General features: G+C 36.3%; 1 protein-coding gene across 4 annotated transcripts; it reads left to right on the forward strand.

The window, feature by feature from the left end:
• The first annotated feature begins 32,255 nt into the window (after nucleotides 1-32,255).
• Nucleotides 32,256-105,511, forward strand: GMNC (geminin coiled-coil domain containing). 4 transcript variants are annotated; one of them, XM_027108847.1, is made up of 6 exons: nucleotides 32,256-32,373; nucleotides 37,048-37,208; nucleotides 96,765-96,939; nucleotides 98,674-98,762; nucleotides 99,677-99,793; nucleotides 101,537-105,511. In XM_027108847.1, the coding sequence occupies exons 2-6, from the start codon at nucleotides 37,185-37,187 to the stop codon at nucleotides 102,152-102,154; spliced, it is 1,023 nt and encodes a 340-aa protein (XP_026964648.1). In that variant the 5' UTR covers nucleotides 32,256-32,373; nucleotides 37,048-37,184; the 3' UTR covers nucleotides 102,155-105,511. The 4 variants fall into 4 exon arrangements, 1 of the variants encoding a protein (XP_026964648.1); XR_003433281.1 differs by lacking the exons at nucleotides 96,765-96,939; nucleotides 98,674-98,762; nucleotides 99,677-99,793; nucleotides 101,537-105,511 and adding an exon at nucleotides 38,553-38,772 and having other exon boundaries at nucleotides 32,266-32,373; nucleotides 37,048-37,224; XR_003433280.1 differs by lacking the exons at nucleotides 96,765-96,939; nucleotides 98,674-98,762; nucleotides 99,677-99,793; nucleotides 101,537-105,511 and adding an exon at nucleotides 38,553-38,766 and having other exon boundaries at nucleotides 32,273-32,373.
• The last annotated feature ends 38,668 nt before the right edge of the window (nucleotides 105,512-144,179 follow it).

Below are 144,179 nucleotides of genomic sequence, written 5' to 3' on the forward strand. Positions count from 1 at the left end.
GTACGCGGGCCCCTCACTGTTGTGGCCTCTCCCGTTGCGCAGCACAGGCTCCAGATGCGCAGGCTCAGCGGCCTTGGCTCACGGGCCCAGCCGCTCCGCGGCATGTGGGATCTTCCCGGACCGGGGCACGAACCCGTGTCCCCTGCATCGGCAGGCGGACTTTCAACCACTGTGCCACCAGGCAAGCCCCACTCAACAGTTTTTAACATGGTTTGTTACCCACAAAATTATTATTATGGTCATTATTTTTCATAGTCTTTGCATTTTCCTACATTGATGAATTTTAGTTATTATATTGGAAAGGAATTTTTGAATATATTTCAAGAGCAATCAAAAGTAATTACTATTCAGAATTTATCCTAAGTAGACAATCCAATAGAAAAATAAGTCAACAAACGAGTATATATCAATCAGGAAGTTTTTAGCCATCTCAATGAAAAAGTAGCTTTAAGAATATTTGTCATTTCACATTACAAAAAGTGTAAAGAGTTACATGATTATTTAATTCAGTAATTAACTAACTCCATTCCCCATCTTTCTGCTTTTCTCCGCATATTCACTTACCACTCAAGGCTGGGCTCCCCAGGTATCAGGGTGACAGCAGCAGTTCCAGGAATCACACATAGACAGCAAAGCCCAGAAGTAGGGAAGAGAACTTACTTCATGTGACTCTATTTCAAATCTAGAAAATGTTTCCAGAACTCCCTCTGGTGCCCCTTCCCTCTCACTGGCCCAAATTGCATTACATTCCTTTGCCTGAAACAATTATTAGCAAGAAGATGATGTTTCATTTTTTACAGATGGGGAGAGGCCCAGACCACCTAAAGGATGAGGTTGCTCAAAGGAGGGTGAAGAAAATTAGAGATCTGTTAGGTAGAAAGAAGATGCTTTAATGGCCATTGCATAGACAAGTATCAGTACCAGACATAGTTCACTGCCTAGGGAATTTATTTTATTGAAAACTTTATTTTTTATGGTTAAATATTTCACACATGGACAAGAATTGATAGTAATATGGGCATATCTGTGACCCAATCGCTTACCTTTAATAAGTACTAACATTTGCTCAGATCTTCATTAAAGGAAGAAACTTACAAATATATTTGTGATCACCCCTGTACTCAACTTTGGTTCTATTTCCTTCTCTTCTTCCCCAGCTGTGATTATTAACCTGAATTCCTTATTTCCTTTCTCATACTGAATCTTCTATTTGGGGTATACACTTACGTATTTAGGAAAATTTTTTAAATTCATTTGTGATTTTCCATTCTTGGGTAAAGAAAATAGAACAAATATCAAGTTTGTGGGGGGAAAACAAATAATAATATTCTATTCCTAAGAATTTCTGACTGCAAGAAAGTTTTAATTCCTTTGGTCCTGAATTTTGCTTCACCAAGCTCAGTTAGGCAAATGAGTCCATAAAGATTAGAACCATGTTTCACAAGAAATGCTCTTTCAGTCAAAAAGCCAGTGATAATTAATCCCCCACCTGTAACCTAAAACATTTGAAGAAATAAGTCAATGAAAATCATGTCCTTATAGCGTACAAGAGTAGTGGGAACAAGAAGGAAATAAACTCTAATTTCATTATATAACACAGTGTCATAAGGATGATGCTTTGAGATCCAACTGAATTCCCAAGCTCTTCATTTTAAATATACAACTGAAAATAGGGATCCAGCGGTACATAGTCCAGGAGAACGCATTGATATTGTATCTATCACCAGCTGTATTCATTCTGCAGGGGAATTTCCAGACTGTAAGTGTCCTCCCTGAAGGAGTAGGGAGTTGGTGCCCCTATTTGCTGGGCTGTCTGCATTATCCAAAAAAATATACAGGTAATTTTCTTTCGTTAAGACTGTGGAGTTAACAGTTCTCAATTAAACTGACTCATATGGATAGGTAGGGAGTTTGGGACTAAGCATAATTCCCACTGCCCATAACTGATTTAACTTGCTCAGGTACCAGGTAGAGCACATCTACTACGTGCAATGTATGTAGTAGTCAACACACAATCCAACAGCTCACATATTAAAAAGGTCACTCTCTTTGGGCATAAACAATGGTAATGAGATGTGATAAATGCTCTTTTAAATGAATATTACAGGGTGGTAACATATTAACCAGAAATTGGAGTTCACTGTGAGGGTCTGGGAATGTTTCATGGAGGAACATTTGAGCTGGTTCTTGAAGAATAGGAAATACTTCACCAGGTAAAGAAAAGAGGAAGAGAATGTCAAACAAATAAAAAATACTGTGTTTCAAACAGGAAAAGTGACTCCAATTGGCTCCTGGCCTCCTGAATGTCATCTCTTACAGTGCTCTTTGATTAGGTCCACTTGGCTCTTAATGGACTGCAAATCTCCCATTTTGAGCAGAGTTTCTCCATTCAGCTCTTGAGCTTCTGAGGCTCCCATTTAGTAATGCTTTTCATTTATTTCTTCTTTCCATCTTATGACCTCCTTTTGCCTTCCTACTTCCCTCAGAGGTAATTCTCTTCTCAAACCAAATACTGTTATTCTTCTTTCACAATAGACCTTGGTAATCCATTGAGACCAGAGCATAAATTTATAGCAACTAGAAACTCGTTTCCCTGTCTTCAAGCACAAGGTGAGTTTAATCCTCAACCTTTCATCCAAGCTAAGGAAAAGGGCTTCCCTGGTAGTGCAGTGGTTAAGAATCTGCCTGCCAGTGCAGGGGACAGGGGTTCAGGCCCTGGTCCAGGAAGATCCCACATGCCGCAGAGCAACTGAGCCCGTGCATCACAACTACTGAGCCTGTGCTCTAGAGCCCGCGAGCCACAGCTACTGAGCCTGCGTGCCTAGAACCCGTGCTCCGCAACAAGAGAAGTCACTGCAATGAGAAGCCCGTGCACCGCGATGAAGAGTAGCTCCCGCTCGATGCAACTAGAGAAAGCCCACGTGCAGCAATGAAGACCCAACGTAGCCAAAAATAAAATAAATTAATTTAAAACAGAAAAAAAGCTAAGGAAAAATTACTGTATTCTCAAAGAATAAAAAAATAACAAAATAAATATCCATAGTCAACCATCTGAGTGTGTGTGTGTCACATCCTGCCCCAATCTCTCTCTCTCTCTCTGTTTTTTAAACTTTTAAAAGATTATCTCCTCCCAAGGAGCCTTTTTAGATATCTTTTCCTAATTATCCTTTGGTAAAACTTGAAATACCATAGATATACTGTATATCTGTTCAGGCACTGTACATATATCTGAATTTATGGATTAAAAAGTAAGATTATTTTTGTCCCCTCAAGAGTCAAATTTTACCTGCTGAGGGTGAAGAATGCATGAGTGATCTATCTATCCATCTATCTATCCATTTCCACTTTTTCTCCCCCACAAAATCACTAAACTTCTGTGAACCTTAGTCAGCAAGTCAACAAGTTTATGAAAAATGAAACTTACTCTGATTAATTCACAAGGGTATTATGAGATATTATGACTTACACAAGTATTCTAATATCAAAGTTATTATACAGATTGAATTTTGAAGAAAACTGGGCAGAATGAACAGAGGTTTTGGCCACCATCTTGTTTTATATCTCTAACATTTGCTCTGTGACCTTTGAATAATCTGTTTAATTTCCCTACCAGTCTTTTATGGAGAGACTGTATGTGTGTATGTGTATAGGTGAGTGCATTTTGCTCATACTTTGTACAAATATTTCAACTATGAACTAATTTGTAGTCACTTAAATGGATTATATAAGAATTTATTTATTGTTTGTATAATCTTAATTCAACCACTGAGAAGCAGAATCTCTTTGAGTAAAAGTTCTAAAATTCTTGAGAAAAGAGCTCCTCTTCAGTGCTATATAGGTGAGGGGATTTCTGAGGAGTATCCTTATACTATATGATCTTTTATGAACCTCTGATTTCATTGTTTTTGGAATGTTAAAAAAAAGATCTTTTTTACTGAACACATGCTAAGTAATCAGGTGCCACTAGATAATGTTATCTTGTTGAGTAAAAGTTAAAAATACTTGCTTCACAAAATGGTAAGGCAGGTTTTTCAGCAATTAAATGTGCAAAGTTTGGCTCTCACTCTAATGCAGTTTCAGCATTCAAATTACAAAAATGTTCTACTGGTATGGAAATAATTCAGAGAAGATTCTAAGTCAGCAAGTATTCTTTTCCATATAACTTTCTCTTAAAATGGACTGATTTTCAGGCTTTTGCTTATCTTTTTCTACCTCCACATTATGTTTAGTGGATAAATCATATGCTTTAGGGTCAGATATCTAGGCGTAAATCCCTTATCTAACTTATCTAAATAGTTGCACGTTTGGGGCAAGTGATTTTGTCCCTTTGAACTTAAGCTCCCTCTTTTTTTAATTTTTTAATTTTTTTATTTGCCTGCTCTGCACGGCATGTGGGATATTAGTTCCAGGACCAGGGATCAAACCTGTGTCCCGTGCAGTGGAAGTGTGGAGTCTTAACCACTGGACCTCCAGGGAAGTCCCGTTAGTTCCCTCGTTTAAAACAATGGAAGTAATATTATATATTTACAAGATTTGGGAGAAGATTAAATGAGATAATGATCCTGGCACAAAGGAGATGCTTAAAAATGTCAATGTTTCCCTTTCTCCTGGCCACATTTCACTCCAAGTGCAGAGATGGCACTAGTTTATAGATTTGCAAATGGATGTTACCTATGAACCACCTTCTCCACTCTAAACACCAGGGAGATTGTAGGTGATCAATAAGTAGGACGAAGAGGAAAACAGTCATTTTCATTCATTATGAAATATTTCCAGAACATAAACTCTAGGTTAAGTTCATAGTAGGCTCTGTGAAGGTTTTAGGGATTAATAAAACCAAGAGTTCACTGAAAAGTGGATGAGACATACTTAAAAAACAATCAACCTTATACGGCAGGGCTTTGATAATCTACAAGGGTTTCAAGGGTTCCAGAAAAATGCTGTGGGAGCACAAAAGCGGGTGTGTAAAATTCTATCTGTAGGAAATTGTGCCTATCACCAAGAGAAGAAGTAAAGAATTAAAAAACTGTGACCTTTTTAGGAATAGGCCTGTGACACAAATGCCACCTTTCCGAGTCCTGATCCAGAGATTGTTTGTATTTGGAAATATTTCTATTCCACATTTCATGTACTGGTGTTATAGACCAACTGCTTCATTTCACTTTCATCCTACACTGAATGGACATCCAGGAACTATAAAATAAACTTTTGCCAACAGTCCAGTGGGGCAGATTAGCTATGGCTGTTAACAAGGAGCAACCGACACAGCATTCCTCAAAAATGGCTTGCACTTGGGTTTGGGGAACACCATTTGCCAAAAGGGAAATTTGTGGGTGCTAAATTTAGAAGTGAATAGAAAACGTTGAGGCTTCAAAATCCCATTTGGCTCCTAAGCCAGACACAACTTCAGGGCTGTGTGGGGCTTTTTTCTCCTTTTTCTATTTTATTCCCATGGCAGTCTCAGAAGAAGGAGCAAGAATGTTTATTGCCTGCATGATGCAGGCTCCCATTTAGTTAGAAAAACATGTTTTTCAATTAACTTTCCCTTGATAAACAACGATTTAATTTAAAGGGATGGCTGTTTTGCAAATTGCAATAAAACACATTTTATGTAGGAGAAAACCTTATTTTGCAAAAGAAGGGATGATTAGTTGCCAAAGTTTCTAAAAGCAGAGTCTAATTTTTGAGTTCTTGCTTCTCCTGCCACAATATTTTTAGTAGTGTACCTGGAATGGAAAATCCTGAATAATCTCACTTGAAGTGTTCAGGTGAAGATGGCATTTACCCCAGTCTAATCCATTTGGTCTTCAATGGTTTGGCTTTGGATAAACAAATTCTCTGCTGATGGCAATTCGATTTAAAACAGATACAAGGTCTTGGCTAGATTGAGAATGAATGCCTCTTCATCTCCTATCTATTACCAAGCCAAAAATTAGAATGTAAATCCCATGAGTCTCATTCAGTTAACACCATATACAGATTTCTAGGCATAATCATATATATATGTAATATATAAAGAGGAAAAAAATGCAAGAATAAAGTGTTAAACTGAATGTAAATTATTGCATAAAAGTTTATAGTAAATCTATCCATAATGCCAAATGGAAAGTGTACTGATTTTATAATGAATCATGGTGACAACCATGATGAAAAAACAACAATAACAATAATAGCAATTAAATAAAGAAGATATCTTTCCCTCTGCAAACGATCCCCTCTTCCCAGACCACCAGCAGAAGCTTTAAGTCTTATCTAACAACTTAAGCTCTTATCAGTGGCATTTAAAAATCTTTAGCTTGGTGTATTCACAGCTAAAGTAGAAATCACCAGGTAGTAAATGACCCAGGGAAAGGCTTAGTTCTTAATTCTATCATGAGTGTACAATTTGAGAATGGGGATAGGGGTGAGAGAAATGCACAATGTTAATAATCTAAATTATTATATGAAATGCTAACTTCATTGTGATGCAGATGATCTTACATATTTGGTAGGTTTTTAGGAAAATATTTTCCACAAAACATGTTTTTATGCTATTCTTATACATGTCTTTGAGAGGTGATGTGCGCATGTGTAAGTGTGTGTATGTCTGTAAGTGATCAAATGGGTTACCAGCTGGACATGAAGAAAACCAAAATTGTGTGCAAGCTCATACTTCCAAAAAGAGCAGACTTAGTATGTCCATGCCAGCTCTGGAATGGTCTCCAAGTCTTGGGGTATCTAAACAACCTTACAACCCTGGACTACGCTGTGAATCTAAGAATGTCAAAGGCCACTGTATACTGTCTTAGTGACACCCATGGAGTGTGTTCTTTAATGAATAACTTAGAGTTTCCAGAAATGAGAGTAGGTCCTAGAGGGAAAACAATTCTAATGGGTGCATAGTAGCCTTCCTTAAAAAGATAAGGTAGATTCATAGAGTGGAAGTTAGAAGTTGTGTGTGTGGTTTCTTTCCAAATGGTAAGTGTCTGAAGACAGAATATCCAGATAGGAACTGGAGACATATGTGAGATTCCCCCAGTGGAATCTTTTGTTGTTCTATAAAGTTTTAAAATTATTCATTTTAGTTCTGTGAGGTAAGCCATTAGAAGTTTGATAGGGATTGTACTGAATCTGTAGATTGCTTTGGACATTTTAACATGATTTATTATCCCAGTCCATGAACATGGAATATCTTGCAATTTATTTGTGTCTTCTTCAATTTCTTCTATCAGTGTCTTATAGTTTTTAGTGTACAGGTCTTTTATTTCCTTGTTTAAATTTATTCCTAGATATTTTACCCTTTTTGATACAATTGGAAATGGGATTAGTTTCACAATTTCTTTTTTTGTGAGTGTGTAATTAGTGTATAGAAAGGCCAACAGATTTCTATATATATTGATTTTGTATCCTGAAACTTTACTAAATTCATTAGTTCTAACAGTTTTTTGGTGGAGTCTTTAGGGATTTCTACACATATTATTATGCCATCTGCAGAGAGTGACATTTTATTTATTCCTTTCCCATTTGGATACTTTTATTTCTTTTTCCTAATTGCTGTGGCTAGGAAAATGGCAAAAGTGGGCATCCTTGTCTTGTTTCTGAGCTTAAAGGAAGAGCTTTCAGCTTTTCACTCTTGGGTATGTTAGCTCTGGGTTTGTCATATATAGACTTTATTATGTTGAAGCATATTCCCTCTATACCCACTGTGTTGAGAGTTTTATAATAAATGGGTATTAAATTTTTTGTCAGATTCATTTTCTGCCTCTATTGAAATGATTATTTGATTTTTATCCTTTATTTTGTTAATATGATGTATCACCTTGATTTGCAGATATTGAACCATCTTGGTGTCTCTGTAATAAATCTCACTTGATCATGTGTATGATTCTTTTAATGTATTGTTGGATTTGGTTTGCTGATTTTTTTTTTTTTTTGAGGATTTTTACATCTATGTTCATCAAGAACATTGGCCTGCAATACTTTTTTTGTGTGTGTGGTGTTAATATCTGGTTTCAGTATCAGGTTAATACTGACTTCTTAAAATGTTGTTGGGAGCTTTCCCTCCTTTTCAATATTTGGGAAGAGTTTGAGAAGGATAGCTATTAAATCTTCCTTGAATGTTTTGTAGAATTCACTAGCAAAGCCATCTGGTTCTGGACTTTTGTTTCTTGGGACATTTTTGATTATCACTTCAATCTCCTTACTAAGAAGCAGTCTATTCAGATTTTCTATTTCTTTATAATTCAGTCTTGGAAGAGTGTATGTTTCTAGGGATTTATTTATTTATTCTAGGTTGTTCACTTTGTTGCTGTATAATTGTTCATAGTAATCTCATGATCCTTTGTAACTCTCCTCTTTCGTTTTTTTAATTTTATTTGAGTTCTTTCTCTTTTTTACTTGGTTAGTCTACCTAAAGGTTTGTTGATTTTGTTTATCGTTTGAAAGAACCAGCTCTTAATTTCATTGATCTTTTATATTGTTTTTTTTAGTCTGTTTCATTTATTTCTGCTCTCATTTTTTTTTTTTTTTTTTTTTTTTTTGCGGTATGCAGGCTTCTCACTGCTGTGGCTTCTCCCGTTGAAGAGCACAGGCTCCGGACACGCAGGCTCAGCGGCCATGGCTCACGGGCCCAGCTGCTCCGCGGCACATGGGATCCTCCCATACTGGGGCACGAACCTGTGTCCCCTGCATTGGCAGGCGGACTCTCAACCACTGCGCCACGAGGAAAGCCCTCTGCTCTCATCTTTATTACTTCCTTCTATCACTAATTTTGTGTTCTGCTTGTTCTTCTTTTTCTAATCTCTTTAGATATAAAGTTAGATTGTTTATTTGGCATTTTTCTTGTTTCTTGAGGTAGGCCTGTATTTCTGTGAATTTCCCTCTTACAAGTGCTTTTGCTACATCCCACAGGATTTTTGTATGTTGTATTCTGTTTTCATTTGTTTCTAGGTATTTTTTGATCATCTTTTGATTTCTCAATGACCCATTAGCTGTTCAGTAGCCTGTTATTTAGTCTCCATGTTTTTGTGGCTTTTCCATTTTTTTCTTTTGACTGATTTTCTAGTTTTATACCATTGTGGCTGGAGAAGATGCTTAATATGATTTCAATCTTCTTGAAGACTTGTTTTTTGACTTAACATGTGATCAATCCTGGAGAATGTTCCATGTGCCTTTGAGAAGTATATGTATTCTGCTGCTTTTAGGTGGAATGTTATATATGTGTATATATATATATATATATATATATATATATATATATATATATGTCAATATGACCTAAAGTGTCATTTAAGTCCAATGTTTCCCTATATTGTTATTGTATTTATTTCAATTTCTCCCCTTAATTCTCTTAATGTTGCTTTATATATGTTGGTTCTCCTTTGTTAGATGCATATATATTTACATATGTCATATCTTCTTGCTGGATAGACCCTTTATCATCATGCAATTCCCTTCTTTGTCTTTTATTACAATCTCTGTTTTAAAGTCTATTTTGTCTGATTTGAGTATACCTACTCCAGCTTCTTTTTCCATTTCCATATGTATATAATATATTTTTCCATGCCCTCATTTTCAGTCAGTCCTTCCTGGCCACTAGAACCAGGTACTCTAAGGAATGCCTCTTATGTGGGCTGCATGCACCCTTCTATTATGCCAGAAACCTATAACAACTCTTTGAGGCAAATCTTACCACATTTTATAAAAGTGAAAAATAAAGTTAAATGATTGAAAAGAAAAGACTACAATTTGAACTCAAGTTTTTCTGTTTTCAAAATCAAAAATTTTCTTACCACCCAATGAAAGTTAGTCAATTTTGTTTGTTCATTTACATGCAGCAATACTTCTATTAATGACAGACATCCAATCTATAGCCATAGCATTTCTCTATTAACATAATCAGATAAGGAAATAAGAAAAATATAAGTAAGAAAAATACCCTAACATTTATATAGCACTTTGTAGATTACAGCAAGGCTTTGCATGACTAGTCTACCTGGTGTGATTTTGTCAACTCTCTGTGGACTGGTACCCCATTTTACAAGTGAGTGAGGGAACAGAAACTCAGAGCAGTGAAGCAACTAGACCAGATCATACAACTGCTAGGTGGAAAATCTTCCATGAGAACCTAGATCTCTTAACTCTAGATATTGTCCTCTTTCCACTATATCTCACCACGTGGTTTCCTTCTCTGATATAACTTGGCTGGCTTTCCCTGTCTTCCCCTTAGGTTGGGAAATTGCAATGTTTTCTCAGAATACTGATTAAAATTTCAAAAAATATTTAAAACATTAGGCATCTATGATGTAATCACAGTACATACCTGAAATATATTTATAAGATATAATAACTTAGGGTTGAGTTGCTAGACAGGTGTAAGTGAGAAGTAGAGAAAAAGGACACTTTTTTTGAGGCTACCTTGTAGAGTTTATCCTTGGTAAAATGATTAGGTTACAAAAGTTTTCATATTTGTTTTTAAGTACACAGCATCAATTTTTAAATGTTTCTTCCCTTAGAAACCTTCCATCCTTTCTCTGTGAATCAAATGCCTTTCTTCATCCTGGTTCTCAGGCCTTCTTTTAAGGCTTCCCGTGTTTAGAACGCCCCTCCCCATACACAGAGATTCTCAGAATAAAGAAGCACCCTTGAAATAACAGAGGGGTCCTATTTTAGAGTGGGCTATCTTAGTTAATGGGAGTCTTCTAGTCACTGGACGTGCTTAAACAAAAGGGGGGAAAATCACTCTTCCTACCCCCACCAATTTAACTTTTTTTTTTTTTTAAAGATAAGACTATAGAAAGAAAGCATATTGCCTCCACCATAAAGAAAGCATAGTGGAGATCTAGGATGGCTGCCTACAGGGCTGACTGAATCATGCATGTAACCTTCTGGGACTCCATCTCCTAGAGATGATCTTATACCTTTACCCTGGGCTTTTCAGTATTGCCTAAGTCCTGCCAAGAGCTGAATGATTTCTCTTCATTCTGTCATCTGAGTTTCTAGACAAAACAGTGAATTTTTTTCTGCTCTTGAGAAGGGTCGTGATGACCCATATATAAAGTTCTGCCTTCCTAGAGGGGCTCCCTAGATTGGATGCTGCTTGTGTTTTATATCTCTGGACTTATTTTATCTTCTTAAAATAAAGACTCTCCTAGATGAAGAAGAAGTCAAAGGGGAGCATAACTCTGACTTTGGGTTTATGAAGGTGTCCCTGTTCTGTTTAATTAAAACTGCCTTAAGGCCTTCTAATCCAATTTTTTGTTGGATTCACAATATATTACTAAAATCTGCTGACTGTTTATATTTCAGTAAAGAACTTCTCTTGCCCTAGGGAAATAACTTAAACACCAAGGCATTTGGACAAGTAGAGGTTTTTCCTGTTATTTGAATTGAGAATTTCTGCTTCATATAAATAATTGCCTAATAATATAATGACAATAAAAAAACACTTCAAGAAAATTAAATTTATTGTCCTCAAGCTCTTTAAAAGAGAAATCAGTAAGTAAATTGCTATTTCACTTTTGGGGATGAAATTAAATTTTATATTTCACACAAATATATCAAAAACTTTGATCCTGATATGAATGCGGAAACCAAGACAAAATCGTTGATAAGACTTGGTCCAGCTTACATGACTTATAAGTGAGATGGTGATTATTTAAATCCAAGTTTAATGATATGAAGATTCAGGCTTTATTCACTGCAGCATTCTACCTTACATACTGTGATACTGTCAAAGAAGAGTGCTTTTCTTTTACTCTTAAGCAGAAAACTAACCTGTCTTTCCCAAAGTAATATATTAAATATATTATGAATGCTTAGGAAACTAGAGGTGCCAGTACAAGATGAGGCATGGCATAGTCGGTGTGGAGTAGGCTTTCTCCATCCCCAACCTCCAGCTATGTATTTATTCAATATAGGGTCCTAGACAAAACCAGAAGCTAAGTCTTTGATTCAGTTGTGTTTTGCTTTTCCGACCAACTTTATGTGCAAATTTAGCTACCATTAACAAATTGGCTTTTAAAACAAAGGTGTAAAGTATATGTTTGTAAATAAACTAAACATATTTCCCATGGTCAGAAGTTATTTAAAATAGAATATAATCATGGGAAAAGCTAAAGAAAACTTAGTTATGTAGACATGAAAATTATACGTGTGTATGTATTTTTTTTCTAAGTGGACTCAAACTGGACATAATCTTTTGGTAGCTTATTGTGAGTATTTCCCCAGATTCACCTGGTTTTTAAATTATGAAGAAAAAATATACAAGATTATTCTGGTAAAATGTACAACACATACTGCGAAAAGTATGCAATGTGATGTAATGAATAAAAGTATGGATTAAAGAGACAGGAAGGCTGGCTCTGTCACTCACTAGCTGTATGACCTTGGATAAGTTACTTAACTTTCATGTGTTCCTGTTTCCTCATAGATAAAAATGCAGGTAATAATAATATCTTCCACATAGGAAAGTTGTAAACATAAAATGAGTAAATACATATAAAACTATTAGGAATGTATTTGGCATATAAAAAGCATTTAACTGCTGGTGACTCTTGGACATTATGACTATACATGTGTGACTGTATGGGTGTAGTTTATAAGAGAATCTGAGTGGGAGGAGTCTCTTCTAAACTGTTATTGGAGGACCTACTGATTTTTCCCTAGGGCTATGAGCCATGAGGCCCAGGGGAGGAATGTGTGCTTATTTCCACTTACCTTGATTTGCTAATTAGTTAGCCATTCTTCACAGTTTTCTTTTTCATAAATTTATATCCTGAATTGAATAATCACAAGGGGGAAATTATATTCTGAATTTTAGCTTTAAAAGATGAGTAATATGTTAGCTGGATATGGAATACAGACACATGAACATGGGTGCATGTTCACACACACACGGAGCTCAATATATGTTTAAATATAATCCCTATGCTCTAAACTAACTTAAAATGCCATTGTGGCATCACTGAATTGTGAAAAGCAAGAGAACGTTTTACATCTGTGTGAAAATACAAAGCTGGCTTTTAAAAAAGAGAGTGATAATTTTATTTCCCATAAATTCATAGACTCAAACTCTCACTTCAGCCAGCCACATAGACTGTCAGCACAACAGTCACATAAGAGATAATTCTGCTGTGAATTGATCACCAATACAATACTTGGAGGGGTTTGTGTAAGATGCCAGGTATTTCAGGCAGATGAACAAAGAGCTATGCTAATACATCAGTAGACTCCAAGTTTCATTTCTATATATAAAATGATTAGAATTGGAATTGAACTGCCTAGCCCTGTTGATCTCAATTCCCAGAATATATGCCTCCACTGCTTCATCACTTAGTGTTGCTCCCTCAGCCTATACAGATAGTCTGTAGAAGACCTATTCTTTTGATCCAGATGTTGCACAGTACAAAGAAGCCATTATTCATGCTGTCACATATACAAGACATCCTTAGATACATTTTGTGTTTGGTTCCAGGAAAAATGTATCTCTGAAGATAAACATCTTACCTTTCCTCTGATATCTAACAAGAAGAATATTTAAATGTTTTCTTTTTTTTCTTCTGCTCTCAGTACTTAAAGATTGTTCATATAAAGGCTATTACAGGTGCTTTGTAACTTTATAAAAATGTTCTTACTTTTTTTCTGTATCATCATTCTGTTTCATGTTTATTATCTTATTCTTCATTACTTTTAATTGGATACGATTTCTAGATGTTGGTGGTAATACATTCTAAGGAAAGTCAAAGATTTCAACATTTTGCTTTAATTTCTTGCAACATCAAAATCAGACTGGAAAGAAGGAAATCTCCCATTTGAAATGGAGAGTTAGATAGTAATTCAAAATGTGTATCATACCATTGGATTTAACTGGATGAGTTGAATAAATTATATGCAAAAAAAAATTCTCTTTAAAACCTTGTGACATTTTTATTAATTTGTTAATTGTATATATGGTACCTGACTTTAAACCGTTTCCTTTCCATGGTTATATTTAGGAAGTTCAAACAACTTTGAGTGTCTAGATGGATATGAATTCAGTAATAACTCCAATTAGGAAAATATGACTTCCTGCTTGTTGACAGATTTTACTTATATTGACCTAAAATAGATATTTCTAGGAAAAGATGGGTTTATTCAAGATCAGCAGAGAATTGCAGTTCAGGGTCTGCAACCATGGTGAGCCACAAGCAAGTCCCCTCAAAGCAAGGGAAGGAGAAAGCTTTTATACGGAGGTAAAGGAAGTTGGGTGATCTATAGTGACCAAAGAGTCCTTGACTTTTTTTTTTTTTTTTTTTTTGCAGTACGCGGGCCTCCCACTGTCATGGCCCCTCCCGTTGTGGAGCACAGGCTCCGGACGCGCAGGCTCAGCAGCCATGGCTCACGGGCCCAGCTGCTCCACGGCATGTGGCATCTTCTCAGACCGGGGCACGAACCCGTGTCGCCTGCATCGGCAGGCAGACTTTCAACCACTGCGCCACCAGGGAAGCCCGAGTCCTTGACTTTTCATTGGTTGAGTCCTTGCCAGCCAAGGACTTCTTCATTTTGGGTCTGCTATAGTTGCAGGGTATGAGAGCTCACCCTTCTGTCTCCTGATTCTATTTAATTGAGGTTACTTTTTATTATTTTTTCACACTTATTATGCATTAAAGCTTGCCACTGAAAGAGTATTCTTTCTCCCTGCTTCTTCTTCTTAAATATTAACTCCTCAAACTTTAAAAGCTACTAAATTAAAACATCACCATTATGGAAGCAACCTAAGTGTCCATCGACAGATGAATGGATAAAGAAGATGTGGCACACATATACAATGGAATATTACTCATTCATGAAAAGAAATGAAACTGAGTTATTTGCAATGAGGTGGATGGACCCAGCGTCTGTCATACAGAGTGAAGTAAGTCAGAAAGAGAAAAACAAATACCGTATGAAGAACCTAGGGGCAGGCCAGGAATAAAGACACAGATGTAGAGTAGAGAATGGATTTGAGGACATGGGGAGGGGGAAGGGTAAGCTGGGACGAAGTGAGAGAGTAGCATTGACATATATACACTACCAAATGTAAAATAGGTAGCTAGTGGGAAGCAGCCGCATAGCACAGGGAGATCAGCTTGGTGCTTTGTGACCCCCTAGAGGGGTGGGATAGGGAGGGTAGGAGGGAGATGCACAGGGAGGGAATATAGGGATATATGTATACATATAGCTGATTCACTTTGTTATACAGCAGAAACTAACACAACATTGTAAAGCAATTATACTCCAATAAAGTTGTTAAAAAAAAAGTGTCAGTGTAGTTTTGTTGAATATGTTAAACTATACTTCTTTTGTTTTAATAAATTTATTTTTAAAAAATCACCCCATAAGTTATGAATGGTGATGTTAGTTATGTAACAAGGTATAACAAATGGCCCCCAAACTTAATGGACTAAAACAACAAATACTATCTCATTGTTCTGTGAGTCAAGAACTTAGAAGTTCCTTTTGGCTGGAGGTCGCTTAAGAGGTTGCTAACACCACGTCAGTCATTGTAATTATCTGAAGTTCTGACTAGGGCTACAAGACCCGTTTCAGTGCTCACTAATGAGGCTGTGGGAAGTAGTTCTCAGTTTCTTGTTAGCTCTTGCCCAGAGGTTTCAGTTCTTTACCACAAGGGCTGCTTCATAGGGCAGTTCGAGTGTTTTCATAATACAGTAGCTGACTTCCCGCAGCGAGTGATCCATGAGGGAAGTTGACTTCTCAATGTCTATTATGATCTCACTCTTGCACCAGCACTTCTGCCACAGGCTTTAGTAAAAAATGAGTCACTAAATACAGCTCACACTGAAGGGGAGGGTGACTAACTTTACCCTTTGAAAGGAGCAATATCAAATAATTTGTGGACACATGGTTAAACCATCATAGTATGCCCTCTGGACACAAGTTATTTACATTTATCTCACATGAAAAATAAACTATGTCTCTTCAAGACCTCTCCAAGCTCTTATCCTTCTACAGCATCAGTTCAAAGTCTAAGTCACGTCAAGGCAGAGAATCTACTCCTTGGGTGCAGTTCCTGAAATAGAGTTCTTCTTGAGTTGAACAACTGTGAAATAAATAGGCAAAACTGCCCCACTGATCACTATATCATGATGCATGCATTCATGTTTAAAAAGGGGGGAAAAGCGGAGACACAAAGAAGTCACTGAGACATAGCAGATTGGAAATCTAGCTGGGCACACATTGTAACTGCCTTGATTAAAATTCAAGATGCAGAGAATAGCTTTCCATAGCTCTTAGCTTTACTTCCTGTGGTTTTGGTTTTGCCCTCAACTATTCGGCTATGCTTTACTAGTAGACCCTGGATTTGATGTTGCCCCTGGGTTTTAATTTATCTTGGGTATCTTTCATGTGTTTTTACTTTTCAACCCAGCAATTTTTTAATTTCTTCTAAATTCTTTTTGAAAAGTGAATATTTCCAAATTTAGCTCATCTGTTTCTTTCTATTGGCGGATTAAAAAAAAAAATGTCAGTTTCTACTTTCAACATTCTGCCTGGATATCTCTTCAGCCAGATCCCCAAGCTCATTAGGTACATTTACTGTAAGTTCGGATCTTAATAAACGGTACCGCGAAACAGAGGAAAGCTTCAAGTGAGCTTTATTTGGGAACACTCCCGGGCGAGGTTCACTGGTCCGAGAGAAAGGGGCCAGAGAAGTCGCACCCGGGCGAGGGTTGGGCAAGATTTTATAGGGGAAGAAGGGAAACGGGTGTGGTGAATCTGGGAGGGCGCAGGGTATTCCTTATTTGGTGGTCTTTTCGGGTATCCTGGGGGACCGTTAGTCCCGCCCCTCGAAAGGCGGGAAGGCTGGGCTGGGTTCAAAGTCCCCAGGTCAGTTTCTGGAACTGGGTGGTCCGGAATGTCTCCAGGGCAGTTTCTGGAACTGGGTGGTCCGGAGAATTTCGGTCTGATGCAACCTGTGAATCTGATTGTGTTCCCCTGCCTCGGGCCAGTTGGCCTTACATTTACCATCTTCCATGTTTTCATAGTTGAGAATGTTGCGAAACATTACAACACTGCATAATATTAATCACCTTTTCGTTTGCCTCAAAAAACAATTTCTTTACACTTTTTAGCCTCTCCTAACAGTGTTCTCATTACCACGCAGTTCCAAATCTAATGCCACATGTTTTACATTATGATTATGATCGTACTTCACTTCTAGGTATCACTTTTTTATATAGAATATTTATTGCTGCGTAATAAATGATATCTTAGTGGCTTAAAAATAACATTTAATTATTCCTAACCATTCTATATGTTTGCTGGCCTCATCTGATGGTTCTTCTGCTCGACATGGTAATACCTGGGGTTGCAGTCACCAGAAGGCTAAATTAGGCTAGAATGGCCAAAGTGGTTCACCCATGGCTGTCAGTTGGTGTTCGTTGTAGGCTAGGAGGTCAGCCTGGCTTTGTGACAAGAGCACCTTGGTTTTTTTCCATATAGTGTCTCTGTATTGCTTTGGATTCTCAGAGTCTGGCACCTGGATTATAAGAGGCAGGAAGTGGAAGCTCCAAATTATTTTAAGGCCTGATATCAGAACATTCAAATGATTGCTTTTGCCACATTCTGTTGGTAAAAATCAATCACAAAGCCAGCCCACATTTAAGAAGATGGTAATAAGCTCTACCTTTTGCTATGAACTGAGAGAGACTGGGAGTCCTTTCTATATCTTTCTTTCTTCCTCCCTCCCTCCCTCCCTCCCTCCCTCTCTCTCTCTTTCTTTCTTTCATTCTTTTGCATAAATATATACAGGTTTATTTAAATGATTAGATCTACATTTTCAGAAGCATCTTATATATAAAAAAAAAAGACATTTTAAACAAGAGGTTAAAAAAACTTTTCAGACCCAAAGGCTAATTGTGCAAATGTATGCTTTTTGAAATGCACGTCAGTGTAAATTTGCCAACTACCAATATTATATTATACAATATTCCAATGGGTATTGATTGATCAAGTTTAATCATGCAGTTATTAGCTTTGGAACTAGGTAAATCTCACTGGTTACTCTGGATCAAATTATCACTTAAATTTCATTAAAGTTACAACCATTTAAGCTACTGGAGTACATATAGTTTGATAACTCTAAGACACGGGCTAAATGACCAAAAATTTTAACTTGTGGACTTACTTCTACAGGGTAAGTCTCCTTTAGATGGTATTATCCATATTAAGGCCTATTTTGTTGGACATTTAGTAGATTTTTGGTGACCAGCTAATGGTTTTCTTTCAATTCATAGCCATTATGTTCAACAAATCTAAAAGAATAAGCAAAAGAGGTAACTAAAAACTATCTTTCTGAGATGCAAAGTAATCCCAACAGCAGGGGCACTGGGATTACTACTCCCTTAGTGGTAATAATGACAAAGTTTTTGCACAAGAGAAATATTATGGCAGAGGCTGACCCATGAATGCCTATGGGAGCTGTTCAGATGGAGAATTATATGCTACCAGTGGATGTTCTCCTAGGGAAATAAATTTTTATTACTTTATCTCCATTTATTTCAGTTAAAAACATTGATATGAACACATGTAAGGGTTCTTAGCACTTTAGTGAACTTTAAAATAGGTGTTCTTTGCCCTTTCACAGGTGAGGAAATAGGGACTTAAGGAGGTTAAGAAACTTGGTCAAGTAAACAGACTAAATTGGTCAAGTTTAACAAAGGTACCTTTCACACAGAAAATATTGAAAGTTGAGCAATTACTCAACAAATCCCATTTGTTGTGAGATCTCCTGACCACAGTCTCTTTTTCTGGCTCTTTATGGATCAATCATTTCTAAGTTTCATAGTAAATAGTTATGCAAAATATGAAAAAAATTTTGTATGAGTATTATGCATTATAAAACATATATTATGCAGCTTACATTTACTAATCCCATAATGTTGATTTGTAAATCCTTTCCATTTTTTTCAAGCTTTCCAAAGTAAGACATAAAGCAACTTATATTTGTTTTCCAATCTGGTGAAATATTGGTACTCATTAGGGAATTCCCTGGTGGTCCAGTGGTAAGACACAGCACTTTCACTGCCGATGGCATGGGTTTAATCCCTGGTCAGGGAACTAAGATCCCACAAACATTGCAGGTTGGCAAAAAAAAAAAAAAAAAAAAAAAAAAATGGTACTCATTAAGATAATAAAAACCAGAGCTTGACCTGAAACTGAAGGGAAGTAGAATTTGTCACCTCAACATATGCCTCTATGGCATAGGAATACTTTTAGGCTGATTAATTAAAAAAAAAAAATAGACATGGGTGAAGCTCTGAAAATTAAGAAATTACTCTTTTGTAACAGACAACTTAATTTATAAGGGTAAGCTCTATTTGTAAGGGTGTCTCCCTCTCTGTACCAGGAAGAGAAAAGTGACTATATCTTTTAGTCACCTTTAGAAACTTTTATCAATGGAGAAGGCATTGGCCTAAATCTGCATAAAAAACTTACCCTTGTTCACTGTGTTTTCCTGGTAACCTCCCCAACCTAGCCTTCCCCCCAACCCCCACCAACATCTTTTGTCTTTAGCTGGAGATGATATTTAAGGTGGTGGCTTGGGCCATTTCAAGGAGTTACTCAGTTTTCCTAGGTATCTCTCAAGTGTACATGATGTATATATATCATTATACTTTTGTTTGTTTTTCTCCAGGTAATCTGTCTTCTGTTATGGGGGGGGGGTGTCTCAGCCAAGAACCTAGAAGAGTAGATGGAAAATTATTTTTTCTTTCCCCCAAAACCACGTTTGTCTTAAACCATAAGCCTTTGTCTTTCTACTACACTAATTCTGACATGGCCCAGATTACCACTTCCTAGTGCAAATATTCTCACTTGAACACTGATACTTTACAAAGAATCCTTTCCTTTCCTTGGCCACTATCCTTTGCAAATTGATTTTAAAGAGAATTGAATAAGAGTGATATTAAGATAGGGCACCAGGTCTCCCTCCAATTTGCATTTTTTTTCATCTCTTAGGAGCCTCATTTGTCCATTTACTACTCTTTGGCCACACAGTGTTTGGAGCTTGATAAAGTTTGTTAGGTATTGAATGAACTAATTCATTAATCTACCTACTTTCCCGCCCTACCAGCCTATAAATCTATCATCATACTGAGAAGGATTAAAAACAAAACAAAACCTCAGAATGAGAAAAAAAGCAGACACTACAGGAATGTCTGAACAGGGGAGGGACTTCACAAAAAATGTTTCCTGCGAATTTACATCCTTAAGAGGATTACCTCTGGAGGGGTATTGGTGCCTTTTTTCCAGAGTAAGCAGTTGTGGTGTGGTTTGGGATCACCTTTTAGCCTCTGGTTTCATTAAGAGTTCAGCACCCTGGGTGGACTGGTTGGCACCTGAATGAGAAGAGCTTTATTACACTGTGGAAAGGGAGAAGCCATGTACAGCCTTGACTGTGAAGCTTTGGGCACCAAGAGTCCTCAAAAAATTTCTAGTTGTTGCTATTCTTTAAAATCAACTTTGTTAAAATAAACTTTGCATAAAATAAACTGGAACTATTTTAAGTGTAGTTTGATAGGTTTTGGAAATTATAAACATCTTTGTTGTAAATGCCATCACAATCAATGTATGTAATATCTCCAACATCCTAAACAGTTTCTTCATGCTGTTTGCAAGTCAATCCACCCCACTACAAACCAATAACAATCATTGACCTGCTTTTGATAACAATAGCTTAATTTCACCTTTTCTAGAATTACCCTCTATACATTCTTTGTGTCTGGCTATTTTTCTCAGCATAATGCTTTGAGGTTCATTCACGTGGTTCCATGTATTAGTGAAGCCGAATCTGGCCTCTGTACCCCGACACTGAATTAATTCTCAGAGACAGAGTTTTGGGTGAAGTAGAAAAGAATAGCTTTATTGTTTTACCAGGCAAAGGGGGCCACAGGGGCTAATGCCTTCAAAACTGTATGTCCAGACCTGGAGGAGGTAGTGAGGAATTTTCTAGTAATGGTTCGAAGAGGATGTGATCATCTCGTGGACATTCTTCTTATTGGTTGGTGGTGAGGTAAGTGGTAGTCAGCATTGTCAACCTTCTGGTTCCAACCCGTCTGGGGTCTACATGTTTGTGGGCAACATACAGTTAACTTCTCCTGTGCGCTGGGGGTTTCTGTATCTGCAAAACAGCTCAAAGACAATGTTATGCATATCCCTTGAGGGGGAACCAGGACCCTGCCCCAAGGCTACACTATTGTTTCTTGACTATTACTCCCTTGTCTCTGCATCCCCTCCCTTTACAATTAGCAACTGTTTGAACCCACTTGTTGGAACTTAGGGAAGGTCATGGAGGCTGAATGAAGCCTGTTTCCTGTAATCAAGAAATGGGGGACACAGAAAGGCTTTTGTGCCCAGGAGCCCCACAAGGTCCTTCTTGGTTTCATTAGTAGCTCATTTATTTTTACTGTGGTGTACTATTCCTTTATGTATATATTACAATTTATTTAGCCATTCACTTGGTTTTGGACATTTGATTGTTTCCAGTTTTTGGCTATTATGAATAAAGCTGCTGTACACATTTTTATATAGGTCTTTGAAGGGACACATTTTTTCATTTGTCTTGGGTAAATATCTAGGTATGGAATTGCTGGATCATATGGTATGTGTGTTTCCAACTTTATAAGTAATTGCCAAGCTGTTTCCCAAAGTGGTTGTATAATTTTACGTTCCCACTAGAAATGTGTGAGAGTACACTTGCACATGTTGAGACAAGTATATGGTTTTCCCCCTTTATTCTGTCAATATTACCAATTCTGGTAAATAACTTTGATTTATTTTTGAATGTTAAACTAATCATGCATTTTTGGGTTAACCCTCACTTATACTATTTATTCATTCCAAGATATTAGTTTATAGTTTTCTTTTCTAGTAATGTCTTTGTTTTGTTTTAGTACCATAAGATGACATGGGAAGTTTGCACTCTTCCAATTTCTAAAAGAATTTGTATTATTTCTACCCTACAAGGCTAATAGGATTCACCAATAATGCCATTTGGACCTGAACTATGTTTTTATTATGAACCCAATTTCTTTAATTGAATTGAGCTATATAAGTTTTCTAACCCTTTTGAAGTTATCTCTATATCTGTATATCTGTATATCTATATATCTATCTATCTATATATCTTTAAGTAATTTGTCCATTTCACTTAAGTTGTTGTCTTAGTCATTTAAGAATGCTATAACAAAGCATCGTAGACAGGATGACTTATAAACAACATAAACTTATTTCTTCTAGATCTACAGGCTGGGAGTCTGAGATCAGAGTGCCAGCATGGTTGAGTTCTGGTGAGGACCTCTTCATGGTTGCAGAGTGTAGTCTTCTCGTTACATCCTCACACAGTAGAAAAAGAGGGTGAGAGAGCTCTCTGTGGTCCCTCTTAGAAAATCAATAACCCCTTTCATGAGGGCTCTACCCTTATGACCTAATTACAGGGTCCACCTCCTCATATCATCACATTTGGGGTGAGGATTTCAACATATAAATTTTGAGGAACACAAACACTCAGTCCATTGCAGTTGTCAAATCTATTGGCATAAAGATGTTCATAATATTGTCTTGCTATCCTTTTCATGTTTGAGGTGCTTTAGTGATATCCATCTGTCATTTCTAGCATTTTAAGCTTCTCTATTTTCCTTATCAGTCTCCCTAGAAGTATGTCAATTTTTTATACCTTTTTTTAAAAAAATGCAGCTTTTATTTGATTCTTTTTCTTTTTTATTTTTCCAGATTCTGTTTTAATAATTTCTGCTCTTATCTTTACTATTTATTTCTTTTATTTAATTTGAGTTTAGTTAGTTCTTCATCTAACAGTTTAAAGTGGAAGCTTAGATGATTGGTTTTCTACATTTATTCTTTTTGCTTAGTTGTTTTCATTTTCATTCAGTTCCAAATATTATATTTTTTAATTTCTAAAGTTGGGGAATTTTTGTCAAATATTTTTCTGTTGTTGGTTCTAATCTTATTAAATTTGATCAGAGAACATACCCTATATAATTTGAGTCCTTTTAAATGTATTGTCTTTTTTGTTGTTGTTGTCTATCCTGATGAATGTGTCATATGCATTTGAAAAGAATGTGAACTCTACTATTGTTCCATAGATAGATAATTGTATGGAGAAGTTTAGATAAAAATTGAAGAACTTTCTAATACAGTTAAATTAAGGAACTTGTGTGGTGGGTTGCAGTCCATTCAGAAATGGCTGTAATTTAAATATTACAATGACTCAAGCATAACTTTCAATTTAACTTATTTTTAGTATCTAGTTCTGGGTAAAATTCTTTTTATACAATTATACAAGAATGCTTGCTTGAATCAAGAAAAGACGTAGCTAAACATTGATCCACCTTTCACCTCTATGTTACCTCTTGGGATGCCAATCTCACTCAAGATAGAATTGTAGACATTTTTCTTGTTCCTAAATTCAGTGCCACATTTAGTGATAGAAGGGCATCTTTAAGGGCATCCAAACAATATACTTCCCTACTTCACAGACTCATCAGTACCAAGTACCCTCTGGAAATCAATAGCAAGGAAGCAACACCCAGACACCTATTTTTCATAATCCCACTTTAGAGAAGAGCCTTGTGAAACCAAAGTGCTTCATACAAATGATTATATAAATTCCAGGGAGATGAGTAACATCATCAAGACAGCAACATAGGTCATTCCTGACTTCAGTCCCTCTCACAAGAAGACAAACTAGCAACTATTCATAGATAATACACCACTGTGAAAATTCCAGAACTTGGAGATGAGGCCGAAGCCCTCCCCCTGGACCAAAGAGACTGAGAAGGACTACATTAGAAGCATAAGAGAAGCGGTGATACTCTGACTGCATTACTCCTTCCCCTAGCTGGCATGGCACAGCACCAAGAAGGCCCCCCTAAGCCTATAATTTCTCCAGAGGCAAAAAGAGAGCCCAGTGTGTACTTCCAGCTCCCCCAGTATTGTGGGATGCTTCTTGGGGAGCCCACTCAGGTCTCATGGGAACTACTGGGGGAATCTGCAGAGTTTGAAAACTGGGGATCAGATAGAGATGAAGAAGGGAGATGGGTCTTAGAGCAATCAGGGCTCATATATATATATATATATAAATTTTTATTTTGTATTATTTTTTGAATTTTATTTTATTTAATTTTTAAAAAACAGGTTCTTATTAGCTATCCATTTTATACATATTAGTGTATATATGTCAATCCCAATCAGGGCTCAGATCTTGGCTCACTGCATTCCTGCTTGCAGCAGTGGCTCCTATCTACAGAGCCCAGCCAGTGAGCACATCTGGCCAGGGAGCAAAATTGGCAGTTCTTCCTGATTTGAGCCCCCAGACATGGAACTTGTTCTAATGGTTCGCCTGGGCAGGGAAGCAATTCGCAGTCCTGTCCAATTGCTGAGAATAGCCTTCAGTCCCACCTAACCAGGAAACCTGGCCAGAGAACCCAGGTAGCCCCAGAGCCCATCCTAAAGCTCCACTTGGACCAAGAGCCAAGCCAGCAGCCCTGCCCAACTGTTAAATATAGCCTCTGGCCCTGCATAACCAGGAGGCTTGGACAGCGATACTGGGTAGCCTCATAGCCCAGCTGATGATATTGCACTGTAGCAAAACCCAGCCTATGACCTTGACTGGTTGCTGAACACAGCCTGTGGCCTCTCCTAGACAAGAAGCCCAGCCAGTGACTCCACTCACAGAGCATAGTCTCTGTGTGATACAGCTGGGGGATACAACTGGAGACCCTTCTCTACCAGAGAGCCCAGCCAGTGACCTTGCACAATAGTGGAGCACAGTCAGAGGTCTACTGTAATTAAGAAGCCCAGCTTGTGACCCCACCCACCTACAGGACATAGCCTGCAGCTCCACCTAATAGCAGAGAACAGCCTGAAGCCACATGAAGCTCTACCTTGGGTCTCACCTGAACACTGAGTCCATCCAGCAGCACTATCTGGTGATGGAGCATAACCTGACAGCCCACCTCCACCCCCCCCCCACCCCTGCCCAGGAGCAATTGTGGAATCCAGCCCATAGCCCTGCCCAATAGCAGCCAACCAGTGGCACCATCCTGCAAGGGAACGCAGCCTGTGATCTTGACTGACCAGAAGTGATTACAGAACATAGTGAGTGCCTCCATCTGACCACAGAGCATAGCCAGCAGCTCCACCTGATCAGGAAGCTCATGCAGAAGCCTCACTTGAGTTTGGAGCCTAGTCAGTCCTGACTTCAGAGCATAGGCAGTGGCCTCACCTAACTGGAGACCCAGATAGCAAGCCACACCTGCTCATGGACACTACCAGCTGACTTGTCTAGTAACCCAAGCTGAGCTGACCAGTGAAAGTCTTTCACTGAAGTGTTTTTTTGGCTGTTGACTGTGATTGAAAATGTTTTATAATACAAGGTTATAAAAGGTGATGAGAGATTTATACCTCACAATTTTGCTGTATTTTAATTACCGTTAATCTGAGCAGCTCTCTCCTCTTAAAAATGTTATAGGATTTCAACATCTTAACAACATGTTCTTTAAGTCATAAATGTCTTGTATTATGGATTTTATGTGGTCTTTCTTCCCTCCTTACATCCATAGCTTCCTATGTAAATGCATGAAGCTCAAATTCAGGCTGTATTTACTTGAGTTCTTTTGTCACAACAAAGATGGACTAAAATAGATAACTGTATTTTAACCAAATAAAAACATTTAACTTTCTTGTTAATTGTTCACACACTAGTATTGAATCTTTTTGAATACTTTAAGAGCAAAAACTCAAATACTCTTTTTGTTATCTGGCTTGTCCTTTTGGCACACAAGAATGGAGTCGATCTTGGGATACCACTAAGACCTTGTGATCTAATTTCATGAAGGTCCATGCACAAAAGAGGCATAAAGGGCACAGGTGAGACAGTTTAAGGAGCTAACAACAATGTGCTCCAGAGTAAACTGTTAGGGTAGTCAGCTCTTTAGCAAGCTGTTTTCCAATCTTCTGGGAAGTGACAAAAGATTTCCAAGGAGAAAATGATCTGGGTTTCTCATTTAAATCAGAAAATGCAAATTTTTTTAACCTAAAGAATTAGTCAATAAGCCAAAGTAAAAATACCTTGAGAGCCAATAGATAACTGACCAAGTTCAAGTGGTAGGTTAATAATAATTTTTAGACATGAAACAAAAACTGAATTCCTAATAAGCTCAGTTTGCTTTTCTTAGAATTAATATGTTGCTGTTTCATTCCAGCTTCTGGGTAATTATAAGCTTGTATTAGAGTTCTCCAAAGAAACAAAAATAATAGTACATATATATGTGTGTGTGTGTGTGTGTGTGTGTGTGTGTGTGTGTGTATGTGTGTGTGTGGAGAGAGAGAGTGAGAGAAGTATTTTATTACAGCAGTTGATTCACATGGTTATAGATGCCGAGAAACCCTATGATCTGCCATCTACAAACTGATGAACCAGGAAAGCCAGTGGTGTAATTTAGTTTGAGTCTGAAGGGTTGAAAATGAGTCAGGGGGTGGGGGAGGTGGTCTTGGTGTCTGGATCTGAGTACAAAAGCCTGAGTCTGAAGGCAGAAGATGGGTGCCTGAGTCTGAAGGCAGAAGATGGGTGTCTAGGTTCAAACAGAGGGTGAACTTGTCCTTTTTCTGCCTTTTTGTTTTATTCAGGCCCTCAATGGGTGATGCCCACCCACATTGGTGAGGGGGGTCTTCTTTACTCAGTCTACTGATTCAAATCCTAATCTCTTTGGAAGACACCTTCACAGACATACCCAGAAATAACGTTTTACAAGCTGTCTGGGTATTTCCTTAGACCAGTGAAGTTGACACATAAAATTAACCATTACAAAACCCAAACAGTAGGATAGGTGACAGCCATGTTTGTTTTAGATATGCTTTCTTACCAAAAATGGTCCCTGTTCGGGAGGCAACATGCACAGTAGGTAAGTATGTGAACACTAGAATCAAACTGAGTTAAAATCCATGATTCTTCTATTTAATAGTTGTGTCAATACTGAAATCAAGCAGGACCCTGTTGGGCATGGAAGTCTGTAACCCCCATTTCTTGTTTGTAGGAAATAGACTCCAGCCTCCATGACCTTCCCTGAGTTCCAAAGGGCAGGTTCAAACAGCTGCTACTAAGGGAAAGGAGGGGATGCAGAGACAAAGGAGGAGGAGCCAAGAAACAATAGTGCAGCCTTGGGGCAGAGTCCTGGTTGCGCCTCAAGGGATACACATAATGTCTTTGAGTTCTTCTGCAGAGCTAAACCCCCAACAAATGGAAGATGCTAACTCCTTGAGGAAGCATTCTTCAGAGAAGATTAGGAGACCACCTGAGTTACCACAGAAGCTTATCAGGAGATTGCCTGAGGACAGATTAAAGGAATGCAGGCACTGTACACACCCTGATCCTTATCAGCAGCCCTGCCCTTGAACAACTGCTATAAAATTTATTGCCAAATTCCCTCTGGTTGAGACACACAGATTTTGAAGGGCATAAGCCTGTTTTGACCCCTTTTGCCTGGCAAAGCAATAAAGCTATTCTTTTCTACTTCACCCAAAACTCTGTCTTCGTGATTCAATTCATCACCAGTGCACAGAGATTGAGTTTTCAGCATCAATACGGGCAAGTAAATTCTAAATGCTCCAACTTTTTACTTGTAAAATGGGGATAAATATAACTGTCCTATGGGAGTATTGTTTGAATTAAGTAAACCAATGCATGAAAATGATTTAATTTTGTGTCTGATTTGTGGACAATAGTATTAGCTATTTTACTCACTTCTACAGATATGTGGTGTCTAACTACTGAGAGAAAATGTAGCACAGAAGTCAAGAGCACAGATCTGAAGCTAGATTGCCTAGGTTCCAATCCCAGCTCAACCAAATTTTAGCTGGATTTTCTCCATTTATATGTGATAGTGTATTTGAATGTGTTTCTTTATATAGTTTTTGTATTGGTTGCTCTGGGTATAACAGAATACATAAGTGACTTATAATAATCTACTGGTATCAACATTTTACCACTTCAGATGAAGTGTAGAAATTTTGCTTCCACTTACTTCTTTTTACCTTTCTTACTTTTAAATATCATTGTCTTGAGTATCATGTACTTATAATTTTTATTTGAACCCCTGTTCAATTAGGGAAATGAATGAGCCAACTTGAGCTGCCTTCTGTTGCTTGATGGGGGTTGGGAAACTTCTGGGTCCACTTCCAGCGTATGTGTGTGTGTCAGGGGCAGTCATAAACCTTCATCTCATTAAGTTGCTCCACCAGTCCTGGGGTACCAAATTATTTGGCTTTCCTCTTACCATCTTTCAGCATTCTCCTTTGGTAGCTTCTTACATTATTTCTAGGGTTTATAGTTGTATTTATTAGGGAGGAGCAGAGAAGAATGCGTGCATTCAATCCTGTCCAACAAGAAGTTGTGGACTGTTTTTGAATATTAAGATTGCTTAAAAATAATATATAGTCAATGATTTCAACTTTTGTCCCAAATCTTCTTGCAATTTAGTGGAAATATTATGTATAGTTTAAAATAAGTACTGGACCCAATAAATTTTAGCTGGGGTTACTGTTCAAAATATTAGCTATGCTCTGTCCTTCGTAAGCATTTACAGTTCATTTATTCTCTCACCAATTTATTCACTTGTTCTAATTTGTAATGCACCAAGCAAGTGTAATAACTTGTCATATTTTAATAGGAAGAGAACACAAAATTCTCCTTTATTTTTGTTTTCTCCCATTCAATCATATAATAATAAAAATTTATATTGTAATTAATAATGTGAAATTCTGATAGACAGTGGTATACAAAGTCAATTAAGATGTATAAACCAACTTTTTAAAATATTTAAAAATAAAGAGTAGGAAGAATAGTAAAATACAATCCCATTAGAAAGAATGCATGATTTATTTTGAGTATATACCACTTTTTTAAAGTACTATTAACCTGGTCAAAGGTATATTGTTAAAGACATACATACACATGTGTACACACATATGTATACAATCAAATAAACATTACACAACACATAATATAGAAAAAATTATATATAACAAATAAAAATGTTTTGATATTATTTTTACCTATGGAAATAAATACCAAATTAATATTAATGTTACTTCCACAAAGCCTTAATAACCAGCAAATTCAAATAAAAAATAAAATAAAACTTGAGAAAAAAATAATTGAAAGCACAATTTTTTATATATCATATTTCCTTGCAAAAATATTTAAGCTCTTAGATTATTTTATTAATAGAACAGAATTTTTATTCATTTAAAAAAATTCCTTCAGGGGATTCTAAGTCATCAGAGATTTAATGAAGGAAAGATAACCATTAGAAATAATTTAATTATTTATATCATTCTAAATTATCTCCACAAAAATGACTAAATATTAAATGTCTTGCTTTATATTATAGTTATTACATTACCAAAAGGTTGAGAAAGTTATTCCTCTGGAGTAGAAAAAAACTTTTCATAAAATAAAACATTTTTTATTAGTTACTGATTCTAAGGCCAATTATTTGATTTTCATTATTCTATCTGTAAAACCAATAAAAGGCTATTTTGGGGGAAACAGGGATCAAGATGAACTGAGGAATGATGCAATGCTAAACACTTGGATTTGTTAACGTTATGATCATATTATTGATTTCCTGCTAATAAAAAATATTTAATACTTTTGATATTTAGGATAAAGTTTCCTTGATAGCCTCTGCTTTTGAATTCCAGAAAGGCAATACTTAACAACTATATTTTATGATTAAACAAAGGTATTTTATAATTATGCTTTGGTACAGTTTACAACATACTTTCACAAATTTAGATATTTCAGAGGGAAATAAGGCATGGAAAGGGAACTAAGTCACAATGAACCCAAATCAGAAAACTTAGAGACTATGATCTTTCAACTTCCATACATTATTTGTTACAGCATTTATTTACTATGTTTAAAAATAAGCATCTTTGTTTGAATACACATGCCAAAATAATTTATATACTTTTTAACTCTAGAAATATTTTGAGACCCCCTTTAACAATGGATGCATTGAGTTATCTTTGTAAATAATATAAATATGAATTAGGTGTTTAATCATTTGACTTTCTAATTGAGGCAAATGGCAGTGGCTGACACACAGGAGTAGCACCAAAGGCAGTAATCCATTCCCTTCACACAAATAGCGGCCGAAAGGCAGATGGAGGTGCCAGTTGTGTCGGGTGCAGGTGATTACTGCCCAGCCTGCACACCACCAGGTTGTTTTTCTCTCCACCAGAAAACTATCCATTAACTTTCCCAAGAGCCCAAAGCAAAAGGAGAGGAATTTTTGAAGTCGCTAGCCCATATGGCTGGTAGTGAGTTAATCTGTGTCTGAGCAGCAGGTAGCACGAGCCAGTCTGTCTGTTGGGGCTGTTAGTAACCCAGGGGCAGATCAGAGAACAGCAGGGAAGGGGATCAACTCAGGCTGCAAATACAGTCAGGAATGTGGCAGGAAATTATTTCTGAAAACACTCTTTTCAGCATAAGGGCAGCCATCAGATGCTACATGATCATGTATCTGCACTTTGTACACTTTGGTGACTATATAACGCTGTACATATATAAGTAAATTTAATATGTAGTTACAGATATATAGTTATCATGAGGTTTTCTTTTATATAGCGTCTTGCATTAAAGTAATTATTTTAAGTGTTCCTTAATAATAAGATATGTAGGCAGTGAGATTTTAAAATTATTATAAAAAGGGAAATTTCTGTAGATTAGTTATGTTAGAAAAGGATATGGCTCTATTCAAAAGGTAGGACTGCAAAGGTGAGTGCTGTGATACATAACCAGGAGAAAATTGGAGTTAGATAATAGTCCTGTAGTCAAAATAGCAAAATAGGGAGAAAAATGAGAAATAATTTAAGAAGTGCTTGAAAACACTGAGAAGACTGAAACGTGGGGACAATTAGGTACTAAAATTTAAGTAAGGAACCATGGAATTGGTAGGACGATTGAATGATGGTTATTAGTATCTTCTGCCCTTCCTTCCTTCCTCATCCTTTTCCTTCCTTCCTATGTCTGTTTATCTATCTATCCATCTATCTATCTATCTATCTATCTATCTATCATCTATCTATGGAAATGTGAAGACTTAGTATATTTTTGTGTTCACATGCTTAAAATTAAGGCATTTACAAAGATGAACTAGACCAAAGGATCTGCTTACATATAGTCTTTTATTTCTTAATCATGAAAATAAACCAATTAATTTACTCAACACTTATTCATTAAAGAGCCAGACTATTATTGTCATTCTTTAAATATTGAGGAGAAAGGTCAAAGACAAAATGTTCAAAGAGAAAAGAGAGGGAGAGGGGAAGTGGATGAAGTCAGTCAAAAGGTTCAAATTTCCAGTTATAAGACAAATAAGTACTAAGGATGTAATGTACAACATGATAAATATAATTAATACTGCTGTATATTATACATGAAAATTCTTGAGAGTGAATCTTATCACAGGAAAAATTTTTTCTGTTTCTTTAATTTTGTATCTATATGAGATGATAGATGTCAACTATTCTGGTAATTATTTCATGATGTATGTGTCACCTACAAATTAACACTTGATATTGGCACTTGCCATCCATCTCTACAAGGATTAAATTACTGGCAGAACAGGTTTTCAGGTAGGTAGATATTTTCAGGAGACTGTTTTATGAGCCCAATTCTTGCATCTCCTCATATCTAGAAAAGCACTAAAATCTTTCATGGTGACGTCTGCTCCCCGTGACTAGCAGTAACCTTTCCAAGACTAGCAGCAAACTTCTGCAAAAAATATGTGCTTGATTGCATGTACTCCCCTTTCACCAGTATCACATACATACTGACCCTCCCCCACTACCTCTTTGGAGCTATCTGAAGTGCTGTCTCCCGGGCTGTAGTACTCATTTTGCCACAAATAAAATTTAACTCACAACTTTCACGTTGTGCATTTTTTTTCAGTCAACACATGTAAGTTAAATCATTATGCTGTATACTTTAAACTTATACAGTTCTGTGTGTTAATTAAATCTCAATAAAACTGGAAGAGAAACAAAAATAAAAGAGGAAAGAGAAAGCTGAATTAAAATGACCATGCCCCCCAAAACCCATTTCTCTTAATCAGATTATTTAAAATTATTAATAGTAACTTGAAATCTTCACCAGTATTCCTGTTTCAATGGATAATTATAGGAAATAGAGCTAGGTTTGGGATGTGGACCTCAAGACACAGAAGAGGAAAATTTTATTTCTCTTTTCTCCTTCCATTAGGGAAAGAATTAAATGAGGACCTAATAGTGTCATGTTCCCAAGCAAATATTGCAAGAGATACAGAGAAAACCAAGGTAGTGCTAGCCATTGTATAATTCATAGATGAAAATAAATATATTTTCTATGATGTTCACAACTAATACTGAATGTGATTACTCAGAAGGAATATTTCCAGAAAGCTAAAAATGCTATTTGTTTTTAAAACTTAACCTTTTTGATACTATAAACTTGTGCTTGAGCTCAAAGATCTTCGAGAACATGAATATTCAAAAGGTATAAAGTTTCAGTGAAGCAAGATGATTAAATTCTAGAGATCTGCTGTACAACATTGTGCCAATAGTCAACAGTACAGTATTGTACAATTAAAAGTTTGTTAAGAGGATAATTTTCATGTTTTGCCCATAATTTTAAAAATCTCCAGAAAGGGAAAGAATTGATCAGGAAGGTCAAGTCTATGCTCTATGGTCAAAATGCAGCTGCATCTTCCTTTTTTCTGAATCTGTGGCCTTTAGTCTCAATGCACTGCTTCTCATCTTCTGTTAGATCATAGCTAAAATTCTGAAACTAAGATATTTACTATTTTTATGAATCTATGATTTGACCCTAGTAATAGGATTTGGCTGTTTCTACAGTGAGGCATATTCTTTCTTTTAGAAACATGGCAAGTGAAATATTGTTACTTCTGGCACAAAGTAGTTGCTCTGAGATATTTTTTGACTGACTGAATGAATGAATGAGTGAACCAATAAGTGATACATTATAATTGTCCTCTAACACCTATTTTACTGTGGGTATTCTTGGGCATGGGCTTCAAAGACCAAGTAAGGTTTTCTTCTCCTTGTTTCAAATTAGAACAAACCTCTAAACAAATTCCTTAGAGTGATCAAGGCATTTGATCTGGGCCTTGGAGCTTTTGGTTAAGAAAAAGTGGAGGGAAATAGAGGTATTCTAGGTCAATGATATATCAAGCACTGAGCCATAAAGGAGACATTGTCCCTTGGGAGACAATGCAGAATGGTACAATGCCTAATTTTGTTTTTATATACTTTTGAAATCATAACATAGAGGGTCCCTGAAATGTAAAGTTAAAATTAATGTTAATTCTGCTGAAGATTTCATGAGTGAGAAGGTAGCAAGCCCTGGAAGTGATGATTTGGAAGAAGTTTGACAATTCTTAATGATTAAGGAAAAGGAGAACAATGACAACAGTCGGAAAGATGTATCCACCACCAAAAGGCTCTGTGGTAATATTTATATGTATTTTTAGTAATATTTAGTGGTAACCAAGATTATATAAGTTTCATGTAGTATATTAAAGAGTGCTTCTACATTGAAGGAGCCTATGTTTTATTAAGTAGGAGGAATTTGTATTTTATTTGCAAGTACTCTTATTTGCTATTATGTACCTGTATGTACATCTACATATATAATGATTTACAGGTTACACAGCAATTTCACATTCACTACTCCATTTTATTCTTATAATAATAATTTTTCTTAAAGCACAATAACCCTCTAATAGACACCATTTTATTATAAAAGAGAAGAAATTGTGTCTTATAAAAACAAAAACTGATGTTATTCGTCCATCCACATAATCTCTTTAAAATGTATCAATGTTCATTGATTTTTAAAGTTACCATCAAAGTAATATATGGATGTGTTTAAAAGCAACAACACTCTGCCCCAGTCCCACTCCCATTTCCTAAAGGCAATGACTTCTTTTTTTTTTAAATTAATTAATTTAATTATTTATTTTTGGCTGCATTGGGTCTTCATTGTTGGGTCTGCGTTGCTGCATGCGGGCTTTCTCTAGTTGCAGTGAGCAGGGGCTACTCTTCATTGTGGTGCATGGGCTTCTCATTGCAGTGGCTTTTCTTGTGGAGCACGGGCTCTAGGTGCATGAGCTTCAGCAGTTGTGGCACGTGGGCTCAGTAGTTGTGGCTCGCGAGCTCTAGAGTGCAGGCTCAGTAGTTGTGGCGCTCGGGTTTAGTTGCTCCACAGCATGTGGGATCTTCCTGGATCAGGGCTCAAACCTGTGTCCCCTGCATTTGCAGGCGGATTCTCAACCTCTGTGCCACCAGGGAGTCCAAGGCAATGACTTCTATCTTATTTTTGTTGTTTATTATATTAGTTACCTCCATATCTCTAAATAATATGTGTGTACAGCTGCTTTTATTTTTTAATTTAATTTTTTTTATTTTTTTATACAGCAGGTTCTTATTAGTCATCAATTTTATACACATCAATGTATACATGTCAATCCCAATCGCCCAATTCATCACACCCCCACCCCCACCCCCCAGCCGCTTTCCTCCCTTGGTGTCCATACGTTTGTTCTCTACATCTGTGTCTCAATTTCTGCTCTGCAAACTGGTTCCTCTGTACCATTTTTCTAGTTCCATATATATGCGTTAATATGCGATATTTGTTTTTCTTTTTCTGACTTACTTCACTCTGTATGACAGTCTCTAGATCCATCCACATCTCTACAAATGACCCAATTTCGTTCCTTTTTATGGCTGAGTAATATTCCATTGTATATATGTTCCAAATCTTCTTTATCCATTTGTCTGTTGATGGGCATTTAGGTTGCTTCCATGACCTGGCTATTATAAATAGTGCTGCAGTGAACATTGGGGTGTATGTGTCTTTTTGAATTATGGTTTTCTCTGGGTATATGCCCAGTAGTGGGATTGCTGGGTCATATGGTGATTCTATTTCTAGATTTTTAAGGAACCTCCATACTGTTCTCCAAAGTGACTGTATCAATTTACATTCCCACCAACAGTGCAAGAGGGTTCCCTTTTTTTCACACCCTCTCTAGCATTTTTTGTTTGTAGATTTTCTGGTGATTTCTATTCTAACAGGTGTGAGGTGATACCTCATTGTAGTTTTGATTTGCATTTCTCTAATAATTAGTGATGTTGAGCAGCTTTTCATGTGCTTCTTGGCCATCTGTATGTCTTCTTTGGAGAAATGTCTAGGTCTTCGGCCCATTTTTGGATTGGGTTGTTTGTTTCTTTAATATTGAGCTGCATGAGCTGTTTACATATTTTAGAGATTAATCCTTTGTCGGTCGATTCATTCACAAAAATTTTCTCCCATTCTGAGGGTTGTGTTTTTGTCTTGTTTATGGTTTCCTTTGCTGTGCAAAAGCTTTGAAGTTTCATTAGGTCCCATTTGTTTATTTTTGTTTTTATTTCCATTACTCTAGGAGGTGGATCAAAAAAAAGATCTTGCTGTGATTTATGTCAAAGAGTGTTCTTCCTATGTTTTCCTCTAAGAGTTTTATAGTGTCCAGTCTTACATTTAGGTCTAATCCATTTTGAGTTTATTTTTGTGTATAATTTTAGGGAGTGTTCTAATTTCATTCTTTTACATGTAGCTGTCCAGTTTTCCCAGCACCATTTATTGAAGAGAATGTCTTTTCTCCATTGTATATCCTTGCCTCCTTTGTCATAGATTAGTTGGCCATAGGTCCGTGGGTTTATCTCTGGGCTTTCTATCTTGTTCCATTGATCTATGTTTCTGTTTTTATACCAGTACCATATTGTCTTGATTACTGTAGCTTTGTAGTATAGTCTGAAGTCTGGGAGTCTGATTCCTCCAGCTCCGTTTTTTTCCCACACGATTTCTTTGGCTATTTGAGGTCTTTTGTGTCTCCATACAAATTTTAAGGTTTTTTGCTCTAGTTCTGTAAAAACTGCCATTGGTAATTTGATAGGGATTGCATTGGAACTGCTTTTTGATTTATGAAAATGTATTCATTTTCTATGGTCTTCCTGCTATGACCAAAAAAGATTTAGCACATTTAAACCACCTTCTCATTTCCTCTTTTCATGCACTTCCAATATAGCTATATCACTATTTTAATTTCTCTTTTGGCTACTTCTTTTATCATTATGAAGTTTAAAGATATGGAAAAGAGACTACAAATTAGTATAACAAATATATATACAACTACTAGCCAGCTTAAGAAATAAAATATTGACAATACATTGAGGTCTTCTGTATAAACCTTACAATAACATTCTCCCTTTCTTCCCCCTCAAAGGTAACCACGTCTTAAATTTGGCATTTGTTTTTCCTATATAAATCCTTATTTTTTTATACCTGTACATTGTCTCATTGAAAAGTTTTGGGGTCATGTGCATTCTGGAATTCATAACTTTTCACATTCAAGAAAACTGTTACTGTATAGATATTATATATTATATGACCCTCCTTGCAGAGTTTGGAGCAATCCCTGCAATTAAAACTTTTAATATTTCTATAGCAAAAAGTATAGCCCTCCTTAATAAATGTGATAAAGAAAAGCTGCAAATAGCTTCATGTTATTTTGGTCATATCACCAAGTGAGTTAAGATCAAGTAAAATTTTACAGCCAGTTGATTTAGAGGAAAGCAAACTTCTGATTTTCAGAGCTTTTAAGATTTTGGAATTAATAGATATGATATTATGGAATTGTATTAAAGAATGTATTTGGTTTTTTTTTTGCGGTATGCGGGCCTCTCACTGTTGTGGCCTCTCCCATTGCGGAGCACAGGCTCCGGACGCGCAGGCTCAGCGGCCATGGCTCACGGGCCCAGCTGCTCCGCGGCATGTGGGATCTTCCCGGACCGGGGCATGAACCCATGTCCCCTGCATCGGCAGGCGGACTCTCAACCACTGCGCCACCAGGGAAGCCCTAAAGAATGTATTTCTTAATAAATTCCTAACACATTTATCCTTTTCTGTCAACACAGATGGAGTCGTTCCATTCCCCACTCTGTGAAATGAGGATACCAGCATCCCTCCACTCCTGGTGGTTTTCCCAATTTCCCACCTCTGAACTCCTGTCCTCTCCGGTTTGGTGACACTTGCATTCTGTATAATCATAAGTATGTCTTCACTTCCATGTCTACAGGTGAATTCTAAAAGTGGTATGTCAATAGAATGCTGACATTACTTTGATTATATGAATATGGGTCATGCAGAGCAGTGATCACATCCATGATTCTATCATTTTTAATTCTACTTTGTTTGTTTCATTGCATTATATCCAAGAAATATATGCTTAACTTCATCTAAACTTTCTATCCAAATATGTTTCCCATCAGCTCCCTATGAATCCTGAAACTCAATCAGCTTCTGCCTTAAAAAGTGATCCTCCTCTTGTCATTGCCTTCTGTATGTGAGGCAAACTCCTCTGTGCAATTTAACCTTTTGTTTCCAGTTTCCCATGACAATCATAGCTACTCCTCTATCTACCTTTTATCATTCAGAAACTTCTAGAAATATCTCCTTTGCTAATGCCCCTAACTTTTCTATTTATGTTGTGAATATATGTGTTTATATACATGCACACGCATACGTTGATATAAAAATAGTGTTCTTCTATATATAAAAATCACTATTATTTTAGTGTGGTCTCAGGAAGGAGCACAAATAAATTTATATTGTTAACTTACCATTTCTCCCTCTGAATTAAAGAAAAAAAATTTCTAAACAACCATAACTACAAAGGATCATATTATGCAAGAACAAGATGTTGAGGTATAGGGCTCAAAATGACAGTTTTGATTTTAGTGTTGGGAAATTCAATACAGAGAGCAATAAAGGTGCAGTGAAAGTTAAGATGCACTTTGAAAAAATGTGTAAATGAAAATGACTTCTCATTTTGTCATAAAGAAATCAAAATTTGGAACTGATTCTCAATTCTAGGGTCCATGCTTGTCTCATTTTGACACAATAGGAAGAAAGCACAAATAATCAAGAAAAATAAGAGCATAAAATAAACTAATTCAGTAAAAACTGATCCTGTTACACATTTCCATTGGTGATTTGAAGTAAAGGCAGAATTTCTGAGTTCCTAGCTATACAGCTAAGTTAATTTAAATGGGGAACTTAGAGGAAGCTATTCAGAAAACATTAAAGAAGTAAAGCAGTTGCTGTCGATGTCTCACTCACATTCCCTTATCTTTATCACTCAGTGTATACCTGCCCCACTTCTAGAATATGTACATCTTTATCAGAGGGCCCCTTTGTCCACCCATGCAGTAGTCCTAAAGTACCAGAGTGATGGGAATATGTGTGCAAATACTTCAGATCCTGTTATGGACCACATGTTTGTGTCCTTTCAAAATTCATGATGTTGAAGCCTTCATTTCCAAAGTGACTGTATTTGGAGATGAGACCTGTGAGGAGGTGATAGAAGTTAAGTGAGGTTGTAAGTGTGGGGACCTAATATGATAGAACTGTGCTCTTATAGAAGGAGGAAGTGACACCAGAGATCTCTCTCAGCTTGTGCTCAGACGAAAGGCCATGTGAGGACAGAGTAGCCATTTGCAAGCCAGGAAGACAGCTCTCACCAGAAACTGAACCCTGCCTGAACCTTGACATTGGACTTCCTAGCCTTCAGAACTGCAAAAAATAAATGTGTGACGTTTAAACTACCAGTTTGGTTATTATGTTATATCAGTTTGAGCCAGTCCCTTGGGAGGTGTGTGTTCCATGCTGATTCTCAGAGTTGCTCCACCAGGATTGCCTACACTGGGCTTAGAGACTTATGCTTTGTTGGCTGCTGTCTCTTTCTTGTCTTCCTAATCCATATCACTGTCTCCTTCACCTCCCATTTTCACTCTAATCTTTATCTGAGTTTCTGCTTTTAGAGTAACCCAAACAAGGACAAGAATCATACACATGGCTCAGGTATTTTGAATTTGTTAATATTTGTTGTGCAGCAGTGGGGATTTTGGGGTTGGACAAGGACAGAGGAGGCAGGGAAGAAGGCTTTAGTTTTAGCTTACTTTATCCATATGCCTTATTTCCAAATGTTTAGTAAGTAAATAGCACTTTTTTTTAACACACTCAATTAGTCCTCAAAGTGCAATTCCTGAGGAGTAAATTATTTTTAGTGCTTTGGAAAGGGAAATTCAACAAGAAGTCTAACACAAATTGTTATTTGATGGGAAGAATGGAAAATAACCATCTTTAATTCAAAAAGATATTGTCCAGGTGAATAACAATACACCTGCTACATTTGTTATTTGACATTCACAGAGAAAGGCAGTTTTTGGGGTAGAGAAAAATATGATTTTATTAATACCAGAAATACTGAGAATGCTGGCACTTTTATAAAGACAGATCTTTGAATTTATGTCAATGAATTGCTTGGATAAATTCTGTCAAATAAATAAGTCACTGAGTGGAACCTCTCAATTTATCAACCAGTTTATCTCTATATTGATAAGAAATGACCCAGGTAAAAAAGTAGCCAATATGTCATGCTTGCCTTTCTAGCTGAAATCCAGTCTTTGTTTCTTGTCCTCTGAACATCCTCTATCTCTATACCTTCTTAGTTTTTCTGAAAAAAAAGCATCTTTTTTCTTAATTATTCTTTTTCCTTTTCCACTATCTTTTCTTTCATTCTGCTTACTTTAGAATCAGTACTTGCATTATTCATATTAGAGGGTTAAATGGAAACTTTAATCTGTGGGATTCCAAGTGCTTTTTTTCTTTATTTTCCATTAAAATTATCCAAGTCCTTCATAATTACATTGGTTACAGGGTTTTATTTGATAAAATACCACTATTCAAAAGCAGCAAATAGAAAGTAGGCTACTTTGCTAGTTATTGACAGCAAGAGTCTGTTGTCTATGTTCAAGATTGAGTAATAATCTATTGTTATAGAGTTTATTAATTCCACTAAAGCCTTTAATATAAGCTCATATTAATTGTATCTTTAAGCTTCATTCCTCGGCTTAGCAATGCTGAAATTTCCTAATTGGAATCTGGACTGTAATTATAATTTACTTAGCTGGAATTTGTGAAGTATGTTGCCTCTTATAACTCTTAAAGTTGAATCTCAAGTCAAAACTTTTGAAAGTGAGGCATGAGGGAGGCTGACCTATACTTGGAGAATGTTGTCATTGTATACATAGTAACCCCTCAGAAAGTATGGGTATTTGGGTATTTATATTCTTCTGATGCTGTCTATGTGGGTAAGAGTTCCTTTTCATTTTTTTTTTCTTTTTAAGAAAGAAAGCTTATGAATTCAGGAACTAAAAGTTGGGAAGATTTTTAAAAATGTTCAAATTGTAAAATTTTCTGGAGGAGAGCTCCTTTTGCTTATATTACACTTCTTCACAACCACCTTATGTGTTAAGCTTTTCTGATGAGGAAATACCAGCAAGGACTCAGAATCAAATATTTTAAGTCAGGCTGACCCTTATGCTTTACCATCAGCCTGTCAAGAAGTTGAAGTCAATAGCACAAACTGTTTCTAGGTAGTACAATTACCAATGAGAGAATGGCTTTAGATGCATCATGATACTAAAAATCCCATGTCAACAGATTTGAAGCCTATAAAGCTGTCTGCTGGCTTCTCCCAAATGTTATAATACAAAACATAGGCTAGTTAAGAGAGTGGTGTTTTTGTGGCAAAGAACCCTGACAGTAATTCAAAGTGCAAGCATTTCTGATAATAGATTAGAAATACTGTCTTCATCAAAGGACAGTAAATTTAATTAATTTTATTATTCTAAATGATTTTTTTAAAAATAACTCAGTGTGTAAAATGATAAAAACATGTAGAAGATACCATAGGTATCTATGAACAATACACTTAAAAACAAATGCCAAATTTGAATAGGATTGAGATACTGTTTTATATGTTTCACTTTCTCTCACTTTAGAATTATGGGATGGGGGAAGAGAAGCAAATGCTGGCTGCTGGATTAAAATGTATTGACAATTCAATCTTGATATATTTATCCGTTATTGTTGCCATCAGTAATAATAACTACAATCTACTGAGTACAGATATAGAACAAGTGTTAAGCAAGCATTATATCATTTCATTCTTATGTTCTTGAGAAACAAGTAAAGAAAGTAAGAATGAAACATGCAGACCAATAAATAAGACATGTGCACAAATACAAGGTAAAGTGCAAACACCAATAGAGAGGAATAGAGAATGTGCCACTGTGTCCTGAGGTGGAATCAGTCCTGTCTAGATAGGGTAAAGGAAATTCAAGGTGCTAATATTTAAGCCAAATATGAATATTTGAAAATGAGAGAGAATCAGGAAAGTCTGTGCCAATTAAAGGAAAATACTGAAGGAAAGTTTCTATTTAATATATTTAGTGCTGTATTTTGTGTTGTGAGAGACATAAAGAAGTTTCAAATATAGACCTTGATCTCAGGATGGGGACTTGTTCTTTGAGGAAGTGACTTATATTCATGAAATAATTGGAGGACAGCACAGATGCTAGTTGGGTACTTTGATGTTGACCTCTTACTCAGAAGAGTAAAGTTCAGTAATATCAATTTACAAATCATTCCATATTCTGAGGTTAGACATTTTCTTTTGCTTCAACTGGACCTTATTTTAAACTCTGTGTATAGTTTCCTGTAACTGTTGTGTCAGGAATGTAAACAGAATAATTAAGCTCTACAGAGAAATATTTAACCTAGCCAAAAAAATAAATAAATAAAAACAACTTAAAAATATTCTAAACCAAGAGGAGTTCTGGAAGGAAACTTTCTTAGTGAGAATGGAAAGAAGTAAAAGTTATCTCCAATGTTATCCTCCAGAAGTTTTCCTTTCCATTGTGATTCTCAAACCTTGATTTTTGCTGCTTGTCTATACTCTACCTAAATATGCAACTCACTATATGTTCTCATATGTCTCTTTAATTTTATTTTATAGTATAGTATAAATATTCATTAATAATTTACTTTGTGTCAGACACAATGCTTGTTACTTTATAAAAAATTAACTCATTGAATGCTCACAAAACACTGAAAGATATTATGTACTGTTCTGTACTATTATAATTCCCAGCTACATCTGAGGAAAATTTAGATTTAAAGAGGTTAAGCAACCTGCTCTAAATTACGCAGTAAGTGGTCTTGCTAGGATTCAGGTCAAGACATCCTCTTGCCTGCTATTTCACAGACATTTCCTCATGGTTGTATGTGTTTAATATCCATCTCTCAGGCTGTCAATTCCCCAAGCAAACATGTTTATTTCATTCACTGTTGTATTTCCAGGGTCTAGCTTGGTGTTATGTACATATTATACATATAAAACTACAGAGCCTTGTTGCATCAAAATGAAGAACATTACATAATAATATAAGTATTAGAGATAACTTTAATGAGAAAATAAGCTTTATAAACATCATAAAAATGAACAGGACTTTAACACCACACTTACACCAATGGACAGATCATCCAGACAGAAAATTAATAAGGAAACACAAGCTTTAAGTGACACAATAGACCAGATAGACTTAATTGATATTTATAAGACATTCCATCTGAAAGCAGCAGAATACACCTTCTTCTCAAATGCACAAGGAACATTCTCCAGGATGGATCACAACTTGGATCACAAAACAAACCTCAGTAAATTTAAGAAAATTAAAACTGTATCAAGCATCTTTTCCAACCACAATGTTATGAAATTAGAAATCAATTACAGGAAAAAAACCTAAAAAACACAAACACATGGAGGCTAAACAATACACTACTAAATAACTAAGAGATCACTGAAGAAACCAAAGAGGAAATAAAAAAATACATAGAAACAAATGACAATGAAACATGATGACCCAAAACCTATGGGATGCAGCAAAAATAGTTCTAAGAGGGAAGTTTATAGCAATACAATTCTACCTCAAGAAACAAGAAAAATCTCAAGTAAACAACATAACCCTACACCTAAAACAACTAGAGAAAGAAGAACAAACAAAACTCCCAAGTTAGGAGAAGGAAAGAAATCATAAAGATCAAAGGAGAAATAAATGAAATAGAAATGAAGAAAACAATGGCAAAAATCAATGAAACTAAAAGCTGGTTTTTTGAGAAGATAAACAAAATTGATAAAGCTTCAGCCAGACTCATCAAGAAAAAAAGGGAGAGGATTCAAATCAATAAAATGAGAAAAGAAAAAGGAGAAATGACAACTGACACCCCAGAAATACAAAGGATCATAAGAGACTATTAGAAGCAATGACATGCCAATAAAATGGACTACCTGGAAAAAGTAGACAAATTCTTAGAAAGGTACAACCTTTCAAGACTGAACCAGGAAGAAATAGAAAATATAAACAGACCAATCACAAGTAATAAAATTGAAACTGTGATAAAAATCTTCCAGCAAACAAAAGAACAGGACCAGGTGGCTTCAAAGATGAATTCTATTAAATATTTAGAGAAGAGCTAACACCAATCCTTCTCAAACGCTTCCAAAAAATTGCAGAGGAAGGAACACTCCCAAGCTCATTCTATGAGGCCACCATCACCCTGATACGAAAACCAGACAAAGGTATCACATAAAAGAAAATTACAGACCAATATCACTGATGAACATAGATGAAAAATATCATCAACAAAATACTAGCAAATAGAATCCAACAGCACATTAAAAGTATCAAACATCATTATCAAGTGAGATTTATCCCAGGGATGCAAGGATTCTTCAATATATGCAAATCAATCAATGTGATACACCATATTAACAAATTGAAGAATAAAAACCATATGATCATCTCAATAGATGCAGAAAAAGCTTTTGACAAAATTCAACACTGATTCATGATAAAAAGCTCTCCAGAAAGTGGGCATAGAGGGAACCTACCTCAATATAATAAAAGCCGTATATGACAAACCCACAGCAATCACTCTCAATGCTGAAAAACTGAAAGCATTTCCTCTAAGATCAGGAACAAAACAAGGACGTACACTTTCACCACTATTACTCAACATAGTATTGGAAGTCCTAGCCACAGCAATCAGAGAAGAAAAAGAAATAAAAGGAATACAAATTGGAAAAGAAGAAGTAAAGCTGTCACACAGATGATATGATATTATACATAGAGAATCCTAAAGATGTGACCAGAAAACTACTAGAGCTAATCAATGAATTTGGTAAAGTTGCAGGATACAAAATTAATGCACAGAAATCTCTTGCATTCTTATACATTAACAACAAAAGTTCAGAAAGAGAAATATAGTTAACAATCCCATTTACCATTGCAACAAAAAGAATAAAATACCTAGGAATAAACCTACCTAAGGAAGACCTAAATAGACATTTCTCCAAAGAAGACATAAAGATGGCCTACAAATACATGAGAAGATGCTCAACATCACTGATCATTAGAGAAATGCAAATCAAAACTACAATGAGGTATCACCTCATGCCAGTCAGAATGACTATCATCAAAAAGTCTACAAACAATAAATGCTGGAGAGGGTGTGGAGAAAAGGGGATGTTCTTGCACTCTTGGTGGGAATGTAAATTGATACAGCCACTATGAAGAACAGTATGGAGGTTCCTTAAGAAACTAAAAATAGAACTACCATATGACCCAGCAAGCCCACTATATACTCTGAGGAAACCATAATTCAAAAAGACACATACACCCCAATGTTCATTGCAGCACTATTAACAATAGCCAGGACATGGAACCAACCTAAATGTCCATTGACATATGAATAGATAAAAAGATGTGGTACATATATACAATGGAATATTACTCAGCCATAAAAGGAACAAAACTGGGTCCTTTGTAGAGATGTGGATGGAGCTAGAGACTGTCATACAGAGTGAAGTAGTCCAGAAAGAGAAAAACAAATATCGTATATTAATGCATATATGTGGAATCTAGAAAAATGGTACAGATAACCTTATTTGTAGAACAGAAATAGAGACATAGATGTAGAGAACAAACCTGTAATCATCAGGGAGGGAAAGGGAGGGTGGGATGAATTGGGACATTGGGATTGACATATATACACCACTAGTTATAAAATAGATAACTAATGAGTACCTGCTATATAGCATGGGGAACTCAGTGCTTTGTGGTGACCTAAATGGGAAAGAAACCCAAAAAGGTGGGGATATATGTATACATATGGCTGATTCACTTTGCTGCGTGGCAGGAGCTAACACAACATTGTAAAGCAACTATACCTCAATTAAAAAAAAAAATGAACTGGACATTGTGAAGGGTTTCTGCTGTGACCAAGAGGCAGTGAAAAAGACCAGATAGACCCTCATAACTGAAACAACTAAAATACTAGATAAAATTATGAAAATATGGTTCTAAAGATAATTTGCACATCAGTCACTGAAGGACAGCAATCCCTGATATGAGAAGTAAGAGGTTAAGCCTTACAATTGCTCTAGTCTAAAGTCTGAAGAGTTCCAGGCAATGAGGCAGGAAAGGGGGATTCAGAAGGAGCCTGGTAGTCTCCTTGCATTTAGAAAATAGATCTTAGGGTCCAGAGAGCTCAATGTGGTTAGAGTTCACAAGACAGTGTCCAAGAGAAAAGAACTGCACAGAGTTAACTCTGGAGATCAGGACATGTCCCCCCTTGAGGATTCAGCTCAGTGCCAAGCACTGATTAAGCTGCATTTATTTGAGAAAACTATCCAAAGCCATGGAAAGAACCACCTGAAAGAATTAGGAGAAATAATCTCTAAAACTCACACAGGGCACAGAATAGTTCTTGCTCCTGTTCCCACAGGTAAGAGTAGAAAACATAATTCATATGTCATTGAGGAGAGTACTTGAGAGTTTTTCCTCAGTAGTTGTGAAAAATTAGCCCTATGCTAAACATACTTCGGTCATGTTTGTCAAAGTTTAAAGTTATGAACAAAAGGATCAAACAATTTCCAAGTAACTTAACTGCATTCTCAAAAAAGGTCATTGACATTTATAGAAATAAAATACATTTTTTAAACATTCTTTTTTGTGTGCTTTTTATTTTTATTTATTTCTTTTAACATCTTTATCGGAGTATAATTGTTTTACAATGTTGTGTTAGTTTCTGCTGTATAACAAGGTAAATCAGCTATGTGAATATGTATATCCCCATATCCTCTCCCTCTTGTGTCTCCCTCCCACCCTCATTATCCCACCCCTCTAGGTGGTCGTAAAGCACTGAGCTGATCTCTCTGTGCTATGCAGCTGTTTCCCACAGTTATCTATTTTACATTTGGTAATGTATATATGTCAATGTTACTCTCTCACTTCATCCCAGCTTACCCTTCCCCCTCCCCATGTCTTCAAGTCCATTCTCTACTTCTGTATCTTTATTCCTGTCCTGCCCCTAGGTTCATCAGAACCTTTTTTTTTTTTTTAGAATCCATATATATGTGCTAGCATATGGTATTTGTTTTTCTCTTTCTCACTTACTTCACTCTGTATGACAGACTCTATGTCCATCCACCTCACTACAAATTACTCAATTTCATATAAATAAAATATTTTAAATGCAGTCCTCAACAAGGTAAAATTGATAATCTCTGACATCTAATCAAAGATTCCCAGGCATGCAAAGAAGCAGGAAACATAATCTATATGAAGGAGGGAAATGACTCAAATGAAACAGACCTAGAAATGATACAGAATTAGTAGATAAGGGTGTAAAAATAGTTATTATAAGTGCATTCCATATGCACAATAATCTAGAGAAAAATGAGCATGTTAAACAGAATATGGAAGATATAAAGAAACATAAATTGAGCTTATAGAAACTATGATGTCTGAGAAAAATATTCACTGGATTGAATGGATGATAGATAGACACTGTAGAAGTATATATTAGTGAATTTGAAGATATAACAACTGAAATGATCTGAAATGAAACAAAGAGAGAAAAAAATATATATTAAAAAAACAGAATTGATGACCTGTGGGACAATTTCAAATGGTCTAATATACATAAAACTGGAGTCCCTGAGGGTGGGGCAGAAAAAAAATTGAAAAATTAATGGTAGATAATTTTCTAAATTTGAATTTGATGAAAGCTATGAACCCATAAATCCAAGATGTTTCATAAACCCTAATCACAAAAAGCATAAATAAACAAACAACAAAAACTACACAAAGGCATTTCATAACCAACTTACTTATCTTTAAGGAGCTTAAAGAAACATACTATAAATCTAGAATTTTCTACCAAAACAAAAATATGTTTTAAAAATGAAGGTGAGAGAAAGGCTTACTTTAGACATAGAAAAGCTGCAGAAATTTATCACCAGCAGACATCAAGACAAAAATGTAAGGGGAGTGCTTCACACCAAAAAGAAAAGTGTCCCAGGTGGGACTCTAGATCTATAAGTAGAATGACACACAGCCCAGATGGCAACTACTTAGCTAAATATAATATTTAATTAAAATCTCTTTTTAAAATAATTGGCAAAAATAATTGAAAAATAACACAAAAAACCACAACAGGAGAAGAGGAAGTATATTGTTGTAAGGGTCTCGTACTATATGTGAAGTTGTATGCTACCACATGGAAGTCATACAAGTCATACAAAAAACAATGACTCAAATTTCCAAAATCAGGAATCAATGATGGACACTATTACTGACTAAGAGAAATTAAAAGAATTATAAGAAAATAACATGAAAATTAAGAAAAATATTAGACAACTTTGACAAAATGGACAAATTCTGGGAAAGCCAAAAATGAGCAAAACTAACTCAAGAATAAATAGAAAGTCTGAATAGATCTATAACAAATTAAAAAATTAAGTAATTAAATATCTTATAAAGAAAAGCTGAGGCCTATGTAACTTCAAAAGTGAATTAAATCAAATATTAAAGAAAAATGGTGAGCCTTTACAAACTGTTTCAGAAAAGAGAGAAAGAACATTTCCCACCTCATTCTAGGAGGCCAGTATTACTCTGGTGTCAAAACTAAACAGTGACATCATAAGAAAAGAAAAAAACAAAACAAATGAATAACATTCATGAACACAGATACACAAATCTTTAACAAAATACTAACAAAATTAATTTAGCAATATAAAAGTATATTATACACCATGAAAATGTGGGATTTATCCCACAAATGTAAGGTTGGTTTACTATTCAAAAATCAATTCATATAACACAACATATTATCAGAATAAAGGACAAAAAGATACATTATCATTTCGAGAAACACTGAAAAAGCATTTGACAAAACCCAACACCTAGCCTTGAATAAAACTCTGAACAAACTAGATGTAGAAGGGAAATTCTTCAACATGATAAATGAAAGCTATGGCAAACTTAACAGCTTATATCATAGTTTATGGTAAAAGATTTACTTATTTTCTCCTAAGATCAGGAACAAGTCAAGGATGACTGTTCTTACCATTCATTTTTAAGATTGTACTAGAGATTGTAGTCAGGACAACAAAGAGAAATGAAAAAAGAAACTAAAGGAAAGATGGGAAGGGAAGAAAGAAAACTGCCTTCATTTGCAGATGACGTAATCCTGCACATGCAAAATCCTAAGGCAGCACAGTAGAGATCAATAATGAAACAAGTTATAAGGTCAATTTATTTCCAAATTTTAGCAACAAATGTATGAAATTTTACAAAATAATGAGAAAATAAAACAATTTAGAAGTTAACAAAATCCATGAAAGAAATAAAATTGTAAAGTTCACTGAAGAAATAGGCAATTAAAGCTATCCATATGCTCTTCCATTAATACAAAATCTCAGAAAATGCAAATTAATCTATAGAGACAGATGAGTAGTTGCTTGGGGAAAGCATGGGCAGGAGTGAGAGATTACAATGGGCAGATTACAAATGAAAAAATTTCTGAGGGTGATGCATATGTCAACAAGGTTAGTTATATGATAATTTTATGCTTATTTGAAGACAAAAAGAAGGCAATTGCTGGAGAGAGATATCAAGGGCTGAAGAGTATGTAGAAAAGTTTCCTATTCATTGGTAGAAGGCTTCCTGGTAGACAGATGACTAGTTTTTTATTGCTGCAAGACAAACCACCTGCAAAAAAATATTTTATTATACTTATGGATTCTATGGATAAGAAATTAAGGCTCAGAAAACATGGCTTGTCTTGGGTTCTATAGTGTCTGGTGCCTCAGCTGGGAAGATTTGAATAGCTGAGGTGTGGTATCATCTGGAGTCTTCTTCACTCACATGTCCAGTGTTGTGCAGAAATGATTCAAGTGGCTTTCTCCCTCCACAGAGTCTCAGAGTCTCTCCATGTGGTCTCTCTATAGGACCTCTCCCGGATGGTGGTCTCAGTGTAGTTGGATTTCTTACATTGCAGCTCCGGTCCAAGAGGGAGTGTTTCAGTGAACAAGATGCAAGCTTCATGACTTTTTAAAATTCAGTCTCTATATAGCACCACTTCCACCTATTTGTCAAAGCAGTCACAAGCCATCCAGATTTAAGGGAAGGAAATACAGATCCCTATCTATCTATAGGAGGAGAGTCAGAGCATTTAAGGCCATGTTTTAAAACTACAAAAGTAGATTAATTTTAGAGAGAAGAAAATCTCAGGTTTATGGAAATGATCAATAATTAAATCTCCCTAATTTTCTCAGCAAAGCACATGACACATCCAACTGTTGAAATGTGTATGGTGTTGGGGGTAGAATGAAGCTGAGAGAAAGAAAAACTGGTGATTTAATATGAGGCAAAAAGGTCTAGAAAAACCACCTAGGCTGAGAAATCAATTAGCAGAGTGGAGATTTTGTGATTCTTCTGGGAATGAGAAAAATAGTGGAATGACAAAAAAGTTTAAAATACAATTTATTAATCAAACTCATGGTAAAAATACTGTGAGTAAAGTAAAAATGTAAACAACAAATTGAGGAAAGTATATAGTGATAGATTAACATTTTTTGGTATTAAAAGATCACACAAATCAATAAGACCAATGGTCCAAGGTAGAAGAACACAGTGTTCTAATAATAAACTAATATCAGGTATGAGCCTGCAGCATTATGTGAAAACCTGGCGTATCCTTTTATGTGAATATTGGGATTAGGAATCAGAAAGATTTTTTTCAGTTTTAAGAATGTGTTCTTGTTAAATAGTTTTTAAATATCTAATGACTATGAAGTACATAACACACATCTGACATCCTTCTGTAAAATTTGCTATTGGCGTCAGGAATATATTTGAATTTCAATACAAGCATTGAAAAGCATGTGCTTTGTTATAGATTTTGTGTGGAAAAGTAGAATATTTATATTTTGAACAGAATAAAAGAAAAACTTAATAAACTTTATACAAAAATGTGTTTTGAATAACTTCAAATTATTTTATTCACAATAAACATGAATATACACACTGGTCATTGCTGCACTTATAAGATCATAAACTCATGTTTCCCTTTGAATAACAGAATAGAGAGAAACCATCCATTCCCAAATGCTGCTCTCTCTTTATCCCAACAGGTGGGCTTCAAGCTTTTCTATACATGTAGTTATTGCTGGACAATTCTTTCTCACTTTCTCTAAGCCATTCGCCCCTCCATTGAGCTCCAGTTCTTTATGGTGAGATGACTCATTAAGCTTTCTTCCTGGCAGGGAGCTGACACCCAATTAATGAGCTGACACTGTTCTGTGTCTGCTCTCACTAGTGCAATAAGGCTCTGTTTACAAACACAGACTGTTGTGCCTGTTAGGGACTGCAGGTTAAAATCTCCCTGCTGGGACAGTTTGTTCAAAATCATAAGGGTTCTTTAAACAATGCCTTTGTGCCTTGAGCATCAGACATTCTGCTTTCAGCAGGATACAAGTCACCCTAATGGCAACATCCTGCTTGGAGGGAAAGGGACAAATGGGACAAGATTTTAGATTTATATATAAATAATATAAATGGCAATATTTTATTGTAAAGTTATTCTCAATACTATCTAAGGATAGATAATTGTTTACTTTTAAGATAAAACTTCAAGTTTGCAGACCTATTTTTCAACTAAATGTGTTGTTGAATCTAGACTCCATCTGTGTTTTTCTCCCTCCACCAGAATTCCATCTGCCCTTCTCCATTTAGCAAACTCCTTTCTAACCTCAGGCCCCAGATAAAATAGCATCTCTTCTGTGAAATCTTTCTTGAATTTTTCAGGAAGAGGTAACTATGCAGTTTCCTTTAGGACTTTTTAAATGCTACTATAGTAGCATTCATCACATTAGTTTCCTTTTAATTCTCCTTCACTAAAGAAATGACCAAAATACAGCATGGTGCATGACACATAATACATGATTGCTTAGGCTTCCAATTCTACAAATACAGGTTTCTACAGTTGTGCTCCAAACCTATAGGTACCATCTTACACCTAAGGAACTCATTGGTTGCCAAAATCATATCTCTTTCTGTTCTGTTTGTACTCTGTGTTTTTTTCCTACCTGGCTAATTAGCTTTCCAGATCAGCCATATCAGTACCTATGTAAAACTAGCAGACAGGTATAGTGCCAGCCACGTGGCTCTCCTCCAACTAAGTTTGGCATAAATAATCGAACATGCTTCAATAAATTCTAGACTGTGAATGACATTTGGAAATTACCTCTAGCTAGCTGTGTCACTATGGTCATGTCTTAATCTCTGAGGTTAGTGTAACTGGAATTGGAATTAAGAGAGAGAGACAGAGAGAGACAGAAAGAAAAAGAAAAAGGGACAAAGAGAGACAGAGAGAACAGGAGCAAGAGTCCAAAAGGGCTAGAGAGGAATAAAGCACAGGCCATGCTGAGCCTAATAAATTGTCTTCAGGGTTTCGATCTTTATCAGACAATGTGAAAACATTAGATAGTTTTAAATAAAGGTTGACAAAGAGATAAAATTTATGTTCCTAAAATATTACTTAGCTTGCATTGTGGAATATGAGTTGGAGGAAGGTCTAAAAGGATACTGGGAAGACCAATTTTAAATCTACCAGGTGATAAGAGATTACAGTAACTTGAGAAAGCTTGTTGTTGGTGGTGAGTGTGACGCTTGTGGTAGAGGTGGAAAGATGTGATAGATTTGAGAGAGATTTAGGAGATAAAGGTACAAGGAGTTGGTGGTCAATGCTATATGAGAAACAAGATTGGGATGAGAGAGGGGTCAAGATTTTTAGCTTTTATACCTTGCTGAATGATAGACTCATTGACTGGGAACTCGCTGGTGCTGTGCGAGTTCTTCTTCTTTTTTTTTTTTTTTTCTTGTGTGAGTTCTTGAGTTTACTTTTATAGATCTTGGGTTTGAAATGTTTTGAAGATAACTAAGCGAAGATGCAAAGAGGCAGTAGATTCTTGTGTCTATAAGTAAGGAAAATTTCTATACAGATATATACATATATTTATAGTCATCTGCATATAGTTAGTAGTTGAAGCCATGAACATTGATGAGAAAACTTAGGAAAAGAGTACAAAATAAAGATAAGAATATCTAGGATTGAGTTTTGAGAAACCTCATCATATAACGATCAGATACAGGAAAAAAAGAGTGGTAGGGGAGAGAAGGAGTGGCTGAGATGGAGAAGAATAACTCCAGCAGTATGAAGTCCAGAAACCAAGGGATGGGACATTTCGACAGGAAGAAAAGAGCTAACAAATGCTACTGAGAAGTTAATTATGATAAAGATTGAAAATAGTTCACTGAATGTATCAACATGGAACTTGTCCATTACATCAGCAGGAGCTGTTTCAGTAGAGTGATAGAAGAAAAAGCCAGATTGGAATGGGTTTAAGAATTAGTGTAAGATGAAGATATAGAAGCATTGAGCATGTTACCTTGTTTTTATTTTAAATTGTGGTAAATTTACATAACAAAATTTAACATTCTAATAATTTTAAAGTGCACATTTCAGTGTCATTAAGTACATTTACATTTTTATACAACAATTAACATTATCCATCTCCAGAACTTTTTTCATTTTCCCAAACTGAAACTCCATATACATTGAGCCCTAACTCTCCATTCCCTTCTCTCCCCAACAATTTAAAGCAATGGGAGGAAATAGAGAAGAGGTAGAGAAGAATGTGGATTTGAGAGCCCTCGCCAATCTTTTTTTTTTTTCCTGAATGAAAGAGACAGCATTTTTTAAAGTTCATATGAAAAATCCATCTGAGACAATTAATAATAAAAGCTTCCTAAGAAGAAAAAGTGCAATGAGATCTAACAGTGGGAGTAAGAGTCTTAAATAGGGAAAGGGACAGTTTCTTTAAGGAAGCAAGAAAAAGGAAATCAGGAAGCTATAGATATAAGTAAATTAATGTTTGGCATTAAGAAACCTGGGAATTTCCTCTGTGGAGATGGTTTGATAAAGTTACTATAGAGAGTAGCAGATGGTTTGATCAGAATAAGGAAGATGCTGAGTTGACAATAGATATTCCAGAACAGAGGCCCTCTTACGTGTTAGATACACGTTCAAACACAAGTATAGGTGAGTTCTTTTATACAACATGTATTAAATGAGAAACATAACACCAGGCACTGCACTAATCATAAGTGATCACAAGGTGAACAAGAAAGAACCCCTTCCCTCAAGGATCCCATAATCTCATATAAGAATACCTACTTTTATTTTTTTAACCAACTCTGTACTGCCTCTGAATATTAGGACCTGGGTCCCTAAGATACTTTTTCGGAATGGAGATAAATCAGCTAGGAAGAGAAACAACTAGTCGTGGTGTTTCTATTGGCTAAAAAAGAAAAACCTAAAGAGGATTTAGATGTTAAAACAATATTACTACAACCAAAGTAAAGACAAAGGAATTGCTTTCTTTTTTAAAAAAACTGATATTGATCCAAGTCCAGAGGTTCCCATATATTCAACACTTTCCCAGTGAATGCTGACTCAGTACCCAAATTCCCATTTAGAGGCTCATCCTGATTCAACAAAACCTGAATTTAAAGAAGGCATAGGAATAGTGAAAGAACTCAAAGCTAAAAAGTTAGAAACCTGCACTTACTTGTTAATCATTGGTTAAAGAAAAATGGATACAGAGCTCCCAATGCGGAAGGCAGCATATTCACTATTTTGGAAATGTATGTGGAAATATTGGAATCAATATTTTGAAAAAAAATATGTATACCATTTAAAAATGGCATTTTGAGTTCACTCTCTTCTGTAGAAACTCAGAGAAAATAAGAATTAAAAAATTGATATAAAAATTCCTTATGCAACAAAATAACCATGAATTCAAACTAAAACCATAGTGTGTACTGAGTTTACACTGTAAACTAGGAATTAACCTAAGTATCTTATGTGAGTGAATTAATTAATTCTCAGAACAAATCTATGATTTAGATGCTCTTCTTATTCTCATTTCACAAATGAGAGAAACGATACAAAAAAAAACTAAGAAATATATCCAGCAATTTGTAGCTAGTGAATAGTAGAGACAGATTTTCATATGGAGGATCTGACTCTAGAGTTTGAGCACTTTATACTCTCTCTCAGCCATGACTCCATATGGGATAAATACTGAGACTCTGAGAGTCAACATACACTTCTTCAAACTGAGAACAGATACATAAAAGAAGTGTTCGAGCTCATTCATCCAATATAGATTCATCCAATGATCTTTTGCTCAAGGTGACAAGAAGCCTTGTTTACACTCAGAAGAAGTACTAGGATGGAAGACAAGTGAGAACAAGAGAGCTTTTTATTGTCTTAGACCTAATCTCTTTATTGAAGAAGTGTGTTGGAAGTAAATGGGGAGAAGTAGAAAGAGAAATCAGGAAGCCCTAGATCTTAATTAAAAGAATCTATAGCCATATGGGTTATTAGAGGCAGAGTCTTAACTCTTAGTTTGCCTGTGAAGCACAGCTATCACATTGCTGCCACACTTCACCTTCAGTCTTACCTGAATATCTGACAAATTTCAAAAGCACTCTGTTTACAAAGCAATCGGGAAATCTGAATTTTGACACTAATTTGATATAGCCATCTGAGTCACTTGAATCTCTAATGTTCCTTCCACTACTGAATTTCTATAATTTATTAATTTTATTTTTCAGTTTCCAGAATGGCAGACAATTTTTTGCTAGACTTGTGCTTTTCAATTTGATTCTGCAAGAATCCACTCTGATCATATTGAATAGCTTATTTGTGGATAGTGGGAACAGGGATACATAGCATTTATTTTTTCATATAATATTTCTGCAAACACTTATTAAGCATGTCCTAGGATTCAGATACAATATTAATGATTGAAATACAAAGATATATCAATCATTATTGTCATCAAATTATAAAATTCAGCATGCCTATAAATGTATAGCATTCTGTAAATCATTTTGCAAGAACCGTGTAAGGTTATTAATATCCTTATTTTATGCAGAAGGAGACTGAGACTTTAAAAAGTTAAGCAACTTGACCAAGGTCCCATAGCTATTCGATGACAGAGACAGAATTTGAATCCAGTTATATCTAAGTTTAAGGCTAACGTTCTTAAAACTATAGAATTTTTCGACCCCTACCTGAGTAATGGAAGGCACATATGGAGGTACTTGCAGCTAGAACAGAGCATTGCTTTATATACACTGATAGAGATCAGAGAGGAAGAAATGATTGCTTTCTTGCCAAGAAGAGAAAAATGGATCTAGGTTTTAAGGAATGAGTGGAAGATTTCCAGGCAAGAAAGAAAAAAGTAAAAACAAACAAAAACAAACAAAACACTTGTATTTGCAAAGGCAAAGAAAAGGAGAACATGGTTAGACTTAGGGGAGTGTGGATATAGAATTGCTGAGGCCTCTGAATGATGGAAACGAAAGCTGAGGCTTGAAAAGGAAATTAGAATTAGATCATAAAGAGTCATGACACATTACAAAGGAATCAGAGTTTCCTGAGCATAACTATCAAAGTTGTTTAGTGGAAACTTTAGTAAATATCAAAAGCAGTTTATTTGGTTCTTTTTTGCTTACAATTTTCCACCACCATCGCAGCATACCAACGAACTTAGTTAAATTTGCCAAGCACTGGTATCTCCTCAAGACACAATTTCTACTTTTTTTTTTCCTGTATGAGGGCATCTCGCTGCTGTGGCCTCTACCACCACGGAGCACAGGCTCCAGACATGCAGGCCCAGTGGCCGTGGCTCACAGGCCCAGCCACTCTGCGGCACGTGGGATCCTCCCGGACTGGGGCACGAACCCGCGTCCCCTGCATCAGCAGGCGGACTCTCAACCACTGCGCCACCAGGGAAGACCAATTTCTACTTTTTAATTAGTCTATAATGTAGTCAGAAAGTGACACATTAAATATATATATATAATATATATAATATATGTTATATATAATACTTAAAAGAAAACTATATATATGTCTATGTGTATATATATTTATAAAATGTTTAAAATAAACTATATATAATTTTATTTGGAAAAAAGTAACACATAAGTGACAATAAATGAAATATAGTCCTGTGTGCTAGGGCCAACAAAAGTCATAGAAAATATATGAGTTACATTAATTCAGATGCAGGAGCAGACACTTTGAATGATATAGGTCATGGAAATATGCATAGTGGTAAAGAGCATGGACCCAAGATCAAGATCTAGGTTCTAACCCCAATAACTTCAAAATTTGTGTGACCTTGAAGAAATCACTTATCTTACTTTCTTCTTATGTAAATTAGCAATTAGAATGAATATAGTGCTTAAAATATAATAAATGATCAATAAGTATTGGTTAGGAAAATTCTTGAAACATGAAAAATTGTTGATAGTCATTGCAAAAGGTGTAAGGAAGAGCAGGAAGTCAGACACAGGAGAGAGATATGTCCAAGGCTATGAATACCCGGAGTAAGTAAAGAAGTTGAGAAACCCAGATAGAGTTGGATATACCAGGATCATATTGGAGGTATCATGGCACAATGGAAAGAACAGTGGATTCCCCACTGGGCCACTTTGATGGGTTTTCTACCTTGAGCAATTAACCACACTTCTGAAACATAGTTTGTTGATCTGTAAAATAGATTTTATTATTCAGAATCATTTAGGAGAATATATAGTATAGAAAAATATACTCATGTATTATTAAAACATCCATCTTACAATGAGCAGCTGTATGACAGCCCCATTTATATCTATCACTTGCATATAAAACAATCCATTACTATATTGGAAGACTGACCTGGATCAAACATTTAACCACTGGTGGTAATGTCTTGCTACTTAATTAGGGATAAAGAGCTCTTTCTTAGTAAACAGGTCTACAACTTTTAGACTTGAATAGAAAAGCATACTACCAAGATGTGGGGTCTAATGAAAACAGCCAAGTTCCTGTTAGCTCCTCTTAGATCTAGAATCACCCAGAGCCACAGTGTGTATGCTAATATTAAAGACTTCTTAAAATTCTGCAGGAAACAAACCTTCCTAACTCTGTTTATTCTGACTTCCCCATACTTATTTGACCTCTGAGACATTTTTGTCATGAAGTACTCACTAATATTCAAAAGAACTATGGTACCTATGGTACCTAATTTGGTTAAAACCATAGGACAGGGCTGCAGTCATCTTAAGACATGACTGGAGCTGACAGATCTGCTTCCATATGGCTGATGACATAGGCCTCAGTCCTTCATCACAGGGGTCTCTCCACAAGGTTGCCTGAGTGTCTTCAGGACATGGCAGCTGTCTTCCTCCACCAGTGATCTGAAGGATAGCAAGGCAACCTTGATTGAAATACAAAGATATATCACAGGCACATTGATTTTCTTGATGACATAATCTTAAAGAGACCCATGTGGCTTTTTGAGTGTTAGTGGAGAAGCTCAGAACCCTGCCACCTCAGTCACCTCCTTGTTTCTCACTACGTCTTTGAGGTTTCATTATAAAAACCCCAGCCTCCCTCAAAAAGGAGTTTAAAACCATTGCTAGCCTAGATAATTCTTAATGTGGAAAATGTTGCAATTTCAAGTAAATATGATGTTCATCGTCAGCTTTAACATAGATAATAATTGTGAATGCTGGTAAAATTTTACCGAGAAAGACTTTATTCATTTAAATATCCCATGAAACATAATTTGGGAGCTCTAGTTCTGTTCAGCCTTCAGTGTAATAAAAAATTCTACTAACCATGGAGGAACCAAGATGGCAGAGTAGAAGGACAGGCTCTCACTCCCTCTTGTGAGAACACCAGAATCACAACTAGCTGCTGGATAATCATCGACAAGAAGACACTGGAACTCACCAAAAATGATACCCCACATCCAAAGACAAATAGAAGCCACAATGAGACGGTAGGAGGGGTGCAATCACAGTAAAATCAAATCCCATAACTGCTGGGTGGGTGACTCACAAACTGAAGAACACTTATACTACAGAAGTCCACCCACTAGAGTGACGGTTCTGAGCCCCACGTCAGTCTTCCCAACCTGGGGGTCTGGCAATGGGAGGGGGAATTCCTAGAGAATCAGACTTTGAAGGCTAGTGGGAATTTATTGCAGGAGTTTGACAGGACTGGGGGAAACAGAGACTCAACTCTTGGAGGGCACACACAAAGGAGCGTGTGCATCGAGACCCAAGGGAAGGGGCAGTGACCCCAGGGGAGACTGAACCAGACCTACCTGCTAGTGTTGGAGGGTCTCCTGCAGAGATGGGGTGTGGCTGTGGCTCACCGTGGGGACAAGGACACTGGCAGCAGAAGTTCTGGGAAGTATCCCTTGGCATGAGCCCTCCCAGAGTCTGTCATTAGCCCCACCAAAGAGCCCAGGTAGGCTACAGTGTTGGGTTGCCTCAGGCCAAACAACCAACAGGGAGGGAACACAGCTGCACCCATCAACAGTCAAGTAGATTAAAGTTTTACTGTGCTCTGTCTACTAGAGCAACAGTCAGCTCTACCCACCACCAGTTCCTCCCAACAGGAAACTTACACAAGCCTCTTAGATAGCTTCATCCACCAGAGGGCAGAGAGCAGAAGAAAGAAGAACTACAATCCTGCAGGCTGTGGAATGAAAACAACATTCACAGAAAGATAGACAAGATGAAAAGGCAGAGGGCTTTATACCAGATGAAGGAACAAGATAAAACCCCAGAAAAACAACTAAATGAAGTGGAGATAGGCAACCTTCCAGAAAAAGAATTCAGAACAATGATAGTGAAGATGATCCAGGACCTCGGGAAAAAAATGGAGGCAAAGATTATGAGGATGCAAGAAATGTTTAACAAAAACCTAGAAGAATTAAAGAAAAAACAAACAGAGATGAACAATACAATAACTAAAATGAAAACTACACTAGAAGGAATCACTAGCAGAATAACTGAGGCAGAAGAACGGATAAGTGACCTGGAAGACAGAATGGTGGAATTCACTGCTGCAGAACAGAATAAAGAAAAAAGAATGAAAAGAAATGAAGACAGCCTAAGAGACCTCTGGAACAACATTAAATGCAACAACATTCGCATTATAGGGGTCCCAGAAGGAGAAGAGAGAGAGAAAGTACCCGAGAAAATATCTGAAGAGATTAGAGTCAAAAACTTCCCTACATGGGAAAGGAAACAGCCACCCAAGTCCCAGAAGCTCAGAGAGTCCCAGGCAGGATAAACCCAAGGAGAAACATGCTGAGACATATAGTAATCAAATTGGCAAAAATTAAAGACAAAGAAAAATTATTGAAAGCAGCAAGGGAAAAATGACAAATGACATAAAAGGGAACTCCCATAAGGTTAACAGCTGATTTCTCAGCAGAAACCCTACAAGCCAGAAGGGAGTGGCAAGATATACTTAAAGTGATGAAAGGGAAGAACCTACAACCAAGATTACACTACCAGCAAGGATCTCATTCAGATTCAATGGGGAAATCAAAAGCTTTACAGACAAGCAAAAGCTAAGAGAATTCAGCAGCACCAAACCAGCTCTACAACAAATGCTAAAGGAACTTCTTTAAGTGGGAAACACAAGAGAAGGGAAAGACCTACAAAAACAAACCCAAAACAATTAAGAAAATGGTCATAGGAACATACCTATCGATAATTACCTTAAACGTGAATGGATTAAATGCTCCAACCAAAAGACAGAGGTTTGCTGAATGGATACAAAAATAAGACCCATATATATGAGACAAGAGACCCACTTCAGACCTAGGGACACATAAAGACTGAAAGTGAGGGGATGGAAAAATATATTCCACGCAAATGGAAATCAAAAGAAAGCTGGAGTAGCAATACACATATCAGATAAAATAGAATTTAAAATAAAGAATGTTACAAGAGACAAGAAAGGACACTACATAATGATCAAGGGATCAATCCAAGAAGAAGATATAACAATTATAAATATATAAGCAACTAACATAGGAGCACCACAATACAAAAGGCAACTGCTAACAGCTATAAAAGAGGAAATCAACAGTAACACAGTAAAAGTGGGGGACTTCAACACCTCACTTACACCAGTGGACAGATCATCCAAAATGAAAATAAATAAGGAAACAGAAGCTTTAAAGGACACAATAGACCAGATAGATTTAATTGATATTTATAGGACATTCCATCCCAAAACAGCACATTACACTTTCTTCTCAAGTGCGCATGGAACATTCTGCAGGATAGATCACATCTTGGGTCACAAATCAAGCCTCAGTAAATTTAAGAAAATTGAAATCATATCAAACATCTTTTCTGAACCACAAGGTTATGAGATTAGAAATGAATTTCACGGAAAAAAAAAACATAAAATATACAAACACATGGAGGTAAATAATATGTTACTAAATAACCAAGAGATCACTGAAGAAATCAAAGAGGAAATCAAAAAATACCTAGAGACAAATGACAATGAAAACACGATGATCCAAAACCTATGGGATGCAGCAAAAGCAGTTCTAAGAGGGAAGTTTATAGCTGTACAAGCCTACCTCAAGAAACAAGAAAAATCTCAAATAAACAATCTAACCTTGCACCTAAAGTAACTAGAGAAAGAAGTACAAACAAAACCCAAAGTTAGCAGAAGGAAAGAAATCATAAAGATCAGAGCAGAAATAAATGAAACAGAAACAAAGAAAACAATAGCAAAGATAAATAAAACTAAAAGCTGGGTCTTTGAGAAGATAAATAAAATTGATAAGCCATTAGCCAGAATCATCTAGAAAAAGAGGGAGAGGACTCAAATCAATAAAACTAGAAATGAAAAAGGAGAAGTTACAATAGACACTAAAGAAATACAAAGCATCCTAAGAGACTACTACAAGCAACTCTATGTCAATAAAATGGACAACCTGGAAGAAATGGACAAATTCTTAGAAAGGTATAACCTTCCAAGACTGAACCAGGAAGAAATAGAAAACATAAACAGACCAATCACAAGCAATAAAATTGAAATTGTGATTAAAAATCTTCCAACAAACAAAAGTTCAGGACCAGATGGCTTCACAGGTGAATTCTATCAAACATTTAGAGAAGAGCTAACACCAATCCTTCTCAGGCTCTTCCAAAAAATTGCAGAGGAAGGAACACTCCCAAACTCATTCTATGAGGCCACCATCACCCTGATAGCAAAACCAGAAAAAGATACTACAAAAAAAGAAATTTAGGGACCAATATCACTGATAAATATAGATGCAAAAATCCTCAACAAAATACTAGGAAACAGCATCCAACAACACATTAAAAGAGTCATACACCATGATCAAGTGGGATTTATCCCAGCGATGCAAGTATTCCTCAATATACGCAAATCAATCAATGTGACACACCATAATAACAAATTGAAGAAGAAAAACCATATGAGCATCTCAATAGATGCAAAAAAAGCTTTTGACAATATTCAACACTTATTTATGTTAGAAACCTCCAGAAAGTGGGCATAGAGGGAACCTATCTCAAATTAATAAAGGCCATATACGACAAAACCACAGCAAACATCACTGTGAATGGTGAAAAATGGAAAGCATTTCCTCAAAGATCAGGAACAAGGCAAGGATGTCCACTCTCACCATTATTATTCAACATAGTTTTGGAAGGCCTAGCCACAGCAATCAGAGAAGAAAAAGAAATAAAAGGAATACAAATTGGAAAAGAAGAAGCAAAACTGTCACTGTTTGCACATGACATGATACTATACATAGAGAATCCTAAAGATGCCACCAGAAAACTACTAGAGCTAATCAATGAATTCAGTAAAGTTGCAGGATACAAAATTAATGCACAGAAATCTCTTGCATTCCTATACACTAATGATGAAAAAACTGAAAGAGAAATTAAGGAAACACTCCCCTTTACCATTGCAACAAAAGAATAAAATGCGTAGGAATAAACCTACCTAGGGAGACAAAAGACCTGTATGCAGAAAACTATAAGACACTGATGAAAGAAGTTAAAAATAATACCAACAGATGGAGAGATATACCATGTTCTTGGATTGGAAGAATCAATATTGTGAAAATGACTATACTACTCAAAGCAATCTACAGATTCAATGCATTCCCTATCAAATTACCAATGGTATTTTTTATGGAATTAGAACAAAAAATCTTAAAATTTGCATGAAGAAACAAAAGATCCTGAATAGCAAAGCAGTCTTGAGGGAAAAAAACGGAGCTGGAGGAATCAGACTCCCTGACTTCAGACTATACTATGATGCTACAGTAATCAAGACAATATGGTACTGGCACAGAAACAGAAACATAGATCAATGGAACACAGTAGAAAGCCCAGATTAACCCACGCACCTATGGTCAACTAATCTATGACAAAAGAGGCAAGGATATACAATGCAGAAAAGACAGTGTCTTCAATAAGTGGTGCTGGGAAAACTGGACAGCTACATGTAAAAGAATGGAATTAGAACACTCCCTAACACGATACAGAAAAATAAACTCAAAATGGATTTGAGACCTAAATGTAAGAACAGACACTATAAAACTCTTAGAGGAAAACATAGGAAGAACACTCTTAAGTGTTCTAAATCACAGCAAGATTTTTTTTGATCCACCTCCTAGAGTAATGGAAATAAAAACAAAAATAAACAAATGGGACCTAATGGAACTTCAAAGCTTTTGCACAACAAAGGAAACCATAAACAAGACGAAAAGACAACCCTCAGAATGGGAGAAAATATTTGCAAAAGAATCAACAGACAAAGGATTAATCTCCAAAATATATAAACAGCTCATGCAGCTCAATATTAAAGAAACAAACAACCCAATCCAAAAATGGGCCAAAGACCTAAATAGACATTTCTCCAAAGAAGACATACAGATGGCCAAGAAGCACATGAAAAGCTGCTCAACATCACTAATTATTAGAGAAATGCAAATCAAACTACAATGAGGCATCACCTCACACCAGTTAGCATGGGCATCATCAGAAAATGTACAAACAACAAATGCTAGAGAGGGTGTGGAGAAAAGGGAACCCTCTTGCACTGTTGGTGGGAATGTAAATTGATACAGCCACTATGAATAACAGTATGGAGGTTCCTTAAAAAACTAAAAATAGAATTACCATATGATCCAGCAATCCCACTACTGGGCATATACCCAGAGAAAACCATAATTCAAAAAGACACATACACCCCAATGTTCATTTCAGCACTATTTACAATAGCCAGCTCATGGAAGCAACCTAAATGCCCATCAACAGATGAATGGATAAAGAAGATGTGGCACATATACACAATGGAATATTATTCAGCCATAAAAAGGAACAAAATTGGGTCATTTGTAGAGACGTGGATGGATCTAGAGACTGTCATACAGAGTGAAGTATGTCAGAAAGAGAAAAACAAATATTGTATATTAACGCATATATGTGGGACCTAGAAAAATGGTACAGATGAACCGGTTTGCAAGGCAGAATTTGAGACACAGATGCAGAGAACAAATGTACAGACACCAAGGGGGGAAAATCGCCAGGGTTGGTGGTGGTGTGATGAATTGGGCAATTGGGATTGACATGTATACACTGATGTGTATAAAATTGATGACTAATAAGAACCTGCTGTATAAAAAAAATAAAATTAATAAATGAAAAAATGAAAAAAGATTCTACTAACCATGAATTCTTGTAATTCTGAAACAATAGATAAAGGTAGCAAGTTTGATTTAAAAAAGCCTCCATGAGCTAAGCATTAAAACAATACCATATTCCCTAAGCAAGGTTAGGTGCTTATACTTGTAGATAAAATTGCAAGTAATAACTTGATTTTTTAATTTTCATAACTGAATCACTCTGCTGTACACTTGAAACTAACACAATATTTCAATTAAAAAATTTAAAAATGTATATTTCTATTCAATTCTTCTAAAAATGTGAAAACGCAAGTATAACTTTTCATATAAGAATCATGAGATAGACATTTCGGGTTTTTGTCTCAATTGTATGAGCTTGAGCAAGTCACACCACTCTTATCAGCCTGATTCTTCATTGTAATCAGGAAATAATTAATATATGTTGCTGAATTACACGGTCTAAAGGCCCTCTGGTGCAAACTGTCTTTGGCCCTAAAATTCCCACTTCTAGTTTAAAGTAAATCTTGGTAACATCTTAAATCTACAAGCTGTTCCTATCTGTAAGGTGCCAAATAAAAGACAGATGTTTAAATGAATAAAAAATACATGAGACAATACTCAGGGAAGGGTATTTTTTAACTTGTATATTAAATGTAAGATATAATCCAAGTGTTATACATGATTCCATGGAAAACACAACGGTATTCTTAACACTGATAGAAAGCTTTATCTTTATACAAGGTTCAAGTCGATATTTTTCCATTTACAATAAACTATCTTAATGACTGAAATGCTTTAATCTAAAATATTAAAATATGAAACAAACTACTGGGATGTAGATGAGTGTGGATGCTTATGTAAATAAGAGAAAGTGAACCAAATTATGTATCCAGAGCTTAAAATACTACATTGCAGGCATTCTTAGCTCACAATTCATAACAAAATAAACAAACAAAAATATATCGATTTAGTGGTAGTTCAATACTAAGGAATTAGGACTCTTCTAGGTCTGATCTTATTCTTGATCTGCTCAAAAAACTTCCATCAACTGAAATGAATGCCCTAGAAAATAGAATTATTTTAATGAGCAAATACATAACATCCACTGTGAGGACACCATGAGTGAGTGTCACCAGTCAGCTAATCAGACCTGGAACACAGGTAGCCTCTGATGAAAAGCCACCCTCTTTGGGCCATATTGCAGAAGTTTTCAAAAACTAGAAGTTCTAAAGAGAGAAAGCATTGATATGTGAGTTCCCAAGGTCACCTCTCAGTGTGGGGCAGGCAGGTTTTGTGGTTGAAGCAACCCTCTCTTCACTGAACAGACTCTATGGAACTCTTTTGCTCTGTGTGGTTTCTTTAACTAATGACTTAAATAATTTCTATTTTTAGACTTGATAGAACCTCACCATCTTGGTTTGGATTCACTGTTTCTATGAAATTTATTCTGAAGTGTCAGACCTCCTAATGACAATTAGAACTATATAAGAATAACATAGGTCTCTCTCTGTCTCATTTTTAGCGAACCTATATCTATTGGTTTTGCCAGGCCTGATGCTAAAAACCTTATGTACGTTACCTCGATTTATCTTTACACTAACTCCCTGTGGTAGATCTGGTCGGTCAGGTGCTATTTATGGATAAAGAAACTGTAAATTAAAGAAGTTAGCAATTTTCCCAAAGTCACATTGCTGCTAAGTGTCAGAGCCTTGCCCAAAACTAACTACAGATTCCATGCTCTACACTGTCTCGCTTCTTGTCTTTCTTATTCCAAGATTCCTCTGGGTGTAATTTTCAGCAATTTGTAGTTTGGAGTGTTTAAGAATATGTTGTAGCTAATTTAAAAAAGAATCTGTACAAACCATTCTCAGAAAAATGAACAAAAAAATAACCGTATTCACACACGCACATATTCATTCACACACAGCATTGTTCATGTGTATTCTTTATAATGGCAGAACACAGAGGTGAGTCTACTTTGTCATATCTATAACATTTCTTCCACCCGAGTTCATTAATAAACAGTATGAAGTTGTTGGCGGCCATCTAGTAAGAGAGGCTACATAATCACTTTTATATAATTAGTAATGCCAATTTAAATGATATATAAAATATCTATAATGTCTATACCATCCTGAGTAATTAACATAAGAAAATCAGTAAATGAAGGACAGGATTTGAAACTCTTTAGCAAATCTTTCAAGAGGAAATATTTGCTGGTTGGTAAACTCATCCTCCATAGACATCACAGAGTTTGTTTTTTTTTTTCTTTTTCGTATTCAGAAAATTGGAGTTTTAGATTAAGTTGATATAACTTAGACATAGATGTTAGAGTCAATGAACAAATCTCTATTGATTGTGTCTGATTTTGAGTGGAAGATTTTATGGTACAGAGACTACAGTATCCTAAACATTTGGGTACAAGTAATGGGTACCAAGTACAAGTTCTGTATACAAACTTACAGATGATGGAAAAATATTTATTTGGTATAGCTATGCAGTTGAATACCAGGAGTGTGTGTGATTTTCCAATTTATCTGACAGAAATAACTTTCAAACAATATTTCAAACTATCCACTATTAATTTCCCAAGAAACCTTCCTTTCTATAAAATAGAATATCACTTTATTTCTTTGTCAGACCAGTGACGGCCCAGTCTAATATTTCTCCACCTTTTTATACATATGCCTTTTTCTCAAGGTAATTCAAGTACAAATAATGTACTTGCATGGCTCTCACTAAAGGCTTTCCTGCAGTCTTTTCTCAAGACTTCTCTTATTCCTCTGATGGCAATCACACCAATAAAAGATGACATCTGTGCCTCAGATCACTGTGAACCACTTCAGGTAGGCCATGTGTTGTACCTTGACCTAACGTCTCATTTCTGTTCCCACCATTGTGGCCAATTAAATGGGGACCTTGTAAGGAGCCTGTTGACTGTCGTGTGCCGGCTATCACCACAAGAGCTTAAGGGCCACAAATCTCTGTTATTACCAAGCTGTTCCTGCCAGAAGCATGCTGATTCCTGACAAAAAGAATAGATTAGGATCAATCAAATCTCCCCCAGGCTTGTCAGTGGGACTTTTAACCACACCTTCTACCTCAAACTTTCCCCTTCACCTCCTTCCAAACACCTACGCAGCAGCAAGCTAACAAGGTGTCTGCCAAACCATATGTTCATAATTAGTTGACTTCTTGCCTGTCGCTAGAGGCACCACTGATTCAGCAACAGCCTCAAGGGTGTTGGGCATCCAATAAGACACCACCAACCAGCATCAGCCCCTCCCCTCAGCAGTAGGAGAAGAGGCATACTTAATTCCAGCTGTGGCATTGTTGAGTGAATTAACTTTATCCTCAATTTAAAAAGCCAGCATGAAATCAAAGGAGATCCCAGAAAAGAAAAATAGAGAAAATGAAAAAAAAAATGCTTGTAGGTTAACTCAACAAGTCTGATGAATGAAACTCAACTGGTTGGCCTCATTTAGCCAATCACTGCAAAGCAGGTTTCTGGCACCGTTGTTACTTCTGGCATAATTCTTCCTTTTACTTCCCAGTTCTGTGGTTAAGGTCTCTTGTTACACACAGAGGGATTGATGATATAATTGTTTATGAGCTAGTGGAACACATTTTTAGGTAGTAGTGAGGTTACTGAGCAATGAGAAATTAATGTCAGAAACAGCAGTGTACAATGCTGGCTAAGAAATCTCCTCTCAAGGTAAGAGTGCTACATATAAAATTAAATTTGCAATCTCCTCTTTGAAACTATTTCTGAATGTGTGGTTTTCTTTATGGGAAAGTGTTGGCAAACATTTTTTAAAAAGTTCTAGGGCAAAGAGAATTCTGAAATCTTTTTGTTTTCATTGACTAAGGAAAAAATGTCTAATATTCTGAAAAAAATGTGCATTTTCGTTAAATTTATTTACATGAGTATCACTGATGGGTTACACTATTTTCAATGAGATAATTTATACAGTGTTCCAATAAATTTATCAATATTACTTTACTTAAAGGATTATAAATTAATACTAAAGGCATATATGATCCTGAATTTTAGTAGGCAAAATTGGGTAAAAACCAAGAAATGTCATTTCTTGGTTTGAAATTTTCAAGACTATGATGAATAAATTTCTAAACTTGAAAAACCTTAAGGATACATTTTCTATAAAATAAATATTATAAACTTAATTTAAAATTTATATAAATTAATGAAATTATCTAAATTAGAATGGAAAATATTAGTTAAGCAAAAATATGTATTCTTAATATATAGTCTTAAAATACAAAATGCTATAAAAATTGAGTGCCTGAAAGCAATTGTGTAAAAAAGCAATATTTATATAAATGATGCTATGAGACCAAAAATGTGGATATAAACATGCAAAAAGACTGAAAATTTAAATTTAAAATAATAAAATTAAATAAGTTGTGTTAAAATAATTATAAATGAGAAACCAGTTTATTGTTTTAAACAGCACTTGTCTTAGAATATAGTGATTTTGATGTTGTAGTTGATGTTATTGTAAAATCCTCTTATGATGCAATCTAAGAACTTTGGACAATGTAAAGAACAGGAGCAGAACAAACCCAAGATCTAGATATCTACCAAGGATAGGTCACTGTTTTAAGCATCAGCTTGAGATCTGATTTCACTGTCAATCACATAATCTCTGCTATTATATTAAAAATCCATTGAGATTGTCAAGGGAATCAGGGGTTTTGAGTAATAGACATTGTCATGATATGTGGCTTAAAATGAATTAAGAAACAACTGATGTGGTTTGGGACCAGGGAATTAGAAAACATAAGCCAACGGGAAACTGTAGAAACAACAGATTGGTACAAGTTACAGGCAATTTTCTTAATAAGCCCCTTTACGATAATGTCAGACAAGACATGTTAAGCATCTCTTCTCTTACCCTCTATGGAACAAACCAATTTACAATCAGAGCCAAATGTTTGCTTTCAAAGAAAAGTTGCCATCCTAAAAAAGTTTCTTAAAAATATTTTTTTTACAACTTGTCATTAAGTGACACCTTTTCCTTTTTCTTTTTTTAAAACAAAAAGAACAATAAAATAACCAGCTTAAAAATGCCCATAGATTAATAAACACTCTTTTCAGTTTAGTCTCTCCAAATTTTCAACTTTGTTATATTTTAAACAAGATAAAGCATGAATCAACTAAAAGTATAATATTTTTTTCCTAGCCAAGGATATTTACAATTCCATAGTAGGGGGTCTTTATTTTAGCTTTTGGTGTGATTAAATTATAACGAGATTTACCTTATAATGAGTATTATATTATGGAACATGAAGATATGCATACTAGCAATATGAAATAATTTTGATCAGATTTTAAGAAATGATTTTGAGGAATCTTAAAAATCTTGCAATAAGAAATAGTGAACCATTGCAGAACAGTAAATAGTGATCTAATATGATGAACAGGATGCTTTAACAAAAAAACTGTTGGTAGTGAGCAGTGTAGATTGGTGGAAAACAAGAGGCTTATTGAAGATGCTGTGTTCCATATTAGTGATAAGCACTTGGCCAAGGACAGTGACAATGGGACTGGATAGAAAGAGACAAATATGAGACATAGTAAAGACTGAATCAGATGGCTGTATCTAATGAACAAAGGAGAGATTCAAGATGATAAGGTCAAATTGGCAAGCTTGAGTAGCAAAAAATATGACAGTGGCAAACATGATGTGAAGGAAGACAAGGAGATAGGAAGTCAGTTTTTTGGCAGAAAATATACTGAGTTCAGTTTTAGTCAAATTAAACTTGAGGCGTGATATGCATAATAGGAATAAGTATCTGACAGACCTAGGGTTCTGATGAGCAGATTGGGAACATTTCAATTTGAGAGTTACCAAGGTGGTAAGGATTACTAGACGCACATGAATGGTGTGCTCTTCAAGGGAGGTGATATAAGTCAAGAGGAGAAATAGGTCAGGCCCTAAATGTTAACTCCCAGAGTAGAGGGGCAGAAGGGAAAGGAGTTAGGAATGAGAACATAGGAAGAGTGTCAAGAAAAGAGTCAGTAACAGAATCTACTAGACTTAATGAAATTCTAAAAAGCAAGGTAAAGTAAAAACATCTTGGGGAGCATAGAGCTCAAGTATAAAGAAAATGGCTAAAAATCCAGTTAAGCCCAGTTAAACATCACTGGCATTTTTCAAATTCCATTTGTAAAATATGGGAGCCAAAGTGGCCAAACAATATGAAGGCAGTGATAAGTAAACAGAGGCAACATTTTATGATGTATTATTTAGTAGTTTACAACTATGCTTATAAGGGAAACTGGTCAATAATTCTCCTTTCTTATGCCATTTTTGTTCAGATTTTGATATGGAGGTTATACTAGCTTCATAAAATGATTTGGGGTATGTTTTCTCTTTTTCTCATCTCTGCAACTATTTGCAATAAATTGAGATTATCAGTCCTTTGAAAGTTTGATTAAAAATTCACTTACAAAACCATCTGAGCCCAGTGTATATGTCAGAGGGAGATTTTTGACTATGCATTTAGTTTCTTTAAAAGTCATCACGATATTTTGAGTTATTCTCTTGATTCATTTTGTTTTATTGATATATTTCTGAGGGGTCATTTCTTCTGTTTCCAAAAATATTTGGATTAACAAATTCACTTTTTTATAATTAAAAAAAAAAACTCAACCAAAGCTAAAGTTATAGCTTCCTTTTTATTTCTAATGTTTAATTTTTTTCATAATCAAGGATGTATGTATGTCTATTGGACTAGTGTATTTCAAATAATTACCATTGAGTTTGTTGATTAACTCAACATTTTTTCAGTTCTTTGTTGCAATTCCTCCTTTTTTTTTTTTTTTTCGGTACGCGGGCCTCTCACTGTTGTGGCCTCTCCCGTTGTGGAGCACAGGCTCCGGACCCGCAGGCTCTGCGGGCCATGGCTCACGGGCCCAGCCGCTCCGCGGCATGTGGGATCTTCCCGGACAGGGGCACGAACCCGTGTCCCCTGCATCGGCAGGCGGACTCTCAACCACTGCGCCACCAGGGAAGCCCCGCAATTCCTCCTATTTTTAAAAATCATTTCCTCTCTTCTACTTTTAAAAATTTTGTTTTATCCTAGTTTAGATTAATCTTAGATTAAAAAAATTAGTTAATATTTGATTTTTCTTGTTTCCCAGTATTTTAATTTGAGCTTTTGAATCATCTTCTACATCTTTATTTCTAAAAAACTTTTTTACAAAATTATTTTATGTAGTTCTAAAAATTTTATAGTATGCATTGTGATTTTTTCTTTAGCTGATTTATTATTTAGACATGGGGTTTTAAATTTTTCAGTTGTATGGGCTTTGATTTATAGTATTGATTTGTAATTTTATTTAAAGGGCCGGTAACTTACTAGAAATTACTCACTAATCTCTGAGTTCAGCAAGGCTAAAGAGTGACATTATTGTCATTATAGTGCAAGACAAAAAAATGACAGAAGCTTGGACCATGATGGTTGGGCTGGGAATAGAAATAACTGGAGTGTTAGAAAAAGCATTTAGGATTGAGATTCCATGACTGATGGGTTGTAGAAGGTGAGGGTGAGGGAGGAGTCAATTATGACTTCCATGATCATGGCCTGAGTGACAGGATAGATGGTACCACCATTTACTGAGATGGAGGAGGTTGAGAATGATAGCAAAGATTGTGTTCAGTTTTGGACAAGTTGTGCCTGTGTTGCCTGTGAGACAGCAAGCAGGTGATAACAAGAATGTAATAAATATACAAACCTTGAAATCACAAGAAAATTTCAGGCTAAATATATATTAATTAATTTTATTTATTTTTGCTGTGTTGGGTCTTCGTTTCTGTGAGAGGGCTTCCTCTAGCTGTGGCAAGCGGGGGCCACTCTTCATCGCGGTGCGCGGGCCTCTCACTATCGCGGCCTCTCTTGTTGCCGAGCACAGGCTCCAGACGCGCAGGCTCAGTAGTTGTGGCTCACGGGCCTAGCTGCTCCGTGGCATGTGGGATCCTCCCAGACCAGGGCTCGAACCCGTGTCCCCTGCATTAGCAGACAGATTCTCAACCGCTGCGCCACCAGGGAAGCCCCGAGGCTAAATATATAAATTTTGAAGTCATCAAGGTGTAGAAAGTCGTTGGAAAAATGGCAGTGGGATAGTTTGCTCAGGAAAAATTCATAGAATAAATTTTGGAAAAAGGCAAGTCTGAAATCTTGAGCAATTCCACTGTTCTGAAAGAGGAGGAGGAGTTGGCAATGGAGACTCTGAAGTCACAGAGAGTGAAGAGGAAGAGGACTGGTATCACAGTGGACAAGGGAATGGAGTATTTTGAGAAAAAGGGAATAATGAGCAAAGAGACGCCATTAACAATAAAGTTTAGAAGAATGAACACTATATTGATACTTAATATATATTACGGAAACTGGATTATAAACTGATGATTTCCAAACTGAAGTCTTCATTAGTATTATGATTAATAGGGATTTCAATAGTTCAGGAAATCCTATGAATTGTGCATATTTTATTGATAGTATTGAATGGAGTTGTCAGATCATTAAATCCAGTAAAAATTGTCCTAACAAACTACCATGTAGTAAGAGCCTGCCACTTTCCAACAAGAGGGATAAGCACCTTATCCAAAGCAACTTTGAAAAAAAATGTATAGTTTCCATCTGGAGCACAAAATGGTTTAAATAAATAAATGCCTCCCTTAGTAAAGATAGTAAAACTTTCAATTTTGTTTTGTGATTTATAGTTTGCCAAGTACCTTTCACGTGGTTTCATTTAATTATCACTGTCGTGGAAGGAAAAGAAAAATCTCTACTCTTCTCTTCATATATCTGCCTTAACCCATAGAAAAGGACACTGTCTACAGCTCTAACTTCTTTCTTACTCCCTTTCTGGTTTCCATCCATAGGAAGAGGGGTTGGTCATGGACTCTTCTGAACATCAGTAATTGGCTTGTATTTTGCTGATAGGCAAGGCTTCATTTCTGTAAGAAGCAGGCAGATATCCTGCTCTCTCCTTTACTTGAACTCCCATGCTTTCTACTCCCATGTGTAAAGCACACCTAGTCACATAGCTGTTAGGTCTACTCTTGCAATGCAGACCCTACATTCACTCTCTCTGTTCTGTCCATGCTGTAAGGTGACACAGAATAGTTACAAATGTTTATGTAATCAACTGAGTGAATGTAGCTTGTACCACAAAACTGGCCATTCTAGATTCAAAGGACACTGACAGATATTCAAGTCTAAATGCATTTCTCCATCATATTTTACCAGAGCAACTCTGTATTGGGGATTATCAGGTGAACAAGCAAATTAGAGCACACACCACACACACATACACGCACTTTTCCCTCATTGGCATATTCTTTTTGTCTGTGTGTACAATGTTTTAACAAGTAAACTCAGAGGAGAAGAAATGAATTATTACTCATACATTATACACTTAAAAACTGAAGTTCTAAGGTCTTGGAACTTAACCAATTTCAAACTATTAATAAAAAGCAGATTGAGGATTTATATCCATATCTTTTCAGTTTAGTTTTAGTATTCTTATACCTAATCTGTATTTTTTCACACAGACATTATGTAATAAGTCAACTTTGATTAAGCAAACTGTTCATAGCACTTTTCCTTTTATAAAATCTTTGTCATATTTGTATTCATCAATAACTCCATTGAATATATTTTATCTATTTTACTAACACCCAGTAATATCTGGGCTTTATGGACTTCAGAATAGAAAAATAGTGCTCCAAGCTAGAGGAACAACATTTTGAGAGTGGGAGAGAGAATGAGAGGGAGGGAGAGAGAAAACATTAAATGATAACATAATTTTCATACCTGAATAAGAAATGAAATACTATCAAATAAATCAGTTGACGTGTCATCTTTATACAAGCATTATTAAAATGCGGGGTACCTGAATAAGAAATGAAATACTATCAAATAAATCAGTTGATGTGTCATCTTTATACAAGCATTATTAAAATGCGGGGCTCTGTCTTATGCTCCCTCATCAAAACTTTTATAGATCAGAAAAAGAAGAGAACAAATGCAGAGTCACACTTAATGGATGGAAAACAACCATAGCTATCCCAACCTTGAAATATTATAGTCACAAAAGGCAGCTAAGAGTTTCATGTGAATAATGATGAGTTCACAATAAAAATCCTTGCACCTTCTGAGGAGTGTAAATATTCTGGGGGATAATAAATGAAATACCTGATACTAGAGACCATAGAGCTGATGGAACAGAGAAAACAATTATTTAAAACACGGATATAAATATTCTTAGAAATATAAGGGAGGATGTTGGAAAACAAGAAGCAAGAATCAGTTGGATATATTGGTTGTCAAAAATATATTAGCTGAAATTTAAAAAAGAATTGAAAGGAACGGGTAAGAGAATGGATACAGCCTAATAAAGAAATAGAAGTTAGAGACTTGTTAATATTCCCATAGTAGGAATACCAGAAACAAAGGAAAAGAATGTAGAGGAAGCAATTAGTGAAAAGCATAATTGAGAATTCCTCATAATGAAGCCATAAGATCTCAGATTGAAAAGCATTGTAAAGATTCAAATCTAAAGAAGAAAACAAAAATCCCAACACCTAAAAACATATTGAAGTATAAGAATATCAAAGATAAAACCTAGGGCTTCTCTGGTGGCGCAGTGGTTGAGAGTCCACCTGCCGATGCAGGGGACACGGGTCCGTGCCCCTGTCTGGGAAGATCCCACAGGCCGCGGAGTGGCTGGGCCCATGAGCCATGGCCGCTGAGCCTGCGCGTCCAGAGCCTGTGCTCCGCAACAGGAGAGGCCACAACAGTGAGAGGCCCGTGTAACGCCAAAAATAATAATAATAATAATAAAAATAAAATAAAATAAAAACCTAACAGATCCCAAGAGAATAAGAAAATATTCTACAAGAGAAGCAAAGAATCAGATTAATGTCAGCTCTCCTTGATCTAAAGATATGTTAGACAGTTTCTTGATTAAAAAAAAATAAAACAAATGCAAATTAACATCTCACCTCAATCTATATTATCCTTAAGATGATGGATAGATCTTTATTTGTTCATCATAAATTTCACAAGCCTACTTTCTTTGGAATTTAAGAAAAGAGTTCATAATATTTTTATTTTTAAATGAATCTTTATCAAATTGCATTTCTTTATTTTCTACAACATGCTCTTAAAAATACACAGGACAATCGTAACTCTCTTTACAATATCATCTAACAAAAAGTTATCTTAGTTATGAACAATGGCTTTCAGAATCCTACTAATGATTGCACTCTCTTTCATTGGTTTAAATATTTTCATAAATTTAAAGATAGAGGATAGAAAAGTCTAGACCTGGTTGGTATTTAAAATAAATTTAGTCTCATGCTAGAAAGTCATATTAATACAAGATGTTATAATTGCTGCCACATATATTTCTTTCACATTTACTTTATTTAAAAAGTGAAATCACATTTCTCTTTTGGATTGCCATTTAGAGGCGGTCATCCCTTCCTTGAATCTGGATATATTGGAAAAGTCTTCAGGAAGCCCCCTCTAGTGTCTGAAGGATGCAACAGCTCACTGGCAAAGGATTTGGGAGAGAAAAAGATGTGGAAATTTTAGTGTATCCTCTAAAGTGGCTCAAAGGAACCATGGAGATAGTCAACTCCAATATCCATTCTATTTACAAATAGGAAAACTAAAGGTCCATAGAGAAAGTGTTTTGTTTAAGGTCACACTGGTGTATCACTTATATAAAGTCACTGGTATATCAAGTGTATCAGCACAAATTTCCTGAATCCCAGGTCACAGAACAATCTACTCTACACTATGGACTTGGATTTGAGCCAAGCAGGCCCAGAGTAGAATAAAAGCAAGGAACTTGGGGGATGTGGGATTTTTTAAATGAAAGAGGTATAGAGATGAGAGACGGGTCATTGGGATAAAGGAGAAAATAAGAAGGTTAGCATTAAGGGTTAGGGAAATGTAGTAAAGAAATGTCACTTAGCAATTATTCTCTTATTCTTGTCACCTGTCTCAATAGAGTTTACTGACAATGCAGAACATGAAAATGTCATAACAAGGCAATAAACCTTTATTTCCTGTCCCACTCCAGTTCATGATAATGGACTGGCAATGGGATTGTTAGTTAAAACAGTCACGATGTATCATTCTTAAATAGGATGTGCAACTTTTGGCCTCCTCATCCTTCCTTCAGAATGTATAAAGTGCCGTAACCAGCTGATCTCTAAGACACGTTATTAAAGCTCTAATTACACCAAGTACAGTTGATAGTTTTCACCCCTCCCACAACTTCCCTTTCTTTCCACCACTTACCTTCCTACCCAGGAGCTTTCAGTTACTCACAAGAGGGACCCAAGTCCAGCAAATTATTCTACAAATGAGTACTCCAAAAGGATGGCTACAGTAAGTCCTATACTGTATTCAAGAGGAAGAGATCAAAATACATTTAAGTAGTTTTGGGACATCCTTCAAAAATTCATGTTTTCCCATTTTCTGGCAATAATCCCCTATCTTTCCAGTACTTTGTTTACTTGTTCTTACTATGCTTGCTCTCTGACTTCAGTAAGGTACCTAGTTTCTTAACTGTTCTGTTCTAAGTCTTTCAATCCTCTTGAGACATTTTTCTTTATGATCCAACATTTCTACCATTTCTTTACTAAAGCCTTCAAATCTGTCACTACATTGAAGTTCCTATAAAACTTTTTAACAAACCCTCAAATAGAGATCAATTCAAACATCCTTATTTTTCTTTACTCATATGGTACTGGTCACATAATTTAGTTACTACCCCTCCAAAGTCATTCTCTTTATTTGAACCCTTATCTGATGATCAGCTCCCTCTTCTCTCTCTTTTGTGGCAATTTTGAACCTTCATAGATTTCCACAAGCTTGTATCTTTGTCTTTTAGTAGACTGATTGTTTCCTTTACAAAGAAATTAGAAATTATCAAGTAGGTACTTCCTCAGTTTTCTATCAAAAAGTATGTCACATCAATATTCTTCCACATCTTTTTATTACCAATTAGGCCCTTTTCCTATTGAAGCTCTAATCTCTATCCTTTCTCTGGATGTTGAATCCTATATTCTTTCTGTCTCCAGGGGTATTATTTTATTAATAATTTTGCATTTGGATACACAATGTTCGTGTTTATAAGACTCGGTGTTGTTAAGATAAGAATTCTCCCCCAAATGATACACAGATTCAATGTAACCCCAACCAAAACCCCAGTAGGCTTTTACAGGCTGACACTGAAGATGTAAATGGACAAGAATATAGTCAGATAGTCCTTTGAAAAGAACAAAACTGTAAGATTTCAAGAACTTAATATAAAATTATAGTGATTAAAACAGTGTGGTACTGGAGGAAACATGAATAGATTAATAGGAAATACAAAGTAGATTTAACTATATGATCACTTGATTTATGATTTATAGCAATAGTGACAGTACAGTGCAGTGGAGGAAAAGAATAATTGTTTTAATAAATATACTGGATCAATTGACTATGTGGAGAAAGATGAATCTTAAACTCCATCGCACACAATACAAACATTACATCAGAGAGACTGCAGACATAAATGTACAACATAAAGCAGTAAATCCTTAAGAAGAAAAGTTAGGAAACTATCTTTATGACCTTGGAGTAGCCAAAGATTTAAAAAATAAGACACAAAGGAATTACCATGAAGGAAATATTGATCAATTGAATTATTTTAAAATTCAGAATTTCTGGACATCAAAAGATACCAATAGGAGTGCAAAGGCAACATACAGAATAGGTGAAGATATTTTGTTTATCTTGATAGGATTAATGTATGATGAACTTTGGACTCTCATTAAGTATTTGATTATTTTGGAAACTATGTATTAAGTGCCTACCAGGACTCACTGGATATTTAAAGTCATTATTTCATTTATTCTTCACCACAATTATGCAAAACACATGGTAATCTATTTATAGAGAAATTGAGGCTCAGAGGGATTTAGTAAGTTGCTCACAATCTCACATCTACTAGGAGACAGAGGTGCAACTTAGAGAATCCAAAGTCCAAATTCTCTCTGTCTTGGTTGACTTAATTCAATATCTAGATAATGCATATTTTATGTGATCTACTCCACAGATATTGTGTATATTAAATTTTGAATAGGAAGAGATGTGAGTATCATTTTTATGCCATAGAACCCCTCAGTAGATTCTTGAATTTGGATAATCTAAGAGCTAAGCAAGCTTGAGGCAATGCTGAAGGGAAAACAGAAGAGGAAAGGAAATCTTCAAATCTTCAGTGTAAAAGAAGAAAAGGGAGTCCAGAGAAAGTCTGGTATAAGGAGACATAGAAACAAACAGGCAGACATTATACAGCTTAGAAACAGAAAATAGTATTTCTGTGTAGTGGAAAGACTGTACTGGCCTAGAAATATGAAGAAGTGTGTCCAAGAAAGAGCTCTGCTAGGGTGTCTAGTGAGAGCCTAGAAAACTCCCATGATCTCTTTGCTGCTGAGTGTCTCTGTCTGTAAAATGAAAGAAATGGACCAAAGTGTCTCAGATGTTCCCTCCATCTCTGGTGCTAAATGAATCTCTCTGTGTATTGACCAAGTGGTACACATAGGGCAAAGAGCCCACACAGCCTTTACAAAGTGAATACCAAATTGTCTACAACTAATGCATTTCTTTTCCATTTGTTTTTCAAAGTTATTGATCAGTCAACATTTAAATCAATGCTTTAAAGAATTGAATTTGTTTAACTCATAATGTTTTTTTTTTTCTGTAAACTTCAGGTTTTACTTCTTCTACTAGGCATGTACTCTATATTAAATTGTAGTGAGCTCAGTCTTATCATGTCAAAGACACTGATTTAGTTTTCCACGTGACTCTCTTGGTCATTTTAATGTATATTCCTTTCACACATAGCTTTCCACATAGGTTTCGTTTATGTAAATAAAAATCACTGTGCAAATCTCTGGGCCACAGTAAATAAATAAATAAATAAATAAATAAATGAAAACAGTTTCTGTGGAGCAGCAAAAATCCCATAGAGGGCAGTATGGTTTTAGCTGACTCAGTACTAAATCCTATTTCATTGTAAAGAATGTAATAACTCTTTAAAAGAATAGAAGAGTAAGGTGCAGAAACCTGATTTTAAAATAATATATAACCAATGTAAAATCTTTGGCATATGCCAAACTAAAAATAATTTTTAAATAACCAATTATCTCGAAGTTCAGACAGAACTATTTTGAATTTATATATAATTACTATCTGATTATGTGGTTTTGTATACATTTCTTTTTACTTTTTTATTTTAAGATAATCATAGCTTGATAAACAGTTTCAAGAAATAATACAGAAGGATTCTACTTACTGTTTACTCAGTTTATGCCAATGGTAACACCTTTTATACATTTTTTTGAAGTCATATTTAAAATTTTTCTAGTGTGATTGAATTCTTTATATGTTATTTTGAATGGATGGGTAAAATCCCTTTATAAGGATATATGTTAATTTAAACCATTCAGCTCTTGATTGAATTTTAGGTAAATTTCATATTTTCACAATGAATGTTGTGAGAAACATATTTTCATTTAAATTTATGTCAATTTCTGGATATTTATTTATAATATGTTCTTAAAGTGGAATTAATGAGTAAATAAGTATTACTGTGTAAATATTCTTTATATCTATCACCAAACTGCTTTACAGAAATGTTATACCAACTAACACTTGTGTGACTATAGCTTTGACAACACTTAATTTTATTTTTACTAGGAAAAATAATATTTCAGTTTATTTGTGATGGGAAATAAGCGCTGGTATGAATAATAGTTGAGAACTAAGCATTGTAAATTATCTCAGCAAAATCTAATAGGTGGTAGGCAAATAGAGTGTAAAAGCATTTTAAAGGTCTTTTGAGAGGGGCAGAGGAGAATAAAGTTGAGGGAAATGAAAATATTTTTAAAATATTATCTTATTGGAATGGAAAGAAGGAATGAGGAAGTATAATGCTTTCCTAAGGTAAACCATTAAGTCAGTGAGAATCGGTGTATCATAGAGTTTCACAGCTTTGGCTAGACTCAGTCTACCTGGTTTGAAAACTTTTGTTTCACCTCTTACCTGTGTGACATTGGATAAGTGGCTCAATTCCTCAGTAGTTAAAAATGATAAGTATGTCTACCCTAGAGGATTGCCATGCTGACAGAACTAGATAAAATAGATGATTATAGATTAACTACAATTGTAGTAAACATATCACACTAATGGAAGATGTTAATAAGGGTAATTTGGGGGAGGGGTGAGGGAAGAGGGAGTATATAGGAACTCTGTACTTTCTACTCAACTTTTTTGTAAAGTTAAAACTGAGCAAAAAGTAAGGCCTATTAACTTTAAAAATAGTGTAGAAACCTCTGCTGGATTATATATATTATTTAGTAAAAACATTTTTTTGTCAGCTGTACAACAGAATAACTTTACATAAGCTTTTAATATGTTAATTGATTTTATATTAATATTTCCTTAAGGTATTTCTGACCCCTTAAAATTTTATATTTTTCAAATATAGATAGATAGATAGATTATTTCATCATGCCAGTAATCCCAAGAGCTAAGCAAAGGCAGCTACTATTTGTGCCTTATGGATTAAAAAAAAATGGTTAACTTCACAGAACAAGAAAGTTGTTTAGTAAAAATAAAGATTAATTCTTCTGATTTCTTAGATCTTGGAATGATCCATGTTCATCGATATGAAAATAAAATAGACATTGTACAAATAATGCTAAAAATAGTAAATCAGATAAATAACATAAAACAAAAAGAAAGATATAAAATGTCTTATCAATCATTATTTAAGTTGGGAATGGACTATAATCTCCCTTAAAAACGCATGTTTTTAAACTAGATTTTAAAATATCCAGTTCTATGCTATTTATAAGAATCAGAGTGAAAAAAAAGTAATGAAAATCTGAAAGTAAATGCAATTGAGAGAGAGAGAAGACATAGCAATATTAATGTCAGAAAGTGTACTTTACAATTGAAAGCACTAAACAATATGTAAAGGGGACTCAAGTATTAATAAAAGACACATTTGGTGAAGAAGATATACAGTTATAGACCTTTGTAACACAAACAATATAGTAGCTAAATATATAAAGAGCTATATATTAGAATATTGGCAACTTGATGAAAATATAATTATAATAAAAACCTTTAATATGTTTCTTTTGAAATTTAAGTAAATTTAAGCACTTCCTGAACATTAACTGATTTAATCCTCACCATAATAACCCTGTGATGTGGACATGATTTTAATCTCTATTGCAATTGAGGAAAAGTACAAAATATAAATAAATCAAAAGTTTCTTTTTTTTTAGATGTCTAATAAAAATGATAAATCCCCCATAAACCTGATTAAGAACAAAAGAATGTAAGTAAAATATACACCATTAGAGAAGATAAGACCTAACTGCAGAGGATATTAAAAGAATAATAAAATGTTATGATATGCAATTCAATGGCAACACGTTCAATGGCAACATGTTTGAAAACCTAAAAAAATGGATTTGGGGGGAAAAATATATAATTACCACAAATGAATGAAAAATTGGTGGAAATTTTTAAATGGTTATTATAATTGAAAAATATTGAAGGACTGGATAGGTTCACAGGTGATCTCTATCAAATATTTAAATTATAGATACTCTAGGTATATTAAAGTAATATGGAAAATATCAGAAAATCTATAGAGAGAGATATTGAAAATAAATGTGATCAAATTTAGTGGTCATTCTAGTAATAACACCAAATAAAATCAGAAAGAAAATAAAATACTAAATTTAATTCTTGACTATGCAAATAAAACAATATATTTTTATAAACAGCAAAGCTTTAAAGTAATTTTATTTAAGGTCAGAGGAGGCCTGCTTTTGTCATTAGTTTTCAGTGTTGGCTGGATGTGTAAAAAAGGCAAAAAGGTAAGGAAAAAAATTAGTACTGATATTGGAAAAGAAAGAGTTTCATTTCTTTCTGTTGTTGATATGATTGTATCCAACCCAGGAGGTTCTAAAATTATAATGAGACTTTGTAAGGAGTCTGGGTATAAGATATATGTAAAGAAATAGTTTTCTCTTTAGCTCTGAAGCATATAGAAGTAGAAAGAGAGAAAAAAAAAAAACCTCACTGATAATAGCACATACACACAACTGAAACTACTTAGAAATTAACAGAGTAGGACCTATATAATATATATATATTTGAAGTATATATGAAATTATGTATGAAATATATATATGTATATATATATAATCTTATGAGGGACATAAAATATTCTGAACTAATAGAAGTAGTTGTATGATAATAGTTGAAATGTGAAGTATTGCAGCCAATTTAAAAAGAAGTGTCTAGGGCTTCCCTGGTGGCGCAGTGGTTGAGCATCTGCCTGCTAATGCAGGGGAAACGGGTTCGACCCCTGGTATGGGAGGATCCCACATGCCGCGGAGCAACTAGGCCCGTGAGCCGCAAGTACTGAGCCTGCGCATCTAGAGCCTGTGCTCCACAACAAGAGAGGCCGCGATAGTGAGAGGCCCGCGCACCGCGATGAAGAGTGGCCCCCGCTTGCCACAACTAGACGGAAAACCCTCACACAGGAACGAAGACCCAACACAGCAAAAATAAATAAATTAATAAACTCCTACCCCCAACATCTTCTTAAAAAAAAAAAAAAAAGAAGAAGAAGCGTCTAGCAGCATCTATTAAAATTATAAGAGCTTTGACTCAACAAATACTCTCCGGGAAATCTACCTCTAAGAAATAAATTGGCACTACATCAGGATATATGCATGGAAAAAGTTAAATCTGTAATGTTTATAGAAACAAAAAATATGAAAATAATCTAAATTTTCATTAAGAGAAATTATTGAATATATTATGTAATATTATATATCCAATGTATTATTTTATAGCCAATAAATCTGTTAAAATTGTTCCAGTTTACTTAGCTTCTACAAGGTATCACTGAATGAGAAAAGAAATATTATATAGACAAATCTATATATCTTTCCATTCTTTTGTAAAATTATGTTAAAATGTAAAATAATGTTAAAAATAGCCCTATGTGGTATGTGTGCATATACTATCTATAGATGTTTATGTACATTTAGTTACATAGCCTGGATAAATTAACTAAGTGGGAGATGTTGGTGGAGGACAATGTCCAGGACAGGGAGAGACAAGTGATCACTATGGCTGCATAACAATCCCAAAACTTAGTGGCTTAAAGCAGTGATTCTCAACTGGGAGTGATTTTGCCTCCCAAGGGACATTTTTTGATTGTCATGACTTGAGAAGGGATTGCTACTGGCAGGAGGCCAGGGGTATTGTTAAGCATCCTTTTGATGCACAGGACAGCTCTCCAAGGCAAAGAATTGTCCCATCCAACATATCAGTAGGGCAAAGCCGAGAAATCCTGGCTTAAAGAAATGATAATATTTATTTGGCTTATGGATCTGCAATTTGGGTCAGGAAGAGCTGAGTGAGAATAGCTCGTTTGTGCTCTACCCAGTGTCTGGCTAGAAGGCCAGGCTGAAATCACATGAAGCCTCTCTCGCTTACATGGCTTGGTTTTGATACTGACTGTAGGCTGAGACCTGAGACTGTCAACAGGAACATGGATCTCATGGACCCTCTCCGTGTGGCCCCGCCTTTCTCATAACAGTGTGGTTAGTTTCCAAGGAGAGAGAGAGAGAGAGAGAGAGAGAGAGAGAGAGAAACCATATTATCTTGTGATGTTAATTTGGTTGAGGCAGTCACGACGTCCCCTGTAGTTTCAAGAGGAAGCAAAATAGACTCCAGACCCCACCTCTTGACAGGAGTGGCAAGGTTCCAAAGGCACATATAGGAAGGGAAAAACTACTCTGTCCATTTTTGAAAGATATAATTTGCCACATAGCAACAATGAAAGATACATATTTTAAAAATTACTTCTGTAAAATTATCTAAGTGTGTGTGGACATTTTAGCATTCCTGGTAAGGTTAACTATTTTACACTTTGGTAACCATTTGCTGTTTTCTTCTGTGAATAAAGTCCATTGCACATTTTTTTCTATTGTTAAGTTTAGAGTTTCCTTATTTATTTGTGTATGTTCTTTATTATTAACTATTCTTCACCTCTTTCCAGAAAACACTTAAACTCCTTAAAGGAAGAGAAAAAATACATGAAGTTGGCATAGAAAAAACAGGAGAGAGAGAAGAAGTTAAGTAAATGCAATGACATCAACCAAGACCAGAATGAGGGTAAAAATTAGTGCCATAAAAACCTTTACCTTCGTATAGGCTCTACACTTACACAGTCAAAGGAAAGAGGGAAACCTGGACCAAATTCTCAATGTTCATGTTTATTTTGACATAAAGAACAGCTTTGGTCAGGGGACTGCTGGGGAACCATGAGAAAATTATACAATATTTAATTAAATACAACAATTTCATTGACATGATAAACCTCACAGTTACTCCATACAGACAGTCCCCAACGTACAATGGTTCGATTCCCTTACAGTGGTGCAAAAGTCATATTAACTAGTGGAAACCGTACTTCGAATTTTGAATTTCAGGCTTTTCCCAGGCTAGCAATATATGGTACAATATTCTCTTGTGATGTTGGGCAGCAACAGTGAAGGTAAACACAAGTATAAACAACCATTCTGTACCCATGCAACCATTTTGTTTTTTTTACTTTCAATACAGTATTCAATAAATTAATTGAGATATTTAATACTTTATTATAAACTAGGCTTTGCGTTAGATGACTTTGCCTAACTGTAGGCTAATGTAAGTGTGCTGAGCCCATTTAAGGTAGGCTAGGCTAAGCTATGGTGTTTGGTAGGTTAGGTGTATTAAATGCATTTTCAACTTAATATTTTCAACCTCGGATGGGTTTATCAGGATGTAACACCACTGTAAGTTGAGGAGCATCTTTATACAATAGGAAAATAGACCTTTGAAACAGTGCATGCTTTTCCCCCTGTAGGTAATTTTATGTGCATATATGTATGTAATGGGATATTATTCAGCCATTAAAAAAAAAGAAGGAAATCTTGCTATTTGTGACAATGTGGATGGAACTTGAGGGCATTATACTAAATGAAATGTCAGACAGAGAAAGTCAAATACTGTATGATCTCACTGTGGAATCTAAAAGCAAACAAACAAACAAAACAAAACCAATAAATACAGAGAAGAGATTGGTAGTTGCCAGAGGTGGAGGGTGACGAGGTGGGCAAAATGGGTGAAGGTACTCAAAAGATACAAACTTCCAGTTATAAAACAAATAAATCATGGGGATGTAATGTATAGCACGGTGACTATAATTCATAATACTGTATTGCATCTTTGAAAGTCGATAAGAGAGTAGATATTGAAAAAAATGCATTTATGCGTAGAAAGTTACAGCTGGAGTCCAGATTACTATTAAGAATATGGTAGCTTTTTATGTTACAAATATGTTAGACTGAATAAAGATGCTTAAACAAGTGGCATGATATGGCTGATATAACTACTGTAATTTAATTTCAAGGTATTATATAAGTTTTTCTCACAATATTTAGAATACCCAAAGAAGGCCATTAGAATAACTTTTGAACAGTTCTAAGTTGTAAAATAAAATCACAATAGCCTAAGACCTCAAATTTAAAATGTGACTGCCTAATAAGCATTACAGAATTATTATAACCACTAATCATTAATAAAAAAAACAACACTGATTAATAACAAGATTGGATGGAAATTTGGAGATTCAGTTTCTGGTTCTAGCTTTGCACTTAACAACAGGTGGTCTTGGGCAACTCCAGAAACCTCCTGGATGTGACTCCTGAGATGAAAGATTAGATGGGATGATGTCTAAAGCCTCTTTCTATTCTAAATATTATGAATACACAGATTTAAAGCCTTAGGCATAGCACAAGATCAATGAAAAAGGATATTTTGGTTTTGTTTTTAAATGAAAGCTAGTTCTGCCCAAGGGTATAGGGGCCTGAATTGCCCAAGGTGTAACTGGTAGGATGAAGTACATACATTTTGCAGAATCTTGAATTTGGAAGACCATTATTTTACCCAGTAATTGGTTCTCTGGAAACAAGCATCAGTTGACTCATCTAGTTAAACCTTTCAATGACTTCCCACTGCTTTTAGGATAGAGCTTGATGCCTGCATCAAGCTTTGTCTCATCTACCTCTCCCACCCATTACTCATCATTTTATTTCTGAATATGTGTCTCAGGGGCTTTGCATGTGCTTTTTACCTTCCTTGTTGTATATTTCCCTCTCCTCTCAACTCCTACTCTTCCTTCGAGTCTGTACTAAAATGTCATTTCCTCAGGAAAATAAACCTTGACACCTCAGTCTACTACCAGCTTTCTTCCTCCTGGTAAATGGGTTAGGAAAACAGGTTCAACACTCCTACGCCCTATAATTAATCTTTTACTGCATTTATCACAGTTTCAATTTAGGTAAATATGTGGGTAATATTTCCCTCCTAGAGTAGAAACATCATTAAGGTAGAGACTATGACTGTTTTGTTCATGATTTATCCCCATTACATATATAATACAGTATAAAATGGAAGAGGAGCTCACTTACTTTTTGAATGAGTGCCTGTTTGCATTAACTATATAACCTCTCTGTGTTCTGGTCTTTGATGGAATACCTCCAGGAATGAAGAACCTACTACTGCTTAAAGAAAAAAGAAAATTATTTCCTTTTTGACAACTCTGTTAAAAAATATCTTCAACTGTTGAACGTAGATCTGTGTCCCTGTAAGTTCTACCTTGTTTCTGTTTTAGCCTCTGACTATATGTAGAATAAGTCATTCCTGAGGGTCATAAAATATGTAAGACTTTGTCTGTTCCATACATACATTTTCGGCTAGGATATAGTCACATTTCCAATGCAAAATGAATAGTAAAACCTGATGTCTGCAGCAAAATGACTACATAAAGGAGAGCAAAAGACGAAAGGCCAACATTTGTTTCACAAAGAGCAAAAAGTAAAATACTTATTTAACTTGTGGTTTTTTCAACCTCAAGAAAGCACAGGATTCAGTAAGCCAGTTTTCACATTCTCCTTCTCTTCTGATTGCCCACATTTTTGGCCCATTTTCTCCTTATAGGCTTTTTATTTATTTATTAAATTTTACAACTTATGCAAGATGTCGTCATCTACTTTGTGTATTTTTCAGTTTTCTGGACACCCTAGTGTCTCACAATCTGAAGTTCCCACAGACATAATCAAAGCATCAATGTGGGAGGAAAGCTCAACCTGGTAACCTTTAATTTTCCCGTGAACCCTGATAAGTTCTGACTTAGTGTAACCTGACCCATGAAGGTCCTGTACTCCAAATTCTCATTTTTCCCTAAAACTTTAGCCCTTAAGACCTGGGATGGACTCAATATATCCTCTCACTTAATGTGCTCCTTCTATTTATTATGACTAGTTTTCAGGACCTAGTGATCCTGAGACTGAAAGAAAAGGTGCTAAAGGAATGGGGATTAGCAGTGATCCTTCCCTACCACCAACATTTTCACCCACAGCTGCCTCTTCCCATCTTCCAAAAACGCTTGGTCCCTATGGAAGTTCTACTAAATCACAGCAGAACACTAAATCTCTATTCCCATATAAGAAAGGTTAAGGAGTTCTCAGTCTCTTTAAAGATATGCATGGAAATTAATTACAAAGGCAGACTTCTAATCTCAAAATCCTGTTGAATTGTAAGTTCTCATTATTGGAAATAATTTTAAGGAGCATATTTTCTTGGTATTACCAGTGTATGAATGAAATATAAAACATCTGAGCTTACTGGTTATCTGGCCTTTTTGTGAATTTTTCTAGTGACCAAGAGCTCACTACTCACAGAGTCTCAAGTTCTATCTTTATATAGTACTGAGTGTTAGAATGTCTTCTTTTTAAGCTGAAGTCTGGCAACTTGTTAATTCTACCTATTGGCACTAGTTCTACTTAATCTCTTCAATACTTTGTTTTAATTTAAAGATTATAATAATTTATTTTATTTTCTTCTTTGATATATTTAAAAAAGACCCTAACCTTCTTGTATTTTGTGATATTTTTATCTTAGTATCAAAGCCTCACTAAGTCTTTGTAATTTTTGGCATTTTGGAGCAATGCAGTAACTAAATAAAGTGGCTATTTTGTGGTAAAGTATTTTTCTCCTCTCTGTAGATTTGTACAATTTTTAAAACAGTTTCAAGGTTGTGGACAGAAAAGAAATAAAATATTTTTCTGCCCCCACTTCACCCTTCATACTGAAAATTTGCATAAAAGTAGAAACATGTGGAATACTTATTGTAATCAATATACACATAGACATTATCTATCGCTACTGTTCAAGTTGCTTTAATTTTAAATATGATGTTATTCCACAAGAGTCTATCACTAATGATTTTTCCCTTATTTTTTTCAGTGGTATGAATATACTTGCATGTATCTTAATGTAGTTAACACAATGTTGTTTGTCCATGTCTTTAACTCTTTTACAAAAATATTTTCTATGAATACACAGTCTGTGCTATGAACATACTGCCATTTATTGAAAGAGTCTCTTATTGGACATTTAGAAAGTTTTTACAAATATTTGTTATACTGATATGATAATCAAAGTTGTACATTATTTTTGTTCAAATTTATTATTTTCATAAATCGATTATTTTGTGCTTGCTCCCTTAAAGGATATGGATATTTTAAAGTTCTTGAAATATATTCACATGTGTTTGATTTCATATAATTTTTTCTTCTGATTACTTATGTTTTATTACAAAGCCTACAATTTGTGTGTCCGTGTGTGTATAGCAATAACACTTTTTTCTTTCTCTCCTGAGCTAAGAAACCAGCAATAGACATAAAAGGCAGGTACATGGATATAAAAGTTACCTTTATCACTTGAAAAAATAGGCTTGATTATCAAACATGATTTATATTTGTAGTTTTAATAGGCTTCCTAATAGTATTTCTAAATAATATAGACTTACTTGCCCTATCACAGGTGACACTGGCTAGCCACACACAATTCCAATTGGGACAGAGCTTTCCCTACTTCATTTCCTCAGGGGAAGCAGAAATAGTTTGTGTTATGTAGATGTTGACATGAATGTGGGTAACTCATTTCCTTTCCTTCTTTCAATCTCGCCAGTCAAATAAATCCTTTCTCATGGGAACAGTTGCCCCTTTATAGAAAAGTGAGGAGTGAAGAATAAGTCTTTGTTTCCCAACACCTTTTCTCTTCACTCTGTATTTCAAGGCAATGGGCTCATTGATTCCTCCAGATACATGCATATGTATATAAGCAAATATATAAACACATACATTTATACACATCTGAATAGATACTAAAGAATGCACAAAGAATAATTGTTAATAATTTTTTAAAAGATAAAAGTTCTTCAATATGCAACTTGTGTTCTTACCAGTTGTGTTCTGGGACAATGAACCAGTTTTTAAAGAGCTTAGTTAATTTGCTTGCTTGTCTTTTGGTGCCTTCTCACCTATAAACGAAGCCATGGAAATTCATTGTGTTTAAAATTAATGGTTATGATTTGGTCGTGCAGGGCTAATACTGCTGTTCCAGAGGTGGCAGGCAGCAGGAAAGCTTCTGGTTGGATGAAGCAAAAACAGATTATTTACACTGTCTTCATCGTGACTCTCTTTTTATACATTAACAGAGGATTTTGGAGTTTTACTTTATTGTTGGCATGGTACTTTATTCATAGTCTAACGCTTCTGCTCATTCATTCAAGTGTTATTTAGCATTATTAATTTCATAGCAATTATAATTCTCTGTATTTTTCTCAGATTGTTTTTGAATGTATAAATGCTTCCCTTAGCTAGAGGTTTTTATTATGCTTTCATTTTGTAAAAAAATATGTGGAAAACAGTTTGACTAGAAACACCCAAATTTGATTATTAAAAATTTCGAGTAAGTTTCTTTGATTTGATTGTAAATAAGGTGATTTTGCCACAAATTATTGGATCCATAAGAATTCCGCTAACATTTTATGGATTGTTATGGATTACAAAGATATGGAATTATAACTTCACTTTAACATTTTGTATCTAAATATATTTCTTTGTCTTCTTTTAATGAAAGATGCCACATTGTTTCAGATTCTCTAATTCCAGGGTTAGAACGAATGAGGTCCTGGTGGTCCTGTTTTGCTAGCACCATGAACTAAACTTTTTGAATAAGCCAGCCAGTGATGTACCTATTTGTATTATCTTCAAGATAAAATTAGATGTCATGGTCTGTGCCAATGCACCTTTTAGGTCTTTAGTGCCTAGTCAGCAATCCATCTACTAACCCCGAGATCAAAAATCCTTAAGAGAGATTTCAGGAGCAATGAAGGTACTGAAACCTAGTTTATGAAAGTATTACTGCTCCTGAAGCAGAAATTCATTTTATTTCAAATTAGAGTTGGACTAGCATAACTCTGATGTATAGTAATCATAATAACTCACGATTTCCATTATTTTCTAATGTGGTTAAAGTAATGAGGAGTAGAGCTGTGTTTGTTTTATGTTGTTTGGGATTCCACATCTCTAATCTTTCTGTTAATTCAAATAACTTTCACTACTTATGTATTTACAGTGCTATTGAGATTATCTTACTGCAATTTGGCCAGAGAGGAGAGTGGGGTTTCCCAACCAGTGCACCAAAATGCGATGAGTTAAAGCTCTGGGAGATAGTGTTATCCCCTGTCCTCATGGTGGCCTGATAGAGCCTGGGAGAAATGGGATATTTGCCCACAAACATAATTTTCTTAAGTGCCATATTATGAGAAAAGCCAGAAAAAGCAATTTCACAGAGTACAAAAGAGGTTTCCTGCACTTTACACAATGAATACAGATTTGCATCCACTTGCTAGGTATCCTTCAATATGAAGTACACAGTTGATAATTTGAAAGATTTGTGAATATCATTATAGTATATGATGGTTCTTAATATAATACAATCCAATACAACTGAAAAATTAAGCAATCACTCAATGAGTCAATAAGTAAAGTTCTAAAGCTGGTTATAAAGCTATTGAAATAAATGCTTGTTAAAAATCCAATAAAATAGTATCATAAATCTCTACCCCCTGCCCCCTCATAGCACTTATCTGAGTCAGGCCTGAATCGAACATTTCACTCTATAATTTGTCCCTGGCTCTTCTCTTCTCTGGCTAATAACCTGATATTAACAGTTGACTTTCTTTTGTATACCTTTTGTTCATGTAGAAATAGTTTTTATTAAGGCATGAGTTATTGCATATGTGATGGTTATTAGAAGCTATGGGTAGGTGAAGAGTAGGCAAGATTCTGTCCATACCAGCATGATTGATTTCTGCACATCACTCTGGAGGAGTGATATTCAAAACTAAAACTACACACGTCATGGTTCTCCAGTTATGCTGAAATAAAACATGCAAATGTTAAACCTCCCACTGTAAATCATTTACTGAATTGAATTTTCTCTAAGGGTATCACTTTTCTTTACCTATATGTGAAAGCAGGCCTAGTATATTTTTATTCCCTGGAGACTTAGCTGTAGAAGTTAGAGGGAAAGGTTATGTTGATAAAGAGAATTTCTTAATTGTTCTTTTATTATATATGCTACTGAATTCACTAATGAGGTAATCAAATAAAGTGTCCTCCAGGGGCAAAATAAAAGAACATTCCGTATGCCAATCTATTTATCTCCTTGGCCCACCTCTGATCACACTCTCCCCTTTTCTGTCTGCAGACTTGGTTTGTGTGCAGGTCAAATTACCTCCTATTTTGTTATATCTTTGGCCTGGCAGGAGGCAGTGCCCTGATTCAACAATTGGGCTGTTATTAGCCACCTTTCTTTAAACACCATCCCTTCAGCCACAATACAAAAAAGCAGCTTTCAACCGATCTTATTTTTCATAGAAGAAAAATCATCTACATGGATTGCAATCACTAAGGAAGGTGCACCTTCTTCTTTGATACTTATGAATAAAAAATGGCCAAAGGGATTCACATTACTGCTTAATTGATTCATTTTTCAAAAAATAATCATCAAATAAACCATAAGGCTTATACCTAAGCAGTGGACCTTAAATAAAAATATGAGCTTAAATCACACCTTAAGAATTTAGAAATCTTTTCCATTAGTTTATGAATGCAGGAAAGCTTTACCTTCTGATTTATGTTAAATTGTCAATAGCTCTTTACTGTTTAAAGATTCTCTGCCACCATATACACTTCCAGTCTTACTAAGCTAAAGTAATTAATGATTTATGCAATACTTATGTGCTGAAAATCCATCAAAAAGTTCTTAAAAATATTTCTACCCCTCAAAAAAACCCCTGGAATTTTACAAATGTAGTTTGTATTTTTAGTTATTTTTAATAGGCAAGGCACTGCAGCATATATGTTCAAAGAAAGAGTCTTCTACACCTAACAGTAATAATAGCTACTAGTCATGATTTAGGCAGTGAATTAAGAATGTTCAAGCATTAGTGGTCAGTTTTTTAACAAACCGCTCAAGTAGGTACTTCTTTCTTAATTTACCAGAGGAGCTAACTGAGGATTTGGAGACCATCATATAGCCTCAGGTGACTTAGTCTCAGAGGGTAGAGCAGGAATTTGAACCCAGGTATATTTGGATCTAAAGCCTATGCCCTTTATGTCATACCATGCTTGCTCAATTGCCTGTTTTGTGTCATTTTTGGAGTCAAGAAATTGTATCTCCCAAAGGCTTACATGTCTCAGTTATGACAGTTTTCAAAAACAAAACAACCTCCCTCCTCCTTTTTCTTGCCCCAGGTGCTCATTGCAAAACTAATTAGGATTTTCTTTGCCCTGAACAAGATCATTGACTCTTACCACCTAAATCAGTTTTGAACTGTTGCCAGGGCATCTTTGCCCTTTGTGCAGCGAGAGCAGAGAGGGGACCACTCTTTCACGTCACTGAATGAAATGAGTCCTGTTGAGTGACTCAGGTAATAACTTCCAGGGAGTGATCTTCAAATCTGGTACTAGTCACTTAAAAATGTGTGAATAAGGCTTCCCTGGTGGCGCAGTGGTTGGGAGTCCGCCTGCTGATGCAGGGGATGCGGGTTCGTGCCCCGGTCTGGGAAGATGCCGCGGAGCGGCTGGGCCCGTGAGCCATGGCTGCTGGGCCTGCGGGTCCGGAGCCTGTGCTCCGCAGCGGGAGAGGCCACAGCAGTGAGAGGCCTGCGTACCGCAAAAAAAAAAAAAAAGTGTGAATAAACAGTATTAGAACAGAATAAAGGGACTCTACTGAGTCTGACACCTTCCTCCTCTTCCTCTTCCATCTCTTTCTTAATTTTGGACACAAAGCTTAATGAGCATCTGCTAACTGTTAGTCACTGCTAAATGCTATGGATGGTAAAATACAAGGCCGAATGAATAAAGGTTAAAACCGGTTTAGAGAAAGGACTCTGCAGACCAGAATCAGAACTTTTCTCAATTCCTTCACTTTGTATTAGTTCGCTAGGGCTTCCATAACAAGAACCACAGCCTGGATGGCTTAAACCACAGAAATTTATTTTTCCACAATTCTAAAGGCTGGAAGTCCAAGGTCAGGGTGTCAGCAGGGTTTCTGGTTTCTCCTGGGACCTCTTTCCTTGACTTGCAGATGGCTGCCTTCTCTCTGTGTCCTCACATGGCCATTTCTCTGTGCATGCCATCCTTGCTGCCTCTTCCTCTGCTTGTAAGGACACTCATTTTATTAGCTTAGAGCACCACCCTTATGACCTCTTCACCTTCATGACCTCTTTAGAGGCCCTATCTTCAAATACAGTCACATTGAGGGTTAGAGATTCAACATATATAAAATTGGGGGAAACACAGTTCAATCCATGAAAATGTCCATTACATAAATATAATGTGCAGTGGAAAGACGTCAAAGAGAGTCAGAAACTATAATTATGGTAGTTAGCATGGATGCTGGAGCCAGAGGTTCAGATTCCCAGTCTGCCGCTTCCTAATTGTGTGAACATTGGTCAAATTTAACTTCGGTGCTTCATTCACTATCTTTTGAAACAGAGACAGTAAAATACCAGCCTCCTGGGTTATTGCAGATGAAATAAGAGTTGGCTGTTAGTGGTAGATGAATAGTTTTAAGGATATTACTCGTTTTTCTACTCTGGATATAACATCATAGGAATGGTGAGAATAAAATGCAAGAGGAAAAATGGCAGAAATAAAACACTTTGAGAAGTATTAACACTAAATTTTCTTAATTATATTAATTCACTCTATGTAATAGTAGTTGTGAAGAAAAGACCAACACAGAGACAGACACTTGAGATTCCTACATTTGTAGCTTAATTCATTCTTCATTGAGCACCCATTACATGTTAGAAATTGTTCCGGGCACTTTGGAGACAGCAGTGAACAAAACGGACAGAAACCGCTATTCTCCTGAAGCTTAAATTGTAGAATGGATACAGATCGCCTCCACATTTCACACCCACTTCAGAAGCTGGGGAAAATGAGACATTATATAGAAGGAAAATGCCAATCAATCGCAACGTCATAGAGCAAGCTATTTATCAAGTGGCCAGAGAATACCCATGAGCAGTATTAACCTTGGGGTTGGAAGGGTTCCCCAAGCGCCGCTCTGAACCCCGAGATGCTGGTTTGCGTTTTTCCTGACCCTACACCCTGGCTCCCGGGCCAACCTGTGCGCCCCGCCTTGCCCGGCGGCTGTGTGCCTCGCGCGGGCAGGAGCCGGGATCGCCCTACCCGTCCGGGCGGCGCGGTCACGGCGGGTCCTGACGCCGGGGCCCGGGGGACGCGCGGCGAGCCGGCACCGGCGCGGGTTTTGAAGCCGCGCTGCGTACCCGGAGGCGGAGCGCCGTGGGCCTGCCCGAGACCCCAGCCCGCTGGGTCCCAGGTCTCGGGAGGCGGTCGCCGATAGTGGCAGTGACTTTGGCTTTGGCCAGATGTCTCCTGACCCACGTCACCAGCTTGTTAAACCTCGCACCAAATCAGAGGGCGGCGCTTGCCGGGAGCCCCGGGCGTCACCCGGAGCTCCCTTAGATTAGAACTCGCCTCTCCTAGCTCCTCCCCTCAGTCCCATTTAAAGCTCCCACCGGCTTTCCCGAAAAATTAAGAGTGGGCTCAGTTTCTGCAGCGCCTTCTTCCAGGGCAAGATGGTAAGTGAGGAGCCGGCGTTAGCTAGTCCGCTGGCGAAACCGGGGGTCTCTGAGGTCTACTAAGCTTTGCCTTTAGAATTTCTTCCACCTTGGAAACAAGATTTCTCTGCTACCTGCCAATTAAAACAGGTCTTCCTTCCTGCTCCATCTCTCTTTTCTTCTCCCTTGTCTCCTCCTGGCTTTCTCTCTGTCTCTGTTTCTCTGTCTCTCTCTCATCCTTTCGTCCTCTTTGTTATTTCTACTCTCTGTACTTTCTCCCAACTTTCCCTTTACACCTGTACTCGCTTTTCATTCCACCTCTTTCTCTAGATTATGCACATATTTGCAAACACTCGAACTTGAGGCTAGGGGTATTTGGGGTTTGTTTCCTTCTCAGATGTCAATTGCATAATAGCTCAGCTTTGATTCCAATAATAACCTCAGGGGAAGAGCCTACAAACATGCTTTCAGAATAAAAGAAAATAGCACTTGATAAACTTTTGGCGGAATTTCTTTGGTCTGCACTGCCCACGCTGGACTTGCTTCAAGACTGGACTTTTTCAAAACTTAACTTATTGGGAATGTTAACAAAGTGTGACTTAATTGACTTAACTTTCTTTTTTCCTCTTTTTATTTGTTTTCTCTCTGTTTATGTTATGCCTGAGAAAGTTCACAAGTCAACAAAAGACTTGTCGTGGTCAAAGAGTTTGTCCAAAGCTGGGCTCTGCTGAAATGAATGGCTTTTACCTGATTAAACATTGACAAATAATTAGGAATGGGTGGTTGTACAAATTAACCCAGGGAGTCTGCATACCTGCCCCTAACTGGACGTTTGGAAAGACTGTGTGTTTGAGGTTTGAGGAAGCTGGGGCAAGAGGGTGTTCACTGGCTCAGAACACAGTAGAGAATACATGCCAGGCAGTTAGTAGTGGCAAGATAACTTTGGAAAGGCATTGAGATGTAGTGGTGGAGAGACCTAATTACAGCTTCCTGTCTCTGCTAACTAACCTGTTTCAGTAGTATCTAGTAGCATTTAAAAGCAGAGGAAGAGAGGTAGGAGGAAGGGAGGAATGGAGCAAGTTTATAATTCAGAAACTAAAAACGAAAATAAGGAGGTTAGATTATGTGACGTGTTCTGTCCATTTCAGCCTTAGCATTCTAAGTTCTTTGTCATTTAAGGTTGTTAGAAATATAATTAAGATATTTGCTAAAAAGAGTCAAGTAGCTCTTACATGTTTCACTCATTAAGTAGAATTCCTTTTACTTAGATCTTGGGTAGCCTGTTAGATGCCTCAGACCTGGCAACAGAGACTACTCCTAGATATTTACAAGTTTGGTCCATCTAATACTAGCCTGTTCTTTGCTGAGAGGACCTAAGGAAAGTACTGGGTAAACCAAGGAGCTGATTCCTTTTTAGTAATTATATTTGGACCACTCAGAATCAATCTGGGATCTATATTTAACACCTTTACTGTTTTTTATTCACTGCGCATATTTTCTGTTTCTTTCTCCCACTCTTTTCTCCCTCCAAATTCTCATCACCCCATCTCTTGGGACCTCCCACATACTGAATTTTACAGAACACCGTTCTGCCTTGCCAAGACCAGTACTTTGTAGGAGGCCAGAGCTATAATTGCCCGTATTCCGGTACGACGTCAGAATCTAGTGTTGACGTTTCCACGGAGACTTGGGTCTCTTTCTGGGCTGCTGGTCTCCTGGACAACAGAGAGCCCCAACAAGCACCACAGGCACAGGGTAAGTTCTGCTCTTCTGCTTTCCTGGTAGATCTGAAGCCCTTTTCCTGTACTCATAGTTGCAAGGCATTATGGGCTGGAACTCTGTAAAAGAAGGGATGATATGTAAAGTTTAAGAAAGCCCAAAGACTCCTGTATTTTGCAACCTAATAACTTGCTTTTTGTGTACTTGCCAAATAGTGAAAATGGGCTTCTTCCCGTTGCTCACTGTACAATATGTATTTCTCCCTATACTTTACAGTTCTTGGAGATTTCAGAGTCACTGAGAAAGTATGGGTCTGGGTCAATGTTATATAAACAATACTATTGTGATGCTTTTGGAATTAAAATACCAGTTAGAGCTTTTTTTTTTTTTTTTTTTTTTTTTGGTATTCAGGAAAATTTCCCTGGGTATGAGAGAGAAGCAAGGAGAATTACTAACTTAATCTTTTATTTCATAAAGGAAATTCTATGAATAGTGTCTTATAAGTGGAAAGAAAATGATTCCTTTTTGCCTAAAGAAGACTTCAACTTTGGAGGGAAGTATAACTTTGATGGAAAATTGCACATTAATTTTGCCCTGGGGCTTAGTAAACAGTGTTTATAACTATTAAAGGAATTTCTGATTAACACTCAAGTTTCTAGAAGAACTCTAAGGCATTTCAGAATTCAATATCTGGACTATTGGTTCTACCACAGGAATTTGTTGAATTTGAGAAAAGACACAAACAAAAAGCCCCCAAATATTGAAACACACTTATATGTAAGGAAGGAAGTTATTCAATTTTAGCTTTCTACTGCAAGAAACAGAGAAAACAGAATGCCCAAGAATGTGAAACCAAAGAGTGTATAAAATTTTATTCCTGTCTCCTTGCCCATCTTTCCACTTTAATCAGAAATATTGCAGTAATATTTTAGTTGAAGTAGAGGAGAGCAAGAGTCAGAACTGTACTAGATGAGGAAAAGAAACTAAAAGTAAACCAAATTAGCATGCCCAAGCATAGTTCTTATTGGTAGGCATAATTTGCTGTCAAATATGAAAAGAACAACAAAATCTCTTTGAAAAATCATAAAACACTTTACAGATGATGGCATTTGAAATACATGAGTTTGGGTACAGTTTTGAGATTTTCAATGAGTTCTTCAGAGAAGCAAGTTCAAATTATTTTGAAGTAGAAAGTTCTATTCCATAGAATTCTGAATAAATACTCTCTCTCAGGCTTAACTGATAGGCAGATAGGCAGACATTTTTCATCTGGGGAAAAACGGTAGCATCAAAAATAGGATTTAAAAAAAAACAAAAACAAAAATAGGATTTGATTCTGGAGCCAAACACTATATCATTAAGCACTACAGCTTAGAAAAAAAGATAAAAACTTGGAAAACATAGTGGAATTGAAATGTAGGCCTACTTGAGGGTGGGACCAATAAACATCTGCATGAATTAGTAAAGCAGATAGGACAGTCTTTATAAATTTAGCCAGCAGGAATATATACATTAGGAAGGAAGTTGACCTCTTGACTCCTAAAAATTCACCTCTGTAGCCACCTTGGCATATAGTCTATAAATATTTGTCTTTCATAGAATGCTTGCCCCTTCTGAAAACTTTAAATGTTATTTTCCCATGTGGAGGCAATGGCTAATTTTAGAAAGGTAATTGAACCTATTACCTTTCCGAAATCCTCCAGTGAGTTCTTGATTACACAAAAACTGCATGTGTGTTTTCTCAGTTACCCATTTGGTGTTTTCACATAGAATCATCCAGTGACTCGAATTTCCCTGTTCTTAATTCGTGTTCATGGGAAGAGGCTCAGCTTTCCTCTCAGCTCTACAGAAACAAGCAGGTATGTGTAGATAATCAGAACATGAGACCGGCCATGTTCCATGCAGTTCATTCTCAACATCATACCTTAATGTCACATGGCTTCTTTTCCCTTGTTCAGTTCATTGACTGGCAGTTTAGAACCAAAATGGTTATTTGTCCACAGAGAAGTCAAAGTTAGGTGATCACCATGACAGAAAATAATAACAACAAAACCAACAACAACCAAAACCCTCTAGGAAGACCTTCAATCAAGCCCCGACCTTACACATTTTAGCTGTATGACCTCCCAAATCCTCCTTTCTCTTATCTATGAAATGGAGATATTTGTGCTGCCTACCTCGGAGGGCTGGTGGAAAGATCAAATGATAGAATGAGTGTGATAGTATTTTTAAACGATAAACAGCTCATCACTTGGACAAGGGATGATGATTGTAAAAGTTCTTGCAAAGATTGCTTCATTTTCCCTATTTTGTTTGTTGTTATTTATGAGAGAGTAATTTAATCTAGTGGATGTACAAACTGACCTGAGACTGAGGGAAGCCAACCCACATCTTTTTTTCTTTCTTCTTTTTTTAACATGCAAGGAAGAAGTTCAGCAAAACCTTTCTAAACACCGTTTTCTATATTTAAACAGTTGCACGCAGCTCATTTTCCTACATACCTTCCCGATCCCCTTGCGGTTACAATTTTAAAAGTCATCTAATCTCTTCAAACACTTTGCAATGAAAAAATTCGGAGCACAAACTGAACAATCAAGTGGTAAGTGGGTGTAGATTGAACTTAGGCCTTTGAGGACGAGGGCTCCCTGAGATTGAGTTCATAAAACAAACAGAATAATAATCAAGTTTAAGTAGGTTAAGGATCAGTGGCATTATTATAAGGTTACAAAGTCAATATAGTGGAGCAGCCTTCACCATTGTCTGCTTTTTGCAGCTCCAAGATACTCTGGTGCAGAAGGAAGAAGAACTTGCTAGGTTACATGAAGAGAATAATCATCTCAGACAATACCTGAATTCTGCTTTAGTTAAATGTCTTGAGGAAAAAGCCAAGGTATGTGATGACCCCCCTTATAAGGACAGAGCAGTGATTTGAGAAAGAAGACCATTTGGGTAAAACTCCTTGATTCAGTGTAAGAAGTGTATTAAGCAATGTGCCTTGAAATGTGTCAATAGGATGGGTAAATTTTTCTGAAGGAAATATAGCACTTTCACAACCATGTTTATATATCATTTCCCTGAAGTATCTAGATTGCAGATTTTAGCATATATTACAAAAGGAGTTGCTTAAGAATCAAAAACCAGTCAAGGGGATTGCTGAGACAACAGAGGCTAATCAAAAGATAGAGTTGGATGGGACGCTGGAGCGGGAATTAGATTCGAGAGACATGCGTTTCTTTTATCTGTTTAACTTTAGGTCAGTCACTCTCCCACTTGGGGCCTCATTTACTTCTTTGTAGTGTATGGGCTAAAAGATCTTTTAAGAATCTTTCCATGTCTAAAATGGTATAAATATGGCTGGAACCCACATCTCTTGACTGGTAATTAGACATAGCCAAGTACATTATCTGTTCATGAACATTTCATTCTTACCCTTTTAAAATGAACTGTTTCTAACTCAAGGATAGTTTGCCCATAGTCCCTTTTTGTTGTTCTTCCTTTGGGGTTTTGTATTTTTTGTCACCTATCTGCCATTCTGTTACCATTATTGTTTTATCATCAATCTTTACCTTACTTCTAGACAAGCTACATTATTTATCTAAATCGATCATATTTCTTACGACTCTTACCCAGATAGAGCAGCTCAGAGAAGAAAAACCACTATATTTAGTTCCTTTAAAATTCAGTTAGTTTTGTTAAAAAAAGGGAGCACAGCTCACAGTTATTAGCCTGGGGTCCTATCTCCAGCCACCATTCTGTGAAAAAGCACAGTTATTAAATTAGTAAGTGATATTAATTAAGCAATTTTTCTCTCTTGTTCTCACTTTTGCAAGATTTAGAATAATATAATACATACCACATGGGAGTGCTGTGAAAGTTAGGAAAATTAGAGGAAGAGTGTTATGTAGAATTGTAATCAGTGGTTCTGTCTAGAGTCAGGTGCCTTAGGCTTAAATCTAGGCTGCATGATCCTTAGCAAGTCACTAATGTGCCTGTGCCTCAGTTTCCTCATTAAAGGAGGGTTTAATAGTATCTACATAAAATGAGATCATGCATATAACCCGTGTTCAATACATGATAGTTGCTATTATTGCCATAATAATAATAATAATCATTACTTCCCAGAACTGAAGTTTTAAAGACATCATTTACATCATTTCAACTTTTTTTTTTAAATGCTGTATTTTTAATTTTTTTATTTTTTTGCGGTACGCGGGCCTCTCACTGCTGTGGCCTCTCCTGTTGCGGAGCACAGGCTCCGGACGCGCAGGCTCAGCGGCCATGGCTCACGGGCCCAGCCGCTACGCGGCATGTGGGATCTTCCCGGACCAGGGCACGAACCCGTGTCCCCCCATCGGCAGGCGGACTCTCAACCACTGCGCCACCAGGGAAGCCCATCATTTCAACTTTTAAATGACTAGTAAAATTATATGAATTGGAATTTCTAGGTGGTAACTTGTCATCATAGATTTTGATTTAAAAGCAGAAGTTAATCCAATGAGTTTTGCTTTTGCATGTGAAAATATAAATTTAATCAAGTTTTCTAAGGAATTAAGGTGACCAGTAAATATTTGACAGTCTTAAAGAAAATTATGTTTATTATCTGATTGTGTATTTTCAAATATTACTTCCCCAGAAATTACTGTCATCAGATGGGTTCTCCAAAGCACGTGGAAAATTCAGAAAGGGGAAGAGGAGACCCAAAGAGCAAAGATATTTTCCTCCTGAGATTCCCCATCATAAAAATGCCAAAAGAAACCTCTCTAGTGAATTTGCTAACTGTGAACAACCTGGGCCCCCTGTGGATCCCTGGGTTCTTCAAACACTGGGGTTGAAAGACCTCAACACCATTGATGACACCTCATCAGCTAACTACAGTGCCCTGTCATCTCATCCCAGACGGACCACAAGCACATTTCCCCAGTTTCTGAATGATGCAGTTGATTATCCCGGTGCCTCCGGGGAAGATCTGCCAATTGACTATGGAGGTGACAGAACAACCCCCTCACACAGCACTGCCAGCCACAGGGAAGATTTTCACTTCCTTTCTCAACTTTCAAATCCCCCAGGAGGACTACAAACTCTTCCTTACTATACTTCTGATGTGTCACCCAATAAGACAGAGATGGCCTTTTCCACATCCCTGAGCCCTCACTGTAATGTGAAAACTCACTCCTTCCACCAGGGACAAGCCTTCGTTCGTCGAGATGAAGAGGGAGGCTGGAAGTTTACCTGGGTCCCTAAGCAGTCTTAGTGATCCCCTCCTCTATCACAAAGGACTGCCATGAACTCTGTTTACAAGACCTGTCTTGCACTTGAACCTGACTATGTGGAAAATGCAAGCTATTGCCCAGACTGTCTCCTGCCACTTTAAATGTCACTCTCAATTACCTACTTAAATCTGCAGGGAATGGCTTCCAGGAATCTATAATGAAACATGCCTGCTCTTCTTTCACCTAAATTTGACTTGTTTACACAACCACACCTGCTGTTGACTTCCTTCCTTGGCCCTATATTTGAAAAGGTATTTTCCAATTGCCTGAATATTCCTTTGAGACGTACATGTGCCATTCCAATTATAACAAGTCTAAAAGCTTTTCTTCTTTCATCAGACAGTTTAAATGTTCACAGCCTTCACCTTTCCACTTTTATTTCTCTCCTGTTCCTCTTCATTTCTAAAAACTGCCTTTGAAATGAGCATTATAAATGCTCCACATAGCTGTTATTGGGTGTTCAAATAACTGGGGGTGGGGTAGAAACAAGAATCTTTGCCCATTGCCATTCCTGAAGACATAATGTGAGTAATGTTATGTGTAGTGCAGTTCATTAACTTGAGTGTCCCATGATGGAGCTGACAAAAAAATCTCTTCAACACCTGGAAATCTACTGATAAGCAACAACACTGATAAATTAAAAGATAAAAGAGAATGAAAATTACTTCAAAATGCCTGCATGGTGTATCAGCTTCTATGGGCACCTGGCATTGTGTCTGCAACCAACATCACTCAAACAAGAAGATTTCTGAGGAATTCGTGGTAACGGAATAAGTCACTATCCTAAACTAATTAGATGCTGATACACTTCTATTCCTGAAAGTATAGTCTAGCCTAGCTCTGACACTGTCTTACTTATCCATTCAGTCATTCATGTGTTCATTTGTTCATTCATCAACACACCCAAAATATTTGTAGAACACCAACTGTGTAGCAGGCATTGTGCTATGTGGTGATGATAAAATGTGAACAAGTTAGATTCTGTGGCCACCCTCATGAGACTTAGACCCACTCATCTGCTGTGACCTTGAGAAAGCTACTTCCTTGGTATGAAAATTCAGTTTTCCCAACTGTAGAATACAGAAGTCAAAGTAGATAATCACTGACATTCTATAAATTGAGCCTGGGTCCCATCAGCTTTACTCCAACACTGCCATCCCAGGGCACTGTTCTCTGCTTTTGATTGGCATTGCAGATATGTTGGGTGAACTTTTTTGTATACAATTTTTTTTAAATGTGAGCCATTTGTAGTTAACACTAGAAATCATTGCTCTGATCACAGTATTCTTTTTTCTGGTATGAACCCATTTTTGGGTTAATTCAGTCTGTGTGAGAACATGCATCTAAAAAATAGAGACATTATTTTCTAAATAAGTGTGCATAGATTTAATGGAAATATTGACATCAAAGATCTCTCTTTCTAGATTAAAAAACATGCATTCTTCATGTTCATGTTAGTTCTCCTTCTTTCCAATTCCCCAGGCTCCCTATCCTTCCCAGAATAAGTTAGGTATCAAAGATGTGCACCTATGATTTTTGGGGAACCAAACTTCAGTTGATGATAAGACCCACCATGTTGTACGCCTTTCCCATTTTTCTTTATTCCACCCTTCAGTAAGTCATCTGTACAATCAACGCCTGAGAGCATGAGTATTCTATTTGGAATTCTTTGTGACTAAGTCATGTCTTTTGCTTTATTGCTGTTTGGTTTTTGCTTTATTTTGGTGATGTGGACAAATGATCTATTTATAAAGTTTTGCTACCACCCAGTTTTCTTTATAATCCGTGAAGGGGAATCAAATATATTAATTATTTTCATGACTTGGGAAGAAATAGAACACATTCTATTTTCTAAAAACAAAAACCAAAACAAAAAAGTGCCTTTTACATTCTAATATCTGTTCCCCTGTATGGTGAAATTTATCTCTTTTTAATTACAAATATAAGAATTAGAACTGACTGTGCTTTAATAGTAGGAATCAAGAAAGCAACATAAATATTTTGAAAGTCTAAATGATCAAGTTGTAAAACAAAATTGATTAGTCAACAAATTATTTTGCATTTTTTATGTGCTTCATCATGTGTTAGGTACTATGAGGAAGCACCCAGGCTTAGCACATTTGGTACATACAACAAAGCCACATAAAATGTAATAGCTTTTAAGTGAAACTTGGTCTCAGCCCAGTTTAAAGAAATTACAGCACATTTGTGGTAAATGATAACTCGCTCTGGCTTATGCGGGAGAAAATGACCACTTGTTCTTACAATCATATCTATAGGCATTTGATATTCACTGGAATTATGTATGGAAATTATTTTACTGATGTTTGAAAAATTAGAAATTTCTCTCACCTGAGTATATGTTCTAACTTTATGGTTTTACCATGCCCATCCAGTAAACCAGGTTAATATTTTACTAATATAAAGTGAGAAATAAAAATTAAATAGCACTTTTGTGATTTCAATGAATATTTTTATATTGTGCATAACATTTTCGAATAATGGATTTTCTTCTCCTAGGTTTTAACCATAATCTTTTGATGTACACCTCTTTTGTATGGTATATGTGGCCAGACTAATATTTTCAGCATTTAGGGTTCAATGGTTCTTTCCTTTATCCAGGGTACATTAATGAGGCTTTCAGATGTTAACTGGCCTAAAAGGTCAAGTGCTTTGTGTGTACAGCATTCTCTTACCTAACCTCCCATAAAAATTAGAATCCAGTATCAGTTTTTAAAATTTGATCACATTTCCAATGTCCTCTAATCATCTGAAAATAGATCATATTTGTATCTCACTAGTATCTGGAAAATAAGGGCAATTGGAAAATCTTACTTATGCAGGTGACATTTAATGAATGGGATTGTTTAATACTGCAGTGATGCTAAACTATAATTTTGAAAATTTTGAAGAAAAGAAGCTATGTGAATCAATGAAAAGAATTACTGTTTGATCTATTTCAAGAAAACAGAAACATTTTTTTAAAGTGTGACAAATCAACAACTGACCTACTAAGTATAGAGTTAATACACCTATGATAATTTTTTGATAAATTTACCTCTTGCCTGTAAAGTCAAGATATGCAATTTACATTTGTTTCAGTTTACCAAAAGATTCACATAAGGTCAATATTAAATGTACCATTTAAAAAAATTTTAATAAATCAAAATAATAAATATTTAAATTTTTAATAATTTTATTTGGTTTACAAGCTACAAATATATGGTATATTTCTTAACATATTTGTCATATTTTTAGCTACATTTTTTGTTACATGAACATAACCAGACATCCAGTTATGATTCTTAACATTGGATACTCTATAAATGTAAGATATAACTTAATACTTAATATTTTAAATGATTTTGATTTGTTTATGATTTAAAATATTTCTAATTATATGTAAAAGTCAATTTTGTAATAAATTTATATCTAATGAATAAATAAATGACAAAAAATTTAATCCTACATTTTTGGCTTTATTTTAGAAAATATTTCAGTGAATGAACAACAGATAAAAACAAATTTTTGGTATTTATTTCTGCCATAAATTTTGTCATAGAAAAATATTTGTATTTTTTTGGCTTCCCTGGTGGCGCAGTGGTTGAGAGTCCGCCTGCCGATACAGGGGACACGGGTTCGTGCCCTGGTCTGGGAAGATCCCACATGCCGCGGAGCGGCTGGGCCCGTGAGCCATGGCCGTTGAGCCTGCGCGTCCGGAGCCTGTGCTCCGCAACGGGAGAGGCCACAGCAGTGAGAGGCCCGCGTACCGGAAAAAAAAAAATATATATATATATTTTTTAACTTCCAAATAGTGGTATGATTAATAATTAAGGCACTCATTCAACAGATATAGTCTGTGCCAGGCTCTGTAGAAGATATAAAGATGAAATACGGGCTCAAACTAACATAGCTATAAATGAGAGAAAATAACTTAAACATGCTTAATCAAAGCAAGGGAATAATTAGCGTTCATAATTAAAAAGTTCGTGCTTCAGATATGGCTGGATCTAGGTGCTCAAGCAGTACTGTCAGGAAGCTGGTTTGGGATCTCAAGGAAAACTGATGATTAAGAATGAATTCTGGAATGCTGTTAAGATAGTCTCACCACACAAAAGTATGGCAGAAACCAGGATGAGGTAAGCAATGTGAGCCTAAAGAGCAGCAAGCTATATCCCATAAGATATTGTCTAGTTTTGTAACATTGTAACCCCCTCCCCCCTGAAATGAATAGTCTCAGTTAAATGTTCCAGATTGGTCTCAGTCATACCATGGTAGATTATGAAAATATTTGGGTGTCTGTACATACAAATTGTGAGCAGATTTTCCCTGAGGTCACTATAGAAGCCATATATCTATCCCCAAGGGGGAGATTAATATCAAGAGAAATAATTTGAGACTTGCATATCAGGCCAATAACCCACTGTTACACAGGTTACCAGTAATGGATAATCTGGATTTTACTTAGTTTCCTTACAGGGATTTTTTTTTCTTGGAGACAGCTACCTCTGAAACTCACTCACTCTAAATAACCCTTGAAAATGCATGTCATAAGTACAGATTATTAGAAACATCTTGATTCCCATTTTACAGATGAGAAATCTGGCTTTAGTGTTTTATAGATCACGTTGTAACAAGTAGCTGAGGCCCAAAGTAAACCCTGGCACTGACCTTAGACCCAATTCTTTTTCTTCTATATTACACAGTGATGATGTTTGGGACCAGTAAATATATTTACAGTCTGCAGTCTGTTACAGATAATTATAACATTTGATATTCACTGGAATTATGTTGTCTTAGATCTTTGCTTACATTGGGAGTTGTCTTAGATCTTTGCTTACATTCATCAGAAGGCTATTCGGGGGTCCAAGCTTTCTTAATCCCATCATTGCTAAAAGGAATTATTCACAAAAGACCTAATTCATCCTCCACCATTTCAAGAAAAGGGAAGTGTATAAATTGAAAACTATTGTAGAAATTTGGGATAAAGAGAGTGGGATGGAAAAGGTAGACTACGCACAGTGAAAAATATTAATATGCTTCTTAAATGAAAGGAAGATAAATTGAAAGGGAAATAAATCTCTCTTCTAATTTTGCTACTGCTGCTAAAAAGCCTAAAGCCTAAAGTAGCAGTTTATAAGCAATGCTCATGAAGTCTCTTTCTTCTTCCCTTCGTACAGGAAATAGATTTTATGCCTGTTGAAGTAATAGCATTATTCCCTCTCCTGTCAATCCTTTTAAGTGTAACTCTAGGGACAGTAAAACAGTTGAGGAAGCATATTTACAATGTTGAGCCCACTTCTTCTAACTTACAGGGAGCATTCTATTCTCTCCCTTTGGAAATCAGGGGTTAAATGATACCTTTTCAGGGGCACAGCTGATGTTTTTCTTTCATCTCTTTTCCAGGCTTATAATCTGAAATAATAAGGCATTGAAAGGGTGTTTCAAGGTAATTTCTCATTTCTAAAGGGTCCCTAATACTCAATGGATGGTCCCTCTGGGATGAGGCCTAAGATCTCAGATCTGTAATCAGGAGCGTTCCAAAGGTACTGTTCCCTCAGGGTCCTCTGTTTGCTCTGAAGCTGAGAGCACGAGAAGCCCTTTTTCTTTTTGCGGTGTGCGGGCCTCTCACTGTTGTGGCCTCTCCCGTTGCGGAGCACAGGCTCCGGACGCGCAGGCTCAGCGGCCATGGCTCACGGGCCCAGCCGCCCCGTGGCATGTGGGATCTTCCCGGACAGGGGCACGAACCCGCGTCCCCTGCATCGGCAGGCGAACTCTCAACCACTGCGCCACCAGGGAAGCCCGAGAAGCCCTTTAATGAGTGTGGAGTGAGAAGTCAGGACCCCTAGTTATAATCAGGCAAAAGGCCGAATCACACCCTCCTTTCATTTTAGTCTCCTGAGATTTGCCACCTTCCATTCTTCTTCCATCCCTAACCGCAGGAGAGTCAAAATGGATGGAACCTGAAAGTGGCATCTGCACAGTGCACCCCCTGCGCCATCCACTGGGAGAGCTGTGTACCCCAGGAATCCCAGCCTCCTTTGGGAGCAGAGCACCATATTGCTATAGACTTAGCCTTTCCTTCTTTTGATTTTAAGGATCATAAGTAATCCACCTAGTCCATCCTATTGTCCTCACTCCAAATTTCTACAATAGTTTTAATTAATATGCTTTCTTTTGAAACGATAAAGGTTGGATTAGGTTTCTTGTGAGCTGTTCTGTTAGCAACAAAGGAAGAAAAAGGGCTGAACATCCCGAATAGCCCTCTGATAAATGTAAATGTCTTCCTTCCAACGGCCTTGGAATGGGCTTAAGGAAGATTGTTTAATATCTATGCTAATTATTAGCATTTATTTGTGTCAGTAGGTCAGAATACTGACAAAAGATTCACATTCCCCTTCCCTACATTTGAGTGATATTATGGAAAAATAAAGGACTCTAGTCAAAAAATTGAGCTTCTTCCCTCACAGCTGTAACACCCCAGGAATTAATCTAGCATTCCTCAGCCTTCGTGTATTCACCTATAAAATGGAGATAATGTTTGCCCTATCTATCTCATAAATTTCTGAGATAATCTTTTAATTTTTAAGAACCATGTGTAAGCTAAGATTCTGTTATTTTTCACAATCTTCACACAGAATAAATGTACATTCAATTTAATTCTTGAGTAGAAAACTTCATACTTCATAAAATGCCATGTCTTAAAACCACTTATACGTATTTCTATTGATTCAAATCAGTAAATTCTCTCTGTTTTTCTCTTATGTTCAAAGTGCAATTTTATGTTCCAGGGACTATGGCCCATGTCTTAAAAGAGTTTACAGGTTAGTGAGTGGAGAGGAACTAAGAAAGGAGTCATTGAAGGCATGTTGAGACATTCATTGGATATTAAGTTAGAATTGCATCGGTAGAGATAGACGCAGGAGGAAAATAAAGAGAAGAGAAGCTCGACAGGGTAAACATGAGGCCTATGAAAGGAATGATCACTAGCCCAGGTGGCTTCAGGGTAGATTGTTTATAAAATAAAATATCTATTCTTGGAATCCAGAAGAAATTTCTGTACAGTGAGACCTGCTGCTGACTCTACAAATGTGTTATTAATAATAGAAGGGAGGCACCACCTATAGCACCCAAAATAGTAAAGGAAATAACTTAGATATGCTATTTGCATCCTTAAAATAAAACAATTCATTTATGATTTTCATGACTATTTACATCGGTATTGATACAGTAACTCATAAAGAAGTCCAACTTTTATGATTTCTTTTAAAATACTCTTAACTTCTCAAGACAGATTCAGGAAGACTCTTCAAAGACAAAGGTAAGGAGATACAGGTAGTGGAAATTACCGGTTGTTCTTGATTCATATCCAGGAATGGGTAGTGATTTTAAGTGTGTTAAAATTTACTTTATATATGTGAACATTTTAGTGTTTCCCTTTGTGTTTTCTCTATTTGCTTAAAATATGAGAAAATGATAGCCCATCTAGAAATTTGAAGCAATATCAATTGGTTTTTTCTACAATTACTTGCAAACTGTTTTTTTCGTTTGATGAAAGAGTGTCCAAAAATTGCTTCTATGCAAAATACTGATCAATATTTTTTCTGGTACTGTTAATTAATCATCTTCAAATTACAGCTTTGTGAAAGTTTTCCTGAAAATATGTTGCATTTTTATATATGAATATGCATTTATGAACTTCACATTTAATTTTTGTATACAAAGGAAATGAGTTATGAAATACATATTAAATAATAAAAATGACAAAAGCAAAAACATAATTATAACTTCTTTACATGAAACAATAAAAATGTATACGTGAACAAAACAAGAAGCAGAGGTGAGATAAACAATACAAATTTTTTTGGGTGGGGACAGTGGAGGAATGGAAAACTTTGTGTTTTTATAAATATTTATTTATTTATTTGGTTGCACCAGGTCTTAGCTGCAGATCCAGGGCTCCTTAGTTGTGGCTCCAGGGCTCCTTAGTTGTGGCTCGCTGGCTTCTTAGTTGCGGCACGTGGGCTCCTTAGTTGTGGCATGTGAACTCTTAGTTGCGTCATGTGTGTGGGATCTAGCTCCCTGACCAAGGATCAAACCCAGGCCCCCTGCATTGGGAGCACAGGGTCTTATCCATGGCACCACCACAGAAGTCTTAGGAATGGAAAATTTTGGATGATATTTTTCTTCTCATTTATGTTTCTGTTAATATCCAAACTGAAACAATTTGCAGAAAATCTACAGAGAGATACCCACAGAAGATAATAAATGGAGATCATGGTGCTGGACATGTGGTAGATTTCCATTCTCCCAAAGCAATGAATTGTCAAGTATGTGCAATTAAAAATGAAAAGAGTTATATGACTGAGTTAGACATTTAGGCAACAAATACTTGAGTTATTTTCTTCTCAGACAAGTTGATTTTTAAACCATGGGAAGTAAGTGTTCCAGATCCTTAGTTAATTAGGTCATTTTATTAGCCATCAAATTATGCATTTCTAATTCTTCATTATTTTTGAATAAAATAATGCTGCTATTAAAATTAATATCAACATCTTTATTACATTTTAAATACTACTTATATTAATTGATTAAAGTATAAAGCAGTCAATGTCTATAATATACAGTGATCAAAAATCCATGTGTGCATGTGTGTAGATAAATAAAATGTTGTAGGATGCACAACTTTTTCAAGGGAAAGAGTCAAGTTTACTTTGCTGTGTGGGACAGAGCCTGGAATTCAATTTCTTTCTGGAATCTCAAAGAAAAAGCAGCTCAGAAACCTTTGGTATTTATGTCATTGTCATTCATCTTACTCCCTTAACATGCTTCTACTCTCTAAGAAGTTGTAACAAATATCTGATCACCTGCTTTCCCTCTACTTTCCCCCTTCTCCTTTCTGTTCCAGCTTGCCAATGATCAATCCTACAACCATGACTAGGAAGTAATTTTCTCTCCCTGTCAATCTCATTATCTTTCTGTGATATTATTTTCAATGTCAAACATGAATTTTAACAACTTTTTCCTTTGTATCAAGACTATGACAATTCTAACCCCCTTCCAAGCCAGAGACAGATGGTGTAAAATAAGCAAGAAAAAGCATATTACTCTCTATAAATAATATTAATCATATTGAATACGAAAGAACTAAGAAAGTGCTCCTTTCTCACTTCCTATCCCATTGATTTTACAATCTGATCAATAGATTTTGGAGTCTACTCCAAACAACACTGAGGAATATTGAAATATTGGATGATTGTTTTTAACACTGAGTCTCCAATTCTAGAAAGTCAGGTAAAGCAAGCTTCACATGTGTCTAGATTCATTTAGAACTTAAGAATAACAATTAAGTACAAAAAAAGGCTATTTTTTAACAATTTAGAATGGATTATCATTTTCTACTTAACAGTAGTATGGCTTTGGGCAGATTACTTAAACTTTTTAGGATTTTGCCTCCATTGTGATGTTGGCAAAATAATAGTACCTAACTCAAGTTTTGAGGCAGAGACTGAATAAGTTATATTCAAATATTTAGAATAGTTTCTGACACATTGTAAGTACATAGAAATGTTAATTATATTATTACATTTATCACCATCATGATCATCATAAAGAAAAGCATCAACATAAAATATGAAAGCTTGAAAGTACAATTTATTATGAGAACTAGGAGAGATTTCCAAAACCATCTAGAACAACTGTATATAGCTCACGTAACATGTACAAACAGAAAGTAGATAGTTTAGAAAGGGAAAAAGAATCTGTGAGTGGGAAGAATGGTCAATCAAATTGGGGTCTCCCTCACAGTATCTTAATGCTCTCAGGTTGGTCTTTTTACCTATATTATCACCCGTGCCATCAATATATATTGGACCCATAAGGTATGTTATATATAATATTTAAATCTATGACCTCTGCTAAGGCTCTTGCTTCACCTTAGCATTGTGAGGACAAACTAATGATGTGTTTTTACAAATTGTTTGTATCTTTTTCTAAATCATACATGCTTATGAGAGAAATATTAGAAAACAAAGATAAGCAAAAAGAACAATCATAACTCTGAAACTACTACGAATGTGTCTGTATACATACTTCTTGTCTTTTCTTCCACACACAAATGTGTATTTTTTACAAAGAAATTAAACTACTGCATTTCTTTTATTTTTATTATGTAAATTTTTATTCTTAAATAATAACAAGTAGAAGTCTTTGTCCATATATAAAGGGAGTTAGGAATTTTGGATGAAATGATCTATATGTTTTCTTGAGGGCAATATGATTGATTTTTTAAAAGGATGTTTATTAAGGTAAAGCTTTTTGAAGACTTTAATGGGTACGTACAAAACGATTATAGTTGGCTACTACATCACTTTGCCAATCACTTTTGAATATATATTCATTGGTATAGAGAAACAATGATTGCACTGTTGTATTCAAGGTATGCAAATGTATAAAAATGTTCTTAATCTCATTGCTCTGCCCAAGGGTCTGAAATCAGCCCCTGAAACTGCATCCCAACTATCAAGAAGGATAGGAAACTGGTTATTATTTTTCATTATATTTATAATCACATCCAAATGAACTACATAGCAAGGTATGAAACAATTTTTAATATCATCCCCCCACCACAAATGACATCAGGCTACTGTAACCAAAGTTATAGTTGAAGATTAAGATTAAAGCCATGATATATCTCATTTAAAAATATTGAATAACTGGAAAACAAGCAAACTTATATGATGCATTTAAGAGACTGTAACACAAACACACACCACAGAAATTACAGATAGATATTTTCAGGATATATGTTAGAATTATGCTAATCTTAATGTCATTATTAAATAAGACAGTGAATTTATGAAAATATGTTATGCTGCAAATTCTTCCTTTTATCATTGAATTTAGATACGAAATTTTGGCAGAAGGGAGGAATCCACTTCTGTGCCAATGTCTTTCCTCTCCTTGGAATTTCCTTTCTTTTTTTTTTTTTTTTTAGCGTGTATATTTCTTTTTTTTTATTTTAATTTTATTTATTTTTTATACAACTTGCTGTATAAAATATCCATTTTACAGATATTAGTGTATATATGTCAGTCCCAATCTCCCTATTCGTCACACACCCCCCCCCCCCCCCCCCCCCCCCTTCCCCTGCTTGGTGTCCATACGTTTGTTTGGTACATCTGTGTCTCAATTTCTGCCCTGCAGACTGGTTCATCTGTACCATTTTGCAGAGCACAGGTTCCAGAGGCGCAGGCTTAACGACCACAGCTCATGGGCCTAGCCACTCCGCGGCATGTGGGATCCTCCCGGACTGGGGCACAAACCCGTGTCCCCTGCATCGGCAAGTGGACTCTCAACCACTGCGCCACCAGGGAAGCCCATGTACCATTTTTCTAGGTTCCACATATATGCGTTAATATACGATATATGTTTTTTTCTTTCTGACTTACTTCACTCTGTATGACAGTCTCTAGATCCAACCACGTCTCTACAAATGACCCAATTTTGTTCTTTTTTATGGCTGAATAATATTCCATTGTATATATGTACTACATCTTCTTTATCCATTCGTCTGTCGATGGGCATTTAGGTTGCTTCCATGACCTGGCTATTGTAAATAGTGCTGCAATGAACATTGGGGTGCATGTGTCTTTTTGAATTATGGTTTTCTCTGGGAATATGCCCACTAGTGGGATTGTTGGATCATATGGTAAATCTATTTTTAGTTTTTTAAAGAACCTCCATACTGTTCTTCATAGTGGCTGTATCAATTTACATTCCCACCAACAGTGCAAGAGGGTTCCCTTTTCTCCATACCTCCTCTAGCATTTGTTGTTTGTAGATTTTCTGATGATGCTTATTCTAACTGGTGTGAGGTGATACCTTGTAGTTTTGATTTGCATTTCTGTAATAATTAGTGATGTTGAGCAGCTTTTCATATGCTTCTTGGCCATCTGTATGCCTTCTTTGGAGAAATCTCTATTTAGGTCTTCTGCCGATTTTTGGACAGGGTTGTTTGTTTTTTTAATATTGAGCTGCATGAGCTGTTTAAATATTTTGGAGATTAATCCTTTGTCCGTTGATTCATTTGCAAATATTTTTTTCCCATTCTGAGGTTGTCTTTTTGTCTTGTTTATGGTTTACTTTGTTATACAAAAGCTTTGAAGTTTCATTAGGTCCCATTTGTTTGTTTTTATTTCCATTACTCTAGGAGGTGGATCAAAATAGATCTTGCTGTGATTTATGTCAAAGAGTGCTCTTCCTATGTTTTCCCCTAAGAGTTTTATAGTGTCTGGTCTTACATTTAGGTCTTCAATCCATTTTGAGTTTATTTTTGTGTATGGTGTTAGAGAGTGTTCTAATTTAATTCTTTTACATGTAGCTGTCCAATTTTCCCAGCACCACTTATTGAAGAGACTGTCTTTTCTCCATTGTATATTCCTGCCTCCTTTGTCATAGATTAGTTGACCATAGGTACGTGGGTTTACCTCCAGGCTTTCTATCTTGTTCCATTGATCTATGTTTCTGTTTTTGTGCCAGTATCATATTGTCTTTATTATTGTAGCTTTGTAGTATAGTCTGAAGTCAGGGAGTCTGATTCCTCCAACTCCGTTTTTTTTCCTTCAAGACTGCTTTTGTTATTCATGGTCTTTTTTGTCTCCATACAAATTTTAAGATTTTTTGTACTAGTTCCATAAAATGTGCCATTGGAAATTTGATAGGGATTGCATTGAATCTGTAGATTGCTTTGGGTAGTATAGTCATTTTCGCAATATTGATTCTTCCAATCCAAGAACATGGTATATCTCTCCATCTGTTGGTATCATTTTTAATTTCTTTTATCAGTGTCTTATAGTTTTCTGCATACAGATCTTTTCTCTCCTTAGGTAGGGTTATACCTAGGTATTTTATTCTTTTTGTTGCAATGGTAAATGGGAGTGTTTCCCTAATTTTTCTTTCAGATTTTTCATCATTAGTGTATAGGAATGCAAGAGATTTCTGTGCATTAATTTTGTATCCTGCAACTTTACCAAATTCATTGATGAGCTGTAGTAGTTTTCTGGTGGCATCTTTAGGATTCTCTATGTATAGTATCATGTCATGTGCAAAGAGTGACAGTTTTACTTCTTCTTTTCCAATTTGTATTCCTTTTATTTCTTTTTCTTCTCTGATTGCCATGGCTAGGACTTCCAAAACTATGTTAAATAATAGTGGTGAGAGTGGACACCCTTGTTTTCTTCCTGATCTTAGAGGAAATGCTTTCAGTTTTTCACCATTCACAATGATGTTTGCTGTGGTTTTGTCATATATTGCCTTTATTATGTTGAGGTAGGTTCCCTCTATGCCCACTTTCTGGAGAGTTTTTATCATAAATGGGTGTTGAATTTTGTCAAAAGCTTTTCCCCCATATATTGAGATGATCATATGATTTTTATTCTTCAATTTGTTAATATGGTGTATCACATTGATTGATTTGAAGAATCCTTGCATCCCTGGGATAAATCTCACTTGATCATGGTGTATGATCCTTTTAATGTGCTGTTGGATTCTGTTTGCTAGTATTTTGTTGAGGATTTTTGCATCTATATTCATCAGTGATATTGGTCTCTAAATTTCTTTTTTTGTAGTATCTTTGTCTGGTTTTGGTATCAGGGTGATGGTGGCCTCATAAAATGAGTTTGGAAGTGTTCCTTCCTCTGCAATTTTTGGAAGAGTTTGAGAAGGATGGGTGTTAACTCATCCCTAAATGTTTGATAGAATTCACCTGTGAAGTCATCTGGTCGTGGACTTTTGTTTGTTGGAAGATTTTTTTTTTTTGCGGTACATGGGCCTCTCACTGTTGTGGCCTCTTCCGTTGTAGAGCACAGGCTCCAGATGTGCAGGCTCAGTGGTCATGGCTCATGGGCCCAACTGCTCTGTGGCATGTGGGACCTTCCTGGACCGGGGAATGAACCCATGTCCCCTGCATCAGCAGGTGGACTCCCAACCACTGGGCCACCAGGGAAACCCTGTTGGAAGATTTTTAATCACAGTTTCAATTTCATTACTTGTAATTGGTCTGTTCATATTTTCTATTTCTCCCTGGTTCAGTCTTGAAAGGTTATACTTTTCTAAGAATTTGTCCATTTCTTCCAGGTTGTACATTTTATTGGCATAGAGTTGCTTGTAGTAGTCTCTTAGGATATTTTGTATTTCTGCAGTGTCAGTTGTAACTTCTCCTTTTTCATTTCTAATTTTATTGATTTGAGTCCTCTCCCTCTGTTTCTTGATGAGTCTGCCTAATGCTTTATCAATTTTGTTTATCTTCTCAAAGAACAAGCTTTTAGTTTTATTGATCTTTGCTATTGTTTTCTTTGTTTCTATTTCATTTATTTCTGCTCTGATTTTAAGATTTATTTCCTTCTGCTAACTTCGGGTTTTGTTTGTTCTTCTTTCTCTAGTCCCTTTAGGTGTAAAGTTACATTATTTATTTGACATATTTCTTGTTTCTTCAGTTAGGCTTGTAGAGCTATAAACTTCCCTCTTAGAACTGCTTTTGCTGCATCCCATAGGTTTTGGATCATCATGTTTTCATTGTCATTTGTCTCTAGGTATTTTTTGTTTTCCTCTTTGATTTCTTCAGTGATCTCTTGGTTATTTAGTAACGCATTGTTTAGCCTCCGTGTGTTTGTGTTTTTTACGTTTTTTTCCCCTGTAATCTATTTCTAATCTCATAGCTTTGTGGTCAGAAAAGATGCTTGATATGATCTCAATTTTCTTAAATTTACTGTGGCTTGATTTGTTACCCAAGATGTGATCTCTTCTGGAGAATGTTGCATGCACACTTGAGAAGAAAGTGTAATCTGCTGTTTTTGGATGGAATGTCCTGTAAATATCAATTAAATATACCTGGTCTATTGTGTCATTTAAAGCTTCTGTTCCCTTATTTACTTTCATTTTGGATGATCTGTCCATTGGTGTAAGTGAGGTGTTAAAATCCCCCACTATTATTGTGTTACTGTCGATTGCCTCTTTTATAGCTGTTAGCATTTGCCTTATGCATTGAAGTGCTCCTATGTTGGGTGAATATATATTTATAATTGTTATATCTTCTTATTGGATTGATCCCTTGATCATTATGCAGTGTCCTTCCTTGTCTCTTGTAACATTCTTTATTTTAAAGTCGATTTTATCTGATATGAGTATTGCTAGTACACCTTTCTTTTGATTTCCATTTGCATGTAATATCTTTTTCCATCCCTTCACTTTCAGTCTGTATGTGTCCCTAGGTCTGAAGTGGGTCTCTTGTAGACATCATATATATGTATCTTGCTTTTGTATCCATTCAGCAAGACTGTGTCTTTTGGTTGAAGCATTTAATCCATTCACGTTTAAGGTAATTATCGATAGGTATGTTAGTATGACAATTTTCTTAATTGTTTTGGGTTTGTTTTTGTAGGTCCTTTTCTTCCCTTGTGTTTCCCTCTTAGAGAAGGTCCTTTAGCATTTGTTGTAGAGATGGTTTGGTGCTGCTGAATTCTCTTAGCTTTTGCTTGTCTGTAAAGCTTTTGATTTCTCCATCGTATCTAAATGATATCCTTGCTGGGTAGAGTAATCTTGGTTGTATTTTCTTCCATTTCATCACTTTAAGTATATCATGCCACTCCCTTCTGGCTTGCAAAATTTCTTTTGAGAAATCAGGTGTTAACCTTATGGGTGTTCCCTTGTATGTTGTCGTTTTTCCCTTGCTGTTTTCAATAATTTTTCTTTGTCTTTAATTTTTGCCATTTTGATTACTATGTGTCTCGGCGTGTTTCTCTTTGGGTTTATCCTGTATGGGACTCTCTGTGCTTCCTGGACTTGGGTGGCTATTTCCTTTCCCATGTTAGGAAATTTTTCGACTATGTTGTTCCAGAGGTCTCTTAGGTTTTCTTCATTTCTTTTCATTCTTTTTTCTTTATTCTGTTCCACAGCAGTGAATTCCACCATTCTGTCTTCTAGGTTACTTATCTGTTCTTCTGCCTCAGTTATTCTGCTATTGATTCCTTCTAATGTTGTTTTCATTTCAGTTATTGGATTGTTCATCTCTGTTTGTTTGTTCTTTAATTCTTTTAGGTCTTTGTTAAACATTTCTTGCACTTTCTCGATCTTTGCCTCCATTCTTTTTCCAAGCTCCTGGATCATCTTCACTATCATTATCCTGAATTCTTTTTCTGGAAGATTGCCTATCTCCACTTCATTTAGTTGTTTTTCTGGGGTTTTATCTTTTTCCTTCATCTGGTACATAGCCCTCTGCCTTTTCACCTTGTTTATCTTTCTGTGAATGTGTTTTTTTTCCCACAGGCTGCAGGACTGTATTTCTTATTGCTTCTGCTGTCTCTCCTTTCTTTCAATTTCTGTTGAAAACTCTTCTATTTCTAAACTCTCCCCTCATTATTTACATGATTTACCATCTAAATGTCATTAAATATATTTGCCACGCATATCTTAAGGGAGACAAATCATTTCCATGGCTGGTTATTCAGCTATTATATTTTCAATGTCTATCTGTATCTCACTCACTCAGTAAAAATTTACCTAGTAACCACCATGTACTAGTCTATGCTTTGAGTGAAAAAGGAAAAACAATGAGTATGGGAGATAATACAAAACAAACTTGTTTAATACACATGTTTTTAAATGTTACATTACTGAAGAAAATAAAAATAGTCATGTGGAGTCTAAATATAGAAAGATAATTCCAGATTGGGAGAGGCAATTATTGCAAGTATGAATAAGGACTAAGGATCGAGGAAGTAACATTTGACTAATGGAAGTTGGAAGAACATTTGAGAGGAAAAAAAAAATAATGAGAACAAAATAATGAAGGAAGGAATTTTGGGTGCATGAAGTAAAGTGATGATATATATAACTGGGAAATTAGGTGGTAATAGTTTGTAGATAACCTTCTATTCATCTAGAAACATTTTATTTGGTTTAGACTTACTTTTTCGAAACTGGTGTTCATGCAGGCTTTAGGGAAAGAGAATTATCCACTTATAACTATATTTTAGGAAAATAAAGATATCAATAAACATAGGGGCAATAAGGAGGAAGTGGAACAATAAAGCGTTATGTGAATACCTTAGCACTGGCAGTAACAATAGAGAGGAAAGTCAGAAAGGACAGTATTGCATTATTTTTTCCTCAGAAGAAATAAAAATAAGATTTTATTTGTCTATCAAAAGAAAATCTCTAGCTGAAGTATTATATGCAGCAATCTTGTTGACCTTACTTATTTCTGTTGGAAAATCTACAATTGAGTATGAATTCTCATTTTTTTCTTGCTCTATTTCTCATCCTCCCACTGTCTTAATTAATATTAGCTTGTTCATTTTCACAGAAGAAATAAAGGGAATAAGGGAATAGAATGAGTTCCTGAGCTGTTTGTTTTTTAAAAACTGGTAACCGTTATGTGCTTAATAGAACATAGCCTAGTCATGTGTGTATAAAATTTTTAAATCCTACACAAAAGGCAGGAAATACATGATCAGCCCCTTCTTTTTTGTTATTTCACTGAATATTTACATGCTGAATTGAGATCCATTCAGCATTGCATTTTTAACAATGCTTCCCCCTATACACTGAAATTCGTGTAAAGAAAATACTTGAATATAATTTATTATAGACATAATTTTCAAATAAACTGGAAAATGTTTATCTATCTTGGTAGCTATTCAAAAGTTATTCATTGAACAAATATAACGTTAATAGAGTACTTAATATGAGATGCTAAATTTGCTCAATTTAGGAAATAAATACATATATGATACATCCCCTTGTCCTCTAAAACGTTTTATCCTAGTTTGGGACACAGATGTATAAACAGATAACTTATATATAATTACATATTTACATAAATTAAAAACCTATTGAGAGGATTTAGCAATAAGATGTAGAGGAAAGGGAACTGCAATGAGAGTCTGGAAGTCTGAGTTCTAGTTCTTTTTGTCACTTATACTCTGTATGAACTTGCATTCTAAGTCATTTTCTTTATGAAACAGATTCTGATACAGAAATTTGCATGCAGGAGATTTTCATGGGAGCATTCTCAAGAACAAACTTCTAAGGGGACCACTTGCACATATGGGAAAAGAGAAAAAATTGAATGGCGTCACTGTCAAAACAGTCTTCAGCTGAGATGGCCCTTCAAAATTGAAGCAAAGGGCTTAGTTTTTTGTACCCCGACATTAGAAGTGGGATTAATCTTGTATGGAGCAGTTTCTTTCAGCTGAAGTCCAACCCTGGAGAGCTGGGGAATGAGTACTTTAATCCTGAAAGGGATTTTGTATGGTGCATCTCTTACAGCGTTCCTTAAGATGTACTTCGTGCATTGCTCAGGTCCACTTGCATCAACAATAAGTTCATTCCATATGGAAACATTTCCTACAGTATTCTGGTTGATATTTGGTCTTTTTTCCTGGAGAAACCTAGAAGAATTTTAAAACTACAATGTTCATGTAGAAGTTCATCTTGGGACTGCAACTGATATCCACTATATCTCTTGTTTATTGTCCATTCTTGGAGCACCCTAAACTTGTGCTAGCACCTCTGCTTGTCTAAGTGACTCACCTTGTAGTGACTCAGACAGTCAATCTCATGTGGTCTTCTCACCATAATGATCTTCTCACCATAATCAGCAGTGGCTGATGCTCTTGTCCATTTACCATTAAACTGAGTAAGAGAGTACTAAGAGTTATTCCAGTGGTGCAAACAGATGTCAAGCATTTCCTCCATATTACCATTTTGTAATGGTAGCCCACTCTCTTCCTGATGACCAAGATAAAGTACTCATACCAGTGTTGTGATTCTTTTCCTTATCTATTAGTCTCTTGTCATAGGAGCCCAAATGACTTAGAAGTAACCACAGCATAAAGTTCTATGGGACTCTTAGTGTATCTCTGATGGAGGTGTTCCTCCTCTAAGAAAAGGACATCCAGAAAACAGATGTTAAAGCACAAATTCTCCAAGTAACTCAATGGGAGTGAAGGTAAGTGGGCCATTCTTACCTCCTCTTCTTTGATCTGGGACCCATATATTTTACTTAATGGGGGACTAGCACCATAAAATGGGTCACTGATTTAGAGTGTAAACCACATCCTGGAGGACAACATATCACTCTTGTGGGTTATCACCCTCCAGTTGATGCCTCATCTGCATTACTCTATTATGCTGGCAGATTCTGGGTGGGAAGGTATGTGATGAGTCATATGCTCACTTCCATACCTCCTTTGGTATAAAGTAGTTTCCTCTTTCTGAAATGATATTATACAGTATTCTAAGTGGTAGATCAAAAAGTCTATATGCTTTTAGATAGTGGTACTGGCCAAGATAGTAGTAAAGGTAGGCCTGTAACTTAAATATGTATCTACCTCAGTCAAAATGAATTTCTGTCCTTTTCTGATGAAAGGGGTCCAATATACTCATCTTGAATCTAGATAACTAATTGATCTCCTTGAGGGATGGGGCAGAAGCTCTGCATTTGTCTCCATTGATGGCAGATTGATATTAAACAACAGCTAGAGCAAGATCAGATTTGGGTTATTGAAGACCATATTGGTGGGTCTGTGTATGCATTGCCCAAGTTTCCTCCATTTGTTAGCTCATTGTGCTCCGCTACAGTGTCATTTAGGCCTCTCCCATGGTTAGATTTTTCTCTGGTGAGTATTAACTTTTAATGAAAAGATCCTTACATTCATGTCCACTCCCAAGAAGACTTTTTGATGTATCATCTTGTCCAGGAGTGGGGTTGGGGGATAGATTTAGAGATTTCCACTTTACCTTCCCCATTTCAACAACTCTGGTCCTACAGGCCAAGAAATCAACATAGGATTCTTCCAACAACCAAATATGTCCATTCCAATTATGTGTTCAAGGACCAGAGAAATAACTTCTGGGATGTCTGGAAACCCACTGGACACAATGTCAGCTGCACCTGGGCCAGAATTCCACTTATTATCAGGTCCTCACATGCACTCACTTTAACAGCAGGACCATAATAATGATCCAGACCCTCAATGTTAATATCAACTTGAACTCTGCTCCATAGCCCTCAAAATGTCAGAGCATTCACATGTTCACAGTGTACAGTTATTTGATTAAATAGCCATAAGTCCTTTGGGAGATTAGAGGAATCATAACTCTATACGCATGCCATGATGTTCAAAATCATTCCTCATGAGGACTCAGCCTCTCCATTAATCGATGGATTCATTAATAGGGTTTGAGAACTGGCTCAGATCTGGAAACTAGACAAGGAATTAGAATACTTTATTGGAGTGGCTATTTGTACTCTTATTGGCTGACCATCTATCTTTCCCATAGGAATACTGTATCCTTTGAATCATTTCCATAGTTCTTGGGCTGCACACTGATAGTGACACTCATTACCATAATGACTTCAAACTTGCTGTTATCTTGCCTCTCTTATTTTAGGATCTTATTATTCCCATTATTATCAGTGAGCCCAGTTCTTAGTGTCTCCTATCATCTACTTTGGACTGGAGAAGATAGCCATCACTGAGCTTTTCAAACATGCTAGTTCCTCTCTCATCAGTGCATTGCTAATCACTTTGGTAAACAGAGTCATGGGGGCTCTCTTTCATAACATAATCAGCTATTGTGTTTTCTGACTTCACTTAGTAAATCCACTCTAGCATGCCTACTTCTCTAAGCACCCTTTCACCTTCTGCCTTAGTATTTCTGTCATTTCTACTTCACTTAGGTGTAGGCTATTATTCTTTTCTAACTTCCATTAGCCATTTTAACATTGTATCATTGCCATGTCTCAGGGTCTTGTATCACTTAGCTTTGTAAACTTTCTGCACCTCTTTGATCCAACACATTTAGGATACGTTTAACTACGTGTACCCGAGATATTCTCATGAATATTTTAAGAGGAGAGGTGAAGCATTCAAGACATAGAAAAAGGGTTTATAAAAGATAATTATCTGTTAAGAATTAATGCATACTTATTGGAATTCTATGTTAACTTGATGTTTCCCATTTACCTACATCCTTATCCTTATTGAATGTGGATACACTAAACATGGAACTTGGCCTCATTTTTTTCAAGACATCACCACTTCAAATGCACATTACTTTGGGCATGCATATGTACACACACACATACACACACACATTTACACATATGTATATACTCACCCATCCTCCCTCATGCTGGACCAAGGAATTTAAACAACAGGCTTAAACTTGGTCAAAGGATGAGAAGAGAAGTTCCAATCTTTTAATGTTTAAGTGACCCCAGTTATGCATGAACGAGAAGACTGAATTCAACTTGCCAAGTAGGTCAACAGACAGTACTATGAAAGATCAGGACAGTCTGGACATGGATTATCTTTTCCAACACTGGTTCATTACCTTCCATTTTAGTTCATGAACATTATCCATTATATCAAGCCTGGGTTATCTAAGATGAAATAGCCCCATGCTGCCAGAAATAAGGTGGGTGGAAGATGACAGATAAATTGCTAATTCAATATTGGAATTCTTTGGGACCTTTTTTACCAAGGTCAAGTTAGAGCATCATGAAGTCATATGGTCACAACAGAAAAACAATCATTATTGTAGAGATGAGAAATACTGACAATTCCAAAACAGCTTTTAAATATGAAATAAGAAAATTTATTGTGACTAGGTGTTTAAAAAGAAAATACTAAGAGAAATACTACTAATTGATAATATCTTCTGCGAAACTCTAAGCTTATATTTTTATGATTATCAGAGTTTGGGGGTTTCACATTACTGTTAATGCCATGGAAAAAATACTGAATTTTAATGAAATCTAAGTATTTAGGTGTGTCTTTTTCTTTTACAACTTGGCATTTTATTTACCATATTTAATCATGTAGGGTATAGTCTTCTCCCTATGTCTTTCCTCATCTCTACATTTTGAGGAAAAATATGTCTCCTCAGCATAAATCTACCTACAAAAATAGTTTTCTTTGCATGGTTTGGTTGGAAGAATTAGTCCTTATAGAGGTTTGATAAGGACACTTGAAAAGAGAACATAGATTTCATTAAATGAAGAAAAAGGAAGAGTGCTTTTGAAACCTCTTAATTAATTTCATTTAAATGGCCCCATTAAAGGAAAAAAAATCATGAACGATGTGAGGAGACTGGCATAACTAAGATTGCTCCCATCAGCAGGACCATATATTAAGTCAACCCATTTGAAATTTCCATTTCTATAGGACAAATATGGTCTAATATTGGCAATTTCATATAATTTAATCTACCTGAATAGGTATCAATAATGTATTTTAATGGAAAAATATCTGTGAAAGTGCTTAGCAAATTGAACTGGTAAACAAAGTATATAAACAAAGAGCTAGAAGTGGCTACTTTACATGTAATTGAAATTAATATTTTTTTTTCTGAGAATGCTTGCCTTGATTGTAAAATAATGCTTTTTAATTTCAAAATTGACCACTGGGCTTCCCTGGTGGCGCAGTGGTTGAGAGTCCGCCTGCCGATGCAGGGGACATGGGTTCATGCCCCAGTCCGGGAAGATCCCACATGCCGCGGAGCGGCTGGGCCCGTGAGCCATGGCCGCTGAGCCTGCGCGTCCGGAGCCTGTGCTCCGCAACGGGAGAGGCCACAACAATGAGAGGCCCGCATACCGCAAAAAAAAAAAAAAAATTGACCACTAATTCAGATCATTTGTAACCATTAAATACACTTTAGAGTTTAGTCCAAATGTAAGACCAGTAATAATCATTACAAAATGCCAACCTACCAACAATGTCCTTGTTACTTAAAAACTCTATCTTGGATTTTATTGGATGGAAAAGCTTTCCTCTCCATACAGAAGTGAATTTCTTCACTTGGAGACCTTCGATAGACTCTGTAAAATTCTAAGTGTGTTAGATGGTGAAGTTATAGTTACGTACAGTCCTGAGTAATAAAGCAAAGGCTCTAATTCAGATAGTCTTCCGATTTTTGTGAGCCATTGCTGTCATTTTTGGAACAATACTTTAGAGGAATAGAAATATTTGCTGCTTATTTTGAAACGACTCCATTGATAAAGCTGTCCTTTACATGTATTTTTAACTAGGTCAACACACACCAGCATTCAGCAATGTATTTTTTTTTTTTTTTTTTGTGGTACGTGGGCCTCTTACTGTTGTGGCCTCTCCCGTTGCAGAGCACAGGCTCTGGACGCGCAGGCTCAGTGGCCGTGGCTCACGGGCCTAACCGCTCCGTGGCATGTGGGATCTTCCCAGATCGGGGCACGAACCCGTATCCCCTGCATCGGCAGGCGGACTCTCAACCACTGCACCACCAGGGAAGCCCCAGCCATCTATTTTTATTCTAATAGGTGCAATCAAATGTAACAGTAAAGTAAGGAGGTACTTCGAAGGCCAATAACTAAGTGACTTGGTGGCTAAAATTCAGCCTCTGGAATTACTAATGTCCTTCTGTGCTGCAGCAAATTATAAAATTATAAAAGTAATTGTTAAAGAATGATTGTCTTGCAAATGATTGTTTTTTCGATCAGTGTGCTAATATATAACGAAGAACTATATGCCAAATATATCTCTAGATCCAGATAGCAAAGTAGTACCTCATATTCCCCTAGTGTTTAGGGAAGTGATGAAAACATTTAACAGGTATTCAGAGAAGGTTTATTAAAAGAACAAAATAATAAATGCATTAATTGGTGCATTAATTAATTAATAGATATAGTGATCACATAGTACATCATATGTATGCAACACCTTACCATTTATTAAGCACTTTCAAATATATACAATGTAATTTGATACTCACAGGATGTATGATGTACTGGAATGCACATATACTTTGGAATGAGAGGATAAAGGTTTGAGTTCTGTTCCTGTAATTTTTTCTGTTTAGATAACTTTGAACAAGTAAACACTCTGAATCTGATCTTTCCACATTTGTAAATAAGATTGATAAAATCTCTATCATAAGTGTTGTTGCAAGAATTAAGTGAGAGATTGCGTATAAAAAAGTGATAAATAAAAACAATTCAAGTGTTAGAACATCTAATTAGAGATGAACAAGCTTCAACTCTGGAAATTAACTTACTTGATCAAAGTCAAACCAGTTTCCCAGATGTGGTTTACAACAGTACCGTTATTTATCATTTTTATCATGCTTATGAACCCCTTATAAGACCACATATAGTGTTTGTATAAACCCTTCAAGAACACATATAGCATTCTTATACAGTTAAGTCCATTACCCCTTATTGAGCATATTTTATTATAAACATTATATTTTAACATTTCATTCAAGGCCTCAAGTTCCCCTCTTTTAATAATCCTTAATGGATGGCTTGTATTCATGAAAGGAACAAGGATCAGATACCCAGACTTTCCTTCACTGACTAGGGAATGCATCATTGGTACAGGCAAGTATGAACGGTCAGATTCAGGAATTAGTTCCCAATAAAACTTGCTTTCCAAGCCCTATCATTAATTTATAGACCAATCCTTTTCCATCTGAGCCAATATATGTCTGTTTCTTCTCAATTTAATTTTTTAACTTTGTGCCAGTCTTTCTAACTGGGTCTCACAATCATTCTGATATTTGCTAGTACTCACTTTACGTAAAATTCTCTGTTAAATTCAGTGATGAATACCAGGGGGGTTAGAATTAAACTTTGGCTTCTGTATATTTGAAGAGAATAGGTAGCAGTTATTCTTTAGTAGTTCAATAAATAACAAGAAGTGCCTCTGATCTTTGAGAAGATTAAATTCTAAATGCAGATAAACTTCTTCCTCTCTTCAGCTAGCTTTATTTGAAAACAATTGCATGATACCCTCATTGATAAATGTATTAATAACTCCACATGGCAGTTTCAGTGTTTAGACTTTCTTATCTTTTTCTTCAGATTACAACCAGATGCAGAACTTCCTTCCAAGAAACTCCTTTTCTTATTCCTCTCAAATTAAGCTAGATTCTCTTGATCTTCTCTCCCAGAGAACCCTGAACATTTTCTTTATGGCAATTCCTACAGTTTGAGTTTTTGAGGGCAGGTAAGTTTCCAATATTATTCATCTTTTTTTTGCCCAATATTATTCATCTTTATTTGGGATATAGCATCACTCTACAACCCTGTTAAATGATTGCGTGGACCACCCAGTGTTTTCCTCAATGGTCCCCCTTTCTATTAACATTCCTTGCATCATTCTGCTAAGAAGGGCTTCAATGAAGATCTGGTATTTTAGTCCAGAAAATAAATACCTCACCTTGTGCTCATCAGAGCTAGGTACAGAAGAGGAAAATTGGTTTAATAGACCAACTTTTTTTTTTGCGGTACACGGGCCTCTGGCTGCTGTGGCCTCTCCCATTGTGGAGCACAGGCTCCAGATGCACAGGCTCAGCAGCCATGGCTCACGGGCCCAGCTGCTCCGCGGCATGTGGGATCCTCCCGGACCGGGGCATGAACCTGTGTCCCCTGCATCGGCAGGCTTTCTCTCAACCACTGCGCCACCAGGGAAGCCGTAGACCAACTTTTCACAAAAATCATGAGGGAAAAGTTAAAGCCTTTGAAACTAAACAAAATATACTTTTCTTTGCATATTTCTTATACCATATAGCAATCCTCTTAGTCTGATTGCATCCCAAATCTGACCTGTAACTAAATCTACTCAAACATACGGCATGCTGCTTTCTCTTTTGGTGTTGCTGACAGAAACTTCAAAGATTTTAGAGACTTGTCCTGTAAGTCCCATGTGTGACTCTTTTTGTGAGGATAAAGTCTGATGGAGACAGTTGGGAATCATATATCAAAACAAGGTACTAGAATCGGAATAGTCAGGGATTCTAGGGTAGAAGTCACCCTGGTTTTCATTGTAGGGAAGATAAATATGTAAGTCTGGTGGCCTAGAGGGTTACTCTCTTCTCTAAGTGATTCTGTATACTTGCTCTTTTTTTTCTTTGCTTCTTTGGATCTCTTTGGAATGTGCTTTTCATTTCAGCATGGATGCACTCAGCAGTTTGTGGCCCACTGGGCTGTTTTGCTTCACCGTCAAGTCGTGCTTGCCAGCTTCTGTTGAGAAATAACAGGAGGTCATGCATGGTGTCGAGAAAATGTTGGCATAGTTAGAGAAACAGGTATTGTATTAGTTGCAATGAATTCAGACTCACTGATGGTAGGATTAATGAAATCGTGTCTGGCACTCTCCACAGCTCGATGGAGCTTACAATGAGCTATAGCTTGGACCCCAGAGAGGCTCAGCAAGACCCCTGGCCTCTGGCCTGCTTGATCAAGCCAGATTGGCCCAAGGTATTGGGAAACAAGTGAAAGCCTCCTAAAACACTTACCTAGAAAGGGAGGAGCAGATAGAGGTGAGAAGAGAGAGAGAAGGGAAGGGAAGGGAAAGAAAGGAGAGAGAAAGAAAGGAGGGAAGAAAGGAAGGAAAGGGGAGCATAGCGACAGAATTACATAAAATATCAATCTTTAGCAACTCCAAATTGAATTAAGATAAACATTAGTAGGAACAACCCTTTATTAATTGCTTTGTTATGGATAAATCACTGGTCCTAAACCTTTACATGCATTAATGAATGTAATCTCACAACTACAACATGATGTTGGCCCTGCTTATATAACCCTTTTACACATAACAGAGTGGGGCACAGGGAGACTAAGTAAATTGCCCAAAAGTTCACAGCTAGGAAAATGTGGACTTAGGATTTGAACTCAGAAAATCTGACTGCAGAGTCTGTGTTCTTAAGCACTACGTACAACTGCTTCTCTCCAGAGCCTGTCACCCACACTCAACTGGTAACCCACAAATGCGGCTTGGTGGGCAGGGTGAGTGAATTGGGAAGGAATCCTAGAACTATGGAATGACAGATGTAGTAGACCTCAGAAGGTAGATATTTTTAGAGGAATATTGGAGTGAATGAACTTATATATCCCATGCTTTGATATGGGTAATTGATTTTTTTCTCCTAAATTTTATGTCATGCCAGGGAGCCTATCCTCCTGTTCAATACAAACTGTCTGCCCTTTAGTCCTTCCCTTTTCTTACAGACTGTGGAGATTATACTGCTTTTAGATATCATTTACTTAAGTTCCTGAATGTATGGATGAGGAGGGTCAAAGAGGGGAAAGACACTGTTGTGCAGAAAGGCAGTGGGGATTAGAGAATCCAGGGCTCCTGAATCCTAGATGAGTGTTCTTTGTATACCACACACAGAGAGACCACGAAGAAAAGGAGAGACCAACATGGAAGGAGGCTCCAAGAGAGATGGCCAGAAACTCTTTCCCTTTCAGAGAGCCAAAGATAATAGTAATATAACTCATTATGTTGCTTTATTTTGTGTTTAATTCAGCAGTACACAATAGCCATCCCTACCCCATTTTCCTCCTTCTTTTAGTGTTTCCAGAACTTCAGGAGAATCCATGAAACATTGACATCTGCAAATACCTATCCATGTTACACTTAAGGTTACATGTAGAACTTCTGTATGGCTACTTCACTTCCCTCTCTGCCAGGACTCCTAAACTGACACCAGCTGTTTTACAAATCTTCAAAGCTGCTTCTGAAGATCATTTAGAAGAGAAAATGGGTAAAGACCAACACTTGAACACATTCCTACTATCATGCTAGAGTTCCTGATCTTTAACGGGGCCAGTAGGATCCAGACACAGACTAACTGAATGCCATTAATTAAAGATTCAATTTCTTTTCCCCCAAACACCATGGTAAAAACAGCTGAAAAGATCATTCCATTTCTGAATCACAACTTGGACATCATTGCTTTTGAAGACAAAATTTTTTAAATATTAAATGGTTTTGTTCTTTATTATGCACAAATGTCGCTAATGTGTGTATATAGAATGAATGAAAAATATGATGTTGAAATATTCTTACAAGATTAGATAAAGTAATAGATAGAGAGTTCTGTATGAGTTGAGTATACATGATGTATACAATATAAAATTACTAGCCCTGTTTCCATAGTGTAGAGGTTATCAGGTTTGCTTCACAATATAAAATTACTTTCAGACTGAGGGACTGGCAGACCGCCCTCAAAAGTTTAAAAAGTGGTTTTCATCTTTTTTCCAAATAACCAAGCTCAAATTCTCAAAATAACACCAGCATGTAGTAGATTAAAACTTATTAGGTGAGGTATGAGAGACCATCTATTTATAAAAGGCAGTTTGAGGTATTATAAAATAATTAACAGTATATTTGAATAAAAGTTTCTATGAAAATGAAATTAGTAACAACTAGTAATTACCTTAATTTGATTTTTCTAGTCTCTATTGAATAATTCAACATTTACCTAGTAGTTTGTGCTGCTTCTTTTTCACATATTACACTTGTATTTGCATTATTGTCTTTTCAGGTTTATATACTCTATTCTATTAGATTCAGCATCTTTTATCAACATTAAAATTACTTATATTATTTACTTTTATAGTCATAAAATATAATATTTACTAAAGCAGATCCGCCTTCATTACAATTTGTTTTCTAAATATTATTACTTATTTTGCTTACTTGTCCTTCTCTGACATATTTCACTTAGCATAATACCCTCTAGATCCATCCACGTTTGTCAGAAACGACAAGATTTCATTCTTTTATATGGCTGAGTAACGTTTCATTGTATATGTGTGTGTGTGTGTGTGTGTGTGTGTGTGTGTGTGTGTAAAGTATATACACATATGCCACATCTTCTTTATCCATACATCTATCACTGGACACTCAAGTTGCTTCCATATCTTGGCTACTGTAAATAATGACGAAAATAACATTAGAGCGCATATATACTTTGAATTAGTGTTTTTTTAAATTAATTAATTAATTAATTTTTGACTGTGTTGGGTCTTCATTGCTGCGTGCAGGCTTTCTCCAGTTGTGGCGAGTGGGGGCTACTCTTCATTGAGGTGCACAGCCTTCTCATTGTGGTGGCTTCTCTTGTTGCAGAGCATGGGCTCCAGGTGCACGGGCTTCAGTAGTTGTGGCTCGCGGGCTCTAGAGCGCAGGCTCAGTAGTGTGGCCCACGGGCCTAGTTGCTCCGCGGCATGCGGCCTCTTCCCATACCAGGGCTCGAACCCGTGTCCCCTGCACTGGTGGGAGGATTCTCAACCACTGCCCCACCAGGGAAGTCCCTGAATTAGTGTTTTTGTTTTCTTTAGGTAAATATCTTTTTGATAGTTTGTTGTTAGTGTATAGAAATGCAACAGATTTCTGTATACTAATTTTATATCCTGCAATTTTACTAAATTCATTTATTAGTTATAAAAGGTTTTTGTAGCACCTTTAGGATTTTCTATAGATACTATAATGCATCTGCAAATAATGATGGTTTTACTTTTTCCTTTCCAATTTGAATTCCTTTTATTTCTTTTTCTTTTCTGAATGCTGTGGCTAGGACTTCAAATAATATATTGAATAAAAGTGGCGAGAGTGGGCATCCTTTTCTTGCTCCTGATCTTAGAGGAAATGCTTTCAGCTCTTCCCCTTTGATTATGTTGGCTGCAGCTTTGTCATATATGGCCTTTATTATGTTGAGGTACGTTCCCTCTATACCCTCTTTGTTGAGAGTGTTTGTCATATCTGGATGATTAATTTTGTCACTAGCCTTTTCTGCACCTGTTGAGTGATCATATGATTTTTATTCTTCTGTTTGTTAATGTAGTTCATCACATTGACTTATTTGTGGATAGTGAAGCATCCCTGCATCCCTGGGATAAATTCCACTTGATTATGGTGTATGATCCTCTTAATGTATTTTTATTTTCTTAATTTCAGATACCACATTAATAATCTCTAGCTTTTCCATTTATTTCTTTTCTACTACTTTCAAGTCTCTGAAATTTCCCATTTCTTTACTCACCCTACAGATCTATTCTTGTAGATTCTTTAATATATTTATTATGGTTATTTCAAAGTCCTTGTCTAATAGTTTCAGCATATGGATTGTCTTTAGGTTGCTTTCAATTTACTGAATATTCTTTTGTCATGGGTCATATACTCCTGTTTTCTCATACATTTTGCAATTTTGATGATATTGTGTGAAGAAAGGCTGATGTGGAATATACATTATCTATCTATGTAATATATATATATATATATATTCCTCTCCAAGAAGTAATGTACTTTCCCCTTTTAGGTAGTGAGCCTGAGGGACTGATTAGTTCATTGCTTCAAGCAGAAATTGAAGTGATTATGAAAGTGTTGTGACATTAATCCCTCTAGCAGGGCCTGGAATTCAATTCCAGGAATTGAAGAAGTTCTCCTTTTCTTTTCAGCCTAGCTCCAACTACTTGGGCCACAAAAAGGCTAAAATTTTGATGTTATTAGGAGTTTCATTAGCTGCAACCTTAGTTAAACTGATTTCAACTTTGTCTTTAATTGCTTTGAAAGCTTGCTCAAAACTGAATAAATAATGCAAGATGGTAAAGTCTCAAAAAAGAAAGAGTCTTCTACACCTTGAGACTATGAAACTATAATACTGCCAGACCGTCAGGCTGCAATACCTTGAGGAACCTTTGGAGACTGCAAGACGGCAGCACTATAACAACGCAGGAGTTGAAATCCCTTTACATCACTGAAACAGTATCAAATCTCCAGATAAACAAAAGCAACAAAAACCCTTTCCTTAAATTCACTGAAAAGCAATGGACCTAAGTATTTCAAAACTATAAGAGTAATTTCAAGAATGATGATCGCAGGAGACAAAGGATGCTTCTCTACCTGGAGTAGGTTGGAGGCAGTGGGTTGAGAAGAAACTAACCTGCCAGAGAAGGACAGTTTCTCAGATGAAGAGAAGCCAAACTTTGGGTTAACCTGTCTTCTGGTATGCCAGAATTTATTCTGGAAAACACCCCAAAGCAAAGACAACCCTCTCTGCTAAGTGTTTCTCTTATACAGGAAATTTGCTAAGTAAGCAGAGGCTAGAGGTAGCCCTGGGTAGCGGAAAGGATCTCTCAGTCTTTCAGGCTTGCAGTTTCAAAAGTGAAAGAGAAAGACAAATACCGTATGCTAACATATATATATGGAATTTAAGGAAAAAAAATGTCATGAAGAACCTAGGGGTAAGATAGGAATAAAGACACAGACCTACTAGAGAACGGACTTGAGGATATGGGGAGGGGGAAGGGTGAGCTGTGACAAAGCGAGATAGAGGCATGGACATATATACACTACCAAACGTAAGGTAGATAGCTAGTGGGAAGCAGCCGCATAGCACAGGGAGATCAGCTCGGTGCTTTGTGACCGCCTAGAGGGGTGAGATAGGGAGGGTGGGAGGGAAACACAAGAGGGAGGGGATATGGGAACATATGTATATGTGTAACTGCTTCACTTTGTTATAAAGCAGAAACTAACACACCATTGTAAAGAAATTATACCCCAATAAAGATGTTAAAAATAATAATTAAAAAAAAGCTTGCAGTCTTGAAGACTTGCAATTTCAGAGCCCTGTGATCTCGTGGATTCTTTTTCACAGTATCCAGTCTATCCACACACACACATACACACACAACGTGTCTACTTCTTAGGTTTAAAATTTAATATATCTCTTAATAAAATGTTAATAATTGTATTTCTTTATATTTTATCCACATGTCCTCTATTGTATGTCATTCTACACATTCTCCCTTGTGATATAATCCATTCCCATGTTTTTTATTACTGAACACTGATCTTTAACCCAGATCCCTTTCCTAAGCTTCAGACTTACTTGCTTTACTTGTTCTGCCCACTTGAATAACACACCTACTTCACATATTAAAAATGCAAGCTTAATTCCTCACCTACTCTCTCCTAATTCCACCTGAAACCTGCCCTTTCTCTTCCTTATCACAGAGAATGAGCCAGATTCCCAGGTCTAAATCCTGTATAATATCATAATTGATTCTTTTTTCTCCCTTATCCTTATATCCAAATAATTACAGAGAACTATCACTGCTACCCTGTAAACATTTTGGTGCCATCTGCTTCTCTTTAATCCTTCTACCACTAATAATTCTCAACAGAGCATTGAGGGACTCCTTAATGGAAGCTAGTTATTTGGTGTGCCTCTAGACAGGCTTTCTTTATATATGTGTTCAATCATTATTTTGAAAAAGCAGAGGAGAGTAGAGAAATATGACCACTGGTGCAAGTGCTCTGCCTTTCTTTTATTTTCCTGAACTATTATCTCTGACTCCAAACTTGCATATATGTCAGCAAAACAAAACCTTAGTAAATATCGATAATAAGACAAGACTTACCATTTAAAATGGCATGTTGCTTTCCATCTGTGGAAAGTTTGCGTTTGTTGTTTAAGGATCTCTAGCATCATCCTAAGCAGCTTTTCAAAGTATTCCTTCCCAAAACATATTGCATTCTCCCAGGGAGGAGCTTTGATAATTATAAATCTCTCCATTTTTTTACATGTTCAGCAGTTTCATCACTTTGATGATTTTTTTTTTACCCTTCTGGGTTGGCATCCCCCCAAAAAAACTGTCTTGCTGGCCCATCTCTCTATCCAGGTCAGCCAGAGCATTTCACACTTGGAGTTTCACAACAACTCCCTAACTGGTCTCTCTGCTTCCAGTATTGCACTATGCTCTTTTCTACCACACATACACCGAACAATTGAGTTTCCACACTTCAGCCAGAACGATCTTTGAAAAATACAAATCTAATCATATCACTCTCATACATGAATTATTATAGTAATTTTCTTTTTCTCTTAAGCAAAATCTCAATACCTATCAGGAGTTATATTTACCACCTTACTTTTTGACATTCCCTATCACGCTATATTTCCCAGGTAAAACAAATTTCTTTAAGTTACTCATGTATCCAGTGATGTGTTTTATGTCCTCTGGTCTTTTTCAAATGTTGTCCTCTTTTCCTGGAATATTCTTAATAGATAACAATCCCTTACTCATCATTTGGATACAAAATTAGACTTCATTTCTTTTGGAAAACCTCTCCTAACTCCTAATACCAATGTGAAAGGAAGGAACTTTCCTCTGTCCTTTCACAACATCCTATTCTCCCACAATCATACACCTACCACACTATAGTTTAATTGCTTCTTATTTTCTCTCCTAGATCATATGCTCTGAGACCAAGAGCCTAACAGGTACTCAGTAAATATATTTTGAAAAGGGTGACTAAATATGTGTACAGAAAACTATCACTAAGGCATAGTGTGATTCACTAATCAATTATTCAATGTTAAATAAATATTTATTGAGCAAAAGTCTAATGTTAGGAATGTTGAGATAAAATCAATAGAATCCTTTGAGTTCCCACTCCTATCAAAGATACTTTTAAGAAAACATGAGGTATATCTGGTTCTTAAATAATAGAAATACAGGTTCTAGAAGAGAGCTTTTAAGCATGAGGAATAGACCCTAGGGATGGGGAAGAATGAGGGGCAAAGAAGTTTTCATATTGGAAAATAACGGGGCAATTATTTAACACTTGTAGAGCTAGGTTGATGTCACCAGGATACAAACGTTCCTCTATATTAGTGAAAATCTCTCCATTGGGGTGAATAAAATTTCTATTTGATTTGACTCACCAGCACTATTCTCAGAGTTAAAAGCTAAACAAGAGTTGTTTCAAATATCTTTATAAAAGGTTAACTCACATTTTTATACCCCGGTTTCTAAACCACACAAATGTGCCTTTTTTCTGTATCAACTATTCAACATTTTCCCCTCAGATAATACTTGTCTCATTCACCCTAAACCCCCGCGCTGCGATACTTTTCCCAGGCAAGGTGTTTGCTAATGCATAGCGCCATCTGCTGGCAGAAGTTTGAAACAAGCTTGGTACTCGCAAAAATATTGAAGCTTGTTTCCTGTGGAAAGACTTGTTTAGCCCTGGCCACGGTTAGATGTTTGCTAACATAATGGTATTAAGGAACTGTAGCAATAGTCGCTGTGATAAGCCATTCCCTCTATTAGATATGAACCTTGGATTATAAAGAGGTAAAGGGATAATATTCTTGCTTTTGTGTGTGCACGTAATAAACTACAAAATACGGATTTATAGTATGTGGTCAATTAATACTGTAGGCTGATAGCACTCTGACATCAGACTTCATATTTGAGACTATGAAGAAAAATCACTCATCTGGAGTCAGGAAATCTGGATTTTAGCTATGTGAATCTAAGTGCCTTCAGTTTTGTGTCTCAGTTTCCTCAGTTTTGTGTCTCAATCTCTCTCACTTGCCTTGGAGTGCTATTCTGGGAACAAAGTATGATAATGAATGTGAAAATATCAGTGAAATGTGAAACACATAAAAGGGACAGTCGTAGTCATGGTTAGCTAATGAAATTGATTACACCTTTCAGGACACAATTAAATCTGAGCTCTGATACCATTTCAAGCAGGGATTATAACTGTGATGTTTTGTTGGGCTGAGAAAAATGGAGTATACAGATTATTCATAAAGCCACTTGTGTTCCTGAGAAAAACAGAAAATCCATCCCTCCAAGGATAATATTCTCATTCCCACGAAAGCCACAGTCAACAAGGGCTGAGCGGTGACTCAGAGAAGGAACCTATCCTACCTGGAAAGAGGTGGCTTCACCACAGAGTGGTCAAAAACTCTACGTGAGGGTCCACACACACGGTCAGTGCAGTTTTATCCTCTGCCCTCACTCAAAGTCCGTATAGAAAGGAAACACAGAACAGATGAGTGGCAGTTCCTCATCCCATTCCCCAAACCACAGTTGCACCGTTTGCTCTGATGTCCATCTTGTCAGCCACTCACATAGGTGTCTGTTGTCATGGAGGTCAGGGAGGAGACAACCCAGGTGATGACTAGGCATGTGGGCAGGCAGTAGCCAGGGGTCTGGGCCCAGGTAGGCAATGGAACTCTCTTCTATATTAGGCCAAAGCCATGGTCCAGGGGTTAAAACTAGCCACCCCTTCTCAGTGAAGGAGTGAAGATCTGAGCTGCTTATCAACAGTGAAGAGTATTCTCCTCTTACTTTTTTCAGACTACACCAGAGAGTCTGTGGAACCTTTCAATTTTGTTCTGAACCAAGAGAAGCTCTTATAGCTTCTGACTCTAGACAGTGAGCACAACAGTGGCTGCTGACTCTGACCTTACATTTGAACACTTTGGAGACACAGGTTGGAATTTCATTGAGTTTTGGAGACTATTCAAGCTGCAGAGGGAAACTAGACTCCTGAGAGAGTAGGTGTGGAGAAGACTGTAGGGCCCCGACCAGCAGCTTTCCTCTCTCAGGCCTCCATCTGACCCCTTAGAAGAGTACATGGGACAAACACTCATTTAGTTAGCTGGCTCTAACTTGAGGAAACGCAGGGTGTGGTACTTGGAGTATGAACTCATGTGCTTCTGGACTGCTTCTTTTTTTTTTTTTCTTTCTGCTCAATGACCATGAGCATATCTGTTTCTGGACCTAAAATCTACAGAAGATAAGCAGAAAGCCAAGAAACAAGCTGGCAACTTATGTATAGATTTAGGTTTGAGCATCCTGAAACCCAGAGCTGAAAATTCTGGAAGAGGAACCTCCTTCCTGCAGGTCTCCTTAAATGTTATCCAATACCAAAGAGAAATTCAACAGGGGTGTCTGAACTTTACTCAAGGGAAACAAACAGGGCATAGCCATTGCTAGATACATAAGTCTATGTGTCACTAGAAAGCATGAGCCTAAGCAGGACTAAACGGAGGGAGTCCTGGTCCTTCCTGACCTAGACACAACTTGAGACAGTTACTTCTAAAGGTCCATAGAGCAGCGCTCAGTCTGCACCGTTAGTTATTAACTCTGGCTGCACGCTCTGGGCCCATCAAAGCACAGTGGATTTCTACTGTCGTTTAAACTGCAACCTTGGGCCCTGTGTCAGACAGCACGCCAAGGAGGATGGAGGCACGTTAACCAATAAAAAGGAGTCCTGAAACATACCACCGAATTCCTCTGCTTCAACGATTCATTTTGGAGTCGCTAATGTTTAATATTTAATGGGTGCAGATATAACTGATCATTTTAAGTCTTTGTTTATTTGCACACATTTCAAAAACAGCCAACTCAGCTGCCTGTCTGTTGACCCTGTGGGGTAAATGTTCCTGGTCAGTGACCTGGGAGCAGTCTGACTTATTCACAGCAGAAACCTTCCTCGTCCGATTATTCAGGGGCTTCTTAGGAAAATATTAAAGTTTGAGCCCTATCTGGAATCACTCACTGTTACTAGGATAACGTTGGGCCTGGAGGCACATAGGCATCTCAGGAAGAATTCTAGGAGTGATTTTTAGAGCCATCTCTGAACATTGTTACTTTCAGACTCTATTATATTCAACACGCATTTACAAGAACCTATTATCGAGATGGGCTATGAGGATTCAAGCACAAAACTGATGTGTGAAGTGCCTAGCAGCGTGCTCAGAACATAGGGGCTAATATGTGTGTTAAAATACATACCACTAAGGTAATAAATATTTAAGCAGATATCTTAGAAAATTCAGATAACATCAAATATAATAAAATCACCAGTCAGCTCCTGCTGCAAAAATAATCCCTGCTACCACTTTCCAATCATTTTCCTATCATTAAAATAATGATAGCTATGTAAATTATATTTTCTAACCATGTTGGGGATACTAAGATAGCTATCCCTGAGAAATTTTGTGTAAAGAGTACTGAATTAAAAGTGGGAGATTAAGGTTTTAGCCTAACTCTGCAGTGAACTAGCTTTCTGACCTTGAGAGATTCTCTCCATCTCCGTAGTTTCCATTTTCACCTCTATAAATGTGAAAGTAGAACTAGAAAATCACTAAAGGCCCTCTCCTCTATATATGAACATTAGAAATAAAGTTCTATTGTCCTCTTTTCTCTTTTTTCAACACCTTCACCCTAGTATGCAGAGACATGGAAAGGATTAAATCAGTTACTGTGGCTGAAACTATTAAGAAGCAAAATCAATGCTCACGTACATTTACAATTTTGATAAATGATCACTTATGTATAGATATAAACACGCACGCGTGCACACACGTGTACAGACACAGACTACACACGTATTCCCGGTAGCACTAATGACCAAGAGGTTATATGTAAGACCTGTCACAGTTGCAGCGATCAGGGAAGCTAAATCCACTTGGTCTCTTAACTTGTCAGTAAAAAATTGATGCGTTGTGCCTGCTTAAGCTCTGAGCTGAGGTCAAAGCACCCTTGAGGAGACAAGAAAAAAGAATAAGTGATTTACAGATAAGGCCAATAGCCTTGGCACCAAAAGCTTTTTCTTTCTCAGCTCTAGGCCCCGGGAGAGAAGTGTATCTCAGCCGGCACAAAGTGTTCCCCAAACAATGTTAGACACACGCCAAACTGGAGACCAGCCAGGCTTCAGCTACGACACTGAATTCCCGCTTGCCGCCCATGGGCGCACACAAAAGGCGAGCCCAGGTTACCACAGCCTCCCAGGTGAGGACCAAAGCTGCTATTTTTCATCATTAAGCGAATAGGCCATTCTTCTTCCTTCTGTACTCTAATCAGTGGCAGTGAAACTGGACTGGAAAAGAAAGTGGGACAGAGAACAACTCCAAATTGTGGACTTAGGTAAGAGTGAACTCCCTTCCCTCAACTGCTTCTCTGTCAGGAAACAATGCCTAATTTGCTACTTATTCTCTGAGTTATCTGTTTTTCTAAAAAGCTCTATAAATATTAATATAGTAATTGTTCTCTGAATATGAAAGTAATGCTTATCATTGTAGATTTAGAAAATCAGAAGAGTCCAAGAAAGAAACTAAGAAGCTCTCATAATCTATAACCCAGATATGGCTACAGTGACCGTTTTCGTGTGTATTATTCTGACAATTTTCATCTATGTGTGGTGTATGTATATATAGCTTTACACACAAGTGAGTAGATGTGGAGAATCACTGTTTTCCATAATTAGTAACACACTACACATGTTTTGTATTTTCTTCATTCAACAACACATCATGGACATTTTTTCAGGCACTGAGTAATTGTAAAATTGTGAAAATAGTATATTTCAGGGCCATTATAAGTACTAAACAAATGAATGCAAAAGCCCCTACAATGGCACCTGACAGGTAGCAATCACTGATATAATGCTAATTCCATTAGACTCTAATAAACATGAAATTATTTTTCTGTTTAAAATACTCAAAACTATACAGCAAAGCCATATCTGCAAAGAGAAGGAGAGTGTAAAAGGGTTTTGCTGAAGATCACAAGACTAAATACCAGTGGCATTTGAGTTATGTGATATTTCCTCCCGTCCCTTCCTAAAGAGTGAGCCTGATTATATGTGAGCAGAGTCCACTGGCACAGAAATCATTCAATACTAACACAGCCCATTCTATTGTCTGGCAGCCTTAGTCATTAGAAAATGCTACCTAATGTCAAGATCAAATTGTGTCCTTATATCAACCCGGTGATCCTAGTTCAAGGTGTTCAACAATACAAAAAATTTTTATTTTATTTTTTTTGCTCAAGACGACTGTGCAGACAATGTAGGACAGTAATGTTCAGAACTGAATATGTACTCCCCTGTGTTCTAATAGAGAGCACTCTTTTATCTTAGGCTCTGGGTACTTTGCTTCTACTTATGCAGTCTGATAGCTGCAAGTTATTTTTAATTTCTTTTAACATCTTTATTGGAGTATAATTGCTTTACAATGGTGTGTTAGTTTCTGCTTTATAACAAAGTGAATCAGTTATACCTATACATATGTTCCCATATCTCTTCCCTCTTGCATCTCCCTCCCTCCCACACTCCCTATCCCACCCCTCTAGGTGGTCACAAAGCACCAAGCTGATCTCCCTGTGCTATGCAGCTGCTTCCCACTAGCTATCTAACTTACATTTGGTAGTGTATATATGTCCATGCCTCTCTCTCACTTTGTCACAGCTTCCCCCTCCCCATATCCTCAAGTCCATTCTCTTAGGTCTGTGCCTTTATTCCCATCTTACTCCTAGGTTCTTCATGACCTTTTTTTTTCCCTTAAATTCCATATATATGTGTTAGCATACGGTATTTATTTTTCTCTTTCTGACTTACTTCACTCTGTATGACAGACTCTAGGTCCATCCACCTCACTACAAATAACTCAATTTTGTTTCTTTTTATGGCTGAGTAATATTCCATTGTATATATGTGCCACATCTTCTTTATCCATTCATCCGATGATAGGCACTTAAGTTGCTTCTAACTCCTGGCTATTGTAAATAGAGCTGCAATGAACATTTTGGTACATGACTCTTTTTTATTTTATTTTTATTCATTTTTTTTTGCGGTACTCGGCCTCTCACTGCTGTGGCCTCTCTCATTGCGGAACACAGGCTCCAGACGCGCAGGCTCAGTGGCCATGGCTCACGGGCCCAGCCACTCCGCGGCATGTGGGATCCTCCCGGACAGGGGCACGAATCCGTGTTCCCTGCATCGGCAGGCGGACTCTCAACCACTGCGCCACCAGGGAAGCCCGGTACATGACTCTTTTTGAATTATGGTTTTCTCAGGGTATATACCCAGTAGTGGGATTGCTGTGTCGTATGGTAGTTCTATTTGTAGTTTTTTAAGGAACCTCCATACTGTTCTCCATAGTGGCTGTATCAATTTACATTCCCACCAGCAGTGCAAGAGTGTTCCCTTTTCTCCACACCCTCTCCAGCATTTATTGTTTCTAGATTTTTTGATGATGGCCATTCTGACTGGTGTGAGATGATATCTCATTGTAGTTTTGATTTGCATTTCTCTAATGATTAATGATGTTGAGCATTCTTTCATGTGTTTGTTGGCAATCTGTATATCTTCTTTGGAGAAATGTCTATTTAGGTTTTCTGCCCACTTTTGGATTGGGTTGTTTGTTTTTTTTGTTATTGAGCTGCATGAGCTGCTTGTAAATTTTGGAGAATAATCCTTTGTCAGTTGTTTCATTTGCAAATATTTTCTCCCATTCTGAGGGTTGTCTTTTGGTCTTGTTTATGGTTTCCTTTGCTGTGCAAATGCTTTTAAGTTTCATTAGGTTCCATTTGTTTATTTTTGCTTTTATTTCCATTTCTCTAGGAGGTGGGTCAAAAAGGATCTTGCTGTGATTTGTGTCATAGAGTGTTCTGCCTATGTTTTCCTCTAAGAGTTTGATAGTTTCTGGCCTTACATTTAGGTCTTTAATCCATTTTGAACTTATTTTTGTGTATGGTGTTAGGGAGTGTCCTAATCTCATACTTGTACATGTACCTGTCCTGTTTTCCCAGCACCACTTATTGAAGAGGCTGTCCTTTCTCCACTGTACATTCCTGTCTCCTTTATCAAAGATAAGGTGACCATATGTGCGTGGATTTATCTCTGGGCTTTCTATCCTGTTCCATTGATCTATCTTTCTGTTTTTGTGCCAGTACCATACTGTCTTGATTACTGTAGCTTTGTAGTATAGTCTGAAGTCAGGGAGCCTGATTCCTCCAGCTATGTTTTTCGTTCTCAAGATTGCTTTGGCTATTCGGGTTTTTTTGTGTTTCCATACAAATTGTGAAATTGTTTGTTCTAGTTCTGTGAAAAATGCCAGTGGTAGTTTGACAGGGATTGCATTGAATCTGTAGATTGCTTTGGATAGTAGAGTCACTTTCACAATGTTGATTCTTCCAATCCAAGAACATGGTATATCTCTCCATCTGTTTGTATCATCTTTAATTTCTTTCATCAGTGTCTTATAATTTTTTGCATACAGGTCTTTTGTCTCCTTAGGTAGGTTTATTCCTAGATATTTTATTCTTTTTGTTGCAATGGTGAATGGGAGTGTTTTCTTAATTTCACTTTCAGATTTTTCATCATTAGTGCATAGGAATGCAAGAGATTTCTGTGCATTAAATTTGTATCCTGCTACTTTACCAAATTCATTGATTAGCTCTAGTAGTTTTCTGATAGCATCTTAGCTGCAAGTTATTGAATCAAATTAAAACTTATTGTTAACTAACAGGTCAAAGTTTTCTAAATATGACATTAACCTTGTGAATTATATTGTGCATAGTATATGTAACATGATTAGCTCTATGGTACCAGAGGAAGAAAGAACATCTTTTGAGAGCCCATGATTAAAACGAGGTAGACACTACATAGATGTGTGAGTCTCTGAGTCACATGAAAGATGTTCTCACATGATCAACTCTGACCCATGGCTAAGAGGATAAGCTGCCACTACCTAACAGCAAAAAGCTCTGGAAAGATTTAAGTCAAACGGGAAATTATGGATGCTACTTTACAGTCTTTCATTCTATTATTCAACAATAGTTACTGCCTATATGTCCTAAGCACAGTAATTGGAGCTTCTATATATGCAATACAGTTTAATTATTCATTTCATTTAATTCTCACAACAATCAGGAATTTTGAAGATAAGGTAAGATGAGAAAGTTGCTATCCAGTTATTTAAGCTTTAAATAATTTTCCCGTGACTACATAGCTAAAAAGTGGCAGTACTGAGTTTTCAAAGTTCAAAGTTAATTGTACTATACCATAGCCAAAAAAAATGTGCAAATTTAAAACCAATGTTCACACACACACACACACACACACACACACACACACACAAACACCACTTTAAGATGTACTCAAAACATCGTAAAGACAAAAGCATACTTTCTCCTCAGCTGGACCATTCTCTTGATTTTTTAATTGAACTTCTTGCCTGCAGTAACTCCTTCTTTTAATATATCCTATCCTTTTAAAGCATAGATCTGATCATAATGATGTCCTGCTTGAACAACAACAAAACAAACTTGCTGGATTTTTTTTTTTTTTTTTTTGCCTTTAGGAAAAACTCCAGATTCTACTGATTAGAGCTCAACTCTATAGCTCTTCAGTCTGGCCCCTCCCAGCACTGTACTGTCAACCATGGGCAGTCTCCGGTCCTCACTACACCTTTTCATTTCCTCTGTAATCTCTCCAAATAGAGCCAGTCAACATTCCTCAAATGGGATATTTGTCTCCATATTTTTGCTCATGCCATTCTTTTAGGGCTGTTGCCACCTTTTTTAAT

Source organism: Aethalodelphis obliquidens, unplaced genomic scaffold (assembly GCF_003676395.1).
Source record: "Aethalodelphis obliquidens isolate GAN/ISIS:26980383/991018 unplaced genomic scaffold, ASM367639v1 scaffold1, whole genome shotgun sequence".
Taxonomy (NCBI): domain Eukaryota; kingdom Metazoa; phylum Chordata; class Mammalia; order Artiodactyla; family Delphinidae; genus Aethalodelphis; species Aethalodelphis obliquidens.

Bases quoted from the DNA above. Each gene is read 5' to 3' on its own strand.
- GMNC (XM_027108847.1), top strand. From the start codon at position 37,185: ATGTCTTCACTTCCATGTCTACAG. The intron at 37,209-96,764 runs GTGAATTCTAAA...TGAATTTTACAG, and splicing joins CTTCACTTCCATGTCTACAG to AACACCGTTCTGCCTTGCCA. The intron at 98,763-99,676 runs GTATGTGTAGAT...TGCTTTTTGCAG, and splicing joins AGCTCTACAGAAACAAGCAG to CTCCAAGATACTCTGGTGCA.